The 134,744-nt window shown below is 44.8% G+C and overlaps 34 protein-coding genes across 34 annotated transcripts in view; 17 read left to right on the top strand and 17 right to left on the bottom strand.

Annotated features, from left to right (window-relative positions):
• K441DRAFT_30460 (uncharacterized protein) overlaps positions 1 to 554 on the top strand; it is a 1,033-nt gene extending 479 nt beyond the window's left edge. The window contains exon 1 of the mRNA XM_067641063.1: positions 1 to 554. This exon is cut by the window's left edge and continues 479 nt beyond it. Coding sequence (XP_067506628.1) covers positions 1 to 222 — 222 coding nt within the window. The 3' untranslated portion in view covers positions 223 to 554.
• A 1,013-nt stretch (positions 555 to 1,567) lies between these two features.
• K441DRAFT_656513 (uncharacterized protein) lies at positions 1,568 to 4,203 on the top strand. Its single transcript, XM_067648021.1, has 3 exons — positions 1,568 to 1,697; positions 1,759 to 2,010; positions 2,065 to 4,203. Exons 2-3 carry the CDS (start codon positions 1,792 to 1,794, stop codon positions 3,760 to 3,762), a joined length of 1,917 nt encoding a protein of 638 aa, XP_067506627.1. The 5' UTR covers positions 1,568 to 1,697; positions 1,759 to 1,791; the 3' UTR covers positions 3,763 to 4,203.
• A 1,527-nt stretch (positions 4,204 to 5,730) lies between these two features.
• K441DRAFT_656512 (uncharacterized protein) lies at positions 5,731 to 6,573 on the bottom strand. The gene is made up of 2 exons (XM_067648020.1): positions 6,355 to 6,573; positions 5,731 to 6,290 (listed from the first exon to the last, which is right to left on the bottom strand). The coding sequence occupies exons 1-2, from the start codon at positions 6,433 to 6,435 to the stop codon at positions 5,907 to 5,909; spliced, it is 465 nt and encodes a 154-aa protein (XP_067506626.1). The 5' UTR covers positions 6,436 to 6,573; the 3' UTR covers positions 5,731 to 5,906.
• A 1,693-nt stretch (positions 6,574 to 8,266) lies between these two features.
• K441DRAFT_656511 (uncharacterized protein) lies at positions 8,267 to 11,039 on the bottom strand. The gene has a single exon (XM_067648019.1). The coding sequence runs from the start codon at positions 10,589 to 10,591 to the stop codon at positions 8,588 to 8,590; it is 2,004 nt and encodes a 667-aa protein (XP_067506625.1). The 5' UTR covers positions 10,592 to 11,039; the 3' UTR covers positions 8,267 to 8,587.
• A 1,658-nt stretch (positions 11,040 to 12,697) lies between these two features.
• K441DRAFT_30073 (uncharacterized protein) lies at positions 12,698 to 13,983 on the bottom strand. The gene is made up of 2 exons (XM_067641033.1): positions 13,725 to 13,983; positions 12,698 to 13,670 (listed from the first exon to the last, which is right to left on the bottom strand). Exons 1-2 carry the CDS (start codon positions 13,885 to 13,887, stop codon positions 13,153 to 13,155), a joined length of 681 nt encoding a protein of 226 aa, XP_067506624.1. The 5' UTR covers positions 13,888 to 13,983; the 3' UTR covers positions 12,698 to 13,152.
• A 1,867-nt stretch (positions 13,984 to 15,850) lies between these two features.
• Positions 15,851 to 18,682, bottom strand: K441DRAFT_685735 (mitochondrial carrier; the record flags this gene model as incomplete). The annotated part of the gene is made up of 6 exons (XM_067651919.1): positions 15,851 to 15,908; positions 15,998 to 16,456; positions 16,523 to 16,549; positions 16,656 to 16,796; positions 17,684 to 18,324; positions 18,383 to 18,682. The coding sequence occupies 6 exons, from the start codon at positions 18,680 to 18,682 to the stop codon at positions 15,851 to 15,853; spliced, it is 1,626 nt and encodes a 541-aa protein (XP_067506623.1).
• A 410-nt stretch (positions 18,683 to 19,092) lies between these two features.
• On the top strand, positions 19,093 to 20,112 carry K441DRAFT_704225 (uncharacterized protein). The gene is made up of 3 exons (XM_067653525.1): positions 19,093 to 19,315; positions 19,374 to 19,519; positions 19,573 to 20,112. Exons 1-3 carry the CDS (start codon positions 19,234 to 19,236, stop codon positions 19,711 to 19,713), a joined length of 369 nt encoding a protein of 122 aa, XP_067506622.1. The 5' UTR covers positions 19,093 to 19,233; the 3' UTR covers positions 19,714 to 20,112.
• A 45-nt stretch (positions 20,113 to 20,157) lies between these two features.
• On the top strand, positions 20,158 to 21,832 carry K441DRAFT_656506 (uncharacterized protein). Its single transcript, XM_067648018.1, has 3 exons — positions 20,158 to 20,632; positions 20,688 to 21,067; positions 21,135 to 21,832. The coding sequence occupies exons 1-3, from the start codon at positions 20,235 to 20,237 to the stop codon at positions 21,419 to 21,421; spliced, it is 1,065 nt and encodes a 354-aa protein (XP_067506621.1). The 5' UTR covers positions 20,158 to 20,234; the 3' UTR covers positions 21,422 to 21,832.
• A 79-nt stretch (positions 21,833 to 21,911) lies between these two features.
• Positions 21,912 to 22,976, bottom strand: K441DRAFT_704223 (uncharacterized protein; the record flags this gene model as incomplete). The annotated part of the gene is made up of 5 exons (XM_067653524.1): positions 22,768 to 22,976; positions 22,534 to 22,581; positions 22,182 to 22,245; positions 22,083 to 22,152; positions 21,912 to 21,963 (listed from the first exon to the last, which is right to left on the bottom strand). Exons 1-5 carry the CDS (start codon positions 22,864 to 22,866, stop codon positions 21,912 to 21,914), a joined length of 333 nt encoding a protein of 110 aa, XP_067506620.1. The 5' UTR covers positions 22,867 to 22,976.
• A 1,161-nt stretch (positions 22,977 to 24,137) lies between these two features.
• On the top strand, positions 24,138 to 26,705 carry K441DRAFT_549024 (uncharacterized protein; the record flags this gene model as incomplete). The annotated part of the gene is made up of 2 exons (XM_067642986.1): positions 24,138 to 26,105; positions 26,160 to 26,705. Coding segments are annotated over 2 exons (2,514 nt in total), but the record flags the coding sequence as incomplete, so codon positions are not given.
• A 581-nt stretch (positions 26,706 to 27,286) lies between these two features.
• Positions 27,287 to 31,266, top strand: K441DRAFT_656505 (uncharacterized protein). Its single transcript, XM_067648017.1, has 9 exons — positions 27,287 to 27,815; positions 27,869 to 28,098; positions 28,164 to 28,472; positions 28,540 to 29,176; positions 29,238 to 29,334; positions 29,392 to 29,875; positions 29,937 to 30,047; positions 30,128 to 30,688; positions 30,805 to 31,266. The coding sequence occupies exons 1-9, from the start codon at positions 27,602 to 27,604 to the stop codon at positions 31,033 to 31,035; spliced, it is 2,874 nt and encodes a 957-aa protein (XP_067506618.1). The 5' UTR covers positions 27,287 to 27,601; the 3' UTR covers positions 31,036 to 31,266.
• A 3,382-nt stretch (positions 31,267 to 34,648) lies between these two features.
• Positions 34,649 to 35,117, top strand: K441DRAFT_685729 (uncharacterized protein; the record flags this gene model as incomplete). The annotated part of the gene is made up of 2 exons (XM_067651918.1): positions 34,649 to 35,005; positions 35,073 to 35,117. The coding sequence occupies 2 exons, from the start codon at positions 34,649 to 34,651 to the stop codon at positions 35,115 to 35,117; spliced, it is 402 nt and encodes a 133-aa protein (XP_067506617.1).
• Positions 35,118 to 37,965: 2,848 nt separating this feature from the next.
• Positions 37,966 to 40,030, bottom strand: K441DRAFT_656501 (uncharacterized protein). Its single transcript, XM_067648016.1, has 5 exons — positions 39,815 to 40,030; positions 39,658 to 39,763; positions 39,531 to 39,608; positions 39,062 to 39,480; positions 37,966 to 39,006 (listed from the first exon to the last, which is right to left on the bottom strand). The coding sequence occupies exons 1-5, from the start codon at positions 39,815 to 39,817 to the stop codon at positions 38,449 to 38,451; spliced, it is 1,164 nt and encodes a 387-aa protein (XP_067506616.1). The 5' UTR covers positions 39,818 to 40,030; the 3' UTR covers positions 37,966 to 38,448.
• A 270-nt stretch (positions 40,031 to 40,300) lies between these two features.
• K441DRAFT_632019 (kinesin family protein) lies at positions 40,301 to 45,805 on the top strand. Its single transcript, XM_067646329.1, has 2 exons — positions 40,301 to 40,539; positions 40,589 to 45,805. The coding sequence occupies exons 1-2, from the start codon at positions 40,476 to 40,478 to the stop codon at positions 45,358 to 45,360; spliced, it is 4,836 nt and encodes a 1,611-aa protein (XP_067506615.1). The 5' UTR covers positions 40,301 to 40,475; the 3' UTR covers positions 45,361 to 45,805.
• Positions 45,806 to 46,475: 670 nt separating this feature from the next.
• K441DRAFT_656497 (alpha/beta-hydrolase) lies at positions 46,476 to 47,169 on the top strand (the record flags this gene model as incomplete). The annotated part of the gene is made up of 1 exon (XM_067648015.1): positions 46,476 to 47,169. A coding segment is annotated over one exon (694 nt), but the record flags the coding sequence as incomplete, so codon positions are not given.
• Positions 47,170 to 48,861: 1,692 nt separating this feature from the next.
• K441DRAFT_455120 (ankyrin) lies at positions 48,862 to 49,092 on the bottom strand (the record flags this gene model as incomplete). The annotated part of the gene is made up of 1 exon (XM_067641731.1): positions 48,862 to 49,092. A coding segment is annotated over one exon (231 nt), but the record flags the coding sequence as incomplete, so codon positions are not given.
• Positions 49,093 to 49,197: 105 nt separating this feature from the next.
• On the bottom strand, positions 49,198 to 49,566 carry K441DRAFT_485155 (ankyrin; the record flags this gene model as incomplete). Its single annotated transcript, XM_067641926.1, has 1 exon — positions 49,198 to 49,566. A coding segment is annotated over one exon (369 nt), but the record flags the coding sequence as incomplete, so codon positions are not given.
• An 84-nt stretch (positions 49,567 to 49,650) lies between these two features.
• K441DRAFT_457291 (ankyrin) lies at positions 49,651 to 49,902 on the bottom strand (the record flags this gene model as incomplete). Its single annotated transcript, XM_067641747.1, has 1 exon — positions 49,651 to 49,902. A coding segment is annotated over one exon (252 nt), but the record flags the coding sequence as incomplete, so codon positions are not given.
• Positions 49,903 to 50,319: 417 nt separating this feature from the next.
• K441DRAFT_427144 (ankyrin) lies at positions 50,320 to 52,893 on the bottom strand (the record flags this gene model as incomplete). Its single annotated transcript, XM_067641590.1, has 5 exons — positions 50,320 to 51,439; positions 51,493 to 52,080; positions 52,134 to 52,158; positions 52,206 to 52,379; positions 52,443 to 52,893. Coding segments are annotated over 5 exons (2,358 nt in total), but the record flags the coding sequence as incomplete, so codon positions are not given.
• Positions 52,894 to 54,708: 1,815 nt separating this feature from the next.
• K441DRAFT_549704 (MFS general substrate transporter) lies at positions 54,709 to 56,573 on the top strand (the record flags this gene model as incomplete). The annotated part of the gene is made up of 3 exons (XM_067643023.1): positions 54,709 to 54,855; positions 54,915 to 54,944; positions 54,999 to 56,573. 3 exons carry the CDS (start codon positions 54,709 to 54,711, stop codon positions 56,571 to 56,573), a joined length of 1,752 nt encoding a protein of 583 aa, XP_067506609.1.
• A 525-nt stretch (positions 56,574 to 57,098) lies between these two features.
• On the bottom strand, positions 57,099 to 58,966 carry K441DRAFT_656493 (EF-hand). The gene is made up of 6 exons (XM_067648014.1): positions 58,558 to 58,966; positions 58,004 to 58,490; positions 57,791 to 57,884; positions 57,679 to 57,726; positions 57,343 to 57,624; positions 57,099 to 57,263 (listed from the first exon to the last, which is right to left on the bottom strand). The coding sequence occupies exons 1-6, from the start codon at positions 58,615 to 58,617 to the stop codon at positions 57,185 to 57,187; spliced, it is 1,050 nt and encodes a 349-aa protein (XP_067506608.1). The 5' UTR covers positions 58,618 to 58,966; the 3' UTR covers positions 57,099 to 57,184.
• Positions 58,967 to 59,578: 612 nt separating this feature from the next.
• K441DRAFT_606776 (uncharacterized protein) lies at positions 59,579 to 62,081 on the bottom strand. The gene is made up of 3 exons (XM_067645417.1): positions 61,765 to 62,081; positions 61,532 to 61,688; positions 59,579 to 61,470 (listed from the first exon to the last, which is right to left on the bottom strand). Exons 1-3 carry the CDS (start codon positions 61,818 to 61,820, stop codon positions 60,013 to 60,015), a joined length of 1,671 nt encoding a protein of 556 aa, XP_067506607.1. The 5' UTR covers positions 61,821 to 62,081; the 3' UTR covers positions 59,579 to 60,012.
• Positions 62,082 to 62,381: 300 nt separating this feature from the next.
• On the top strand, positions 62,382 to 63,014 carry K441DRAFT_694679 (uncharacterized protein; the record flags this gene model as incomplete). Its single annotated transcript, XM_067652739.1, has 1 exon — positions 62,382 to 63,014. The coding sequence occupies one exon, from the start codon at positions 62,382 to 62,384 to the stop codon at positions 63,012 to 63,014; it is 633 nt and encodes a 210-aa protein (XP_067506606.1).
• A 2,061-nt stretch (positions 63,015 to 65,075) lies between these two features.
• Positions 65,076 to 67,216, bottom strand: K441DRAFT_685722 (uncharacterized protein; the record flags this gene model as incomplete). Its single annotated transcript, XM_067651917.1, has 8 exons — positions 65,076 to 65,186; positions 65,366 to 65,577; positions 65,607 to 65,804; positions 65,874 to 66,590; positions 66,637 to 66,776; positions 66,819 to 66,938; positions 66,994 to 67,060; positions 67,129 to 67,216. 8 exons carry the CDS (start codon positions 67,214 to 67,216, stop codon positions 65,076 to 65,078), a joined length of 1,653 nt encoding a protein of 550 aa, XP_067506605.1.
• Positions 67,217 to 70,252: 3,036 nt separating this feature from the next.
• K441DRAFT_549618 (uncharacterized protein) lies at positions 70,253 to 73,790 on the top strand (the record flags this gene model as incomplete). The annotated part of the gene is made up of 5 exons (XM_067643016.1): positions 70,253 to 70,454; positions 70,537 to 70,694; positions 70,748 to 70,841; positions 70,904 to 71,132; positions 71,186 to 73,790. 5 exons carry the CDS (start codon positions 70,253 to 70,255, stop codon positions 73,788 to 73,790), a joined length of 3,288 nt encoding a protein of 1,095 aa, XP_067506604.1.
• A 693-nt stretch (positions 73,791 to 74,483) lies between these two features.
• K441DRAFT_704213 (uncharacterized protein) lies at positions 74,484 to 75,711 on the bottom strand (the record flags this gene model as incomplete). The annotated part of the gene is made up of 5 exons (XM_067653523.1): positions 74,484 to 74,648; positions 74,682 to 74,997; positions 75,044 to 75,260; positions 75,299 to 75,470; positions 75,625 to 75,711. 5 exons carry the CDS (start codon positions 75,709 to 75,711, stop codon positions 74,484 to 74,486), a joined length of 957 nt encoding a protein of 318 aa, XP_067506603.1.
• Positions 75,712 to 77,007: 1,296 nt separating this feature from the next.
• K441DRAFT_656486 (uncharacterized protein) lies at positions 77,008 to 78,668 on the top strand. Its single transcript, XM_067648013.1, has one exon. It carries the CDS (start codon positions 77,217 to 77,219, stop codon positions 78,579 to 78,581), a length of 1,365 nt encoding a protein of 454 aa, XP_067506602.1. The 5' UTR covers positions 77,008 to 77,216; the 3' UTR covers positions 78,582 to 78,668.
• Positions 78,669 to 79,798: 1,130 nt separating this feature from the next.
• K441DRAFT_656484 (NTF2-like protein) lies at positions 79,799 to 82,281 on the top strand. Its single transcript, XM_067648012.1, has one exon. The coding sequence runs from the start codon at positions 80,242 to 80,244 to the stop codon at positions 82,144 to 82,146; it is 1,905 nt and encodes a 634-aa protein (XP_067506601.1). The 5' UTR covers positions 79,799 to 80,241; the 3' UTR covers positions 82,147 to 82,281.
• Positions 82,282 to 82,444: 163 nt separating this feature from the next.
• Positions 82,445 to 83,816, top strand: K441DRAFT_694674 (uncharacterized protein). The gene is made up of 4 exons (XM_067652738.1): positions 82,445 to 82,519; positions 82,570 to 82,726; positions 82,785 to 82,811; positions 82,872 to 83,816. The coding sequence occupies exons 1-4, from the start codon at positions 82,493 to 82,495 to the stop codon at positions 83,642 to 83,644; spliced, it is 984 nt and encodes a 327-aa protein (XP_067506600.1). The 5' UTR covers positions 82,445 to 82,492; the 3' UTR covers positions 83,645 to 83,816.
• An 857-nt stretch (positions 83,817 to 84,673) lies between these two features.
• Positions 84,674 to 88,144, bottom strand: K441DRAFT_675554 (uncharacterized protein; the record flags this gene model as incomplete). Its single annotated transcript, XM_067650867.1, has 1 exon — positions 84,674 to 88,144. One exon carries the CDS (start codon positions 88,142 to 88,144, stop codon positions 84,674 to 84,676), a length of 3,471 nt encoding a protein of 1,156 aa, XP_067506599.1.
• Positions 88,145 to 90,043: 1,899 nt separating this feature from the next.
• K441DRAFT_606759 (uncharacterized protein) lies at positions 90,044 to 90,488 on the top strand (the record flags this gene model as incomplete). The annotated part of the gene is made up of 3 exons (XM_067645416.1): positions 90,044 to 90,159; positions 90,211 to 90,302; positions 90,355 to 90,488. Exons 1-3 carry the CDS (start codon positions 90,059 to 90,061, stop codon positions 90,486 to 90,488), a joined length of 327 nt encoding a protein of 108 aa, XP_067506598.1. The 5' UTR covers positions 90,044 to 90,058.
• Positions 90,489 to 90,538: 50 nt separating this feature from the next.
• On the bottom strand, positions 90,539 to 92,864 carry K441DRAFT_656482 (uncharacterized protein). Its single transcript, XM_067648011.1, has 5 exons — positions 92,396 to 92,864; positions 92,254 to 92,331; positions 92,083 to 92,202; positions 91,962 to 92,018; positions 90,539 to 91,704 (listed from the first exon to the last, which is right to left on the bottom strand). The coding sequence occupies exons 1-5, from the start codon at positions 92,592 to 92,594 to the stop codon at positions 91,025 to 91,027; spliced, it is 1,134 nt and encodes a 377-aa protein (XP_067506597.1). The 5' UTR covers positions 92,595 to 92,864; the 3' UTR covers positions 90,539 to 91,024.
• A 2,082-nt stretch (positions 92,865 to 94,946) lies between these two features.
• Positions 94,947 to 95,198, top strand: K441DRAFT_549663 (uncharacterized protein; the record flags this gene model as incomplete). The annotated part of the gene is made up of 1 exon (XM_067643020.1): positions 94,947 to 95,198. A coding segment is annotated over one exon (252 nt), but the record flags the coding sequence as incomplete, so codon positions are not given.
• A 25,698-nt stretch (positions 95,199 to 120,896) lies between these two features.
• Positions 120,897 to 122,106, bottom strand: K441DRAFT_656477 (uncharacterized protein). Its single transcript, XM_067648010.1, has 3 exons — positions 121,874 to 122,106; positions 121,375 to 121,608; positions 120,897 to 121,326 (listed from the first exon to the last, which is right to left on the bottom strand). Exons 1-3 carry the CDS (start codon positions 121,958 to 121,960, stop codon positions 120,940 to 120,942), a joined length of 708 nt encoding a protein of 235 aa, XP_067506595.1. The 5' UTR covers positions 121,961 to 122,106; the 3' UTR covers positions 120,897 to 120,939.
• Between the last annotated feature and the right edge of the window lie 12,638 nt (positions 122,107 to 134,744).

Raw genomic sequence — 134,744 nt, 5'->3', positions numbered from 1 at the left:
CGTCCAGTGTATCAGCATGGACCTATTTGTCTGGGTAAGCAGTCGGCACTTTCCCACAAGAATTCTAGCGCTACCCTAGGGCCATTTCTAGACGTTGTGGAAAAGGTTGAGGAGGAGCGCCGAACAGCCTCTAATAATGCAACAGTGGATGAAATCGTTAATTTTTTTTTATGTTTAGGCATTTATGACAATTCCAGGAAATGCGGACTGGACAGGTTTTAGGACACAAGCCCAAGGCCCCCGGGCAAAGCTTTGACGCCCATCCCACCACCGCCAGTCTCCCGTATCTCCAGCTTCCTCTTTGCTGCCGCTGCTGCTGCTGCCGCCGCCACCACGCCCAAGACTGAGGAACAGCACTAGCCCATCTCGGGCAGCTCTGCGTCGAGCTCCACAGCCTTAGAGGATGAAACTTCTACGGCTGCTCAGCTCGGCTTCGTCCATCGCTCAAGAGTACACAAGAGTATCAGAGGACAACAGAAGGTAGGCAGGGTTTTCGGATAAGGTTCTTCATGGCAGACAACGCGTTTGATATTTCTCGCAAGTAAAAAGTGATTTCGATAGGCTGTAAGTAATGGTTGAAAGGAAACAAACAGAAAATACTCATGTATCTCTGAGATTCCGCCTGTATGAATTGAGCACAGTCAAATCCCTTTAGTACGATACCGTTTGTTCGGCTAAACTTATCGTAATACCAATGGTATTGTTATATCGGGAGTCACGTGTAGGGTGAATAAGCAGGAAAAACGGAGATTTATTACCTAAATAGGCTTGAGATATTTACCTCACGGGCTAAATAGGGCTCTTTCCCATGCAAATTCTCTACAGGTTATACCGATATTGGTGGTAGGTGCTTAACGATATTGTCAGAAGTCAGAGTATCGTAATATTACGCCGATAAAGGCTTGATTAAGGACAGCCAAGGCAGCTGAAGCATGCAAGTGCGAAATGCATTCAAGCGTGATGGAAGAAACCGTGTGGGCAAGTTGAGAGAGGCCTCATAAACGGGGCACTCGCGCGAATTCTCGTGTATGCGGGATTTAGTGGAGTAATGTCAGAGTCAGACGGCAAGTTGTTTGCCTTTCTGCGAAAGCATCCAATCCAGCGCAGGTGAAGTCACCGGTCAGCACGAGGCAAAAGCAATGCGAGCCGGGGGAGGATGCGTCTCTTTGCATCTTTTGCATAGCTTTGCATAGCCTGCATGCAAGACTTCACTCCACTCCCCACGATCAGGCGAGTGCCAGGTGCGGCCAGTGGGCAGCAGGAGCAAGTCAAGAAGCGGCCTGTTTGCTGACGACAGTCGGCGCAGCAGTCAAGCAGGCAAAACCCGGGAAGCGTGACTGCATGCAGAGAGCCGGCAGCGAGCGGCCAAGCAGCAGAAAAAATGAAGCGGCCAATCGTGCCCCGCCAGGCGGGTCGCCAGCAGCGCAATCACCAACCAAGCCTGCACGCCATGACCCTCCCACCCACTGTCACCTGCGGCCCACCCAGCCTTCAGCCAACGACTCGTCGCGCCATATCAGAGGCTGTCCTGTTCCCTGTATCGCGGCCGGCCGGCTGGCTCTTGCACCTCGCCAGCTCATCGCGGCTGACTTTCGAGGTAAAAGCCCGCACCTCCCCTCCTGCGCAAACCTTCAGTTCTGCTCGCCTTGAATTTCTCCCTATCGTAATTCGCAACTTTCGATACTTCGCAACCTCAGGTAAGACAGCACACACATGTACAGGACAATCTTTCTGTAACCACTACTGATCCACTAACAGCACCGTGCCCTTCACCTTTCACCTGCTAAAGCTATGGAGACCAGTCTCCGGGCCAGTGATATGCTACTTCACACCATAGAGAGAGTGAAGCGAGCGATCCGACATAGTAATCCACATCTATCTGAGCAGGAACTACAACAGTTTTTCACTTCGCTTATCAACAACGACCATGCTTCCCAGCGGCATCCCCAGAATTCTCACGTCCCTCGGTCCATGTCGTACAGTGCATCTTCCAGTTCCCAGCATGCCATCGTATGAATACACTCCTGATTTGGCCTCAATCCTACCCCATCTAACGGCTCTTAGGGCCTCGGCATTCCCAATCCTATGAACCGGAACGAAGGGCTATCAGTCCAGTCGGCCCCGGCTACTGTGGGCATGTCACGTTCTCCATCGTCTTTCTCGACCGCTGAAGATGCCAACCCCTTTACCACCAACGCTCGCCCGCGCTCTATGGTATCCAACTGGCAAGCGACCAACGATGAAACGGGAACTGCCTATACTTTCGGCTCGGGCTCAGCATTTGGTCGCAAACCTGCTGGCCTTTACCCAACTATGCAACAGGTCTCGGAAAGCGAAGTTCCTGGACTTCACGAATATACTCCATCCGAGTACGTTGATAGTTTGAGCGACCCTTCAAGCGCATCCTCAATGCAGTCGGCTCATATCCCAGGCCACCAAGACTCAAATCGACTATCAGCCTCCCAATCATCTTACACATGGAGTCCTTCCTCAGATGGATCGGCTTCTCCTAGCACCCCAACAACTGGTGAGATAACGGCCGAGTCTACTTTAACAAGTGACATGAGTCGTCAGAGCAGTTTTAGCACCCAACTCATGGGTGAACTTTCAATGATGCGACTTCAGTCGCAACCTTCAAGTGTTTCTGATGTTTTGTCGGAAGACTATCTTCCTTGTTCTTCTCCTTATATCTCTATTAGCGCGTCTAATAATAATCGTTCTCATTTTGTTCGTTCCACTGGTAGGACTATCACTGGTCCTATCAGCGAGAATGCCTTTCCCCTTGCAGACTTCTCTTTTTGTGTATCTGAGTATCAGTCGGACCTGGTGGAGGATATGAAGAGGTCAGCTTCCAACGAGAGCAACAAGTCATCTTCGTCGAGTCACTCCCGACACTCACGACGTCGGCAAGAGCAAATTGCTCATGGCTCTCGTCCGATTGCCCCTAAAGCGATCGAAAAACACAATGTTGCGGCTGTAGCCCGCCAAGCGTCATCAACCCACAAAATGATGCGAGTTCAGTCTCAAGACGGGTCGTCCAAAGATGTCGCTGCTATTACTAAAGCGCCATACATTCGACCTAGCCACCCGAAAATAATGTGCCCGCACTGTAGCGAATATCCCGATGGTTTTCGTGGAGAGCACGAACTTCGAAGACATACCGAGCGCGCGCACGCTCCAATCAGAAAAAAGTGGGTCACTGTAGACGCGTCTCTCGATAAGAAGTTCCTCGCAAGCTGCAAACAATGCCGTAGTGGAAAGAAGTATAGCGCATATTACAATGCTGCTGCCCATCTTCGAAGAGCTCATTTCCATCCCCGAAAACGAGGTCGCAAAGGCAAGCATGACGAAAAACGCGGTGGGAAAGGTGGGGGTGACGATCCCCCGATGGATATACTAAAGCAGAAGTGGATGAAAGAGGTTGAAATTGTTGCTCCTACCGACGATGAACTAGCGGCTGAACACTCCGACGACGTTTCAGAGCAGATCGCATCGATCAACCCAAAATCGTCGACTTATCTTGACGTTAGCCCTGATGAATTCGACTGCAACCGCTCGTATCCCGCCAGCCACCAAGCCAATGACTTTATCATGAATGGTTTCAATGACACATCGTCGTTTGACATGCCTTACGGCACCAGCCAGCTCAACTATGTCGCCCAGTTCGCTCCAGAACTTGTAGCCAACCCAGACGACTCACTGAACACCTTCCAATTCGATGCACACCAGTCATATGATTTCGATTTCTATATGCACCAATAGGTGCATATGTAGTGCTTTTGTTTCCTATTTTCCCTTCGTTCTTCTGTATTTCCACTCGTATCCCTTATTTTGGTGATTGGTTGTCTTTCAGTAGTAGTACCACGGCGTTTATAAGAGCAGTGACGTCGGCTTCGGATGGATTCTCGTATCGGCGCTAGACGAGCTTATCGTCGCAGGATAGATGGCAGTATCTAGTATCACTTTAGCCTCCGCCGTATCTTGGAGTCTTGGGCTGTTATCACGATTGGATGATTTAACGATTTTCTTTTCATTCCGTTTTCTTTCGAGGGCTTCTGTACGGCTATTGTATATCCCCTTAAGTGAGCAAACATCATTCGAGTATGGTTTCACTTTTGTGAAGGTTTGGCTCATATCTCCAGATGTACTTACTATTTCTTGTCACATATATGGTCAATTATATACTAAGGCATGAAACAAACGCTCGGGCCGTTATATTTATGTGATGAATGATGAGACTACGAAATAGAATTCGCGTAACATATCAAGCGACTCCTGTAGCTATCACATAAAGGAAGTTACGGCACTAGGACAAAAATTCCGAGGCTACTCCCTGGTGAAGTGGGCCACAGGCAGCGCGGGCAGGTTGAATGACAAGTAGGCATTCTGCAGTACCCCTTGCAATAGTATGCTCTCAGATTTTTCCGCTCGGTATCCGGCTTACTCCCCCTATTTATAACTTGGTAATAGGCAAATAGGTCGTGCGGTCATCTTTTGGGGCCTTTTGCATGAGGGACTGAGGGCCGGGCTGGCGGCTCGTCGCCTTCTCTTCCCCACCACTAGCACTTCATCCCTTGCTTCAGCTTCCTTGCTTCAAGATATCCGTCATCAATTGCGCCCAGCACCAAGGTCTCCCAATCGCTAGACTAGTCTCCGTGATTAAATTGAAATACTCCCATCACATGACGCCCCCGAAATCCGCATACCTCTCTAACAACGTCCTCAGCGTTCTCTTAACACATTATCTCCAATCCAGCCCTGCCCATTTGCTAGGTTCGTCACAAGTCCTACAATAACCTTGTTGAGTGGCTAGCTACGGCCTAGTATGCGCTCGTAGTCTGTCGTTGAGATAAGAGAGCCCCAGCCGCAGTAAAACTGCCTGTTATACTAGCTTATCTTGTGGCCTACGCCCTTTTCAAGAACCTCGTGGTCAAAGCCCGAGAGGTTTTGCTGATTCCGCAGGGCAGTGGCTACCGGTGCTAACGTGATAATAAAGGAAGGGCCGAAGTCGGCGTGAAGCCGGTCAACGAGACAGATTATGCCGCCGAGTGATATTGCCTCCTCAACATCCAAGTCCAGGCCGTTGAGGTTAGTAGACTGAATCATATGACGGAGAGGTGTAAGAAGCGTTGAAGCTGCTCAAGTCGCCGTCCAGGGTAGAGAAAGAGCCTTGGGCTGCCCCCCCAAGCATACCCATAACATAAATGCCAGCTGATTGGAGGGTGCGGACTTCAGACCACAGGGGCCTATACTTGGGCGAATCCCAGGGGTCGTCGTTGATTGTGATATTGCTGGCTGGCTGGTTGGGGTGGATGGCAGCGAGAATGACGTGTGTTACGGCGGTTTTTTGAGTTAGGAGTGGGAGGATGGATACGAAAGTGGAGTTATCGAAATGCGTTTGGTGGTAACAGATGATTCTCAGGCGCTGGATGCCTCAGGTGCTTTTTGGGGAAGTAGAGAGGGTTGCGGAAAAGCAATGTTTGATATCCGCACTGACTAGAATAAAAGAAATTGAAAGCTTTCACGATAATTCATATCAGAACCAGATTTCGAAAATCTTATGGAAACTGCTCTAGCTCGGTACAGCCACTCTATTATTGATTCTGAATCCAGAGCACATTCCTGATAAAACGTTGAATCACTTTTCTTGGTATCACCGGCCTTCTGTTAATCAGAGCGAAAATTGAGGGGTGATCAGCAACTATTGACGTCACATCTCATGTGATAGCCTCTAATTTCATCTAGAGAGGAACAGAATCGTTGGTGTCTTTAGAGAACAAGTAGATTCGTGATTTAATTAGCCAGTCAAAATAGGCCGCAATTACGGCTCTTCGATACCAGCGGCGTTAAAGAAACGTCGCAGTTGGCATTTGAAACAATTTGTGAGCCACCCAACCAGATTTTAGCTAGGCTTCTGCTGAGGGCTTGCTTGGAAATTCATCGAATTTACCCTGTTCACTTTCAAAAGCATCCTTCACCCACTCATTCGCCCGTTTGCAAAATAACTGCATCCGAACCTCCCTAAATTCATCCTGCCGGTCTAGAACTCCAACTCGAACGACTGCCTGCCCTGGGAGTACTGCGCTCTCCGAGAATAGCTGGACGCCACACGTCGAACAGAAATGCCATTTTAACCCTGGCACGCCGTCACCTATTGGTTTGGAAAGTTGGTGATAATAAACTTTAGGTGTTTCGGAAGGGAATGTAATTGATGAACGTGGAACAACTATATTTCGGGTGAAACAAGCGCCTGTGCTGCGTTTGCAGAAGAGGCAGTGGCAAAATGCTTGCTTGAGTTGCTCGGTCAGACCAGGGAATGGAGGCTAATTATGACTTCTAGGGCAAGGAACATACTTTTGGAATATCATCTGCTTTTGGCAACTGAAATTGAATCTTGGTAGCGCCGCAGGCACATTGGCCGTTGAATGTTTCCATGATCTTTAGGGTTAACTCTTTGAATGAGTTGTTGATTTAGATTCAGAACTTGGAATGCAAAGGCTGTGGGTTGTGTTGAGTTATTAAGTAAATCTAAGACTTGCCCGGAGTTCAGGCTTATTTTTTGTGCTACAGTAGAAGTGTGGTTGGTTCAGCCCCTTCGGCTGAGCTTACGCCGCTGCAGCCTTTTCAATAACATCGGTACTGTTATCTCATAAATCACATCCCCGGTGGATCATTGGTACGTGCGGGCATACTGCTCCTTATCCAACGAATCCCCCACTAAGGGTCTGAGAGCTTATGGGCGTCGTTTTGGTAGTAATAAAGCGTTAAAATATACTTAAAATAAACATTTTTTCCTGCCGTATCTCGACACTTTTATAACGTCTAGTTATTATAAAAATACTATAAGGTGGGAGCTCTTTAGCTTCTCTATCTATTATATCGAATAATAGTATCGTAGCTATATTATATAAAATATTAGATATAGGCAGTTATATTATAAGTTTAGAATATAGAATTATAGAAACATGGGGACGTAATATACGTAGTATATTTCTTAGGCGTAGTATTATATATTTAAAGGGCCACAGTCCCTACCTAGATAGTTTTCTTCTTAGTAGTAAATCTTAAAATATAATTAGAGTTAATCTATTAGGCAACCTACTCTACTAGTTATATTTACGTTATTGACTTCTTATTTACCTACACACCTAGCCTATTAATAAGTCTACCGTAGTATTTCCTACAAGGTTTTATTATAATTACCCCCTTTTTATTAAAGTTATAGATAAAATTTAAATACTTAATTGTCATGCCTAAGCCCAACCCACTCGGCCATGCAAACTAAAAAGATAGCAGCAGTGTCCCGCGACTGGACAGACCGCCGGTTGGAATGCGTTATAAGCTCTCCAGCCCATGCGTGCCGCATGAGTGGCGCTCAAAGTATGACATTAATTCAATATCGCTTATAAATAGTATTAAAGAACTTAAACTAGTTATATATAATCACTAGATTATTATTCTAACCTCTCTAGCAGTTAAGCTAATAACTTAGTATAGTACTAAGACCGTAGTATTAAATAAATTTCTACCTCTAATACTTACCTATAGTTCGGCCTTCTCCTAAAAGTATAAACCTTTAACGGAAGGCATATTTGTAGATCTATTTACTAATTTACTATTCTTATAAAGGATATAATAAACCAGGGTAAGCTTCATGTCGTGGGAAACGGCCAGTAAGACGGTGTCTAACGGTAGATCTGGGTGCTCCGTAGGCGTTAGAGGCCTTATAAATTGACGGCTTAATTGTCGTAACTTGCCAGTCACTCGCTTACCTTTTGCAGGTGCAGAGCCTGTTACCTCACACTAATACTAAAAGAGAGATCCTATATAATATTTTATATGGTGGTCTCGACTTCACAAGAGGGTAAATGTAACCGACTACCGGTACTGATACCCTACCAAAACACGACCCTGTCTCGACTGCGTATCACCCTGTTTTAGCTACGCATTGGTATCCCCTTTCATCTTATTTCTTACACCTTCCTCATGTATTTATACCACTTGATTTCCATAGATTTACAATAAAGTCGCTCGTTCAATTCCCACACACTGCAAAGCTTACAGTAAAGATTAATTTAGCATCGTATAATGTGCTAAGGCTTTTTAGTTTTAGTGTAATTTACTGTGAAATAAAAAATGGTGGGCATTTCCTTGTGTGGCTTGCTACGTGGGGTGTGGCTCGCTTCCTGGTCAGCCGCGTTAGAGCAATTATTATCATTACCATCTTTAAATCTCCAACTATCCACCTGCGTCATTTATTAAACTTCTTGGAATTCGGATTAACGTATCGACATTCTGGCCCTGTTGCTATACTAGCATCAAACTATGTACTGAAAGTACTTGAAAAAATTCTTATGAACGTACCATGTCGGTACGTCAACGCAATAAAAATGAAACAGTGTTAAAAATGTTCAAAACGATCCTCCCTGTTGTACGTCGGCTATGGCCAGACGCCCTCCGCTTCCAAATGCTCGGGAGCGTTAGAATAAAAATCCTGAGATCGTGCATTTATCAACCAAAACACCAAAAACCGAATGCTCTGAGTGAATAACAAGCCCTTGCTCGATACACGGTCGGCGCTATTGCCCTAAAGCGCCCAACTTCCTCGCCTTGCTGCAACTCCAAAACCCCCTAATGCGTTTACTCCTGTAGCCATCCGCGGCTGTTGCCTCGCCCACTCTTGGATGTACAGTCGGAGAGCCCTCCATCGCATGCATGTTTCCTCGGTAATTTCTGTGTCTTTCAGGTTTCCGCCCTCGCCTAGTCTTATGTACCCTCGACTTTGCACGAGATAATCGTCTTGCCTCAGCTCCGGAAGGGGTATTCGAGATATTTTGCCCAGCTCTTCGTCGAAATTCCTCGCAATAGACGGATATCCCAACGAAAGGTAGTTGTAAACTTGAGTGACGAAATTATCCCCAAATTCCTCCTCAATCGAGATTTCCGTGGTGAGCTTCTCATGTATGCTGGTGATGTCTGCATTCGAAGCGGGCGGCGAAGGAGGCAGACGACCCTGTGAAGGGGTAGAGTGCAGCGTTTCGAAGGGGTTATCCACTTCGATTCTAGGCGTCATTAAGCCCGTAGGACCCCTTGATGGCGTTTGTCCTGATCCCACACAACAACCCCCCCAAAGTCCACCACGGCTCGCTGGTCGACTGCTTGCATTTGACCATAGCGAAGGACGATTGCATGGAACTGCTTTTCCGTGCCAAAGCCCTCCTTCTGGCTCTGAGTCCTGGCTCTGCTCGGTCAGATAGCACATGGCATTCCTTATAGCGTGAGAACCTTGGGTCGGGTCAAACCGGGCTGGATCAGGTGAATGACACCGGGGAAATTTTATGTCACCACCAAGCATCGGAGGCCTTGCGCCGCTTCGCATTCGATCTATCTCCCTATCCCTTTGCCAACCTCCGATAAAGTTTTTGTTAACAGAAGAATTTGCAAAAATGGCAGCAGCGGGACTCCCCCAAGGACTATGTGCTGACTGCCTGGCATAATTCATTTCTGCCTCTCTCTTTTTTCTGTCTCTTTCCTGCTGCTGCTCCAGTTTCTCCCGGTGCTGCTGCATGGCCAGAAGCTCCCAGTTGACCTTAGTAAAGGCAGACTCTCGCCGACCGAACTCGTCCTTTTCATTAGCAGACAGAATACCGCCGCTTAAGTCGGATTCATCAGAATCGCGGTCTATATAGTGATCTACAGNCTCATGGTAGTCATCGTTCGGAAAAGCTGCCATCGCTTGATCACGTAACTGTTTCTCGGCTGCTCTCGCGGCCAGCTCAAGAAGATATCCCGAAAACCTCTCGTCGACACTCTCCCTCATCCGCGTAGCTTCCTTGTACATACAAGAATGATCAGAAGCAGCAGAAGGTGATGTTGACAAAGATGGCGGGTTGGAATCCTCCGATTCGGATGATTCAATAGGTTCAAGATGCGGAATCCTGAACGAGTGATGTGACCGAGAGCCTCGAGAGTTTTGACGAACCGCTAAAGGAGACGCGGAGCGCCTTATTTCCAGAAATTGAGAAGTATGTTCCAGACTTGATGTTGGCGTGTTTTCGGGGGGAGCTGGCGCCGGTCTTATTCGCGCTTTTCTTGAGCTTTGTGAATTCTCACCTGGTGTGGCCTCCGTTTTATCGGATGGAAGAATGGCAGGACTGGTATCTCCTGCTTTTCGAGATCGTTTTGCGGTTCCGATCAACTGAGGGGCAAATTTCCTTCGCGGGCGCTCCTCTGTTGGTGAGGGTGACTCGGTAGTCTCGGCAGGAGATGTGCCAGTATGTCCCTCCTCTTCATTTCCTATCTTCTTCCGATTACTTCTGGTAGTTGTCTCCACCGGCTGAGGACTAAATTTCCCTCGCGTGTTACTCGCTGACTCTGTGGTGGGCTTGTTTCCACTGCTCTTGACTGATGTTGGGATTGGTTCGGGAGTGAATTTGCGGCTCGTCCTCGTATTTGTTTCCACAGGCTCCGGGAGAAATCTTCGAGAAACCTTTGTGGTCTCTGCTGGTTCGGCCGCAGCTTTTCCAGATGACCCTGTGCTGGCCTCGATCGGTTCAGGCTTGAATCGCCTTGGAGGCGTTGATGTAGCCATGGCTTAAAACGGAGCAAAAAATTACTGGATGCGGACGGCCGAATCAAGTTCCTATAAGCTCATAGCATGTGTAATTCTCACATGCCCAGAGCGGGTATGACTACCAGCACTATTAGACGGAACTAAACTAGATTAGTCGATTATCCGCTGTCAATCCGCCAAAATATCGTGGGGACGATGCTAGGGTGCTATACGAGGATGCGGGAGAGTATGAAGCCGGACGTTCTCGGAACGGGCTCCTCTGGTGCGCGCTCGAGCTAACATACACACTAGGGTGCTGTAACGCCGAGCTAACTATCGTACAAAAAGAACTTTGTATATCCTTTCTCGCCGGAATGTCTCCGACCAACAGTTGTCCAATCGCTTGCAAAGCTAGTCAGGTTGACCGTTGTGAGATATCGATAAGGTTGAGGCTGAGAAGAATATATAATAGGAGGGTTCGGGTTGGCAGCGACTTATATGACCTGTCCTCGCATTAATTCGAGCTTGCGAGAAAGATAAAAGCAGAAACAGGTACGCGCGACTCACCCATGCAATAACCAAGACAAATCGCAAGGACACGGCCAGACGGGAGGAGCCTGTAAATTGTAGAAGAAGGCTAATTGTAATTACAATCGCATGTGAAAATGGGTTCCACGTGGGAATTCAGGCGGATGTAGAGTGACGTCGATTGCAGTGACAGGCTTATTGCCTAGGCTGCATAATATTCAGGGCAGCAGCAGGATTGTAGAGAATGTTGTTGAGAGGGTTTTCAATGGGATCGGGGGGGTGGGGATGGCATTGAACGCGAGGTATGCGTAGATGAACAGAGTGAGGTGAGATGTTGAGGCAAGGATCTGGCGTTCTGGACAAGCAGCTCTTCAGGCGAGGACGGGAGCTGGACGCCACCAGACAGGGCTGGTAGGGAGATCAATGCTGGATAACGGGCCTACAGAGTCCAAAGAGCGTGCGGGCAATCCAGGACGTCGACAGCGCCGCCTGAAGATTTTAAGGAGACGGGCGATGCTGTGGTGCGAAATTGTGAAGGGCTCCTTGCACACAGACCGATAAGAGGTTTATGGGGAAAGATGGCCACGACCAGTCAGCCATCGGCCAGCAGCCGGCCAGCTCGTCCACCAGTCAGCCAACCCCAAGCAGTGATTCTCCAAGCAGCGGGGAAGACGCAGAGTCCCGCAGGCGGCCGGCTCCCGCGAAGATCGGGGACCTCAGTTCACTTGAGGCCTTGACGGACGACGAAGCGAACGGCCCAGGAGGCGCATTCAGGTGTTGCTGAATCAAGCATCGAAGTAAGAGCACGGCGTGCACGGGAAGATGGGGGATCTGCACCTGAGCATGTCTCTTTAAAAAGGGCACCGCGGGGTGTGATGTCAAGAAGATAGTCCGCTTCTTTTCTGCGCTGTGGTTTGCCTTCTCCCTTATGATTTGCAGGCCTTCGTGACTTTCAATGGCTTCATGGCCTCACAGCTTTACCCCACGGCGGCATGCCTTGCAGCGCCTGGCCTGGACTGCGTGGGGGGCTTGGGCGGCTTCAGTGGCGTTGTCGTTACGCCTTTGAACCAAAATTTCCTTTCACACCGCCGTCGTGGGAAATAATTTTTGGCTTCCCGTTCCGTCACGCGCACGGCTTCTCAACACTTCTCCACGCTGACTGATGGATAGCCAGCTTCCTGTGCTATGTTAATCCCTCAACCCGCGCTCCAGGAAATGCATCTTCTCTGCAAAATTCCCGCGCACGCGGACGACAAGCATTTCATTCACTGCAAAGACTTCTTCGTCCATAGTGGGAACACCAGCCACGTGCTCAGGTGATGGACGTGCATGATCGGACTTCTCAACACTTTCTCCACTCTAGCCCTATTTTGCGGGGAACTTTAAGGGGCAAAGAGTTATACCAAACAATCGCTCCATACTCCATACTAATACTCCGCATCAAACTAACACACCGTGAACGCTCAGCCATCCCTCAACTCATCACTAACAACTGAAGGTCGCTTAGCTGTTGATGCGTCCTAGTATATCACCGGGGAACTTTCGATCAATCGTCTGGATATCCGACGGCTATTTGCCGTAAAGACCAATGCACACCGTCGGGTAGTGTTTACTTACGCAGCTTCACCGAAGTCTACAAGGATGTTAGCAGTTGGCACCCCAACCCTTCTCCAGGTATCCTCAGTTTGAAAGCATCCAAGCATCTAGCCATACGCCGTCGTCGTGAATGCCAATATACACCAAGAGGACAGCTCCATTACTCTAGGGTGTTGTTTTACAAACCGCTTATGCCAACATGACTGGGCCTAAATCACGTCACCAGTGGCAACGATTTCGAGTGTGCTTTACGAAAGATAAAATAAAATTGGGTATGCATGTTATCTTGCAGCTAGCATACCTATTTATGGGTCCGAACTTCTCGGAAAATACGCATGGATAAAAAGCCAGTGATCCAACTTGTACAAAGAATACTCAATTCCCGAACGTACAACCCCGAACCCGAACTCCGAACCCGAACGCCCGCTCATGTGGAGGAATATGCCTAACCGTCAATAGTTTGCTCTGTCATCGGCTCATACTTTCAAATCCTCCTCCAGAGTGGATTGTGGATAATCTTGATAAGTCGTATCGTCGTTAAGAACTAAGTGCGCCGCTACCAATCCGCGGCAGTACCGCCGTTGTGGTGTCAAACGAAGAGGGCTTTTGGAGAAGTGATACCCGGCTACTGGTATTTCCTCAATCCATCCACCCAAACCCGGACCGGGTGTTTCACAACTCACGCTCGAGAAACTGGAGCTTGCTAAACTGTGATCTTTAGTATTGTAAGGCTCGTTGGCCATAGAGTTCGGTGTTTCTGCACGGCCTAATAGATGTCCATCTCGGCGGATAAGCATGCGTTCGAAGTCCTCTAAACTACCGGCGTACTCTGTGAGACGGAAGCCTTGCTCGCTCATGAGGAATCCGCTATATGGCGTCTCGATCATTTGAACCTCACCACGTCCGTGAAGTGGGACTAGAGATTGTAGTTCAAAATTGTGTGTAACTGAAGGGCGTTCAGGGCCGCTAGAGCTTTGTGGGAAAGTGACATCTGCTGACGTCATGTTAGGAATGGCATTGAACATCTGTGGCATGCGAACTGCTGCACCCTCGTCCTCGCTGCTTGCGCCTTCACTATTTTCATTAAGCTCGCACCCGCATCCACATTGACAGCCACAGACAGTCATGTTCAATTGAGGGACTCGATCCTCGAGGGAGCCTGCACCGGGGCTTTCTTGGTGATATGTTTCATTTATCTCGCGATGAGGCATATTGTGTGAAATGAAGTGAAGGTAGGTATAGCAGCGCTTACTGTCACTTCAGCGTTATTTTTCGACATTCTAAATTGGTCTGTATTTAGGAAGGGGGCAAGGGAAGCTGAATACCTTCACAGTTCTCTAACAATAGAAAATGCTAGGACTATAGCACAGTGTAGGGAGAAACGACAACCGCAGAATAAGTTTGATGGTTAAATGGATATACGCTGAGCTTGATGAATGGGACCACGAACGCCAAGAAGAAATGATAAAAGTACACAGTCGGTGCGGGATTGAGGGAAGCTGGAGATCTGAGGATGTTGGGGGGCTTCAATTCACAAGAAAGGGAGGAGGAATTTTATATCCAACATTGCTTCACCGACCGCATAGGAATGGGTGCGCTGTTCGCCGATTCCGCATCATTCGGCCTTGTGACTGATATCGCCCACGGGGACACGTTCCACAATTGAAACGGCCAAACGAGGGAGCTGGAAGCGGGGATTCCCGTACAATTCAGCCTTGCTCAGGCATCCTTCAGCGATACGTTTTCCTCACTCGTCCGGGCGACTGAGGCGGAACTCCTCCGCAGTCTCCTTGGGGCTTGTGTGTTCGGTCACGCTTGAATTACTCCATCAGTTTTCTGTCTGCACCGGTCAGTATTTTAGGCTCAAGGGCGTCTGCTGTAGGTATCTGTGGGTGTTGGTCGTTCTGCGGAGCTGGGAATGCCGCTCATAGCCGACTGCTGCGCGCCGAACTCGGAGAGTATTATGCTTGCAGTAATTTTTGTGCTCTTTGCAGACTCAAAACAAAGCCTTATTTCTCGAATAGCTGATTCTAATAGGGTTCTAGTAGCCGTCCCTTTTCAACTGTTCTTTGGCTCTCCACCAAGGATTGAATCACCGTTCTTGCTCAATTCCTTACCCCGCATATGGACCGGCAGGCTCCGACTTACAGTGTTCTGTTTCGAAGCTTGACATATCTTGGGAGCAGCCCGATAGATAGCATTCTTCGCTGACCGGACGCCTCGAGTTAGCTTGAATCTACGTCAATAGCTGCGTGATCATCGTGGCCTGTGGGACTGATGGTTTGCCCGGGATGCGGAATCATCATTGCCGTCATCTGCTGCACTATGGCGTGGTGGGTGCAGCTGGACCAATGATCATTTTTCCGGCAAAGACGTTCCGGAGGGATATGTGATTTGAAGTTCCGTGTATCTAGTTCATGCAGGTTGACAGTTTGAATCTGCATCACTAGGGTGGTTAAGGACCATCTTTAAAATGAAGCTTATGTCGACATTCACATGCTCTCTTATCTCCGGGCTCGATCCTCAGGTCATTTACTATTCCACACTATGATTTCGAATGGTCTTGCTGCGAACCGTTTCCTGACGCTCAATCACGAAGTGCGCTCATGTGTTCGGCTGCTTATACGCTTTTCTTACACCGGTCGAAGTTCAATGTACCCCGCAATCACATGCCTAGGTACCTGCAGAACATAAGATCCTTCATTTAATCTGTTTCATTTCTTTCCATTGTCTCCGATATATTCTCATTCAGCACAAGTCACAGGATTTTAGGCTTCAATGACTGCAGTGGGAAGTGGGTACAGATCCTTGCCTCTTCTAGCAGCAATGGGTCTATCTATCATCGAATCTACTTCTATCATCTAGATTATCTTATTTACACTTAGAAATGAAAAAATACATTGAGACAGGCCTTTGTAACGGTAGTGACAATGCTCCTGTGATGCTACGCCCCAAACCCCGTTTGATTGTAACCATGACCTAGACCGTGACATGCCAATGCACAAGTCGTACGCGAATAGAGAATATACATGAAGTCAAAGTATTACGTATACCTAAGAGCGTACAGCCTAAGTCTGAGACTCGGTGCGTAAACCGTCCCGTCGCAGTTGAGCGAAAGGATAGCCATATTGTGACGAATATGAATGCGGAGGGCGAAAAGATGCACCGATCTGTTTATTTATTGTGCATTATGAAATTCTGGAGCGAGTCCCAGTGGTCCGAGCTGACATATCTGTTCATCATTAGCCTGCTGCCCAAGCTCCGTATCCGTATCCTCCCACGTATAATCAAGGTCGGAGGGAAAGAAAGCAGATTACCCACATGTAATGCATACTGTTCCTCAGACTTGGCTGCACAGTCTCAGGGTGCCACCTAAACACATACATAACCGCTGCCCAGCTTACACTTGCAAAAACAGGCCACCCGTTTCGTTGCACCCTCTGCCTGAGTTGCTCGTTCGGAATGATTCCCCAGCCGCCACCACCCTCGCTGATTTTTCCTTTACCCCTGGGTTGCACAAGGAGTTTTGCGATGGCAAGACATACACGCGCGAACACGTAGATGACGATTTGTTGGGATACGCTATTGTGAATGTCGCGCCCGAAGACTGTGTAGCCGCCGACCAGCCCAGCGAGAAAAGAGTCATAGTGCCGCTCCTTCCCTGTTGGAGAAGTGTGCCTCAGAAAGAGCATGGTTGATTTATAGACTAGGGCAAAGAAGCCCAGGTTGCGCGCATGTTGGCGAGTAGCCTTGAACACGAGGTAGAGTTTTGAGCGGAATCTAGGTAGGACAGGGTCAAAGGGGGCAATCTTAGATTATGAGTCGAGGGAGAAGGGGAATATGTACGAGCCGTGTCGGAAAAGGAATATCATCCTGTCAAGACATCATCGTTAGTATATCTCGGATTGTTTGATAATTGGATGGGGTTGGCTTGCAGCGCCGGCCAAATCGTTGTAGTGAAGGATAAGACATTACTCACACCAAGGCGTGCGGAAACCGCACTTTCGTGCCGTACACAATGCCATTGCGGACACCTTTTACCAGCGTTAGGACATCGTGGTACTTGGGATCTAATACGATCTTCTCGAGGGCAGCCTGCGTATCCAATTTCAGCACGGCCCTGGGTTTCGCTGTTCTTCAAGAGCGCCTCAAACCTCAATTCCGTTTAAACTATCCATTTTTTTGTTGCTGCTGCCGATAACAACGTTTGCAAGCGGACCTCAGCTTATAGTTGAGGTATTGAGCAGCGTGGCCCGGCGGGGAAAGGGTGGATGGACGTGGTATATATTAAATGCGTTCGAGATTTATCATGACGAATAGAAAGTAGTGAAAATAGCGATAGTCATGAGAGGAAGGGCGGGCGCAATATGAGTATGAGTATGGGGACAGCCCTGGGGGATGGGTATTGGCATGCGAGCTTGGATGATTAAAGGCATCTCATCGCCCTCGGTTTAGAGGGCATGCCGGGGGGGTATTTGGTTCCCCACAAGCGCTAGTGAGCTAAAAGGCGTTGGCATGTGAAAAGCGGCTGCCAGAACTTCCTAAGGACATCTACACCACCCTGGCGCATCCGGTTGAAAGCGCGTGTTGATCACGCTAATCAAAATGTGTAGATTTATACCTAAAAAAAGGTAAAAATACGTTGAAATGCGTATTACTTCAAAAGGTATAAACTCTGCCGTTTGATCAAGCGATTTCAACCGGATGCGCCAGGTGGTGTACATAAAGCGTGTTGAATATCCTGCGCAAAGCCTTTCGGCCACAATTAAAGTGGGTTCCAATACACTTGGGGCTATATAAACCGGAGACTTAAGATCAACACCACATCAACTTTTCGGCTACAAGCGCTTGATACCCTGGTTAACAAAGTTATTTTCACATGGGAACAGTTCTAGTAAAGTAAATAACAAGTCCTTGACGAATCTCCCGAGGGTTCCAATATCAGATGCTGTCATTAAACGCCGCCCGATGCTATGCTAAAACGAATATGCTTCTGCTCATTCAAACCTTCGTCTGAGCTCCTCGTAGATCGTGAAGATGAACGCTGAACTTGGAGCCGCCCTACCTACAGTGATGCCACACCCACGGTAGAGACCCTTTATACCATGCTGTTTCCACAATGTCTTTCCAGCCGCTCCGAACGTACGCCTTCCTCCTATAATTTGGCTGATATCTTCAGTCTGCATCCGAGACTTGATAGTGTCGGCCGGGTAAAATATGAAATTGTACAACATGCCAGCTACTGCACCAGCTGTCATTCGCTGATATATAGGCAAAGGTTCATCTGCAGAGAATTTGGACGGATCCCGTGTTTTGCGGAATAAGAGACTCATGCCTTCGTAGCCGCCAAACCAAGCAGCAGAACCACCAGCCTCGCGGATGAGAGTTCCTAATTGTCCATGCCAGAATCCCAGAAGTCCTTGGTGGCGATATATTGAGCCGATTAGTGCCAATGGCCCCGGGTTGCGAATGCTAGTCGTTGAAGTCTGTAGGGGAACCTGCATTTTGCATTTAACAAGCTCTATTGGTGTCAGAAGCAAGGACGTGAAAGCGCCAGACACAGCACCACAAAACAGCAGTGCCGACATAGGTAAGTCTTGAGTTTGCGGGAGCATGGTTGCCTTCAGGACATCCTGAGCGAGCCGATACTAAATTCCATATCAGCGGAGGTCCAAATTGTAACGATTTGCTCCGTTGGTCACGTACACTGAAGAATAGCCCGCTTGTCTCCACCGCAGCACCCACGAGAGGTGCGCTAATTCCACGATAGAGACCAATAAAGCCATCACGTCGGAGTCCTTGCTTGAAGCAATCTAAGGGCCCGGTGTATAATGGTGGAAGGCGATCGGGCTGCGACTGGAGACGGACTTTAACAGTATCAAAGGGATACTCAATGAACTTCCCCACAATTCCAGATATTGACCCGAACGAGACATCCTTGAGCGCCTCCTTGCCCTGTCCAGAAAATGGTTCTCTCGCGATGGTATCTACCACCGACTCTGGCATGCTGCTCCCACTCTTCACCGCCGACACAGGCCCCTCGGAGACTTCCATGGTCCTTCAAGGGGCTGAGCTAACCTGCGACGAACTTGGGCACAAGTACAACTGTTATCGGCGAAGCATGGTGCGGCCGGATCTCATAGTTCAGAGCAAGCGGTGTGAGGTATGACGCTGGATAGTTAGCATATGCTTAAATGAGTCAATTTCCGGGTTTTGGCGGACTTGAGCAAGAGAAACCTGCTGCCTATACAGCCATTGGCTAAGTGTACTAGTGAATGCAGGGCGATACAAAGGAGGTGGTGCGGCTTTAGGAAACCAGAAAATTTTCTTTGAACGAGCACCTTATTGTCGCATCCCTCCTACATGGGTCTGGCGGGCTGACGGGCCGGGCGATAAGTAGCCTTATCGCTAGCGTCGCCAAGGGGCTTAGCCCACCACATTTTCCTTCAGCCCAAGCATACCTACAGATATCTGCAGTCCCGCGGTGCTCACCACGTTTACCACGCTCGACAAGCCACTATATCTACATCTAGCGAGGACCATACTTTGAAGCGACTATGTTCTTACAGCCTACTGCTGCCCATCCTGCTGCTGCGTCGGCCGAAGCCGTTCTGGCCGTGCAGGGGATACGTAAAAATGGTGTTTAAGTAATCTCTCTATTGGCAATGCAACCCAGCTGATAATGGGCCCTTCACAGGTAAGCAATGGCACCAGCAGAAATCAGCTTTTCGACCTAGGGCGGGCCAGACTTCATACGAGAAGCGCGCCGAAGAAAGGAAGGCCCTTGCGGCAGTGAAGGCCAAAGAGAAGGAAATGAAGGACGAGAAAGAATCTGAACGACAAGTATTCTGCACACTGCGCAAGCTGGGGATTAGCATCTAACTAGGATTGTATAGAGGCGAATACAAGCCATCAAGGATAAGAGGACCGCAAAAGAGGAGAGGGAACGATTCCAGAAGATGGAAACAAAGATGCACCGAAAGCGGGTGGAACGACTAAGGAGGAGGGAGAAACGGAATAAGATGCTCAAATCTTGAAGTTTCTCTTTCGAGATACTCTCGAAAGCTCTACGCCTGGGACGTTGTCTCAATCATGAAAGACCCAACCATTAGGTCGTAGGAATAACCTATTCCCTGAGAGTACGATGGGTATAACTACTACGACAGTGTTTGCAAATACAGCTGTAATTATCCGAGACGGGTCTTGCATAAAGTAGCCGTTTGGATACAGAAACGCAAAAAGGAGCAGTGCTCGCACGGGGATGTGTGGAAAGTAAGGAATCGGAGAACTATTGGGGTCGTGGATGTCGGAACTTTGCTTGAGAGATTCGATAAGTCTTTACAGATAATGGGCGACTTCATAAAGCCCTCTCATTAGCTTACCCGAATAGCCATCGACACTATTTTATAGCTAGCGTTGTTATGTACCCTAGTTACCATTTCAGGTAATCCGTGATCTGTGATCCGTGATTCGTGATCGTTTTCCCGTACGGCCCACATCAAAGCGTGCGCATACTCGCCAGCCTCGATGCCTCCGAACACTCCATCACCACCATGACATGGAAACTTTCAACCCGCCTGACCGGCAAAAGCCGCCCCCATTCTCTCGATCAAACACACTAAAACCGGCCGCGCCCGGGCGAGTCAGCACAGCTCCACTATCGTTGAAAAAGCCGCATCTCCACTCACTCCACCATCCTCATAGGCACCACCATCATCATCATGCGAAGGATACAACCCAATCAGCAATCCAGCTGCATCCACCTTCAAGTTTTGGTGACTTGCTGAAGCAGGCTAGTCGCAGTTCCAACCACTCACCTGCGCAGAGCTTCTCCGAAAGCAGGCGTGAAAGCATTGTGAAAACAGACGGAAGTGTTGAATCAACTCTTTCTCAGCCGAAGCCAGCGCGGCCAGAGGATGTTGTTAAGGAGCGGGCGAAGGCGAAGGCAAGGGAGGAGTAAGCAGCAAAAGCTTGTAACATTCCGGACAAAGAGGTCTAACACGTTGCCCAGAGAACTCCGCTCTTCCCTCCAAGCGTTGTCTGAACATTCCCTCAAGACAACACGGCGTCTAGATGATACGTATTACTCGATCCTGGAGAAACTCTCAATGCTTCGATCCACCATTGGCGGTCTCCAGGAACTCTCGGCTTTGACAAAAGAACTGCACGAAAGCTTCCAGAACGATGCGGATGAATTCCAAGGAGAGGTAGAAGGGCAGATCAATGTCTTTAATGGGTTTGAGGTACAACAACAACAAATAGAGAAGTTAGAGACACGCATAAAAGCGGGCAGGGAGAAAGCCGACGCTCTCAATGCGAGGTTGGAAGAAGCGAGGAGGCACGTGGAGGCGAGGGAGAGGATCGAGGGCGAGTGGGAAGCCAAAATGAGTCGTATGTTTTGCATGAGGAAATAACTTGATGTTATGGAGTATACAGTTGCTAACTAGTGGCTTTGTAGGACGTCTAAGACTCCTTTGGGGCATTCTTGGGACGCTTACGGTACTTTGCGTGGCTTTTTTTCTCTTACAACACTTCAGACTTCTCGAAACGGACGATATAATATCCGTCAGTGCACTTTCTGGCGCCAAGATAAACCCTATTGAGGCTTCAATGTCTCCTCCGGCGAAAGAAATGCTCCGCAGTGTTCATGCGGCAACGACAAGTAGTTTTACGCCCTCTACTGTCTTTAGCTCTAAGCCCTCTATAGATGATGACCCTAGATTACGTATATTCGATGAGTTATAGTATTTGCGTTTACAGTTCTAGCATCACCACGTGTAAATTATCTACTGAGGACTTTGAATTAATGGCCCTGCCGGTTCTAGTTTCTCTAAAACTTTATCATAATTATCCACCAAGCCACAAGTGTAACTCATCAATAATACTAAGAGTTACCCAGTTGACGCATTCGGTTGGTAACGTATTACTAGTAATATATCCCGCTATACTTTCTACAGATCAATGCGCTCAATTAGATGAAATTGCGGGACTTGGCGTGGAGGAAGGGAAGAGCTTGAAGCAGGCTAGAGCAGATGGAGTGGGTTGAGCCAAGTCCACAAAGGAAGCTGCAGCAGCACGATAGCAAAAGTGTGGAATCAACAAAAACGTTAGGTTCAACGACTAGGGCTTTAATGACCCTATGGTCCAATTCTGAGCATTTTAGAATCCATTTCCCTAAAATCGCACTTTCTACAGTCCATTGAGGTAAAAGGAGGAGCCAGGTTCAACCAACGTTTCAGACGTCCTTGCCGGTTTGCACAATGCTGAAGTCCCAGTTGTTGAGACAGCTATATCCGGCCTGCTCATTAAATGTTAGCACGAGACTTATTGCAGTAATTTCTAGAGTAGACTGACACTGTACATACACTTAAGTGGCGAAGCTTAACCAGCCCAAATAAGGGTCCACCCGGCAATCAGGTCGACCTGGCCCCAGGTGTAAGCAAGATAGCCGGTCACACCAGTTAGGGCGACGATATCTACAGTGGCTTCTATTGGGCGGCCAGACCGAAGAAGAGAGGCATCCAAATCAGGTTCAGGCCAAGCTGGATAGTATAGAGAGTTGCGCCTTGCTGGGTAGGAGAGAACGGTTAGCAAGTTAAAATTCAGAATGACTGTGTCTGGTAACAGCAGAGAAACTACAATGATAGTGGGAGACAAAACGGTGCTGTCCTGGCCCACGAATGCCGGTTGAATATTTGAAATTGAGCATATGAAACGCTTTCTATTTCCTTTCCAGGAACTCTAGGAATGCAGTCCGCATTCCAATTCTCCGGCGGCAATCAGGAGCAAGATAGATCATTAAAGAAGAATATGATTTCTCAAGGAAGAGCTTAATTGGCAAAGCCTAAACGACGAACCTCTGCTAGATTAGTCTTATTTAGGTTAAACGAGCTTATGCCTGTTGACTATGCTCGGTAGGCAGCGTAGCCTATGACGGCGTATAGGAAAGTCTATACTGGGCTAAAGGCCTGCGCTGGAGGGTTTAAGGGAGGTGTTTTAGTGCACGATATGTTTTCTGCGTTTTGTCTGCTGCAGTCATGAGAACAAGTTAGTGGAGACGCCAGACCAATCAGAAGTATGGCTGAACGTACGGCGAGTCGAATACCCGACGCCCGTCCCAGCAGGATCGAGATTGCAAGTTGCTCAAAGACAAAGCTGGGGAGAGCCAGGGAGGGGATGAAGGAGGTCATGATGGATCCGAAGTTATAGCTAAGAATAGGTATAGTAGACGTGCTTGCAGTTGAGACAGCTGGAGTTGGTTCCAGGCGTCGTGGCGCTTTTGGCAGTGTACCTGCGCAAGAAGAGGGCTTGACTGATTCCTCTTAACGTTTCAAAGCGCAGAGAGCAATTGCTGCATAAAACCGGGGCGTTGCTGCTCTGATTATAGCTGCTCGGCCAGCTTCACAAGGCGGACCCTTAACCGGCCACTGGCACCATCCCCATTCATCTAGCGTTCTTCGACGCGGCGCATGCGAACCTCGCCCGACAGCCTCTCCGCCTCACCAAACCCCCATCCTGCAACACCTGGACTTCTCTCCGCCAGGACATCAGCACATCGTGAGTGCAGGCGCTGCTTGTTTAGCCACGTCTCTACCTTATTGTTCGTCGTCTCCACCCGTTCAAAACCTACCTTGGCTTGTCCTTCCCCTTGTTCGCGGCCTCGTTGCCGCCCTACCTGCCCAGCCTCTTCTCTTCTCCTTCATTTCTTGGGGACAATCAAAACGCTGCGACTGCGACTGCATCGTCAGCCGGTGTCCTATTGTCGTTTCTACTTCACTTAACCCTCCTGCTTGTCCTAGTCCATATCCTTTACTCTCCGTCCTTCATTATCTTGACGTGCTTCTCTAACGCGAGGTCATGTTGGCAAACAGCTTCTCCTGGACGATTGTCCTTCACTCATCCTCCGACGCAATCACCTGACGGGCCGGTGCTTTCTCACACTCATAGTCGGCTTGTCCGGCCTCATGGTCTTTCATCCTCACCGCTCCTTCAACCTTTAGCTTCCGCGGTCAAGATACTCAGCTAATTGAGCGACCCCTCGCCTGTGCCGCCCTCGGAATTGCAGCTATTCCAAGCACCCGTTCATTAACAATGGACTCATACACGTATGCTTATCACATTCTACTTTTGGACAATGTTGACGCAGTCTATAGCACTCGTGACGACTCCGCCCGACCAGCCATTGATTCCTACAGGCGACGATCTCCTGGTAAGCTCAGGATACTGCCTTCACAATGTGGCGCGCATTACCTCTTCATATTCATATTTTACTTTTACTGAGTTCACGTGAAAACTTCATTCTTCCTGTTGCCTATTTCTCCTCGTCAGTTGTCATCACTTCCGAAGCGCCGTTCTATGGCTCAATTTCCAGCCCTGTTATCGATTCGCAGCTTTGTTCCGTTCGAATATATATACTCACAATCCTTGAATAGGCCTTGCCGACCGCCGGCCTCGCCTTAACCGTGGGCGTTCGCGATCACCGCAAGCGATTGATAGATATCAGCCCGACAGGCTACCGAGGGATGATTACTATCGTGGACGCGATGACCTTCATCGTCGCCGCTCGTCGCCCCCGCCTGTGCAAGCTGGGATCGATCGCTATGTCCCCGGCCAGGAACCTTCTGCACCACTGTTCGTTACCAATCCGCTTCCCAATCCCATGACATTGGAATATCAAGTTGGTTTCAACTTTTTCGCCGAATGGTGGCGCATGGAGCAATTGATAAAGGAGGAACGCGAACGTGCGAAGAATGGCGGCCGAAAGCCAGATCGGCTTAAAGGCGAGCGGGAGGCGCGAGAGGAGCGGGGCAAAGAGAGGGAGCAAATTCAAGCTGCCTATGACACATATAAAGAGAAACTCCAAGTTCAAATGGCGAGGACATTCGTTCAGCAACACAAGGGCGAAGAGTGGTTCAAGGAGCGATATGATCCAGAAAGCAAGGCGAAATTTCGCCAGAAGCTCTCAGAGTTCAGATATGCCATGTATGGCGAATGGGAGCGGAACCTAGAGGCAGGCGTCTTCGATGAATTTACACTGGAGGGCATTTACAAGAACGAGAGTAATGGCGCTGGAGGAATTGTTGAGAAAGAGGAAGGCGAAACCACTGCCGCTAACGAGGTTCTTGGTGTAGGGGATTTATTACCTTCTAGGGGCGGAGACCTCCGCGATGAGGCTTCCCTTCAACCAACCCTTCTCATCAAAACAATTGCACCTACAGTTAGCAGAGAAAAGATGGAAGCTTTCTGCAAAGAGCACTTAGGAGAGAGTGCCGGAGGGTTCAAATGGCTTAGTTTGAGCGACCCCAATCCTCTTAAGAAATGCCATCGAATTGGCTGGGTGATATTGAACCCAGACACAGACCAACCCATGAAGGATGAGCGGGGCGATGGTCGTGACGAGGACGACGAGGACGCTGAAGAGGGCACTGCTCGCTCCGAAACTGATGTTCCCACCGGCACCGCACAAAAAGCGCTAGCGGAAATTAACGGGAAGACTATTCATGATGAAGAGCGAGGCGACTTTACTTGCCATGTTGGAGTCCACGAACCACCCGCAGCACCAAGGAAGAAGGCGCTCTGGGACTTATTCTCAGCCCCCGAGAGAATTGAAAGAGATTTACAACTGGCAATACGACTGGTGACTAAGCTCGATGAGGAGCTGGGTCCAGATTGTAACGGGATCGCCAAGATCGAGCAAAGGGTGGAGGAGCTTCGTAGTAAAGGCTGGCTTCAACCTCCAGCCAACGCTCCCACCGGCGTTAAGAAAGAAAAAGACGCCGAAGAACTGGAAGAAGGTGAAGATGCAACTATGGAAGATGATGATGAGGGTGCATATGATGATGAAGTTGATGATGAAGAATTACTTGCGAAAAAGAAAAGGCTGGACCTTCTGATCGAGTACCTTCGTCGCGTTTTCAACTTCTGCTTTTTCTGCGTTTTCGAGAGCGACTCAGTTCACGAGCTTACCCGAAAATGTCCTGGTGGCCATCTTCGGCGACCACGGTCTAGTCTAACAACTGCCGCTAAGTCAACTGCCAAGGCTACCGCTACAGGCCAACCGTTTCCTTACAAAAAACAGGAGACCTCTGGGGAAAATGAGGTTGGAGATTCCCCGGCTGAGGAAAGGAAGACCCCCAAGATAAATGGCAAAAGCCAACAGCAGCTTCAGAGAGCCTATAACTGGGTTAAAACATATGAAGATAAGCTATTACAAATTTTAGAACCAGAAAATGTGGACATTAAGAAGCTCGGTGGGAAACCGGTGGAGGAAGCCATTGAGGACGAACTTATCAAATATGTCAAGCAGGAAGATGAGGCGAAGTGGCGCTGCAAAGTCCCGGAATGCACGAAGCTATTCAAGGGACAGCATTTCTGGAGGAAGCATGTTGAAAAGAGGCACACTGAATGGTTTGAAAAACTTCAGCAAGATGTTCGTATAGTACCTTCCGGATTTCCATACAATACGCTAACTCTCAGAGTATAGGTCAACTTAGTTAACACATATGTGCTAGATCCTGCACATATTGCGCCGTCACGTAGCGATGCTAACAGCAATGGTCATTTCCCCATCAATAACCACACTACTACTGGGACCCCTCGCGGTTTTAACCTCTCTTCGATGCCTTTCAACTTTCCGGCTGGCGTCGGCAACGGTATACCTAATCCAGCAGCAATCCAGGCATTTTTCAGCCCAGCGGGAATGAATGCAGGCAACTGGGGTGCTCCGGGTCTTACTGAGGATGATCGGCACCAAGCTGGGCCCATGCGGCGTACCGGAAACAGATTTAGCAATCGGCCTACTGGTCCATATGATAGACAGCAAAAGGACGTGCGACAGACGCGTTGGAATAATGCTGGCCGATTAACCCCCCCTCGTCCCGGCGGAGGTAGGCCAGGCAGCGGTCCAAGATTTGCGGATGGTGGTGCTGCGACGGTTGGCCCTCGTGAAGCTGTGCAGGGACGGAGTCTGAAGAGCTATGAGGATCTTGATGCTGTTGGCGGAAGCGGTAATGGGGAACTGAATTACTAGTCCCTTACTTTTTTTGGGATGCACCGGCGATATGTGCCTCTTGCGCCTTAGCGCGCCACTATCTTGGCTTGATTTTTGGTGGCGGGGTCTTTTCCATTCAGAATGTTTATGCTTCATCATAGGGCTGGTGTTTTCAGGGGTTGCTTTTTCCCCAGTTCTTTCTTGGTTCCTTGGTCAGATACTTTCCGTGTACCTGACGATGACGAGGCAGCTTGCCCGGATTTGGTCTCCGGATTGTAAGATTTAGTCTTAGATAGGAACAAAACATTGTGTTTGCGGTTCTTGGGTGCATCCGATAATCTGCGTGGAGATCAGAGATGCTAAGCTTTTAGCGGGGATGGTCTGAAGGCATTTGCCTTGTCCACCGGCCATGTCCACCGGGGCAAGACGACCAAGGACTGCATCGCCAGGCGGGGTGGCTGTAACATGTAGCGATAGTATCTCTCCTTCCTCTTCGAGGACCGGAAGTCTTGCTTGTGCCAGGGTGCGCTGCGCCATTGGCAGTGACGAGTGGGGCGTGGGGCTTAGTGCTTGGTGCTCGCCACCTACTCCACACAGTTCGGGAGTACCTTGGGGTCAACAATGATGCAGTCACACTCAACACCACTCAAAGCGGCGCATGCAGGCCTTCTCGCTGTTGTTTGCACCCGGTGACGCTTTGCGTTGCTGACTACTGAAGGCCCTGGCCTTGTTCTCGCCAGCTCCCCCAGCTCCTACTTTCTTGTCCAAGCGCAATCACCAAAAAGCTTTACCGCACTCCCCATTGCGTGCACCGTCATAGCCACGCGTCAACATATCCAATACCCACCCACATACTCACATCAAGCACCCTCCCTTATGCTCTCTGAGCCCTGCCTCACCCGTCTTAAATCCTTGACTCCTTCGCTAGTGCCATTATGGCTAAAAGAACTCCCCCAGCCCTCGCTCTCAACGGGTCTATTGAGCCAACAACGATAGACAATAAACCTTCAGCCCCTAACTTTGGTGAACCTGTACAAATGCCAGAGGAGAGACCGCGTCCCAAAAGATCGGGCACCTCTAATTTCTCAAAACTATCGGCTTTTTCCGTCCCGCCAGAGGGATCTATCCTGACGGGCAAACAAGAGCATTGTAAGCAGCGACAACCTAGAACTTCTCAGAACCTAATCCTAATGTCCTTGTAGACTTGAAGCGAGAACTCATTTCTCAGCAGACGAAATACGAAATATTAGAGTTATCATCCCCCACAGCTCTTCAGAGGTTTGGAGCACCATTCCGCTCGGATGCCGGCGAGGTAGCCCCAGAGGACTCGGAGCTTCCTATACTTCGCTACATATTCGTACACCATGTTCGCAACTTCCCTTTTTTGGATCAGGCCAGGGAGAAGGAGTTTTGGCAGGACAAGTTGCAAGTTGTGCGTCGCCTGCGGTGCCCCGCGCTAATGTATAGTTGCTGACTCGGGTCTTTATGGCTTTGCAGTTCCTGGAATCTTTCGCAAATAAACACATATCGTCCTCGGAAGACCGCCTAGAAGAAACTAAGAGGAGGAAGCTAGCTCTCAAGGCTGAAAAGTTGGTCGAGCTAATGATGGTATCCGGTATACCCACTGCGTCTGGGTATGAAGAACGAATTCGTTTCTCAGAGATGGAGATCGTAGAACGTGGTGCGAGTGAAAATGGGCTCGTGATAAACGTTCCGAGTGGGCATGAGATAAATGGCTGGGACGTCAATGTGGCAGGAGTGCGGACAATGTCTGTCAAGAAGCACGTTAGGTATCACACGCACGCAGTAAGTTATCTCGATATGCCAGCTTATCGATTCTCCGGGTGTAAAAGGATTGCTAATGCTCCCAAAGGAGTTTCTCATTCGAGTGAAACAGGCGGGCAAGCCAGAGATATACGTGGGACGCCGTTATTCTGATTTCGTTCATATGCACAAACGGATAAGACTAGAATTACCAGGGAAGGTTCTTGCCCCTTTGCCTAGGAAGAACAAGAGCAATTCTCTGCTTCGGTCCGAGCCAGATGATGATGCCGAGTCCATGTCGTCAGGATCGACCCAAGATACTGCCGCGCCTGAGCCCTACGACAGTGGCAACAATGGCGGTCTCCGAGGATATATCTTCAGCAATCACAGGCAGAATGCGTCAGCGACTTCACTGCGTAACAGCCGCTCTCCGCGAGCGTCAACTGACAATGTTGCATACCGAGAGTCACGGATCCTCTATAGAGAGGAGCAACGAGTTTCATTAAGAGCATTCTTGCGTACATTCCTCCAAAACGAGACAATAGCACAATCGAATGCTATGATTGAATTCTTGACTGGGGATCCAATAAAATTAAATGAGGAGGAGCTCGAAGACATCGAACGACGGAAGGAAATGGATGAGAAACGCATCGAGGAGCAGAGGCAATTTTACGAGATTGCAAGGAAAAGAGCACAAGAGCTCGACGTGCATATGGAAAATTTTAGGAGGGAAATTGTTGAAAGAAGTGAGTACAGTTGGATGATCTATTTATCACCCTGAAATCAACTAAATGGTTTTCTTCGCAGACGGCTTATCCCACCTGTTCCAGGAGATCCGAGTGAAGAACACAATTTCGGAACTTAAGCCAGAGTACCAGAAATTTGCAGAGTGGCTAAGAATAGAGTACGTTCCGAATGGCCTGATAAACGAATGAATACCGTGTAGACTTATTCTTCGCAGAGTCGCAGCAACCATCTATCATCTCTTCCTTGCCGAAGACAATTCTCCCGAGCTTTTTGCCCAAGCAAAACGTATCCACTCACTGGTACCATATACCGTCCTCAAAAACGTTATCCGGATTGCAAACCCAGCCGCGGTCATGAGCGGAGTCCTGGACCTCTTCCTTGCGCAGCCATTTGGTGCACGATCACTCATGCAGCGAATATTTGGCATGGCAATCAGCGATGGCGTCAAGTCAGTGCAGAAATCGATAGACACCCTCTCAACAACGAAAATAAATGACCCTGTTCTCTGCGACAAGATCAAAGCATTCACCGACGCTGACGAGGAAACTAAGAATGCGATTCGAAGCGAGGCCGAAACAGATGGAGTAGATATTGTGGTGGCTATCCTGCGCTCCGAGTACTTCAGCCCTGAACTTCCACCAGAGCAAATTGGCAGGGTCTTCAATGCTTATGTAGCTTGGAACAACGCCGTGGAAAACGTCTGTAGCCCTCAAACGTAGGGACAATAGTCATAAAAACATCACTAATACTTTAGAGCAGATTGATGAAGAAATGCGGCAGGGCGCCGAGCTCTTCGCCCATCTAAAGCAGCTTCTCAAGCTCTACATGCGACAGCGCGACAAGACAATGATGTTGCAGATTATAGAGGAGGTAGGACCTTTCAGCCCTTTGTACACGGCGTTTTTTCATTTATCTTTCTACGATGCTGACAATGGCAATCTTATTTTCAGCCAACCACACTGCACCTCTTCCGCGACCTCTTCACGATATTTTACGAGCCACTTGTTCGTGTGTACAAATCTGCAAACGTTTACAACAGCATCACGGATTTTGCTCTGTTTGTCGATGACACCATTAAAGTCATTGAGTCTGCTCAACGCCAGGATGTCTCTGCTGACCCCAATCAAACAGTGCAAGCGTTCATTGACCTCTGCGCGCGGCACGAACATAACTTCTACAAGTTTGTACACGAAGTGCACATCCATGACAATGGCCTCTTTGACCAGCTCATGGGTTGGCTGGAAGGTATTCTTGAATTCCTCCGTAAGGGCCCTAGAGAGGGTGGTAAACTGGATATGAACGCACTTTTCCAGGGCGCAATGGATTCCAACGCAATTGACAAGCAGTTGGCGATTCGAGAAATCAACTCACTGATTCGGTGGCAAACTGCGCGTAAGAAGTGGCACCAAGATAAGACGAGGCAGAAGATGGCCTCCGGTGGAGGGGATGACGCAATAGACATGATGCCTGGGATGAGTGCATTTAAAACAAGTGATTTTGGAATTAACGAGGTTGGTCCTGCATGTTTCGTCTTTGCTCATGAAATCATTTCGCTTCCCTCAATTCCAGTTCAATCCGGGCTAGTTCTATGCTATCGACGGGTGCTAATTTGGTAACGACTTCCCAGCTCGATCTGCAAGACCTCGAACTCGACGAGGAAGGCAGCTACGACGAAAGCGACAGCGGTCTCGAGGACGAGGAAATTGCAGACCCTATCGTGGTCGAAAGGAAACGGAGAGCGAAGACACAAGAGCGCCTCCGGAGAACGGCAGGCGAGCCAAAGAAACCTCCAATATCCGAGTTGAAGAAGCTCCACCCGAGTTTCTTGGCCATGCTTAGATCGGTTTTGGCAGAGTAGTTGATGACGTGGACCCCTCCAGCAAGGTTGTTGGGCGCGATGAATTGGCTTGCGAGTGTGTGGATTTGAGCGTGTTTTAGATCTCCAACACAATAGAGACGGGCATCATTGTTGGCATTCTTATGAGTGTGATTCGTATATAAATTAACACCGGATGTAAGCGACTCGCAGTCGTTTATGTTCATCCGTAAAATTCAACACAAAAGTTGCTGTCTTAGTACATGCGGAATGCCTTGGAAATTTTTTTTTTGGTGCCATGCATAAGAGAGGCCTCGCCGCAAAACAACATTGCTAAGTCACGTAGAATCGTTGTCTATGCAATATCTTACCCTCTATCTGTTACTGGTGCATTAAGGCGAGCTTTACAACAGGAGCGACAGGTATGTAAAAATTGCCCGGACGGCGAAAAGGGAAAAAAGGTTGCTGAGAAGCTCAGAGGTCTAGAGGGCCCATGGCAGCGACAGACCGTGAAGAATGGCTCACAGATTGGGAGGGATGCTCGGCAGGCGACGAGTGGGATGGCAGTCTTGTATATCTTGAGATCGAGCACGGACTTGTTTATGTGCTTAATCACCAATACCTGCTGCGACTTGTTCTGTTTTTGACGGTTTTACAAGAACCACTCCCTTACAACAATATAAAAATAGACCTTATAACTACCTTGCATATAACCTTGTCTTACGTGGATAATGGATTTAATAATAATAGTTTTGGAAGATTTTCGTGAAGTTATTTCAACGCGCACGGTTCGTAAAGCGGTCCCTACAGAAATACTAGAGGTAAGGGCGACTAAGAAGATGAGGCCATTGTAAGGTGTATTTTATCCCTTACTCGGGTGCATCGCCCGAGGGCTACTTAGGGGTAGCCAAGGCCTAGCCGAAGGCTACCTGGCTTGACACCTCCTTATAAACACCTCGGGCTTGCAGCCCTTCCCTCCCATCGGTTCGTCTCTGTACCAGGTATTGCCATACCTACTCTACCATATCGTCCTCTTCCATCGACTCTCCTGTGACTCATGCTCGGCTTGCCTGCTCCCTACCCTACCTTACCCGACAGCCTGGACTTACCGCGCGGTATTTCGTCTTCCTCTACACCTTTGGCTGGGGGTGTGCATAGGGGACCTAGGTTGGGGCCCTAGGACAAGACACCTAGATCTAGATCTACAAATTCGTCCCGCTGTTCCTTTGGGGTAGAAATTATGCTGCAAGCAGGAGGACCGCAGGCGTATACACACACACATAGGGCTCAAATAGGAGTAAGGGCAGGATTATATTAATCTCACGGTATTTACAAATTCAAAAGGAAGCATGGTACGAGCGGCAGACTGGGCAAGATAGGCAATCAGGACACTCCCGTACGGGAGTCTCAGAGCAGCGACCTAGGGGTATTTTTCCTCCCGTTGACGTAGTACGGATGCTATCTGAAGTATTACCTCTCACGTCTCCCTTGGAGGTTTTTTGTACCTACATCACGGCAGAAGTCCGCATGGACCTTAATTGGGACCGCATCAGACGTTAATCAAGAACCAATAATAATAATCTATTATAGACTTGTAAGAGGACCACATTAGACATTAAACAAGAATTAATAATAGTATAGGTTACTAGCATTACATAAATATTAGGCGTATTGATAAGTCCTTCTTATATTTTCTTATTCTCTAGTAAAGTAATATATAAGTCCCCTACTTTTTTCTTTTTTCTATTACCTCTATACCTTTTTTACTTTCTAAGTACTTAAAGACTAGCTTACTAAAAGACTAACCCTATTTATATAGAAGGTCTTTAATATTAACCTTCTCTTCCTTTAACGTCTTTATCTAACTGGTAGATAGAATATCCGGCTAGCTATAGAGAGGGCGGGCGGTGTAGGCGTAAGCCTTTAACGTTAGTGTTTACTACGCGGCTTAGTAGTATAGAGGTAGAATCATAGCCTTTACCGTAATAACTTTCTTTTAATATTGCGCGGGTATAAGGAGCTAAAGATTTAATAACTTATAGAGTAGGCTTTTCTTTATAATTTAGTATAATTTTAATATTAATAGGTGTTATAGGAGGGTAGATTAATTTTAATCTATTCCTTGACACGGCAATTTTGGTCCTTAGGTTATCGATAAGAATCGGCTAATTGGAACAGCTAGGTTAGATATAAATACCCAATTAAATCTAGTGGCGAATATAAGCGACCTTGGTAAAGGCCCCTGCCGTGTCAAGGGATATTTAGGTCCTCTATAAATTTTACTAAAGTGCTTCAGACTAAGAAAATGATTGCCGTCCTAAATTAGCCTAGCGGACGGCTTGGATATTCCAATATCTGCAATATCTGCAATAATCGATTTCTTGGTCTGAGTTAACTGAGGTAAGCGAGGGGAAGCAAAGGTTGACGTTGAGCCGTGAACGGTACGCTATGCCCAATAAGAACTGGTACGGCCCCACAATGTTCGCCGAGCCGTCCACACCCAAGCCTCGCGACGCTCCTTTGCGCTCCCCCTCTCTCTCTCTTTTTCTAGCACGACCACCGCGGCCCATTAAAGGCTCCTCCAATATACTCCAACCCCCGGGCTCACTCTTGGCAACATTACCACCGCGCTTCTCTCGCTTCTCTCGCCCATGCTGCATTCCCCCACATCTCCTCGCATCCCATCGCATCCCTCATATCCCTCTTGTTCGCATGCTCTCCTGCAGCCTGTGTGGCGTCCCCGTTGCAGACCGCATCTAGATGTGCGCTCTGCCAACTCTCCTTCGAATCCTCACCTGCAATCCCGTAATCACTTATCTCGCCCGGACTGGAAACCCACTCGTCGCTAGCCTACAACTTCATTGGGTGGTCCCCGCCATTGTTATCGCAGTCGGGAGCTGCTCTTCAAAGCCGCCCCATGCCGTTAACCATGAATCTAGTCATGCGGCAACTACGCGGAGCCCAGCTTGAACAAATCGTCAATATTCATACATGCAAAGACAATGAAATGATGAGACGTATTGTGCGTCTGGCTCCGTTCAATAAGAATCTGCCACATTTCGTTGTGTTGCTATTGTGGTGTCAGCTGTAGAGTCAACATCCAGTGGTCCCTTGTTGACACTGAAGTAGTTTCCTTATTGTTCCATGTGGGAATAGCAGTTGACACGCTCCATAAATCTGCCCCTGCCCCCTCTCTTGCCATCTCTTGCCTAGTTCTTGCTTCCGCTTCGGACCATCCCATTTTCCGCCAGAGACGTAACTGACTACCGACTGCAACACCCAGCTATTCTCCCTGTCCCGTGTGCTCTTACTCTCCCTCTCCATTCCTTCTTCCTCTCCGTCGTCTCCCTTTCACCCTCACCCTCACCCTTACACTCACTCACAAACTCTCTTTGCCTTCGTCAATCAGCCAACTCGATTTCTCTCATATCTGTTGCCGCGCTCCGGAGCCCAACATTACTTCACTCCGCCGTGTTTACATCTTTGCCCTCTATTCACCCAGAGTTACCGATACCCTCTAGGAACACCACCCAACACGACTCAACAGCTCTCTGCTTTGTCGATATCACCAAGATTATTAGATCCCTTCTCGGTCCTCTGCATCCCCTCCCATTTCTCATTACAAACAGTCAGTAATTCTACATGACTCAAAAACATGCCAACGCTCAAGGACCTCAATTGTTCCATTGAATTGGGGGGGTCGAATGAAAAGCTTCGAGAATATGGCGCTTCCTACGCCGATGGTGTTGTGGAGGCCTTCGTTGCCATCCCACCCACACCGAAAAACTTCACCATCCATCTTATTTCTACGGGCTACATTGCCCCCGGTTTAGCTATGTTCGTCTACATAGATGGTGTCTATCAATGTAACCGCAACCGCCAAGGCCTTGTCATTCCAGACGACGTGAATTCTTGCAATAATGCTTGTGTTGACTTTCGCGTACGCCAGAAGGAAGAGAGGCAGGCTGATGGCAAATTCATGGGACGTGAGTGGAACTTTGAAAAGCTCAATGTCGGTTCGTACCCTCCCAACCCCAAGACCTCTACCCACGGTATAGATTTATCTAACATTGTTAAAGTCTCCGCCGATGAAGCGCCCGATGTTAGTCCGGACGTCCTCTTAAATATTGGTACTATCGAGGTCGTTGTTCTGCGATGCAATGGTCGTCTTGTCGATGATAAAGCACCTAAGCGGCGGTCTTCAAAGCCCACCACGTCAAGCGCTACATCAAGCACTACCCCTCCAAGAGGACCGAAACCCAACTCTCCGGCAAAAAAAGCATCACCAAAACTAGCCGTACAAGATGACGATGAAGGCGGTGTTGGCGACATGTTCGGCATATTCGATGGCACTGCGGACTATGAGGATCACCCTCTTGCCCTAGATGGACAACCGGGAGAGCTAGGGAAATCAGGATATCAAGGAAATAGACGTTATGGCAATGACCGACCCTCTCATAGCCATTTCGGAGACTCGGATTGGCAGCATCGGAATCGATCCTTTGAGCACTACAACAGCGACTGGCCACGGAGCAAATCTTTCGGAGCACCACAAGTCGAAACCCTTCTCACCACACCTGGGCGACCAGCGAAGTCGAGGGAGTCGAACTTCCGAGACCGCCCCCACACGGCAGCAGGCCATATACCTCCAGGTAGGTGTGGGCAAGACTCACATCACCACAATTCCGTCTTATCCGAAACCGCGCGCCGGCCTCGAAGACGGAGTAGCAATTCAGGCCAAGAGGAAAGGGAAAGCCATATTGATCCAGGCAAACAACCGATCAACATACCACGGTCATCTTATCACCAAGGCTATGACTGGGCATATCCGCATAGTTATGGGGCAAGGAAGTCTTCCAATCCCTGGGACAGCAATGTCGATGAATCTAGCTGGGACGCCAAGGCTTCAGGTTGGCGTGTTGACCAAGACAGAGATAATGGTTGGACAACCGGCTCCCCCGACGAAGTGTCTTCTTGGACATATGCTAACGCATATGTGAACAACGAAGGAGACTCATGGGAAACAGACTTTCAACCTTGGGGCGGCAAGATCCCTGCACCTACATTCAGCAAGCACTTCCGAGGATACCCTAAGTACCAAGGCGACAAAACCGGCGCGTCAAGACTTAGCCAATCTTGGCAAGACATTCCGGCTTGGGCTCGTACTCCCTCTATTTTATCAATGGAAATTCCGAACAATGTTAGCTCGGGCATTTTGGTTGGTGGGAAGAGTAACAGGCAGGCTAATAACGTAAGCCCAGGCGCTTCAAGTAGAAGTGCTCGAGTCCTTTCCGGTGGTGATAGTGGAGGGGGCGGCCAAGCTTGGAAAGACGAAAATGACAACGAGCCCTTCAGAGAAAGTGGACGGACATCTGTCAACAAAAGTAACACCCCCTGGGGATTTCAACCCGACACCAGTAAAGGAAAAGACACACCATTTGATAGCAACGAGAAAACCTCTGGAGCAGTAAGGCGGAGTGCTAGTATTGACAAACCATGGGAGGACAACGGGAATTATAGACCAGGTCAATGGAACTCCGGAAAAGGGGGGAATAAGGAAAACAGTGATAACGACAAAAACAATTCAAGCAAAAAAGGTTGGAACTCTGGGGACGCAAGTGGAAAGGATACATCTTGGAATAACGAGAAGGGTAATTCTCCGAGTACCAATACGCGCAAGGACTCTGCGAACAGCAACAAAGATAGCAACGAACGTTCTAACAACCAAGGCCGGGCCTCCGCTGATGCCGATAGGTATAATACATCTTGGAACGACAAGAACCAAAACGACTCCTCTGGAGGCCAAGGCTGGAACAGCTCGGGCGATATAGACAACAATGACCCATCGAATAACGACGACGGAGGCGACAACACTAATAACTGGGATGACAACAACAACAATGCCGGTGAAACGTCCAACTGGGACACCAACGACAACAACGAAAATGGTGGGGAACCTTCGGGCTGGGATGACCAGGAAGACCAGGCTAACGATGCAAAACACGAGTCCAATTGGAATAATTACCAAGGAAATGATCAGAATAACGACACATCTAACTGGAACGATAGCTCCAACTACCAAACCAATAACCAAGCAGACGACTGGAATCCACCCACCCAAAAGCAAGACTCTGCCTCCAAGAAGGAAAAGCCCAGACCCGCATCTCATCACAACAAACCTAGCCCATCCAAACACTCACCGGGCCCCAGCGTATCCCCCAAACCCTACTGGGCCACCTGGGCAACCACTCAGCCATCTCAAACACCACTGTTTAAAGATACTCCCGGTTCGCCCAGTGGACGTGCTGCAACACTCTACCTGGAGCCTGAGGAACTGCTCTATAAGATCCCAGAAACTCTCGCAGAGAAAGAGCAGCTCGAGCATCAGGTCCGCGTTGGAAAAGGTGCCGAATACCACCACCGAGTGGGGAGACCAGCCTATATCGATAGCCTAGAGAAGCCGTACGCAGTATTTAGATTCAAATACCGCAGTCGTCCGATGCTGAAGCGCATCTTGGGGGATGAGTTTGATGAAGGGTTAGAAGACGAGAGCGAAGAGATGGTGAAGGAGAAGCTTATGGGTCTGAGCAAAGAGGAGATCATTGAGGAATTTTTGAGGGTTAAGGTATGTCAAAATATTTCTCTCCAAATTGCTCTGCAATAATTTATTCGCGGAATATCAATACTGACTCCTTTTAGGCAGCATCAGGCTCCGGCACTAACCTCACCTCACACAGTGATGATGTGTCCGCTGGCGCATCGAATGATCAGGCCAGCGTCCACTCTGGAGCCAGTCATAGCTCTTCGAAGCAATTCTCAACGAAGTCATCGCTTAAATCCGGTCCGAGGAAGACGCCGTCTAGTCACGGGTCACGACACGGTAACGATGATTGCAATAGTGGAAAAGGCGGCGTGACCTGGAAGAGCGACAGGGCTGGAAGCGGCGGAAGCGGCTGGAACCAAAACGATGCCGGTGGTGGAGCCCAATGGGACTCCAAGAACAGCGTCAAAGGTAACGGCAACTCAGGCAGCGGTAGAGGTTCTTGGAATGGTGGAGGTGGAGGTGGAGGTGGAGGCGGAGGCGGTGATATCCAGTGGTGAGCAAGTACGCAGAGATTGCAATCTACATGGCGGCGATGGTGTAGGGAGTTTGACTTGGATAGTCCGGAAAAGTGCCCTTGTGCTCAATGGTTTTGGTTTCTTTCACTGTGGGAATTTCTCAGATCAGACACTTGAAGGGGGGCTCCAAATGCATTTTCATGGCTCGGCAGTTTATGAAAACGGTGGCCTGCTTAGTAGCCTTCTACAGAGGCGGAAAGCTGGCACATGTAATGCGACGGAACGGAACGGGCTAGTTGACTAGATGGATTTTATCTTGGAAGAATGGGTATCAAATGTACGAACAAATCTGATTTTTTCCCCTACATTACTGGCATTGGGATTAAAATGCATTATCTAGAGTCCGCCAGCGCCCTCTGGTATTGTCCGGAAGGCTACTTCGGCAGGTAATCTGAAGCTGGCGCAAAACATTCGCTTTTTCGGTGCCACGTCCCTTACATCCCAGATCTGAGTTTCTGGTGTGCTGGGTGTGATTTCATGACCCAACAGTCTAGATATCTCTGCGCAGATCTCGTGCGCTTGGGCAACGTTGTTATCGCTCTTGGTACTGAAGCAGTAGGCGTGGATCATAGGCAACGAGACGGACGTGTGTGGGGTAAAGAGTTTACGGATGTCATTGGGTGAGGATGGTACGTTGGCATAGAGACCAACGAAGGATGGGAGGAAGGTTAGGGCGCTCGCAGGCAGGTTCATGACATAGTGGGAGAAGATTCGCGGTTGGACGACAGTCTTTAATGGCGTAGGAGGATTGGGAGACGCAATGGAGGTGGAGCTTCGAGACGTTTTCGTCTTGGGGTAAATCGGGACAGAATAGGTTGTTTGAAGCAGGGAGGAAGTGGCCGTGCGGATGAAGTCATGGCCATTTGAATTGAACGAGCGGACAAATTCTGTGACCTGAGAAAACCATGTTAACAGGAAGTGCAAGGGTTACGAGAAAGTGGCTGCATACCTTATTCCGCTTTATAGCATCGGTAAGACTAGCGTAGCTTTCTGGGTTTAGGTCGTTTGCCCACACGAAAACGCGTTTCTTCCCCGCCGGGACAGCGAAAGGCCCCACCCCAGCCATTACATCGCAAATGGCATCTCCCTCGTTGAACATGGATACCAGGCGCTCATGTTCTGTATGCAGTCGGCTGTTCCAGTACACTTTTGCGAAGTCGAAACGGAAAGCACAACCTTGCTCGTGCACTTCGACATTGAGATTACCAGGCCCGACTAGCACTTCGTATTGGAAAGTGCGGTATTCGTTCTCTTCTCCAACACGATCGAGCTTGTTGATGACGGTTTGGACCGTAGGGTTCTTATCCCGTATAATATCAGCTATGATGTGTTTATATGGAAGATACCGATCTCGGAGGTTGAGGTGTGCTGCACAAGAAGTCAGAACTGGTGGAGGATGCTCGAAATAGTTGTCTCACCAACGTGACCAACAAGACTAAACCCTGTGGGTACTTCATCGCCCTCTTCGGCAGGCAGAATGGCTTGGATAATATCGGCTGGAAGCTATCAGCTGGTCTGCTGGAATAATTGAACATGAGTACACACAATATGTCCAATGGCTGTAATCTAGGTGGAGTTCATAAGGTATTACACCAACGGTACCGTTGCCGTGTAGCTCTCGTAGTTTAGAACTCCACGTCTGCAAGTCTGTCTACTTCGGTCAACCGCAGTTATATCTAATATTAATATTTTGAGAGACTACCATCATGCTTGATCTCCGGCCTCAGGATGATGCACCTCCCGCCCCTCAGAGCCTTTTCCTCCACCGGGTCGGGCCTTACAGGCGCGATACGGTTTTGTATCAGCGCCTCCTTACTATTCTCCAAGACCTTTCTGCAGAGTGAAATATCCTTGTTGTCGAGTATCCTGGCAGCTGAGGTAGGGATTGTCTTCTTAAAGAACGCACGGTCGAGCGTCCTCATGGACCGATTCATAGGAGGGCGGAACATGGCTTCGTCAGGCATCGAAATTTAGTGTTTGAAGAATGCTCCAGCACAAAGCACTGAATTGGGGTTTTTGAGTATTGGTGTGTTGGTGTGTTGTAGGGCGCAAGAAAAGAGGGTATTTTCTTGGAAGCTGTGACCACAAGCCACCGCGGATGAACGTTTGGTGTGTCATGCAGGCTGCACATGCACAGATCCGCCGCAGACGCCAGGATGCCCGAGTTGCAGCAATTTCAGGGCCGACAATCATCAATTTCGCGCCCCTCGCCTCAACAAACGCGACACTCTCCTTTTTCCTCCCACCGCGACGCCTCAGCGATGAGGCCGCCCGATCGGCTTGGCTAAGGAACCTTTGCTTTACCATCTCTAGAGGAGAAGCCGCTTCGTCGAGCTCCGCCTAGGACAACGACCGCAACAGCCATGGCCGCGGCTGGGGGAGGAAACATCAAGGTGGTGGTGAGGGTGAGGCCTTTCAACGGCAGAGGTGTGTGATGCCACTCCGTACAGTTTGACGCGTGTCTGACTATGTATAGAGCTTGATAGAAAGGCAAAATGTATTGTTCAGATGAAAAACGAACAAACCATTCTCACTCCTCCAACGCACATCGACACGAAATCGAAAGCTGCGAAAGCTGCGCTAGAAGGTACCAAGACATTCGCGTTCGACAAGAGTTATTGGTCTTTCAATCGCAATGATCCACATTTTGCTGGGCAAGAAAACCTGTTCACCGATCTTGGTAAACCGCTTCTGGACAATGCTTTTCAGGGATATAACAACTGCATCTTCGCATATGGGCAAACCGGATCTGGCAAATCGTACTCGATGATGGGCTATGGGGAAGAGGCTGGTGTTATACCCAAGATCTGTAGGAACATGTTCGAAAGGATCGAGGAGATGCAGCATGACAAGACCCTTAGCTGTACCGTGGAAGTCTCGTACTTGGAAATATACAATGAGCGCGTGCGTGACCTTCTCAACCCGTCTACTAAGGGGAATCTGAGGGTTCGCGAGCATCCCTCGACCGGGCCTTATGTGGAGGATCTTGCGAAGCTCGTGGTACGCTCCTTTTCGGAAATCGAAAACTTGATGGATGAGGGTAACAAGGCTCGGACGGTTGCTGCGACAAACATGAACGAGACTTCTAGTAGATCTCATGCAGTATTCACCTTGACCCTATCCCAGAAGCGTCATGATGTGGAGACGAGCATGGACACTGAAAAGGTGGCGAAAATTAGTCTTGTAGATTTGGCTGGCTCGGAACGAGCTACTTCGACCGGTGCAACAGGAGCTCGATTGAAGGAGGGAGCTGAAATCAATCGATCTTTGTCAACCCTAGGTCGCGTTATTGCTGCACTAGCAGACCTATCATCTGGCAAAAAGAAGAATGCGTCTATGGTTCCCTATCGAGATTCTGTATTGACATGGCTGTTGAAGGACTCTCTGGGAGGCAACAGCTTGACGGCTATGATAGCTGCTATCTCGCCAGCAGATATCAATTTTGAAGAAACCCTCTCGACGTTGCGCTACGCGGATTCTGCTAAACGCATCAAGAATCACGCTGTAGTCAACGAAGACCCAAATGCCCGAATGATCAGAGAACTGAAGGAGGAGCTTGCGCAGCTTCGCTCCAAGCTCAGTGGTGGGGCTTCTCCAGGCCTAATGGAAGAACAATATGCCCCAGATACACCCCTGGAAAAACAGATTGTCTCAATCACCCAGCCGGATGGAACTATCAAGAAAGTCTCAAAAGCCGAGATTGCGGAACAACTGAACCAGTCCGAAAAGCTGTATAAGGATCTTAATCAAACCTGGGAAGAGAAGCTACAGAAGACGGAGCAGATTCACAAGGAGCGAGAAGCAGCGCTGGAAGAACTCGGGATCAGTATTGAGAAAGGGTTCGTTGGGCTGTCTACCCCTAAGAAGATGCCCCATCTCGTGAACCTGAGCGATGACCCTTTGCTCGCGGAATGTCTGGTTTACAATCTGAAACCTGGAACCACTACAGTAGGGAATGTCGACACAGCAACAACCGCAGAGATTAGATTGAACGGCTCGCAAATTTTACATGACCATTGCACATTTGAAAATGTGGATGGGGCAGTCACAGTCGTTCCGAAAGACAATGCAGGAGTAATGGTAAATGGCATTCGAATAGAAAAGCCAAAACGCCTACGAAGCGGCTATCGAATTATCCTAGGCGACTTTCATATATTTCGTTTCAACAATCCGCAGGAAGCTCGAGCAGAGCGTGCTGAGCAAGGAAGCCTACTTCGACACTCTGTAACAGTCTGTCAGCTTGGTTCCCCGTCTCCTCGGCCAGGGCATGAAAGATCTTGGAGCAACATTAGTAGACCTGAGTCAGAGTTCGATTCTGAAAGCCCACGAGCGGCATCTCCAGCTCCGTTTCAACGAAATGGGCGCGATTCAGATTGGTCATTTGCTCGACGGGAGGCAGTCACCGCGTTATTGGGCCCCGATCAGAAAATAACATCTCTTACGGATGAAGAGCTCGATGCAATCTTCGATGACTTACAGAAAATCCGGGCCACCCGCAAAGGCAGGCCGGAAAGTCGACTGTTTGACACAGAAGATGACCTTGACTCTGTAACATCGTACCCGGTCCGAGAGAAATATGCTTCTACTGGCACAATTGACAATTTCTCGTTGGATACTGTGTTGACCATACCTTCTACACCCCAGCCAGGTGAAGAGGATGAACGTTTACGGTTAGTAAGAGAAGACATGCAAGAAAAGCTTGAGAAGCAAAAAGAAGAATACCAAGCAAAACTAAAATCCGCAGAAGAAGCTAATGTCGAGATTGAGGAGATCAAGGCAGAGAAAGCCAAGATGGAAGAGAGCCTACGCGCTGTCAAGGAGGAGATGCAGAAGCAGCTACGAGATCAAAAGGAAGAATTCCAGCGCCAAATCCAAGAACTCCAGCAGCCGGTCACACCACAAACCAACAGCTCAACCGAGCCAACCGAGCCAACCGAAAAGCAGCTGGAACTTGCAAAAGCCGCATTCGAGCGCTGGCGACAGCGGAAGTATGTTGCAATGGCGGAGACAATTCTTCAAAACGCTGCAACGCTCAAGGAGGCTCAGGTCATGAGCCAGCAGATGGACAAGCATGTCGTTTTTCAATTTTGCATCGTAGACGTCGGCCACTCCTTCGCTTCATCCTATGATCTCGTGTTGAATGGCATACCGGGTGAGGATGACGAAGACCTTGATATAACTCCCAAGCCTTGTGTCGGCGTTAGAGTAGTTGACTTCAAGAACCAAGTGGTCCACCTTTGGTCGCTACAGAAACTCCGGTTCCGCGTTCAGCTCATGCATCAGATGCACCAGTACCTCAATCGACCAGAATATCTGCAGCATTTCAGCCTCGAGAATCCTTTCTCTGAGCCATGTATGCCTGAATACTCACGCATTGGGGATGTCGACGTTCCACTTGCTGCAGTGTTTCAATCTCGTGTCCAGGACTTCAGTCTTGATGTAATATCCCCATACACAGCAAATGTCATTGCCATTGTCAGACTATCCCTGGAGCCTTCATCAGCCGAAGCGCCATCCACAACTTTGAAGTTTAATGTTGTCATGCACGACCTAGTTGGATTCCCAGAACGCGAGGGGACAGATGTTCATGCTCAACTTTTCGTTCGTGGTATATCTGATGAAGGCGGAGCCACAACTACGCAGATGATCAAGGACTTTGATGAAGGTGCTGTGCGATTTGAGAGTGTTCACAGCATGAGCCTTCCTTATGCGAGTCCGCAAACATCATCCTTAAGGGTCTCGATCTTCGCAAAAGTCACAGCCATGCACCTTGACAAACTACTAAGCTGGGATGACATGCGTGATTCAGCTCCTCGGAAAAAGCAAAAGCGCTACAACTCTCGTCTCCCAGAGTCTGAGTTCTACACAGAAGAGCTTCATGATATTTTCTCGCGAATTCAGATCCATGAAATATCCGAAGATGGGACTTACCAGCCTGTAGAGGTCATTCAAAACAGTAGTCTCGACACGGGAGCATACCAATTGCACCAAGGGCTCCAACGAAGGATTGTAATCAACTTAACCCATACATCTAGCGAAACTCTACGATGGCAAGACATCTCAACATTAAGGATGCGTCGAGTACGCCTCCTCGACTCTTCTGGGAATGCACCAGCCTTAGACAGCCCCATACAAGAAGTACCCTTGAAGCTTGTCTCTCCACCTATGGTAAAAGAGAATGCAGACGGAACGACCAATGTTACTTTTATTGGCCAGTGGGACTCTAGTATGCACGGTTCTCTGCTTCTTGATCGAGCTACTCCTGAGAAGTATCGTGTCCAGGCATCTCTGCTGTGGAATGTAAGTAGTACGAAACTCAGCGAACCAATGGTATTCTCTCTCGATCTTTCTCTCCAAATCCGGTCACGATCATACATCCGCCCAACCTCCGTGCTCATGCAATTTTGGAATGCTACCCGTGTCGTCCATTCCATAGTTGGTATATTCTCTGTGGCAATCCGACCAACTTCAGTCAAACGCGCCACTGACCTTTGGCGAATGAATACCCGTGACGACTTCGTCAAAGGTGAGGAATTACTGAGCGGTTGGACACCTCGGGGCGTTTCTTTAGTCCGCGACTTCATCAACACAGAGAAACGGCGGCGGCGGGTTGCTGAGATTGAAACGGCGCGAAGCGTGCTCAGCTCTCGGGCTCTGACAACCAATGGTACCGCATCCCCGACCTCGTCCCTGGACGAGCGACAAACCCAACTACTCACACGCGTCCTCTCTCTCTGGCAAACAAAAAAGGCTCCTGCCGAAATCATCCTGACAACAACGAACCTCGAACCCCCTGCATCAGGTGCGGCTTTTGCTCCTCATCCAGTCGACTCTCCCAGCCCTGCACCTACCCTAGTCGCCACCGTTCGGCACATCCCCAAGAATCCGTCTCTAGTGAAAGGCGGCTACCTGCTCATGCCAGACTCGAGCAATACACGCTGGGTGCGGCGGTACGTCGAATTACGACGCCCATACCTACATATATACAGCGTGCCTGAAGGTGACGAGCTAAACGCCATTAATCTAACCAATTCACGCGTCGACCATCAGCCTCAGATAGCAAGGTTACTTATAAGCAACGGAGCTGGAGCGGCTGCGGCAAGAAGCCGGGAGAGTGTCTGGGCTGTTTTTGCGAGGAGTAACACGTATCTCTTCAGGGCGAAAGGCGAAAGAGAGAAGATCGAATGGATACTTAGGATAGATCAGAGCTACTTTAGTAACTCAGGCAGCGAGACCCTCGAAGATTGATCTCTGCGTTGGAGCTTAAACACATCTTATAGAAACTGTATTGAATAGCTGGAATATGCCGGCGTCCTGACTTTTTTTTTTCCTTTGTCACTGGAGAAATTGGAGAAGGGACTCAATGTGCTGCTTCGCTTTGGGCATACTGTTACAGGTCGCACGGGCACGGCGGTGTTTTGGGCTGATGATTGCATTTAGAGGCGCCGACAGCTTTCTGCTTTAGTCCCGATTCTGTCACTATGCTCTAGTTTCTTGTTTGTATCGGCGGGGGCCGTCGTTTTGGATACCCACGGGCTGTTCCTCTGGATTCAAATTTGTTTAATCGGAGAAGACAATTCTCGCAACATGTGTTGGACACATGCATACAAATAGTTACGGTGGACAATTTACCGTCCTTCCGGAGCCAAGGCATTTTCTGCAGTGTAGCAACATGGTGTCCAGGATCTGCGGCATGTTATAAATTAAATACCCCTCATTGCCGCCAATCATTCGGCGGCATGGTGGCCAATTCTTCCGATCCGTCCTGTTGGGCTTTCTGCCCCATCATGTCTTCTATGGAAGCATCTGCGAGACCCTAAAAATCTATAATATGGCCCCGTTCTAGCAACATTATCACTAAGCTGTTCCAGGGTGACCTCTCCTGTGGGCAAACCGCAACGGAGAACTGATATATGTGCCTTATTTCTATCTTCACATCTACTGAATAAACCCTGCGGGATTTGCAATGCACTAAAGACGACTTTTGAATGTTAATTGCAAGATTTACAATAAAAATACGTATCACTTCAAAAATCACGCTAAATGTTTACTTTGCAGGCACTCCCACACCTCAGACCACACTATGAAGCTCCACTGCCTCCCCGTCACCATCGCCCTAGCGACCTTTGCCACGATGATAGCTTCCCACCCTGACCACGTGCTCGACCCTGATCCCGCTGAAGCTCCGGGTACTCCAGCATTCGGCTCAGATTTCACTTATCCCTTCCCCGTTCACCATTACCACTTTGTCTCCCAAGGTCAACACCTTGCCATGGCCTACATGGACGTCCAGCTATCCTGTGCTCCAAATCGCCGGACTGTAATGCTTATGCACGGAAAGAACTTCTGCGGCGCAACATGGAATGGTCCTAGCCGCTGCCGGTTATCGCGGCATTGTCCCTGATCAGATTGGATGGTGTAAAAGCTCAAAACCGCACGACTACCAATTCTCACTACATCAGTTGTCTTTAGATACATACAACCTGCTCGGACATTTGGGCATCCCAGCCAAGCAAAACATTACAGTGATAGGTCACAGCATGGGTGGGGTGACAGCCATCCGCTTCGCCTTGATGTATCCAACCTTTACCGAAAGACTAGTCTTAGCAAACCCCATCGGCCTCGAGGACTGGAAAGCTCTCGGAGTGCCATACCAACCCACCAACACAACCTACTCCCAGGAGCTAGCATCAAATTACTCCTCCATTCGGGCTTACGAGCAGTCCACCTACTACGCTAACACTTGGAATTCTTCCTACGATGTCTGGGTCAACGTGCTCATAAATATCTATCGCAGCCCTTTCTATGGTGCCGCCTTTGCGCGGGATATGGCTCTTGCAGCAGACATGGTTTTTACGCAGCCAGTCGTGTACGAATTCCCACTGATAACCAGCAAAACACTGCTCTTGATTGGAGACAAGGCCAATACGGCGATTGGCAGGGCGTGGGCACCAGATAGCACTAAACCGTTACTCGGGCACTATGGTGTGCTGGATAAGAAGGTTGCCGCCCTTATCAACGGGAGTAAATTAATGGAGTTTACGGATCCGGGCCATGAGGCGTTGGTGGGTTGGCTGAAAGCTACCTAGACACGGAAGGTGGTGTAATTTTATTTTCTAGATGCCAGGGGCATTGGAGGGGCTATGGTTAATGTATACTATTGACTAGGAGTACTCGGTACCGGTGTTCTCGATGATGAACGAATGAATAAATAGGCCCAATATCGCATTCAATTCATAAGCCAATTAGAATATCACGATACGAATGAATAATCGCGATATCGTAGATATAGGCAATATTAACAGTCTTGGCATGGTGTTGTACTAAATTGGTGTGGGTAACGTCTCCACAGAGTTCTCTACTCCCCTTTACATTCACCAGCAACTGTCTCCTCCAGCCCTATACAATTCCTCCTCTTACCCACGACTTTAAGTACTCCGATCGCTCAATATTTGTTAACCCAAGCCTCATTTATTGCTAGGTAGTTGTCCTTTATATATATAGAAGAAGGGGTTTTTCCTAAATAGATGTATATATAAACCTATAAGGGAACTAGATAGGGAGTTAATAGAATTAATAATAATAATTATATATAAGACTATTATAACCTTACTAGTTATCTACCTACTTTTCTTAATTATACAGTCTTTAATCCTTTCTTAAATTTAGGAAATAATACCCCCCCTAATAAGTGTTATAATATAACTATTTTATTCTAAATAGCTATATAAGTCGCCCGATAATTAGAAGGAAGCTAAAAACTATACTTTCCTTCCTCTATTACCTAATTATTTAGTATAAATAGAGTACGTACCTATTTTAAAGAGTCTATTAATAACCTAATAGAGCTTATATATAATACTCCCCTACCTATTTTAAAGTATTAACTAAAAGTAAAAAAATAAAAGAATTCTAGCTATTATACTAAGCTTAAGCGTCTATAGCGCCGCTCCTATTACTATATCCTAAAGCCTAATAGTATTATTATAAGATTAATTATTAACTATTATTATTAGTATAAGTATAAATATATAAAATTAGAACTCTTAAAGCCTGTTTTAGGTTTTAAACTTATAGACTTTTAATTTATATTAAGCTTTAAAGTAATATTGATAATATATTTTTCTATAAGGTTTAGCAAGTATATTACCTATATTACTTTATAGTATTAATATTAATGCCCTTACTTAGTAATAGCCTAATAATCTTACTATAACCTCCCTATAATACTGCCTAAAGCGCGTTAATATTAGCACCATTACTTAGTAGTAGTTTAGAGATCTTATTATAGCCTTCCTGCGATGCCGCCTGAAGCGCGTTACCGTAGTAGCCACCTTGTGCGTTAACGTCGGCGCCATTTCTTAGCAGTAGTTCAACGATCTTATCGTAGCCCTGTGATGCCGCCTGGAGCGCGTTGCCGTAGAAGCCACCTTGCGCGTTAACGTCGACGCCCTTACTTAGTAGTAGCTCGACGATCTTGTAGTGGCCTCCCCGCGATGCCGCCTGGAGCGCGTTGCCGTAGAAGCCACCTTGCGCGTTAACGTCGGCGCNATTGCTTAGCAGCAGCTCAAAGATCTTGTCGTGGCCTCCCTGCAATGCCGCCTGAAGCGCGTTGCCGTAGAAGCCACCTTGCGCGTCAACATCGGCGCTCTTGCTCAGTAGCAGTTTAACGATCTTGTCGTGGCCTCCCCGCGATGCCGCCTGGAGCGCGTTGCCGTATTCTCCACCTTGCGCGTTAACATCGGCGCTATTGCTTAGCAGCAGCTCAAAGATCTTGCCGTGGCCTCCCTGCGATGCCGCCTGGAGCGCGTTGCCGTATTTTCCACCTTGCGCATTAACGTTGGCGCTCTTGCTCAGCAGCAGCTTGACGATCTTGTCGTGGCCTCCTTGCGATGCCGCCTGGAGCGCGTTGCCGTAGTAGCCGCCTTGCGCGTTAACGTCGGCGCCATTTCTCAGCAGCAGCTCGACGATCTTGTCGTGGCCCTGCGATGCTGCCTGGAGCGCGTTGCCGTATTTTCCGCCTTGCGCGTTAACATCGGCGCCATTGCTCAGCAGCAGCTCGACAATCTTGTCGCGGCCTCCCTGCGATGCCGCCTGGAGCGCGTTGCCGTATTTTCCGCCTTGCGCGTTAACGTTGGCGCCATTACTCAGCAGTAGCTCGACAGTCTTGTCGTGGCCTCGCAGCGATGCCGCCTGGAGCGCGTTGCCGTATTCTCCACCTTGCGCGTTAACGTTGGCGCCACTGCCTAGCAGCAGCTCAAAGGTCTTGTCGTGGCCTCCCTGCGATGCCGCCTGGAGCGCGTTGCCGTATTTTCCACCTTGCGCGTTAACGTTGGCGCTATTGCTTAGCAGTAGCTCGACAATCTTATCATAACCTTCCTGCGATGCCGCCTGGAGCGCGTTACCGTATTCTCCACCTTGCGCGTTAACGTCGGCGCCATTGCTCAGCAGCAGCTCAAAGATCCTGTCGTGGCCTCCCTGCGATGCCGCCTGGAGCGCGTTGCCGTAGAAGCCACCTTGCGTGTTAACGTTGGCGCCATTGCTCAGCAGCAGCTCAAAGATCTTGTCGTGGCCTCGCAGCGATGCCGCCTGGAGCGCGTTGCCGTAGTGGCCACCTTGCGCGTTAACGTCGGCGCCATTTCTTAGCAGTAGCTCGACGATCTTATCGTGGCCTCGCACCGATGCCGCCTGGAGCGCGTTGCCGTAGTAGCCACTTTGCGCGTTAACGTCGGCGCCATTTCTTAGCAGTAGCTCGACGACCTTGTCGTGGCCTCCCTGCGATGCCGCCTGGAGCACGTTGCCGTATGTTCTACCTCGCGCGTTAACGTCGGCGCCATTGCTCAGCAGTAGCTTAACGATCTTATCGTGGCCATGCAGCGATGCCGCCTGGAGCGCGATGCTGTAGCCACCTTGCGCGTTAACGTTGGCGCCATTTCTCAGCAGTAGCTCGACGGTCTTGTCGTGGCCTCCCTGCGATGCCGCCTGGAGCGCGTTGCCGTAGCGGCCGCCTTGCGCGTTAACGTCGGCGCCATTTCTCAGCAGCAGCTCGACGATCTTATCGTGGCCATGCAGCGATGCCTCCTGGAGCGCGATGCTGTAGCTACATTGCGCGTTAACGTCGGCACCCTTGCTTAGCAGCAGCTCGACGACCTTATCGTGGCCTCCCTGCGATGCCGCCTGGAGCGCGTTGCCGTAGAAGCCATCTTGCGCGTTAACGTCGGCGCCACTGCTCAGCAGCAGCTCAACGATCTTGTCATGGCCTCCCAGCGATGCCGCCTGGAGCGCGTTGCCGTAGTAGCCACCTTGCGCGTTGACGTCGGCGCCATTGCTTAGTAGCAGCTCGGTAGTTGCTAAATGCCCTCTCGCAGACGCATAGTATATCGGGCTGGTACCCTTCCCATCTCTTGCGTTAACACTGCACCCTTGTTCTATTAATCGCTTGACGGCATTGACCAACCCGGTAGACGATGCTTGGTGTAGCGCATACTCAGGTGGTGTAAGACTGACCCAACGTGAGCGGAAATGATCTATCTCGAAGAGATACGTTCCATATACAATTGTGCTTGCCGAAACGACAAAGGAGACCGGATCGAAGTCCATCGATATATGATCGTCCCATATCTCGTCCTGGAGATATCTTATTTGAAGAATTGCAGCAAAACGAGTACCACCTTCGTCAAGAAGACCTTCTACCAGTTCTAGGATATCCCTGGGAAGACTTTTGCACTGCCAAACGTGATAGTCAAAGTGTTGAGCAGCATACCGAGCGAATTTGGCGTTGTAAATGCGTTGATCAAGGTCGTAACTTGACCTGCACGGTTGACTTAGCGTTCCAAGTTGAATATACCTTAGGCAAATGCTAGCGAGTGTTGTGTGCACAAACTCTGGATCTGCCAAGCTCTCCTGGATATGTCGCCGGGGTATTTTGCTGGGGGGCCTCGTAAAGAACTCTTGTACTGAATAGTGGACCGGGCGGATTGCATTGTTCTCCTCTATAAGAAGGTTACCACAGGCTTCAAGGATAACCTCGACCTTGTCCACGTCCATGTCCGTTTGGTTTTGGCGGGTACGGCCTATCGCAAGCGCATGTTGTAACTCTTGGGTTTTCAAAGGTCTTTTAGCGTAAAGCACCCACGTAAGACAATTGAAGGCTAGTTCTTTCATGTATTTCATATACTCCGGTTGGTCGTCGATTCGCTCCACTATCCGAGTGTAGGTTTCATCGAGGCCCTGCGGAAGAGTGTCTAGTGCAGCTTCAACCTGACTGTCTTTCCCAGCCTCGCTGATTTGACAAAGGCTCTCCAATTGTAGATTTACCCAAAGGAACCTACTTCACGGTTAGCAGGCCGAACTAGTTTGTTTGTGGAGGTCATAACTAACATCCCCTCTGCCTTCTCTGTTAAGGTTTGAACAATTCTTGCTTCGAGAACATCGCTGGTTAATTGAAGCTTCTTGCCGTAATAGCCTTTCCGGAGCTTCTCCACTTCGTTGTGAACGAAGCTCTCGATGTCTGCTGCAACGTTCTCCGCTTTGATCTGGATCGTGGGTGTGCTGCTCTCCTTAAACGCGCGCACAATATCAGAGACTCTCCTACTTGTAACGAAGATTTTCGCGCAGCGAAGAGCTTTCATAACCCCGGTGATAAAACGGATGATGTGGTGCCTTTCGTGCAGAGGACACTCATCTAGCGCATCAATGACCACGAACACCTCCTTGAATTCCAAGTCTTCGGCAAGCTTGATGAACGACTCTTGCTTGCTCGCGGTCGAAGTACTAAGTGAGTCGTACTTGAACTTAAGCAGCCAAGGAGGTATGGTGTCTCTTTTTCGACAAAGTTGCTTAATCAAAGCCGCCACTATCTGGGAGGGGTCCTGTAGTTCCGGAGTCCGGTAGTTATAATAAGCAAAACAGATCGCGATATTTTCATCTAAAGCACATTTGGCGGTAATGTGTTCTAAGACGTTTGATCTGTAGCTTTATTAGGCAATCTAGCCGGAGTATAATGAGGCCTACTAACTTACGCGAGAACTGACTTGCCAGCACCAGCTGCTTCCTGTAAACTTATTTTATTATACGTCTTGGGTTGTACTCACGCATTCCGTAACACCATAGTAAGGACGACTTTGAGCTGCTAAACCAAGTCCGAAACTCCTCCGTCTGAATTAACCAGTCACCTGTACCTTCGTGCTTCTTTGCATATATGCTATCGTGAACCTTCTCAAAGTCGAACGTGGAAATCCAGTCGAGGAAGCTTTCCCTCTCTTTTTCTGTGATGGTATTAACAACGCTCCCCCCAAAGGAAATGTCCCGCTTGGTTTAAGTCGACTTACTATTCTCTTGGAGCTTAGCTTCTCTATTTTCGCTAAGCTGTAATGCTTGCACAGAGTGAAGCAATACATCGGGATGACGCTGCATATCTGTTCTGATGGAACCGAACTCGGTCTCAAACGGCTCCCACTGTTGCCGCAAGAATAACCTCCATGACGTCCATTTTCGTGGATTGCCGCTCGTGTCGACAAAGACACTGCGCGCCTTCTGGCAGAAATCCAGCAGATCTCCGTAGACTTTAGCGAGCGTTTCCTGCACGTGCACAGAGTCTTGGGAGCCTTTCGCGTATTCTGTTAGAGGTCCCAAGTAATCCTCAAATTGGCAAAGCATATCGGTCAGTTTGTTGAAGAAGGTTGTAAAATCTATTGCCAGGTCGATTACAATCCGCACCGCGCCGACCACGAGAGACGATATCTCTTGATAAGCCTGGATACCAATAGCGATGCCTCCCATAAACCGATTCAGCAAGTTGAGGAGCTTCTCGAGACGTGTAGCTTGGGTTCGGAATGTTGAGCTCTGTTTATGGGCGTCATTACATGCTCGAACCCTTGAGAGTAGGTTGTTTTCATCGATGCTTCTTGATGCTTCTCGGAAGGCTTCTTTCTCGGCATCTGTGAGCTTGCATAGGTGTCTCTTTATTGCTAGCTCAAGGGCTCGGCTCCCGGACGCTGTTGTAGTCGTAGAGGTTCCCTGCGTAGAGGATGCGTGTGCTGGTTGCACTGCGCATGACGAGGGCTGCGTTACGTTGGAAATTACGGGTTTTGGCCGAAATTTTTTGGGCAGTAGCCTGTCACGCTTGCGCATCTTGAATGGAAAGCCGGCTGTAGGCAATGCTGAACTTGACGTGGCAAGTGTTGAAGTATTGCAAAATGAATGAAGCGGAGCAAATTCAGCTGGCTCACACGAGACTAGACATTAGCGGGCACAGTGGTAGTGATGCGAACGGGGTGGGTAAATCTTTAAAGCTGGATGAGTGGAGATGGCCGGCCTGTGGCACTACCTGGCAAGGGTCACCGCAGGCCGTTTGGGGCTGGAGCTAGGCATCTTTAAGTCCCAGCTCCAGCTACAAAGTACTCAATTCCCTTATTACGATGGAGATTTCTTCCTAGTGGTATAATCTTTACAGACGACTTGACACTGCAAAGCCTCTAACACACTTCTATACCTGTAGCTGGTTCGTGTGTCCTGGCCCAAGGGTCTAATTCGCCGCCTGCGGTTAGTAGGGAGGGCGCCGACACGCTCAGGCCATCCTCTTGTGATGACGACAGAAGGTTGACTGAGCTGTGGCTTGACAGGTGTAATTATTAAGCAAAGTCTTATAGAAAGGCAGCGGCTTGGATTACAAGTATTGCAGCAGGTAGTTGAGACCAGCAGGTACCTAGCTCTCAGACCCCTGTATGCGCTTGACTGGGTTTGGTAAGGCTACTGGTCAAGAAGCGGGGCCGACTTTTTAAAATAGTGTTTTTAGGCGGAAGCCGATTTCGCTAGCCACTGAGGGGGGGCTCGGCGACGTGCACGGGCCAGTACACGGGCCACCTTGTAGATATCTTCTCGAGCGATCGAGCTCTATAATTCCTCCTCATAGAGCCTCTCAAATTTATTCCGCGCCACGCCTAGCCAGTGATATGATAATTACCAAAACGACGCCCACAAACTCTCAGACGCTCGAAGGAGAATTTGAAGGGTATAGGGAGCTGCCTGCACGTCGTGTGCATGGGCTTTCCCTACCCCGTAACCAAATTCTACTACGGATACCTTGTACTTGCAGCTCGCCAGCATCAACTCCAAAAGTCGTCATCCACATACTCTGTACTCATCCTGTACCTGTATACAACCCCCCCTTTTCCTCTATGCTCGACATTCTCGCACGGCTCGATACAGCATAGCTATGGTACTTAATATGTTTTTGTTAGTCAAACGATGGCGGGCTCGGCCGTCTTTATCACCCCGCGCCTCGGCTTTTATCAGATACCGAAGCACATCATGCTCGCTCGAGATCGAGAATTCTCCAATGGCTGAAGGCCATTCCCAAAATGCTTCACCACGCGTCTCGTATATGACTCCTATATAGCCTGCAGAATATGCTCTTTCAGTCTGCATCTACCGTCACTTACCTTCATAACTACTGTTTGATACATCATGGTGCCCTTAAACGACGAGAGAGCGCCCCAGGAGCGATCCACCACGGCTGGAACAGAAGGAGAAGCTTTCGCTGGGCCAAAATCCTCCGCCGAGCAGTATGCGATGCCATCGACTCTAGACACAGCTATGAATAAGGATATATCCTCTCCTGAGAAACTATCGATAAGTACCGAACCAAATGGCACCAACAATGAACCCTTGGCACCGGTACAGCCTGAAGAGAAGCCAAAACGTAGTGCGCTAAAGATTGCTTTGATCATGTTCGCGTTGGGTGTAAGTAGCATCATGACTCCAACCCATTAAGACGAGAAAATATTCTAACAAATTTGTAGATGGCGGTGTTTCTTGCGGCAGTGGATATCGTACGTACCTATCCATCCCTCTCCTCTCGTAACTCTATACCTAACGTATCGTAGACAATCATCACTACCGCTCTACCCACAATATCGGAGCATTTTCACTCCTCGGCGGGATATACATGGATTGGGTCTTCCTATCTTCTCGCCAATTCCGCTTCGACTCCAATATGGGGAAAAATTTCGGACATCTGGGGGCGCAAACCCATTCTCCTCCTAGCCAACGTAATCTTCTTCATTGGCTCGCTGATTGCTGGCCTCTCTATAAACATTGGTATGCTGATCGCAGCTCGTGCGATCCAGGGAATAGGCGGTGGTGGCCTGATTGTGCTAGTTAACATATGCATAAGCGACCTATTCAGTATGCGCGAGCGCGGCGCATACTTTGGAATCATAGGTGGCGTCTGGGCGATTGCATCGAGCTTGGGTCCTGTCGTGGGAGGAGCCTTTACGCAAAGAGTCTCATGGAGGTGGTGTTTCTATATCAACCTTCCACTTGACGGCGTCGCTTTCCTCATCATTTTTTTCATCCTCGATCTTCACACACCCAAAACACCGCTGTTGGATGGACTGAGGGCCATAGACTGGCTCGGGTCACTCTCAATGGTCGGCGGCACCTTAATGCTACTCTTCGGACTCGAAGTCGGTGGCGTCTCCTATCCCTGGTCTTCCGCCAAAGTAATCTGTTTAATCGTCTTCGGCGTTCTCACCATCTGCCTTTTCTTCGTCATCGAGTGGAAGATAGCACCGTACCCTTTGATGCCGCTTCCTCTTTTCTCACACCGCTCTAACCTTGCAGCTCTTGGGGTCTGCTTCTTTCACGCCTTTACTTTTATCGCGGGCTCCTTCTATTTGCCTCTTTATTTCCAAGCCGTCCTCGGGGCTACGCCTCTTCTCAGCGGTGTATACCTCCTGCCAACCGCCCTCTCCCTCTCCTCCATCGCTATTTTCGCGGGCATCTTCATAAAAAAAACAGGCAACTACCTCCCACCTATCTGGTTCGGCCTTTTCCTCATGACTGCCGGCTTTGGTTTATTCATCGACCTGTCCCCAACATCCTCGTGGGCCAAGATCATCCTCTACCAGATCGTCGCCGGCATCGGCGTAGGCCCGAACTTCCAGTCGCCCCTGATAGCGCTGCAAAGCATGGTTGCGCCGCGCGACATCGCCACGGCGACGGCGACCTTCGGCTTCGTGCGCAGCCTAGCCACCGCCATCTCCGTGGTCATAGGGAACGTTGTCTTCCAGAACGAAATGGCCAAGAAGTATTCGTCCCTCCGGGCGGCCCTCGGGCCCGAGCTCGCCGACGCGCTTGGCGGCGGGTCCGCTAGTGCGAACGTCCGCATTGTTGATGCACTTCCTCCGGCTCAGAAGACTGTGGCGAGGAAAGCGTTTGCTGACAGCTTGAGCACAATGTGGATTGTATATGTCGTGTTCTCGGGCGTTGGGCTACTAGTGGGATTTCTGATTGGTAAGAATGTGTTGAGTCGGCAGCATCAAGAGACCAAGACAGGGCTGGAGGGAGAGAAGGAAAAGCGAAGGGAGAGAGAAGAGGAGAAAAGAGAACGGAGGCGGAGTAAAGTGTTAGGCAAAGAGGTAGGGGGCGACGAGGTTGGCAAAGAGGGAGAGGCTTGATCAGCTTGTGTGGGTCAGAAGGGAAAGTGGATAGACGGTCAAGGGGAGGTGTAAAACATCATGTTCAAGGAGGCTGCTCATCTGTATTGGCGTTTTAGACGGGTGTTGTCTAGTGAGGGTCGTCGGTAGGTTTCGGTGCTATGGGGCCGCACGTCGGAGCGGTCGTTCGCATAGACACAAGTTTTCTCTACTCTTAGAAATTATTGTAGATACTCTCCCAATTTCACGATTGTAAGGTGCATACTATGTTCGGAGGCATCAAATGTAAAAAATGTCTGGGGTATCACAATGCTACATCTCCCCCTCTTTCCACATATCAGTCCTCGCTCCTAAATCATTCCTGAGCAGTTAATACCTCCTTTTTTTGAGCTTTCAAAAGAATCGCAAGCTTTGCCCAAGGTTGAAGTCAGCGTCTTTCACACCATTTCCAGGCCTTCTTGTCCTACTTAAAATCTAGACCCCGGCCGTTAAAATGGGAGAGAGCGAGGAAAGGATGCCGGATGCCGGACCTAACTTTTACCCTTGGGAACCCGGGATATGGAAAGGGCTACTGGAACCTCGAAGATACACAGGTTTGCATATAGAGGGTTCTCAGCGTTGTCGGATGATTTCTAGTATAACCCCGTATCAGTGACGGGGGAGATGCTGTTGAATAAAAAGAGTGATTGCGCACCTGTGAGGAATTCTTCGCTGTTGATGTCTCAAGGTGGTTAGCCCAGATTTATTCATCAAGTGAGATACGTCGGGAATAAGGGAGGTTAAAACTGACAAGCTCAAGGTGATATAACCATCTCTGTCCTCGTCATACTTCTTGAACACATCCGTCATGCGCTTCAAGCTAATGCATGCCTGCACGAACAAATCAAAGCTGATGGCATTTTCACCACGCCTGTCGTATGTGCGGTACAGCAACGCCACGAACTGCGGGGAGAGGCGGTACCCAAACGCTACGAGGGCTTCGCTAAATTCGTTATATGAGATGCTTCCAGAGCGATCAACGTCGAAACGGTCAAAGAGGCCATGCCAGGCGGCGAGGAAGCCCCAAAGACCACTACGGAATAGTTAGCGCGGTAGGAAACTTGGCAGATGGTGAAGCGGAATTTACCAGAATTCATCGAAGTTTACAGCGCCGGAGCGGTCCGTATCGAACATTCTACTATTCGTTAACTCTGATCCCCACTGCCATGGGCAAGCCTTGGGGACGATGACTTCAGTACCTTATCATCATACGCACTGTGTGCGGGTCGAAAGATGACCAATCACCATTGACCAACGCAGTACGAAGCTCTTTCTCCGACAGTTGTCCGCTCCCTGTACAACTATTAGTTCCAAACTTTCATAGTATTACCAACTTCCCATCCCAACCACACCAAGCATCACACCAAGCATCACACCAAGCATCACGCTTGAATAGACTCAGGTAAACATACCGTCCTTGTCCACCGCCCCGAATAGCCTCCAAAGTGCCTCCCTGTCATTTCCGTCTCTAGGAGGGGCTGGCGTAGGCGGCGGTCTATTCACAATCGGTGGCCTTCCATGATACCCTTGTGGCGGAGGGCCCTGACCGTAACCCTGAGGCGGTGGGGAGCCATACCCATCCAAGCGCGTATTATGCTGCTCGTAGCGGGGGCTGTGTTGCCTGCCGTCGTTGTAAGCGCCCGGTCTATCGTAGCTGGCAGGTCGATCGTTGTAGGCACCGGGCCGGTCGTTGTAGCCAGACGGTCTGTCATTATAGCCGCTTGGCCTGTCACCATAGCCTCCTGCTCCATAGCTATTACTGCGCCCGTAGCGGTCATCGCCAGGTCGAAGCGCTTGGGGGCTGGGGACCGGCGGGGGTGGTTTATTGTAATCAGGCCGAGATGTTGTTCGTGGAGGAGGGCGCGAGGAAGACTGGGCTTGAGACATCATTGCTGCGGCCTATTATACAGTAAGACATCATGCTTCAAACAAAGCCCGATAGCGGCTAGTGGACGGATGAAGTTACCTGCTCCGGTTCTGCGTGGGCGGGGAGCGCATCTGGGTTGTAACCTTTGTTGTGAGCCATATTGCGTCTGGATACGGGCGATATATGGTACAAGTACGGAGAGGAAGAGGTTGTAAAGGAGCCCACAGGGATATATGCAGTGCTTGTTGAGGCTCCACTGCCTCGTGCGGCTGAAGCTCACCGGGTGTAAGACGCGCGGGTCACACGGCGGGGAGATTGCTGGATGTGCAGGCCACGAGGTAGCAATTAGTGAAGCGTGCAACAGTACTGTAAGCCCTTGAGTGCGGTGGATAGATAGGTGGGTGGGCAGACAGGTAGTAGCAGCTAGATAGACAGTCCTACGGCGAGCTTAGGCATGGGCATAGGCGTGGCCTTTGGCTTGAAGGATTAGGTATTGCGTGCAGCGAGAAGGCAAGTCTACGTTCAAGAATCGCGCACACCAACCGTCTCTTGGTGGGGCTCATGGACTCTCGCTAATTTTGCTTTTGCCTGCAAATATGCTGCAAATAAGCCCCATTCGGGAAAAAAATTTGCTGCGGCCAGCATTCAGCCTGTAGCATATCTTATATTATGATAATTGATTAATTGGAGACGCCCTGCATGAACAATTGCCCGCGCGGTGACACTACGTCTTCATATTCATTAGTATTTCTGCTACAGTAAAAACTGGTTAGTACGATACGGTTTGTACGGCCGAGCGTATCATTATACCAATGGTATTGTTATATAAAGAGTCACGTGTTGGGTTAATAAGCAATAAAAGGGGGGGATTTAACTTAAAAAGGCTTAAGGCGTCCACCTTGCCGGCTAAATTAGGCTCCCTCCCATACAAAATCTCTACTGGTTATACCGATTTTGGTGGAGACTTACCGATATCATCAAAAGTCAGAATATCGTAATATTACACCAAAAACACTTTGATCAAGGGGTGTAGATCGTAATATAGAGTATATCGTTGTAGTTGGATATCGTACTAACCAGTTTTTACTGTATATTGGCAAGTATATATACAGGTGAACTTCCCCTTCCATACTTCACTCTCCCATACCTTCACCACAAACCGCCAGCTCCGCGCCCGCACAAATAAGCCTCCAAGAAAATACTCGCAGAATTTAGGCTCGGCCTTTCAGAAATAATAAAGAAGACAATCACAACGCGCCTGACTCCCGGAGACGAGTAAAGTCAACAGGCAGACAAAGAACGACTGTAATGCCCTCAGGGTATCCGAACGGCTCCACAGCTCCATGATAAAAAAATAGAAACGAGAATCATAGACACAAAAAAGACGTTGCTAGTACAGAAATGAGAAGAGAAACTATAACAAACAAGTGCGTGCTTTTGTAGACTAATGATTTAACACGTGCTACCACCATGAAACCACAAAACATTCCGATGGTCATTGCGAACATTCAGTCTACGCTGCGTATCAAAAATGCGAGAAAAATGGAAGGCTGCTCATCCTTTCATCCGCTTCATCGTTCCTCCATTATCAGATCCTTCTGATGTCTTCCGCTTCCGGTCTGCCGGGTCTTCCCTAAAGCTAGGTCCATTGGTCACTACAGGTGTTTGGAAGGTCAGGGGACTCGGCAACATGTTTGTTTCTCGACCAAAACCCCATTCGGGGTAGAAGCTGGAAGGTGAGGGCAAGAGTCCATTCTCGACAAACCGGCTGGGCAGAGCGGAAATTGGAGTTTCCATTTCGCTTCTGCTGCCGTATGAGTTGTTGTTAACTGGGGGAGGGGGTCGGGCAAAGGGATTTGGTGGGCCGGATGCTCCAGCGCTCAAAAGAGCACTTGCGCTGGGCGATGGCGGAGGTAGCAGCACCCCAGAAGAATGCGAAGCATCAGTGCTTGTCCTAGCTGGAGTAACTCCAGTGGTTCCAGATTCCTTAGGTGATGAATCTGCTGTTGCACTCCCGGTATCCGAGTGCTCGCTCGGAATCTGCACTTTTAATCGGGGACGTTTTGCTTCTGTTTGCATGCTGTTTGTTCGTGACGGAGGAGGTATGCTTGGGACTGAAGACGTTGACGCAGTTCTCTGGGGCAGGTTTGGCAGCTGTTGTAGGGGTACCGGTTGAGGTGGTGAGTTCCCATTGATTTGCGACCTTGATATGGATGCGACATCAATGGATTGTGAGCGAAGGCCCATTTCGGACTTCGCATTGGCTTCAGTGCGGGGTATTTCAACGACATTGCTGCTGCCCCAGTGTTGAGCCAGCATTGATCGACTATCGTCAATCGGAGTAAATATACTGTGCGATTTTGCAGCCGAGGGTAACGGTTTCGGTTGCGGTAATGGTGGGCTTTGGAAGTTGTTCTGCTCGGGGTGTGGAGGTGATGGGACAGGCATGGAAGTTTGAGGACGCTCTTGCGGGAACGCTGGTGGTACTGACTGCCTTCTTGGCTCCTGCATGAATTGTTGGACTTGGGGGTGTGTTGGAGGCGGATGGGTGTATTGGTATTGGGGAGGGTGAGGAGGCCCAGTTGGTGGTTTGGCGGGCATGCCTTGGGCGGCTTGAGGGTTGTAGAAGGGCGGATTCGGCATGTAGGCATAGTTATTCTGAGGTGGAGGAGGCTGTGAAAGTTGCTGGTGTTGAGGGGGGGCAAGATTTGAGCTAGTCCGGCGGATGTGTGCTCGAGAATTTGGCCGAGAGATGCCTGGCGGTTGTGGCGAAGGATGCCGGTGATGGAAAGGAATGCCGTTCGGCATTGGCGGAGAAGCAGACGGCGTTTGATTTCGGATATGCTGAAATGCGGCCTGATTTTGGAGATGGTGCGGCATCATAGCATGCTCGGGAGGTGTATGTGAGTCTCGGGGTGGCGAACCCATTGGGTCGTCCTCCTCATCGTCCTCGTCCATATCTTTCTTACCCATGAAGTCCTCGGGACCTTTGTGTTCGTGCGCACCGCCATACTAGATAATCTGCATCAGCACTGGATGAAATTTTTATGTTTGCGAGGCAAAGAAGACGAACATATTGATATCGGCCTATGGTTTCGTTGATGTCGCCGGATGAAAATTCATACAGTTTCTTGTTGTGTCCGAAGATGATGACGGCAACATCTACGGAGCAGAGGACGGACAGCTCATGAGCCTTCTTGAAAAGGCCTCCCTTACGTTTGAGGAATGTCCTGCGGCGATGAGGCGTTAGTTCTGCTGCTAGCGGGCGCGGAACGGCGCAGGGAAGGCTGCGAAGGCATGACTTACACTGATCGGTTCCGGTCGTCCTTGATGGCTTTGATCTCGATCTTCCTACGGCCCATGGTTGGATAATTCAACTAACAAAGCGCATCGGTTTAAGGTACGCCAGAGACAGAGTCGGGGCAGAAAAGTGCTGAAGGGAACGGCGAGCGAGTCTGAGATGGTTTGACGCCGCAGAGGAGATGCGCAGCGTGTTTCAGGCGTCTGGCGACTCAGTCAAGGCACTGAGGTCTCTGGGGGATATATGTAAAATATCTCGAAAGGTCGCGACGACGCGATACGATGATATGCGGCTCTGATGGATGGAGCAAATAAACCTGGAGTGGAAGCTTTGGACTTTCTCGAAGGTGGGCGGGCGTTGGGTCCTAATAATAGCAGCTTGAAGCCGGACCCTTGCTGCAATTCGCTTCTCCAGCCGTCCGGGCAATTTTCTAAAGCTGCAAGTGATTGGCCACACCCGAGGGCAGAAGAGGGATATTTTGCTGCCATTCTCTGTTGGGCGTAGGCCCAGAAGAGCTATTTTAAGGGACATTTCGATGCTGCACCGGTTCGCTTCAGGGCGAAATTACCTTCCCAGTACCAGCAGCCTCTTGCAGTATGGCGAGAGGCCCTGAGCTGGGAACATGCCAGGCCCGGTGCTCCAGCGGTCTCGCAGCCCAGCAGGCCGGGTAGGCCGCAGACTTTCTCTCGCCGCCCTCCAGCACCCTCTCCAACACTTTCCAATCCCTTGCAAGTCCGGGAGTAACCCAGCAACCCAGCGGGCCCATTTCAGCCAGCACACCGCACGCAGCACGCAGGCACAAGCACCAACCTTTTCCAAGGCCATGGTCCTCCCCGCCGGCCCATGTGGCATACCCTCAAATTTAGCATGGGATTTCCCGTCTAGTGCAGGATACAGAGCATTTGGCAGCATGGCCGAAGAGCTAAATTTGTGTGCAGGGTGGTCAGAGAGTGCATTTCCGGGGCAGCCTGCAGCTGCTTTCGTGTGCCCAGTTGCCCGTTGTGCACCTCGAATCTACAGCTCCGCGATCGTTGACACTGCTTTGGGAATGCTAGCCGTCGATGACTGTCAGGCTTTGTCCCGGGCCGCGCGGAGAAGGATGCGAGCCTCGTTAGACTACTTCTACGTGCGACAGCTCACGAGTCTCAATCCCCCTCGATACCCGAAGCCAATCGCTTGTTGCGCCGTTCGGGAGCGCATTTACCCTGGCACACCTGACAGTCACCTCGCTGGCTGGAGTGCAAGGCTGTGCTAGAGATTTGCGCGTTGGTGATACAAACAATAATAAGGACAATATGCTCCCTGGGTTTTGCCTATGTATTCTCCGTGTGTTGTGTGTGTTGCCCGTGCACCTCATCGCCTCGTCCATCCAGGCTGACACAAGAGCTATCCTATTGGCGTTCTTTGCCATTTCCCTTTCCAGGCCTTCCAGGCCTTCCAGGGCCATGGCGAGCAGGCTCGGGAGCGATCCTTCGAGCGCATTGCTTCGTCAGAGGAGATGGGCGGCGGGTGGGAAAAGGAGGACACGCATCCAATGCCGAACGTGCAGTATCTAAGAAACGATTCAGGCACGTCGACTCGCAGCAAGATAAGACGGAGTGAAACGCATCTGCTATGGGACGACGTCGGTGAGAGGCTCGGACGATCGATGGTGGACGGTTGTGGCTGGGGCGTTTAAGCGCTTGGGGACGTTGGAGAGCCGGGAGGGTGCTTCTAAAGATAGAAGCGCATGGAGAAGCGACCTCACGCTCCGTGCGTCATCCATCTCGTACTCTATCGACGCTCTGGGACGTCGAGACTCTAGGCCATTTGTCATGAACACAAACATGAGGGGCATGCTCTCGCAAGCAATTGAGTGCCCCTCCCCCCAATGCTGCCCTCCGTATTTCTCTTCGTGCTTGCCGACCAGCATGTCGGATATTAACGACGGCTTACCTGCCTAACCGCCCGTTTCCATGGCCTTGTCCAAATTGATCCATTGGCATCAGACATTATCAAACAGAATCAGACAGCGATGGCTGAATGGGATTGCCGTGTGGGAAATGCGGCCGCTAGATTTAAAGATTCTATTCTCGACTACAAAATACCGCCATCGCAGATGTTCCCCTGCAACAATCCCAACCCTATTCTAATTGAAGCACCAAAGAACAACTGACCTTCCTTCCCCGCATCAACCCTTCTGTGCATCGTGACCACAGTTCTTAAACGATTTGGCAGATTTGCTATCTGCGTGTTCCTGACACTTGTTTGTAGGCCACCACTCTTCGCATATGGTCAATATTCTCCCAATCATACTTCTCCGGGTCCCCGCTAGGGTTCTTCTCGAGAAAATTAATAATTTTCCGGCCACTGCAGAAAGGGAGTAAGAACAATGGTTTGAACTTAGAGAAGTAGACTCTTTCCGTACCTCTCATAACCAACCGTTTCCCCAGATCCATCATCTTTGCTCCACCCGGCTCCCGGCCGACTCATCTGCGCCAAGCCGCTCCTTCAACTCAGGGGAGTTCATATCGACCAGCTCATTGAACTCTCTGTGCGCCGAGGATAATCAGCAACATAATTTCTAAATTGAAGCGTAGGGACACACGCATACCTGATGACTGTGCCGTCGTCTTTGACCGTTTTGTATGAAACTGACAGCTAATTTGAAACGAAGATCGGTTTATATTTATTTCGTTGCCGGACATCTTTGAAGATCTCGTCCAGGCCCAGAGCACATCGAGCTCATGCGCCGCGTTGGGCCGACTATAAAGAAGGCTCAAATCTATGACATCACCTAGAGAGCGGAGGACCTCAGTAAACGCTGAAACCTTTCCAAAGCGCCCAATTGTCATCGATGCGATTCTTATTGATTTAGAGAGCAGCCAATCATGTCCTGGAAATTATTCTCCGGAGCTACATGTTTCCTAATATGAATGAGTTACCGTTTTGTTTACGATCTTGTTCAGTGCACTGCGGATATCCATGAAGTATTTTAGGCCTGCATGTATCTACTGATTCAGGAGTATTACCGATGGTTACGAAGCAATCTCACAGTATCTAGATGTCAGATAATTGTCGCAAGTATCACTGTTTTATCAATTCCCATAGGCAACGGATTACGAAGATAATTCCTGTTTGTATTGATGTGCCCATCAGGGAAATATTAGTACTAGCTACACGCTACGGATATTCAATTAATTAGGGCAATGCTCTGATTGAAGTGGAGCCAAGGCCAATGTCATATATATGTAAAACCGAGCTGCAAATCATCAGGGTTTTGTATTCATAAATCGTCAAATACTCTCAATGCTCAATGATAGAGCAACCTGTATGATCACTCGAGCAGGTCCGCCCCTTGCCTTGCCAACATTGCAAAATGCCCACCAATAACTGGCCTTGCTCGCCAGGTATATTGTAGCCCAGCATCCGCGCCCGTGACATGGAACTGTCACAAAATGGATGGTCATTCCGTCTATTCGTCATGTAAGCGTGTATATTGTCGATATAAATTTGTCTTGACTTGCTCGAAGTATCAGCAGCAGCCGCAGCCCAGAAATCCTAGAAAATGCTTTCCCAATCGCCTCGTGTGTCTGCTTGTACTCCTTGTTGTTTCCGAGCACTTACATAGAATGCATCTTGCATTGCTACAGCGCTCGTAGGGAAAGTGCCTAAGCCTAGAAGAACATCGGGATAGAGATTCCATGTCGTCGAGAAGGCGAAGTCGTTGCAATTATGCATGTCTGTGGTTTGCGATGTAAAATGAGTAAGCCCCGAATCGCATCTGGGCCCTAGACCACCCTTTCCACCATTATACAACTCGCTGGAGTAATTCAAGCCTGTATCGGAATATGATGGTTGTTGTGACATGACGCCAAAGCATTCAGAGCAACAGCAGCCTTAATAGCCAGATTGGTCTGGCATGCCAAGGGTCCGGGGTAATCAATAGTGCTCAGCTGGGTAGGTATGTATAGTCCGTTGCTTTCAACACTAAGGTAGTCCACATATTTTTGGAGAAGAGGCGTGTAGGTGCCAGCTAGCCCCGCCCACAAAGTGTTCCTAGTAGCTTTTTGTTACATGTAAGCAAGTATAAAAAGATCGCCATTAGCCTCTGGTAGCGTGGCTTCCGTATCACCATCGTCGTGGCCAGTAGCGCTTGGATATGTTCCCAGATCATGAAGAGGAAACACCTGCTTGACGACCCCTGTGTTTAGATATTGAACCAGTGGCTCTAGCAGAAGACGAAGGTATTCGGGAGCAAGCACGCAAAAAAGCGGAGTTACAGGGAAGATAATATCAATAGTGTTTATGTTTCCATTTGAAGAGAGCTCTTTGATAAAAACCATGACATCCTTCATATTTGCAGGATTCGTACCGCTGGGGATTGTGGTTTCGATGGCACCGAAAACCTGGCGGACAGTCAAAGCTAAGATGTTACGGTATTTTCCACAACCGGTACTGATGGCCAGATTGTGGAGCTTGCTTTTGAATGTCCCGCAATCCGAGTATGCAGAGGCATAATTGTCGATAAAATGATCGACGGCCGAGACAGGGTTTCCATATTCAGATCGGAAGTAGGGAGTTCGGTCATTACTTTTGTAGTTGATAGCATCCCCATGGTAATGTCCAATCACGAATGTAATAGCCGTGGCCGTCTTCACAGATCCCAAGCCATGGGCAAAGGCGGTGATAGCATCAGATTGGGAAGCGTCCTGCGGATTGCTCGACTCCCCGCCATTGACAAAGTGCGCTTGTACTATATCTCGGGGACCGGTGGTGAAGGTAAAATTTGTCGATGTATCAGGTTTTCGGGAAGCAAATACGACTCTACCCCATTGAGCCATGTCGTTAACTTTGAATACAGGGGTTGATTGGAATCTACTCATAGACCGAAGTACTTTCAGATGTAGTCTGTGTCACATTGATTGGGGCGTTCTGTTCAAAATGGCCTGTCCATGAGCTGTCAATGGCAGAGTATACCTGGATAGGCAAGCCATCTTGGGATGAGGCTGTGACTGTTAAATAGCTAAACGGGAGGCTTTAGCGAACGTAATTTTTTGGAAGCACTAGCGAGAAAAACTCCAGAGTGAATGTAGCCTTGCCTGTAGTTACAACGAAAATAGTACGAGTTGACGTATATTCTCCGCTGACCACTTGAGCGGGCGTAATACTCGCATCGTTTCCACTAAACCCAAATAAACTATGTTGTCCATTCATTGCTTTCTTTGACACGGGCAAGGACAGATCAGCCTGACTTCTGCCCGATCCAGAACTCGGGGATAGCCGGGGGAAGGTTAGCAGCCTCACTACCAGGTAGCCACGCTGAAAAGGAATAATGAGTGTCAGCAATGAGTGGCAAGGACCGAAGCACATTGCGAAAGGTGAAGTACCTGAGAGATACGGATTGCGAACCGCTAGAGGGTATGAAGGCGGCAGGAGTGGAATAAAATATGGACTACCGTTGCTGGTTTTGACCATAATACTGGTCATAGTAACTTGGTAAGGGCGAAGTTCGCGAAGGAGGCCAGCGATTTTGTAAAAGACATGAAGGTTGAATATAATAAATCGCTGACTGTCTTATATGGTAGAATGACTATTGTGCTGTGGAATATGCATGTGATGGTTCCGGGCTGGAGGATTCTTGCAGTGCTTTTATTAATCAGGGTTGCAAATCAATCAATTCAATTCAATTGCCCACACGGTGCATATTTATACGGTGCATAAGGACACGGCCCAAATTATGCTCTGTGCGGGCAATTGAATTGAATTGATTGATTTTGCAACCCTGTTATCAATATTCAATGCTTGTCGGTAAGGATTCACCATAATAACATATTATTGAATAATAATATAGATATTTAAATGCTTTTTGATTTATATTATTATTCAATAATATGTTATTATGGTGAATCCTTACCGACAAGCATTGAATATTGATAAGAGCACCGGATTCTCGGGCTGGTCTAAGCCGCAAGACCAGCAACGGCAGCGCAGAGGATCTGGCTGAAAATAGACCACGAGCTTTGCAAAGACGCTGTGAGATAATGGGGTTGTAGGAATAGAGGCACTGGCCCTGTGTGAGCGTACCCGATGTATTTCTGTGATGCTTGCATGGATTGTCATGCACTCGCTTGCTGTGATTAGGCTTGACACGAAGGTAGTACTGGGATATACTGGGATATTAAGCCGACATGTCCACATTTTTGAAGAGCTCTCCCGCGTCGCATGACCATTTTCTTCAGTCTAAACCATGCTCGCCTGATCTGACAGCGAATAAACCATTTTCTTGCCGGGGTTCTGGCGGTATTGACTTCGCAGTATCAAGCCGAAAGACCGAGACACCCCTATTTTCTAAGGGGAGCCCGGGAAAAATAATAAATTTAGAGTAGGGTTCAATTACCTCTAGAATGGAAAAATACGCAGGAAAAAAAAAGAACTGAGAGCTAGCCATTGGAAAAAAAAAAAAAGAAAAAAAGAAAGCAAGCCTGGAGGATTGAGTACCAAAAGTATATAAGTATATCCAAGGCGCACTATCCTTTATATCTTCATGCATTGAAGGGCGATAAAAATTAAATTAAGCATAAATATAAGATAAGTTAGGCGAGTTCAAACCCTGACTTCGTCTTATGAATCGTCAAGGCCATACTTAGAAAAAAATCCGCTTACCTGGAAGCTTTATTTTGTAAGGCTGAGATGCCTAAACTCGCTCCAGGAATGAACCTCAAGGGAGATCACTGTTTAAGATTCCCGGGACGGCTGATAAAAGCGATCAGGGTCTACCTCCTCATTGGAAGACCCTGCGGTAGCGGCAAGTCCGAGTGTTTCCACCCCTGACGGATCATAGACTCGTAATAAGTAAATATGATCGGTTTCTAGGCAATGCTGGTAATGCTCTCAAACATTTGGATCTTGCAAAGCACGCGCCTCTCATGCATGGGCGGGTGGATACGCAATTTGACGGAACGAAGATCATCCAGGAGACACAGGTTCGAGGCGCTGCAGAAACGACATCTTGGACATTTCTAGGGGTGACGTGCTCATGGAAATTGAACGGATGTAAAGAAGCTTCCGTCGACTTTGTTGGTTATGACGAATGGGCAAAGGGTGGTTCGGGGGCTGCGTGTCACAGGGCGCTGTCGATGAAACCCTGAAACGCTCACTAGTGTGTGATTACAAAAGAGGACGTGCGTGCCAATGACCGGCTGGTAAAGAAAAGAGGAGCGTATGCAGTCCCAGGTTGGGAGAGTTGGGATGTGGTGTTTGGCAGCTCTGGCAGGCTTCGGCCGGGCTGATTCGAGAGAAAAGAGAAAGTGAAGGCTGGCAAAGTGGCACTCGCTTAATGCTCCGGCGCTGTCTTATTGAAAGGGACAAGACGGGACAAGAAAAAGAACAACTCACCCGGTCCCCTGGCACTTGTTTCTAGCCGGGAGGAGAAAGGGCAAGCCATTCGCTGCAGAGTGTTCGTTAGGGTGGGGCGGCGGTGAGCAGTACACGTTGTTGCAGAGCCCTTCCAGTGCAGCAAAGTAAAACAGTATTGGGAGGCGTTGGGCAGGGCAAATGAGCGGGTCCCGTCGCGGGTCTCTGGCGGGCCTTTGGCGAGAGCAGACCATGCCGGAAGAAGCGTGGCATCTGCAATGGCTTCAGCCTTTGCTCCCCGTTTAGTACCTTTAGTTTGGTACCTTGGGGCTAGCGACCGCCTTTAGTCGCCCAGGCTGCCTGCACCTGCCTGCACCTGCCTGCATCTGCCTCGCGCCCGGTTCGCGTTCTGGAGATGGGAGAGCGGCGATAGCACTGGTCGCAGAACTTCACCCGCACTGAGAGCACCGAGAGCAATTGCTGCAAATCACGCCCCGATGCGGGCCCGTAGCAATCTCCTGTGACGCCGGGGGCACGACAATTATAGAACAGCCTGGGGATTCCTCCCAGCGGCGACTCTCGTAATCCGTGATCGCCAGTTGTGGCGACGGCGGCAGTGATGGAGCTATGTGTTGTCACTGGCCTTGTCATGTCACGTCTGCGAAGATTTCGCTTGGCGCTCCCAATCCAAAACTTTCTAGGGGCCTGTGGATATCACAGTGCCCAAGTGGACTCTTGCTCCTTAACTCCCTTTTCATTCCATGCAGAATTCACCAGATTGGACTTTTCTTCCCTCTGTTCGCCTTCTGGTTGCACAAAGCCTGCCGTGATTTTATCCTCATTATCCTTACTTTCACCGCCCACCCTTTTCGGCACTTTTTTTTCGACAACTGACGCGCTCTGCTGTCAGCTTCCCCGATCCCTGTCCAGAGCTCCCAGGTGCGCGTTCAAGCTGCCGAAGAACCATTGCCCTCGTCTCAAGTCGCACGTCATCTGCTGCTTGCATATCGACCTGGGCCTTTTATTCCATGTTCCTGGCAATCGCTGCCTCGCCGACAATTTTCTGATACCCCTGCCGACGAACTTCCCCAGAATTCCCCCAAAGCGGATGCAGTTCAGCAGGCCCTGAAGGCGGCCCGCATCACCTCTTTTTTCACAATGCCCTTCTTTAGGAATGTTTTCAAGTCTAGGGAAGGCTCTAGGTCCGCGTCAAAGGCTGGAAAGTACGCGGACCAGCAAAACGGCGGCCCCGTGGTGCCGCCGAAGCCCAGGTGGGAAGAGGCATGGTTACGCAAAGACGTTGCACCAGAAGAGATCCAGGAATTGATACATGTCTGTACACAAGAAATGAAGTCTAGAGGTACGATGGTCTCAGTATTCGAGCATACCCCCTTCTCTCACGATATTCCATCTAATAGTTTAACTGATTGATTTCCGTATAGCGCTGGACATGCCTTTCCTTCTTCTTCCTTTTCGCCCCGCTTCCGATCCTAGCGCAGCACGAAACTTCATTCGAAATTTCTTTAAGTCACAATACGAGGGTTCCTCTCACTACAGGGGCGAGGGCCTTCATCAGGAATTGCGTCTGACGGAACCTATGGTGAGAAAACAGACATAAGATTTCGTGACCGAGAGAGGCGCTGACGATTATAGGTCCTCTGCAGTATTATGAAATGGTGCTGGAGCAGGTTACCTGGCGGTGTAGTCACTTGGGATGCTTATGAGCTCTTCAAAATCGGGGAGTCGGGTAAGCAAGCAACAGCATGGATATTGATATTGCCTGTTGAACTTGCTAATCATCATTACTAGATTCTAACCTAGCTCGGCATGCATTTGACACTTTCATACCTCTCAGTGTGGACTCGGATGCCCGAAAGCAGATCATCTTTGACTTTTTTGACCTGCTTTCCGCAGTAGCTGCACGAGGAAAGACCAATGGACTTGGCGGAAGAAAATTGTCTAGGATGGCGGGCTGGTGGGCTTTTGCACACTCTGATGACGGTAAAGGTTTTGATGGTGGTTACCGATCCTGGGAAAGGTAAGCTTCCAGGCATCTGTGTCTTTTAGAACTAATCAAACTCATTTATTTAGGGGCGCTGACGCGGCGAGCCATCTATTCTTCGCGTATCTGCGATCACTATCGCCAGATTCTGTCACTGGGATCAGTGGTATCTCCACGCTGCCACGGTCACTCCAGGCTCTCGTGTCACAGACTGAATATCCGCCTCAGACGCCCTCTCTCATGCAGACATCTACCACAAGAGTTGTCATGATCGTGGATTCAGTTTCTCCCACACCATTTGCGCTCCTCCGTCGAGCGAAACATTTCGAATACCGAGACGATGACGAAGCGTTGCAACAGTTCTCGTCTTATGAAGATCCGATCAAGGCCCTCACGGACGAGTGTCGGCGAGTACTTAAATGCATTTCGTCGACAAATCAATCAGTCGTCCCATCTGATGAGATTGTTCAAGATGCATCTTGGTCTCGTTTTGAGGATCTAGGGTTTTCTGGTTTACATGGTGGTGCAGACTCTCCGAACACGAATGGATCAACGTTTTCTGGGGGCTCCGCTGGCCCTCAGGGGATGCGGGCCGGGCCGGGGTCCAGGAATACAGATTTTGGCCGTCCCACAACTCCTTCATGGGCAGACTTCCTCTCTTCTGGTTTCGCAGACGAGAATGGCCAGACCTCTCCAACGCCCTTACTTCTTCCGCCGGACAAAGTTCTCCCTCCCATAGGAGAAGCGGCCCGTGTTCACAGCTCACAGTCTCACATGAGAATTGGTGTCCAGGAGGACCATCTCGAGCCTGGAGAGCTCGCCAGCATTACTCAATTTGATCTTGACGACACATTCTGGTGGGTCTGGATGACGAGTTTGGCTGGAGAGGAACCGACTGAGCGGAAGGCCGTTTTTGGGCGATGCGCTCTTATAGAAACCCACATTCCAGGAGCCAAGTGGTTGGTTATTGAGGAACAAGTTAAAGGTGCCTCGCCCGGTCCGGAAGAGGGGGCTTACATTGCGGAAAAGAAAGGTCGCTTTAGTTTTACTAGACGAGGACGACTCGGACGAAGGAAGTCAACTGGCAAGAAGCCTCCTATACTTCAGACGGATCCTTACAGAAATAACGCAAATACACCAATGAGCAAAACTAGCATCGGCCCGGACCAGCACGCACGAATTCAAGCTGCAGCTGCTAAACTGGCGCAGAAACAGAAAGAACAAGCTGCTGAGCAAAGCGGTCAACGACGAGCCCGAGTTGACGACACGATGTCGATGAAGACAAATAGTGTCATGACACTGCAGCCTGTTATCATGAGCGAGGCTGCTCCTGCGATGAAATGGGCAAAGGAGTTCGACAAAGATATCATCCGCGCTAAATATCTTGGGAATATCAATACTGGAAAAGGGTCAAGGGACAATCTTGTACTCATTAATAGCCCTAGGACAAATGGTACTGCATCACCGGGACTACCTAAGGAAGTTTCGAATCGTGAGCTACCTGCGCTTCCCAAGCAAGAGACCAGCGCAATAGCCGCCAGGAAAGAAATGCAATCTCCTCGGCCTACTCCTCTGCCCTCAATTCCGACCGCGGCAGCCGTGCTATCCAAGAAAGCTGAAGCTTCGGCTGCAGCCCAAGCAATTCTACCGGCGGCTACACCTACGCAACTCACCCCATTAGATGATAAACCAACTCATCATGCGTACCAACTTGGCGAGCATCCAGCTCTTCGGAAATCTGGTCCTAAGCGAAAGCAGGTAGCATCACCTGAGCCAAACCTTGCCGAAGAGGCCTCAATGAGGGCCTGGGATAACCAGAGACCTAGCTTAGAGGCTGTTCCTGGCAAGAAACCTTCTCCGAACAAGTTGAAGAAGAATACCGGTGCAGGTGGACTCAGGAAGCTCTTTACCAAGAAGCCACGTGATAGTTTGGACCAGTCAGAGGCACCCCAGTCAATAGAACCCGAGAACGGTCTGCATGTGCCGACGTCGACTGTTGGACGACGTTTGTCTATTCTCCAAAAGAAGCCTTCGCCGGTTTCGCAACCAGAAGAGAAGTCTCCCGTCGCTAGCGTCCAAATGGAGAAGCCTGAACCTATTGTTGCTCACTCACCCGCGGTTGAGCTAAGCCCGGCCATCTCTGCGGTATCTCATGATTATCATGACGAAGTCGCTCGGCCCACTGGTCCTCGCATGAACACCAGTGAGCAGCGTGGGGTGGATCATGCCTTTGTCCGGTTTGATCAAGGTCCGATAGACGATATGCCGGCTTTTGTTCCAGAGGATTCGGACGAAGAGCCTACACCAGCCCCACCGCAATCGTTTACCGCACGCGCTGGAGCGGCCCTTCACTCTCAAACGCAACAGGAGAGCCACCAGCCGCAAGCATATTCGTACCCCCAGCCAGCACCGGCGGCTGACGATGTCTCTGAGCGGTCCGTCGATCTGCCGCCTCAGGTTCAGCCTTCTCAAGACAGGTGGGCTCAAATTAGGAGGAATGCCGCTGAGCGTGCCGCTAGACTGAGTGAAGAGCAATCCCGAATAAACCAAAGCCAGAGTGCACGCACCGATGAAGGGGAGACTAGCGGTGAGGAGACAATTGAGAGCCGCGTTGCTCGTATTAAAGCTCGCGTTGCTGAGCTCACTGGTAACATGGACGGCCAACCAGGCCCTTCTACTGGACTCAGGCGATGAGAAGATACGATTATAGGATATAGTCAGTCTCAAGACCCGGGATTGCATTCTATTACTAACGCTCACGTAGTCCCAACTGTGCAAACATTTCCACCTTAGTCTACGTCTTCTCCGCTCGTCTCGCTCTTGTTAGCAAAGAGCACTTTCGATACCCTTACCATTTTACCGACTGTTACGCAGGAATACTCTTTTTCATGCAGCGTTCTTGCAAGCCTTTGTCAGGCGTTTCCCATCTCCAGCGGCTAAGATCCCCCGAAATCCTGTCATCTCATTTTTTGAATTCGTGGAATACAATATTTCCATGGTAATAATCCGGTCTTTTACCCGTACGTGCAGACATCGGGCTTCTCACATGTTTCCAAAAGATACCAAATTGCCAACTCTCCCAGTTTACTCTTTTCAAAACAGTGTTTTCTCAATGAGTATAGAGCAAAGTATATTGAGTGGACTGGCGTATGATTGCAGGCGATTTTGGCGGCCTTTAAATGCGTCTACTTTGGTACATCGCTGTACGTAGGGGTTTGCTTTTGCAACGCCTAGCTTGGGCGGTAACATAACAATAGGACGTTTTTGTAGAATGAACGGCATCAGATAATCTTTGCTCTTGTATTTTCGTTGAATATATTCGATGCGTAGAGGAATCCTTTTTGGAAAGCTGGAGATAATTTAGCTGGGTGGCTTCAAACACGTTCACTAGATAATGGAGACTAGCACATACAATAATTGATTGATATAATACAGCCATACGCTACATATAAGAAGACCATTGAAATCACCTCCGGGAATCAAACCTGCTGCGTACATCGTTTCTGTGATAGGCAGCAAATCGTCCTCTGCATTCATCTCCACCGCATTCCCCTTCTCAGGTATTGGTACCAACCCAGCCTTTACCCATGTCGTTGTCAATTGTTCCGCCCTACCCTGCCAATCATCTCCACCACCCCCGCATCTCATTCCCAATGCGATCCCAAACTCACGAAACGCCAATGGCTTCTTAGTGTTCCTGTCGAAGTAACCTTCCTCCCACAGCTGGGTTAAATCTCTCCTCGCCATTTCCTGGAGTCCCCATGCCCACTCGTCGCTCTCGGCGGACCAACGAGCCGCCCACAGCGGCATTCCCAGATCCAGCGGACCAGAGCTGTTATAACCCTCCCACTTCGTGCTCACGATCTTCTCATAATCGCCAATCTCCTCTGCCAGCACCGCGCTGTCCGGGCCATGCGAGTCCTGCAGAAGCCTGAATACGACCGAACTATCCGGGATCCAGGTTCCCTTCGCTCCGCACCAACGGCTCCCGCAGATCCATCGACATCTTCCAGTGCATACGCGGCCGGGCGCTCGAACGATTGTATGCGAAGCGCGGGTGGATTGCTTTTGCGAGCGCAATGGTTTGGGTGTTGTACGATTTCTCTCCGCTGGCGAGCGAGAGCCGGTTTGGTGCGAACATCCATAGGGTCAGGTATAGTGGTACTGGCCGTCGGCGTCCGGGCCCGTGGCGGAGTCTTTACCTATGCGCAGGCCGCCGCCGAGAGGATTGGTGGGCGTTGCGCCGGGGAGCGAGGAGGAGAGATCCCGCGTGCGTCCTAAGGTAGAGTGGACGGCTGAGACAGGGGAAGTGGCGTGTGTGAGGAAGAGGGGGGAGGGTGTGAGGCGGTAAAGGGTTACGAGGTTGAGAACGTCCTGATTTGATGGTTAGAAGGGAATTAAAAGTATCTAATTTGGGGCATTGGAACTGTACAAAGGCGTCGGTCTAGAGGTAGCGGCCTCGATGGCCTGCTGTCGCTGGTGGCGGAGTCCAGGGTTTGGAGGAGGGGTTAGTGGGGAAAGCGTAGACGTGCTGCATAGCTGAAATGAAGTTAGAGAGATGAGGACTTGAAGCCGTTTCGGAGTATTTTAGAATCGGCCGAAATTTCGAGAGCATGAATGAGTTGATGAGGAAGATGAAGGTGTCGCCATTGTCATTGATTGAGGCTATATGTAACGTCGCTTAAGGGCTACCGGTATCCATACTTCAACTCTGTAACGCCATTCTCATGACCAATTATCAAGGTAAAGGCCCTTAGAGAGCTGAGAGTCCGATCGCCTCTCGGACAGCTGTTCGGAGCTGTCTTGCTCCAGCTTGAGGACCCTGAGGAATAGGTACGTCGAGGGATATGAGGACATTGCGACATTGGGACACTACGTAGAATTATTAATTTAGCGAGTATAGAAAAAAATGAAGCACTAGAAGAGGGAAAGTACCGTTCATCAGCGATATCTGATCAGGGGCGCCGGGAAAGTTTGGGATGCCTGGTTGACTGGAACTTGAGGGTTAGGGCCTTGTCCGAGGCTGCGCATAACGGCTAATGCTCCGGTGGCATGCCGTGCCCCTGAGTTCTGCATTTTGGCATTCAAATTCCAAAATCTTCCAACGGAGGTCTGGACGTAGCCGCTAGCTACGTGCGGAAATGGTTAAGCCGGGGGTTTTCATCCTACTAAGGTGGCTCATAGGGTTTTTCCCCCAAATATGCTAGGGGTTTTTTTCCTGTATAATACACTATTTTCCCCTAGGTACGGAGTAGTCTGCGTGGGCGTAGATAGGATTCGTATCAGACGTTAATCAAAGATCAATATATATATATATATATTCCAAAATCTTATATAAGAGTAAATTTTAGTGAAGATCTCTTAATAGGGCGGGATCTCGTAAAGACTTACTGGACATTCGTCGTGGCCTGCATATTATGAATCAACTGGGTGAGAGCATTCTGTTGCTATATCTGGGCAACATCGTAGTTGGCACAGCGTGACAGCTCAGTATTAAGCTGCTGCTGATGAGCGTTGTACGCCTGGGTGCTCTGTACGATGGTGTTTTCTTCAGCCGTCATTCCGTTAACGGCAGCTTGTAAGTTGACGATATTTGGCACCGGTAGTTGTTATGGTACGCAGGCGGGGCCTAAAGGTGGAGAGACAGAATACGGGGTTTTCTCATTTCTCCCCACGTGTATATAAGGCGTAGTCCGCATGGGCCCGACAGGGATCCGAATCGGACGTTAAGCAGTGAATAAATAATAATAATAATAATAATAATAATAGTAGTTGTGGTTGATTATGACGGTTTCCAACATCAAAACTCCAAGCGAGAGGACACAGACCTTAAAAACCGGCATAACCCCCAGAAGCAACGTTAACCTTAGAAGCTTGAGGCAGTGTTACATCATTCTGCCATTTTGCTAAGTGCGCTCCCACGTGAGGGCGTGCTACCGTGCGCAACGCGAAATACGTCGTCTTATGCTCTTGCTTCTGCTTCTCTGCCCATTGCTGCTCCCATCATCAATTCTAAGGGAAATAGTTGAATTATCTTTATACTCTGCCCCAAATCGGGACAAGAGCCTGGCTAGTGTTTTCTCCCTCGAAAGCCCAAGTGTTCGACAACTCATCAACAAAATGACTACTTTACCATGCCCGTTTCCAGAAGTCGAAGCTGCTTTATCGCCATACATACATAGCCGACAAGAGACCCTGAGCATTCGAAAAAAGATAGCTAGCTACCTCGAATCTCAATTAACCTCGACCGATGAATACAATAGCGAACATTCCCACCTCATCGTCGAGTGCGTTCCCCCATCATTACGCGTGAAGCGTATCCCTCCAGAAATTAACGGCATCCGGCGGAGCTACCTCGAAGCACTCCAAGCCAATGCGGCCGCTCGAGACCGTTACAACGAATTGAAGTCAGAGCTTGACGAGTTCCGTAACCAGCATGCCATGGATTCAGCATCCAGGCTAGATGTAGCGTATGACCGGGAAGCCACATATGCGTACATTAACCTCCTTCGTCAGCGGCGCCGTTTCAACAAACTCCAGGTTATCCAGAAGACGCTGGATAAGTTGGTGGACGCGCAACCCAATCCTGGCCAAAAGGATATGGGGACGGTACTAAAGGAGAGGCTTGGCGAACAGCCAGATTTGCCAGCCTCGAAGCTAGAGCCCCAAGCGCCGAATCAGGAGGTTGAGGGCTTGATTTTCAAGCTTAAAAAGGGGGTTCTGGAAGCCAAGCAGGGTATGGACAAGGCCAACGCGATTCGAGCCGAAGCACAGAGGCAGCAGGAGGCAGAGCAAAAACCAAGGCTCGAGGCGCAGGTATATGCTTTACGGTGTGCACGAGATGAGTTAGTTTCATGGATTGAAGGAGAGCTGGCAAAGCTCTCTGAAGATGAGTCGGAGATGTTGGAAGACCAATCCCCGCAAAAGAAACTGGAGCGCTTTGAGGATAGCGAGTCCACTGGGCATTCTTATCAAGAGCAGATCAAAGAACTTTACGACAAATATGTGTCATCGCGAGCCTCTCTCATTGCGACCGTTGACTCCACATCGGCATCGATGCAATATGGTTCGGCAGGTTCAGAATTAGCGGAATCAAAGCCATCATCCGATCCTGACCGGGATACAAGCAGTACGACAATGAAGGTAACGGATGTTCTCCCCTATGTTCCAGCACTTCTCCAAGCATCACGAGATGAGAGAGCGCTGCTTCAGCAGACAACATATCTACGACACCAACTTGCATCGGCCTCTGAAGAAACAGTCCGCGCGATCAGGCGGCTAGCTGACGAAAGTCACCTTGTTGCCCCCGGCGCAAACAGCGCTCTTGTTTGGGCTGCTGCAACAAAGGATGCGGCAGCCAGCACGAAGAAGTATGTGGAGGAGAGCTTGGAGGAAGGTGAGAAACATGGTGCTGGGGCGAAAGAAGTGCTAGCTGAGGTGCAGGCAAGGAGAGAAGCATTTGACCAGTTGAAAGGTGACTCATAGATTGGGTTGGATTGGTGATGCTTTAGACTTTCTTTGGATAATGAATCACTGATAATATTCAAGTTGGTAGCTGCAAATGAACCCGTGCACCTTTGTTAACCGCGTGTGCTCTGAGAGAAGAACCTATATGCACTCTGCTGCTATGTACAATTCGGATCCGCTGTCGAGAATACACATAGCTGAGTTGCTATTTCATGATTGAACACCGGTCAATTATGTCGCGGAATTGCACCCTAGGGCAGCTTCTTGCCATCTGAGCTTGTGAAAATTGAATGTTCACCTACACCATTTCCAAACCAGCCAACCTATTTCTTTTCCTGTATTGTTTCCACGCCATTGCGCTCCCTCTACTAGAAACAAGGGCCGCTCGCGATCCTCGGAACCTATCGAGTTCCTCTTGTACCCGACGCTTCTCTGCCACCTCCTCCATCCTATTCTGGGCCCTGAGCTCGCTTTCGCGACCTCACTCTTCAGCTTCTTGACTACGAGCGGCACGGACTTGCAGCGTGGCGCGAGCAACGGAACGGGGTTGATGTCGGAGCGTGTCAATAGATTGTCTGAACTGGTAAGTGCAAGCAAACCATTGAGCAACGGCAGATCTGTTTGGTTGCTGGGAGAGAGAACGAGGCAGGTGTATGTTGTGCTCTTCAGAGGGAGTGGCACAGAAGCAGATACCGGTCATGCGTGAAAAATATTGCCTGCCTTATGACCTTTGCTTTCATGCTGACTTTTGGGCTTGAAGAAAAGGTGAATTAATTAGACATGCACGCAGCAGATTGATGGAAAAGGGAATGGAAGAACAGCTGTTTGTATAGTAAAGGGAGTTGCGATATTTCGATTAGGGAAGAAAGTCTGGTTAGGTATTTCTCTAAAACTTTCTTCATAGCCTTGGCGGGCTCGATGGATATATTAGTTAGTAGTACTACTACTGCTACTTCGGCTTAATGTTGAAGTGAGTGAAGTGAGGGTCAGCATTTGAACTGGAAGAAGTCTAATAAGGCACTCAATGTGGTACCAAGCGTTGGTTGATCTATCCGGAGGCTCGGCTTTAAAAGTTTGTTGTGCCAAGAATACACTATATGCAATTAGGAAATCACGTGAAAAGAACCACATCAAGGCTGCAGCAAAGTCACGGGAACATGCTTGCCTGGCGCGGAGCGTCATCGCCTAGGGCAAGCAAACGCCGCAGATGTGACAATAGCCCACAATACACACACCAACCACCCTTCCTCTCCCATTAATTTTCAATAGAGTTAGACTTTGCATCGCCTTCTCTAACGCAAAATATACTTCAAAGAAGCTCTTCTTCCCTTCTTTCTCTCTAATCTTTCTGCCTCCCTCCTACACTCTTGCTTCTTGCCACTTACCTGCACCTCAACCTTCGACATTGAGGCCACCACGACGAGCAGCGGAATCAACACTGCATCTCACTATATCCCCTCTCCATGTTCTGTAGCCTTTAGTAGCGAAAGGTACACCATCAAGAACCACACACTCCTTAGCTGTTCCTCCCTCTAATTTTCACGGACGCGCGAACAAAACCTTCCACCCTACGCCTTCACCGCAAACTGGTCCGTCGCATAACCGTCAAAGGCACCACGGCCTCACATTTCTTACCAACAAAGCCTTGACATTATACTCGCTTGACACCCGTGCCATCATGACGGCAAGCGCCGTGAAGCACTCGTCCGACAACTTTTCTCATCATCGCAGAGGTGCCAAACGCCGGAACCTGAGGACGGACCGCGATGGAGATTTGGTCATGGACGGACCGAAGAGGGATCGCGTTGGGAAGACTACCGGGCCTGGGAGAGGACGGGGCTTTGGCATAAATACTGCAGCACTCCAGAGAGAGGTACTAAAACATGTGGCTTCCGACAGCAACCAAGGAGGACACATACGGACAGCAATGCCGAGGCCGGCATCCCAAGGTCATCTAGCAGAGTTGAAGGTCACTGGATGGACGAACAGCAAGGCGTCGACACAAGAAGATCGTGGCGTATCAAGCCTCATAGGCTTTCTCGAGAGGCACGCCAGCAAGAGAGGATCGCTGTTCAGTCAAAAAGGCCGGAATCCTGCCCACACCACTCGCATCAAGAAATCCAGAGTGGAAGGCGACGTTCTATCCATCTATGTTCCCACGGAAGAAGTCTCTGCCTATGCAAAGGTTGATGGCTTCGTCTTTGCTGGAAAGAACATCAAAATCGAGGGTGCTAGTATTCGCGCGAAGTCACCGCAGAACCGGCAGACCTCCCCCGAACCTACCAGCGACGTGAAAGAATTATTTCAGGACTTCCTTTCGAGTCGCTACAATCCGGATACCAAGGTTCTTGATCTAAGTTCCCTTGGCACCGACGCCAAACTGAATTCTGTTGGCATGTTTAACACCACATCTACACAATCCAAATTCTTTCCAGCATTGATGAAGATATGTGACACACAGTTCAAGACAGCACAAGAGAAAAAGGAGACAATCCAGAGTATATCACTGGCCGGGAACGAAATCGCTAACATTGCAGCGGTCACAACGTTAGCCCAGACATTTCCCGACCTTCAGAATCTTGACTTATCTGGCAACAAGTTCGACAATCTCAACTGCTTGATTGGGTGGAAAAACAAGTTTCGGTTCCTCGACCACCTCGTTCTCACCAACAACCCCCTTGAACAATTGCAGCCGGGTTGGGAGACGGAGATTCTTCAATGGTATCCGAGACTTCGCTTGCTGAATGGTATTCAAGTGCGTACGGAGGAGGACGTTGCGCAGAAGAATAAGCCGAAGAAAGCTCCTCTGCCAATCCTTGGACCGAATTTCCAAGATGAGGCTCAAATCGCAGAGACCTTCATAACAACGTTCTTTGCGGGATTCGACACCGACCGTAGTGCACTTGTCAACATGTACTACGACACCGACTCAAACTTTTCTCTCAACGTCAACACTCACGCCATGCGTGACCCCACTCAGCAGGGGGGATACAAAACGCAAGGATGGGATGCATACATCAGACTCAGCAGAAATTTGAAACATCTAAACAACCCAGGACCCCGCGCTGCTCGCAAGTTTCAAGGACCGGACGATATCCGCAAGATCTGGACGCAATTACCCGCCACGCGCCACCCGAATCTGATCACCGACCAGCAGAAGTGGTCCATCGATTGTCAGCACCAGCCCGGCGTGCCAGATCCAAGTGGCCAGTGTTCTACGGGTGTTGGAGGATTCCTTATTACAGTTCACGGCGAGTACGAGGAGTTGGATGCAGCAAATAGTGGACCCGCGAAGTATCGAAGCTTTGACCGCACCTTCATCCTGGGGCCTGGGGGCCCGTCGGGAGTGAAGGTAGTTAGTGATTTATGGACCATCAGGGCATATGGAGGGTTTGCGGCATGGAAACCCGAGGGGGGGGAACAAGATAGCCTAGAGAATCTCGCTGCAGAAATATCACGAATAACAGGCATGAATATGGTGTATTCTAGAATGTGCTTAGAGGAGAGTGGAGGGGATTTGCAGAAGGCACTGGCTGCATTCGAGACCGCTAAAGCAAGCTTGCCTCAGGAGGCATTTACATGAGGATGGTAGAATACCTAGAGGAGGAATTATGACTTGGGTTAAACTCTTTTTGTAACTAGCATTTGAAAGCCCTCTGAAGGAGGCCCTCGAAATGAGGCGATTACCATCGGCGATAGAAGGCCGTTCTCATCTTCCAACATGCTACGATTATTATGTGGTGATTCTATAATGAGTCTATATAAACATTTTCTGGTCGTTCTGTGATCATTCTCACACGCTTCCTCTGAAGGCCAGCCCTGTTCCAAGCGCCTCGGTGAGAAGTGATCGACCCTCCAAAACCGGACTACTACAACCATCAACGTCCCTCTCGCCAACACGGTCATGATGGCTTACACAATGAACCACTATGGCCGCTCTGACGCCAGCATCTGTGGTAATTGCTTCTGTTCTCCCTTTCAAATGCAAACACTCATCATTTCACAGAAAGCAATCGCGCGTCTACGCGCCTACCGACCCCCGCCTACTCAATACTATAACCTGCCGCTGACTCGAAGGGCTGCTGTCCTGATTCTCCTCTTCGCTGATCGAGCTGGCGACCTCAGAGTTGTCCTCACAATGCGTGCAAGTACGCTGAAGACTTGTGGGTTCCATCATCCGCGTCAATCGTTCGTCAGAGCTGAACCCTTCCCCACCCGCAGATGCCGGACAAGCAGCATTGCCGGGCGGTACGTCGACCGCTTCTTAATATTCAATTCAATCAACTAACGGCATCTTACCTTCCCCAGGCAAAGCGGATTCCCTCTCCGAGACACCCTTCGACACCGCCCGGCGCGAAGCGTACGAGGAGATTGGCCTCCCGCTCTCAGACGCCAAACTCCCGCCCCCCTTCCGCATCGAGCACCTGTGCCAGCTGCCCGCAAACCTCGCCAGGACCGAGCTCGGCGTGCGGCCCTGCGTGGCCTTCCTCTCCGCGAACCCGACCCCGGCCTCCTCCAGCACCGCAACGGGCTACCCGTCCGCGACAGTCCCCAGCATCGAGGGCACGCTGATCCCGCGCCTCGACCCCAAGGAAGTCGCCGCCGTCTTCACGGCCCCGTTCCGCAACTTCCTGCGCAAGGCCGACGAGCTGCCGCGCCGGTCCTCCTCCGCGTCGGCGGAGCAAGGCCCCGGCGTCGAGCCGGCCGGGCTCCCCGCCGAGTGGTACCGCGGCGGCTGGACCGACTGGCACGAGAGCCGCTGGCGCATGCACAACTTCTACGTCCCCGTCGCCGGCCAGACCGTCACGAAGCCCCGGCCGAAAATCTCGCGCCCGTCCCCGCCTGAGGAGGCCGATCCGCTGGACGGCTTGACCCGTTTCCGCGTCTTCGGCATGACGGCTAGGATTTTGGTTGATGCGGCGAGGGTCGCGTATGACGAGGAGCCTGAGTTCGAGCATAATTCCCATTTCGGGGACGAGGATATGATCGGGTGGCTGCTGAAGATCGGGAGGTTGACTGAGAGGAAAGGAGAGAAGGACGAGCTTACGAGAGACCATTTGAGAAAGGCGGCGAAGATTTAATAAGGCCGGGAATTCCGGCGATAGATGTCAGTTTTGGGCTCTTGCGTTCAGGAAGAGGGGGTACTTTAGAGCGGGTCATGGTTTGAATGTAATGGGTTCATCTAGATTAGAACACATGGCAATAGACGATCATCTAAAGACCATGCCAGCCAAGGCCTGGATTAATTAGTCGTGACGACGTTTAAGCTATACTTGAGTGATCTGAATAAAGCCCCAAGCTTGCCCGTTTGTATCCTTTTAGGAAACCGCAACGTTGCTAGGCCAAAGTCCGACCAAGGGGCCCATTGATGTTCTCACGTTATTTTATGGAGAGCTACCCCTGATATTATAAAAAATAAAGAATTGGCCATAACGAAAATTCAAAAGAACTTCTAATCATCTTTACTACCTGTTGTGATATGTATGTTGACTCATGTGCGTGCTATTGACTTAATCAAGCATAGATTTCGTATCAACTCACTTAATTCGGGAAACCTAGAAAGCTGTCTAAAGTAGCCTAGCCCTAGATGCATGCAAGACAGCAACAGCCTCCAACGCCAGTGAACGACCGGGACATCTTCCGTCGTCCTTGCAACAGCCATCAGGACAATAGTTGAGTGTAGCGCAGAACAAGTGAAATGCTTCAAAAGCTACCAACAGATAAAGGGGAGCTAACAGATAATACCCATCAACTCCAGCGCTATGCGAGGCTTGTAAGAGAATGTAAAACGGACATTACCACGGTGGAGCTCGGAGACGTACGTTGAATCAAATGTCTTAACAGCCACGATGCCCAAGCTCCTGCCATAAAATGCGGCTATATCACGCCTGTTAGAAGGATTTGCCATTTCTCCAAAGAAAACTTGCCCAACAAGAAAACTAGACATGTTACCTGTCGACCTGGTATCGATCACTACTATATTAGGGTTAGATCAGGGGTGCCTGACTCATCCACCATGTATATAGTCTCTTTTCTTCTTAGATCAATCTACACGAGTTCGTTCGACATTACCAATATCTGTTACCATATCAATAGTCAATCAAAAGCATCTAAGCAACTGATAAGTCCAAACCAGCAGCTTTCAGACCATTGAGGTACTGATCCTTCAGATCGCCATCTTCCTCAGCACTCCCAACCCCCGAGTCTTCCTTTCTGAACTCTGCCATTATCATCTCCTCCACCGCCTCAATTCCTTTCTCGTCTGCGTCTGAAATCTTCCCCTCTGATGGTGTAACATCGCCTGCCACCATGTCGTCCAAAGCGAGTTTCGAGACCCCCAAGGCATGGATCTGCTCCTCAATTGTGCCGCGGGTTACGAGCCTAATAACTTCGACTTCTCTGGTTTGCCCGACGCGGTGGGCACGGTTCTCGGCTTGGATGTCATCTTGCGGGTTGAATGATGAATCGAAGATGATGACCTTGTTTGCACAAGCTAGATTGATACCAGCACCGCCGGACTTGGTGCTGAGCATGAAGACAGGAATCGATGTGTCGCTGTAGAACTCGTCAAGCATATCTTGACGCTTCGGAATTGGAGTTTGGCCATCAAGACGGAAGAAACTCATACCAAGAGTCTCAAGCACCCACTCCAGAATATCCATAACAGATGTAAATTGCGAGAAAATCAAGGTGCGGTCGCCGTTCTCTTTGAATCTAGTGAGTAGCTCACATAGCTTCCGGACCTTCCCCGAGTCCATCCATTCCTCGTTTTTCAGAGCATATTTTGATAGCGATTTGTACATTGAACACAACGCTTGACATTGGTAGTCTTGATACAGCTTCAACTCTTCATAGATGACGTCAGGATCGCGATCATTCAAAGTCTCCTCCTTAAGACATGCATTCGCAATCTTTCGGATTTTTTCATCTCCATATATGCTTCGGAACAGTAGAGGATGGATGGCGGCCTGGCGTAATTTCATCATAACGTTCGCGTGATCGCTGTTGAGGATTCCGGCTGCCCGATCTTCCAAAACTTTCTGCTGTCTTACCAGCTGCTCCCTGTAGATCTTCTGCTGCGACCGGGTAAGCTCGCAGTACTCGACTCTGCGAGTTTTTGTTGGTAGGTACTTCAAAACTTGAGCTTTCTTCCGGCGAAGGACGAATGGTGTCATCATGGAACGAGCTCGAGCAATTCGCTGCACGGAAAGGAGGGCTGCATGATCTGCGTCTGTAGTCTTTGCTTTGTGCTTGAAAACATAAGCAAGGTCTTCTTCTCGTTCTCGAAATAGGTCGGGCATGATGAATGCCAGAATTGAGGCCAACTCCTGAAGGTTGTTCTGCAGAGGAGTTCCAGTAAGGAGAAGTCGAAAATGTGCTGGAATGCGCATGAGCTGTTTGTAACGTTTCGTGGAGCTGTTTCTCAACACATGCCCTTCATCGTATACACAAACAACAGGTTTAATGACTTTGCGGATGAATGTGAGGTCATCTTGTTTGTATGCGGTATCATATGTCGTGACGATAACATTGATGGAACTGCGGTTTTCTTCAATGTTATATCGTTGATCCTCCCTCTCACGCTGCAAGCCATAATAAGGCTCAACGACAAGTTTTCTAGAAAAATTCCGGAATTCTCTTAGCCAGTTTTCCAAGGTGGATCCAGGTACAACAATCAAATGCGGCCCTTTGACACCGGTCTCGTAGAGATGAGACAGAAATGCAATGACTTGGCAGGTCTTGCCCAGCCCCATGTCATCAGCGAGGATGCAACTCATCCTCTTCGACCAGAGGAGATCGAGCCAGTTCAGACCAACAAGCTGATAGTCTTTGAGTTCAAGATCAGCGGCCATGATCGAGGGTTTCTTCAAGAAAATTGTCTTGGACCGATGTGTCTTCGCTACCACAATGTCGCCTTCACCATCGTCCGCGGCTGTTCCCGTGCTTGTAGGAGTCCCAATGCCAGAGTCGCGGTTGGAACTTGCCTCGCTCTTCACATCATCAAGACTCGTAAGACCTAGTTCGCCATCTTTTGCGGCTCCAAATACATCGACACCCCATTTCTTCATTTCCGCAGCTACAGGCTTTCCCAGGGCCTCGCATTTCGAAACCAGCTCGTCAACAGCCTCGTATCCAGTCCACATCTCTTCAGCGACGTCTACTACCTTCTCACCGATTGGCTTTCTCGTCGTCTTTCGAATTTTGCCTTTCGCAGTTTTGGATGGCTGCGACTCCATTTGCACCTTCCTAACGTCATCAAGACTATCGAAAGGCCTGCTAGCGAGGACACGGTGGGCGACGTCCTCGGGCTGATTCGAAAGGTCTGCCAAATCCTCTACTGAGCAGGTGTTGAAGAAGTTGAGTAACCTGCCTTCCTGCGTGTGGTCACGCACATCTTCGACTTCGGAATCGGATGCAGTTAAAACGCCAGAGTCTACCTCTTCTTCATCGTCTGACTCAATTTTCCTCATCAGCTTAGTTTGACCTGGAGGTGCCTTGGCTGACGAAGGAGGAGATGGTGAGCGGTTTCTGCGGCCTTGTACAAGCCTCCTCCGTTTAGGTTGGGCGACGCTGTCGGCGGTTGTTAGAGAGATAGTTTGAGTGGATGACCATTTCTGCTGAATTGTTTTGTTCGGTGCCTGGACCTCACGTTTTGCCAATGGCCTAACTGGTGCAACGGGTTTTGGTGGAGTTGTCAGAAGCTCATCATCAGAGATAATAACAGGATCTTCGCTATCTCCAATAAAGGTCAGGGCATCGTTATAATTGCCTTTCTTTGCGGCTAGAGCATCTTGTAACTCCAGAACCGACTTGTTTGGATACACAGCCTGCATTCTCTCGATTTTGCGCCGGATCTCAAAGTCTAGCAGGTCATCTAATGAGATATCTTGCTGCACAGGCTGCGCTCGCGATGGCCCCGTTTGTCTGGGTTGAGCTTGATGTCTCTTCCGAGGATTTGCATATACACTGGCTATGTCATCCATAGGTCGCTTTTGTGGGACTGAACCATTGTAGGCAAAGCGAGAAACGTCGAAACCAATCTTCTGTGGTGTTTCTTCCACACGAATAGCACCAGACCTCCCGCCACTCTCGAATTTAGACGGTTTTATATTCGATCGAGCCATGCTTCGTTCATCCTCTGAAGAATCATCGGTAACCACTGGGGGGTCATCGCTGAGAATCGGTAGAGCTACACGTTGGACCGGTGGAGGTCGGCTGAAATAGGTCCCGGGAGGAGGCATGATCCGAGGTCGTAAATTAGGCGCAGGCGAGAGCGCAGACAGCTCTGAAGTTGGCGATGAAGCCGCAACTTGGACCACTGATTCGCTAACTACCCTTCTAGCTCTGGGAGTATCAAGGATTTGGGTAGGTTGCGTGATGAAAGGCGGAGGAGAGGATAGTTTTGGTTTGGCATTAAAGTAGGAGCTTTGTACACCGGGGAGAGGAATTGTTGCCTCGGTGAAGTGGTCTTCGGGGAGATCATCGCCACTGTCATCCGCGGAGTCATACGTTGCGAGAGGACGCTGGTTGGACGCGACTGGCCGCATTGGGGAACTATCTGTGATCGGGTCCCTATCCATACTGACGTAATTTTTTGTTTATTCTTGGAGGCAGGTTTGGAGCGGAAAAGCGAAGGTTACAGGTAGGAATGAAATAAGAATGAACGTCACAAAGCGCTGAATGCCGAAGAAAAGACGCGGCACCTCACATTAGACACTAAATCACAGCCGAAAAGATTGTGGCGGAAGTGACAAGAGGGTCATTGTGGAGGAACGGAGAAGAAGTGGGAGGAAAGAAGTTGAGCCATCAATGAGGGTGAAAATTAAAGGTCAAAGCGGTCGATTTGACGCGCCCACGCGCTGTCACCCTCTGAAATATTTATCGTTTGCAAAATCAATTAGAATCCTTGGCATGCAGATCCCCAAATTTTGCACCCAACGTGCAAAACCGTGAGATAGCCCATTTCCACGTTAAACACGCCTTATAACGTCCCTGTCATCAGTTAGTAAGTTAAAGCCGACGTCACCCTGCTATTTGCCCTATCTTAACGCGTTTCCTAGTATTATCCCATGCGCCGTTACGAAAGGTGCTCCTTTTCCTGAGCCAACCAGAGGCTCTAGATTAAATCAAGTCTTGGCAAAACTAAGCCTTAGATTTAATCAATTAATTATAACCCAATATTATAGTAATAAAGCTTAAATTTAATGTATAATTCGACTCTAGGTTNAACAAGGTCTNCATCATTGGAAGAACGTTTGCAGCCTATCGTGGTGGTTTAATCACGATAAGAAGCTATAGAGAGACGCGTGTTGATGTTTTGGTGTTCGCGCACGGGCCACAATAAAAGGAGCATCTTAACGGCGCATGGGATAGTGCCTCCCGCGAACCCTACGGTCTCCACGCTCTAATATATGCATCTAAAATTAATGCATTTTGGATTAAGTTTATATGCATATTGGGCGGATTTTGGTGTATATAGAGCTAAATATAAAATGGGCAGTCTTATCCGTAGATTTTATATACAAAATGCAGTGGTTTTTAATATATAGTGCACGTAGATTTCACGCATATTAGGCACGAATCTTGTATATACGATTAAGGCTATAGAGAGGCTTAATATTTAGCTTAATTTAACTGATCTATATATATTAAATATTCTTCGCGTGATTTCTAAATCGACCGCGTAGCCTACCTGCATGCGACTCTGTCACTAGAGCTTTATCAAGCTTCCTATGCGCGCCATAGCTGGACGATCGTATCTATGCAATAAGAACGCGAAGCCGGTTGCTAGGTCGTAAGAGGTGGAATATTAAGGCCCTACGGGGGGCAAGATGTATAGGGCACGTAGACGGTCTATCCCATGCGCCGTCAAGGTGCTCCTTTTATTGTGGCCCGTGCGCGAACACCAAAACATCAACACGCGTCTCTCTATAGCTTCTTATCGTAATTAAACTACCACAATGGGCTGCAAACGTTCTTCCAATAATACAGACCTTGTTTAACCTAGAGTCGAATTATATATTAAATTTAAGCTTTATTACTATAATATTGGGTTATAATTAATTGATTAAATCTACAACTTTATTTTGCCAAGACTTAATTAAATCTAGAGCCTCTGGTTGGCTCAGGAAAAGGAGCACCTTTCGTGACGGCGCATGGGATATCCACGCAACAAGTAGGGTTAATACGAGGCACACTAGGAAACACGTCAAGATAGGGCAAATAGTAGGGCGACGTCGGCTCCAACTTACTAACTAACAATAGGGACGTTATATCAATAATAAGGCGTATTTAACGTGGAAATGGGCTAGTTATCTCACGGTTTTACACGTAAGTTTGGGTGCAAAATTTGGGGATCTGCATGCCAAGGATTCTTGTTGATTTTGCAAACGACTAATTTTGGTCTGTGCACAACTGTGTGCTTAGCGATCTAACTTGCGGTCGATGCAAGGAAAAATTACATCAAACTTCCCGAACACCCTTAAACTCTGGCCATGACTTCAAGAAGGATTGTGTCAGATGAGAAGACATTCCTCGATAGAGGTGACGAAAAAAGGACCTCCGACTCGTCCAATATCGCACCTGCTGTGCCCTCGTTAGTTCACGTTCATAAACTATATCAACCGCTCCTAACCCCCCGCTGCAGATCCGTTATATTCAAACTGTTAGGTTTCACGTTCGCTATGGTTACTATGCCAATTGGGACATATTTCTTAACTCTCAATTCATTATATAGAGGTGAACATATTAATAGGACCTTCTCACGCCAAAAGCTGATATCGAACCCAAGGCAATTCAACATTTGCAGGAGCTACAGCAGCTATCATGGCCAATGTAGTATTGATTGCCTATGTTATCGTTGCCATGAAGGAAGACCAATCAGAGAGATTGGTTGCGGAGCAGAAGGAGAAAAAAGCAATGTAAATGCAGCTTCGCCCGAGTGAAGGGAGAATTGATACTTCATCTGAGGCGTTTGGGGGCTGGGAAACTCTATACTCTTTGATTTGTGCCATGAACATCGGGCAGCTATGTGGCGTTGATAGTGTATAATTCTTGGGCTACCTTGTTGAGTTAGCGGTGCAAAGTCATTTCTTTATACTATGTATCAGGTCCATAACTACAACAGTAAGCCGTATAGATGAACAAATATATTATTGAGAGGACAATCCTCCAACTTCAAATGCCAAAACTCCTCATAATGACCGCGTCGCTATCCTGATCCAGACTACATAACAATTCATAAAAAAGTATAGGATGGCATCTCCCTCATGGCCAAAACTGACTCTGACCGATGCCAAACTCAGAATGAGTCCGATTGCTGCTCCCGAGCCAAAGAACGCCGAAAGTGCATAACCTCGTGGTACTCATTCACCCCGTCAGCCAGTTTGCAACAGCCTTGGCATCCAGCCCATCGGAGCTCCATGAGAACATTGCCTATTTACTGATAATAAATTGCTTCTTTAATCTTTACTAAATCTCCTTTTGAACCAACTCTTCTTCTTTTCACCCGTATTACTACGCATTATCGGTCGAGTTGGCGCGTTCCCACTAGATTGACCAAGAGGCTGCGGGTAGTCACCGCTGAGCTTGATAACATTGGAATTTTTCGATGAATGTAACTTTACCGGAACCGGGGGCGGCACATCGGCGCCGTTTTGGCGTTGCGGGAAATAACCCCCGTTCGAGCTAGGGCCTGCTCCATTTTGCTGGCGATCAGATGCTTCGTTGTTATCTTCATACTCCTTCAGAACAGGGCCTTGAAATTGAGGTGCACCTCCGAAACCTGTAAACCCGTACTGTTCGCCGGGATCGGGTTTGGTGACTGGAGTACTCCTCTCGGTCGAGCTGTTCTCGCTACTTGGATCGGTAGAGTATGTCCAAGGCTCACTCTGGCTTCCATTTGACCCCCCAGTATTCACAGTATCGCGTGACTGCTGGTAGCCATGTGTTGGATACACGCCCTGCCCGTTGCCATGTCTGTTTATCATAGGTTCAGAGTGAATGCGTTGGCTATATCGAGATCTCGGAGGGCCCATTGGTTGCCCATAACTGTTGTCCGCATAGTTGTCTCGGGCAGCAGCAGCCGCTCGGCTACCATAGTAGCCACCAACTTGAGAGTGCCGCTGGTTTTGGTCATGACCTGAAATAAAAATAAAAATAGAAGATCAGCAATTTTTATGGGGCAGAGATCGTCGCCAAGAACCGGAGCGGGAACTGCGGGGGCCGCGCGGTCGCAAGTCGCCACAGCCGCGCAATCGAGTATCGCTCAAGCCCAACAGCCGCATTCGTCATGAAATCGACGAGGAAAAAGGATTACAAAAGTACACACTGGTGATTGAGAACTCAATTAAAGATAGGCGAAATTAGCACGAAAATACTTCGAACAAAATGACGTACCTCCATAATAACTGCTCCTGCGGCTTGTGTAACCGTTCATAGCATCTGGTGAGGACTCTGTAACAACCGTGATATCAGTATCCCGTCGTGCAGTAGATGCATAACCTGATCTTCGACACACCTGTTCTAGTCACCGAAGTCCTCCGCCGGTATTCGTTGTCAATTGCTGCTTCGAAGGACCTGATCGTATCCAGCGGTCGTTCCCACCTCGGGCGGGTAGGGTTCGACAGATCGGGCTCAGCTATCCAAGCAAATTAGCAACATGTCCTATGTAGAAATGTTTCGGACGTACCGATGGGGTTGCCATTAACGTCTGTATGCTGGAACGATCTAAGGGATTGTAAGGTAGGTTTTTCGAGCGCAGCGGCAACTGGAAATTATTAGCGCCTTGTGTTTGACGATAAAAAGCTGTCACTATCGTAGGAGGGGCACACTTGGTTGATCTTCGTTCATGGCAGCATTAGGGTTAGCCTTGGTAGTCGCAGTGAGATGGCCTCTTCGTTTCTCTTCTGCAGACTCTCTGAGGTGGTCCTTGTGGTGCTTTTCATGTCTCGAGGAAGCGCTCTTATCGCTCTTGAAGCTAAAGGCCGACTTGGACCGTGGGCGTGGCTGGGGGCGCTCCATGACGGACATGCTCAGAGCATAAACTTATGAAACAGCGGAGACGAGATGATGGATGGGAAGCCGCGTGGGACCGCCCCGATTTCAGCGCACAAATATGCAGCTACCCACAGTTTGAGCAAAGGCCCCGGCTTCTTTTTGACGAAAGTCAACAGAGTGCGGATATGAATTTTTGCTGCGACGTCACGGCACACTCTGGTGGTAGCGAACGATAGTGTACGAGAGCACTGGCACGAGCTCCAAGCTGAGACACAGGCGTGCTGGTGGTGGGCTGGCTGGGAGAAGAGCTGCGGTGATAGATAGGGCTCACTAGAGCACTATCTGTCTATTTCGCCGAGCTTCGGGTGGCGCAGATCCTCAAGATCCTGCTCCCATCCTCGTCGTGCATGCATGGGGTGACGCGCCTCAACTTCTGAAACTCAACACTCCGCCCAGCCAGCCCCCCTCCGGTGGGTAATGCGAACGCACGGATGGCCGACTGAGAATTAGGAATGGCAAGCTTAAAGATGTGCTAAAGCGAATGCTCGCGACGTCGTTCTTTCTTGACGGTGTGCGTCGCAGGCAGGCTGAGAATTTGTTTGAACACAGACAGGGCCTTAATTCTTCTGCTTCTCATAACGTAGGTAACGGGGTTTTGACCGCACCCTAGTTATGACCGTTTTGAACATCAAAACTTTACCTAGGTTATATCTATCACGCCTATGTAAGCCTTAGCACGACACACCGCCTTTTAAATGTATGTGTTGCTTTATTTTTGGCAGAACAACAAAACTTTACTTAAAATAGTAGGCGGTACGCTAGCGCGGTCAAAACTAGGGTGCGGTCAAAACCCCGTTACCTACGTTACACCAAGTAACACCGTCCATTCGATGCGGGCCAATGTTATCTAGTGCAACCCGAATGTGGAAGCTGAGGAGGCATACTTTTAAGCTACTTAAGCCTTAGTACAGCGTGTTCTCCTGCACTCTACAGTATGGGAAGAACCCGGAGTTTTGCGGCCTCCAACATCTTGCCATTAACTATAGACACCCACCCGTGCCGCAATAGACTAGTTTTAACGTTAGCTGACCAGGAAGCGAGCCACCCTGCTTAACGAGCCACTTTTTAACACGTTTTTTCAATTTTACAGTCTTGTGTTACCTCAGCAAGCCCAGACCATAGAATCTATTAGCGGACATACGTATATCCGCAAGCGGATATCGCTAACCTTTTTAGTCAAAAAGTTGATTCTATGGTCTGAGAGACTTTTCCAGACTTTATTAAGCGATCCGACTTTATTTATAACGTATGTGATAGGGTTATAAAGGTGACCCTAGTTATGAAGGTTTTACACTACCGCCTTCCTTTTTAGGCTAGCATATTGCCTAAAATATACTACCGCTTTAAACATCAACACATTGACTTTTCTCCTTACCTCCCTATACAAAACTCTATATTACCATACCTCGCTAGCCGCGTGCTCTTGATGCAGAAGATCGTTTACAAGCAGCTTTAACAGCCTGGCGAACAATAAGTCTCTATAAAAGCGCCAAAGCTTATACAAAGGCCCATGAGGTTAACCCAGTTACTTTCCGCCACAGGCTCCGAGGCAAATTACAGTCTTCTTAAGTTGCCCACATTAATCAGTATCGTATTACTCCAGCTAGAGAGGCAGTAGTTATTTAACATTATATTTATCTTACTAAAGCTGGGTTTCCATATTAATACTACACAGTTTAAATAATCGCGATACTTATTCTCTAACGCGAAAACCCCAACCTCCCTTATACCTAAGTTACACCACTCAGTATAAAATGGATATACGGCTTTCTAAAACAGTAGGAGGAGCTCCGTACTTACTATATATAATTAATTAGCTTAGAGCGCGCTATTACTAGTAATAATCCTGCTTTAATTAAGAGGTTTTTTACCGACTACTTAAATGCAAAGACTTAGTATAATATTAATAACGCCAATATATAGAATATAGATAAGACTGGCTATGCTATAGGCTTCGCATATAGCGCTAAAGTAGTCGTATTAAGAGGTAATGTTATTAACTTTAAAACAATTAACGGCTTTTAGGAGTAGGTTTTATAAATTAATTCAATTAGTATATAAGGGGGGATAATTCCACCATTTATTATTTTTAAAGGACGCTAATATATAGAATCGCTATAGTAAGAAGCAGAAGAAGCTATAGGCGAGTATATAATTATAATAAGCGAAAATAGATGGTCGAATTAAGAGCTTAGGGTATGGTGGCTAGAGTACTTTAAGCGCTATACCTAATAAACTAAGGTATAGAAGAGGACAATAGAAGACGGAAAATACAACGGCTATAGTAGCCACATTAATATTAAGTTTATTAAGTTCTACTAGTTAAAGAAGATTATACCAATTTGCCTACCGCCGTATTTAACACACCTTCTTCAACCCTTAGATCTGGTTATCTTTTTAGTTCTTAAGGAACTCTATTTATTAAAAGTTAATAAATATATAGCGCGCGGTATTACTAGTATTAATAGAGACTATTTTCTACGGATACTAGGTAAGATTCGGCCGCAGGTATATACTAGAGAGTTAATTAGGAGCGCCTTTAAGGCCATAGGCCTCCTTCCCTTTAACCTAAATTAAGCCCTCGCGCGCTACTCTAAATAGCCTACATCTATTAAGCTATCTACGCCTCCACCTTATTACGTAGAGGTAACGATCTTATCCTCCCCTATATATCCTCCCCTACTAGATAGCGAGTACGCTTGAGCTTAGTATACGTATATAATCCTTTATCTAGAAACTACACTAAAGACAACAGAGGTAGTTATCTTAAAGTTAATGCAACACTTATAATCCTTAGGAGGGGGCCTTAGGCTTATATAAGTTAAAAATAATAATCTTCGGCAATATACTAAGGAAAGGAAGGCTAAGAAGAAGTGTAAACAGAATATACTCTCTACTAAATTAGTTCTTACTTTAGAAGCAATAAGGAAGCTTACTACCACTAAAGAGGCCACTTAAAAGGCTAAAGAGTAAGCTACACTTACTAGGAAATAGCTTAAGAAGGATCGTTAAGTAGTAGTAGAGCTTACTAAGGAGCAAGTTAAGGTTAGAAAGGCAGCCTAGAAAAGGGTTGCTAATATAAAGGAGCTGGCTAAGGTTCACTATAGAGAAGCAGTAGAGGCAGGAAAGGTAGCTAAGAAGGCGCAAAAGGACTCCCTTACTGCCGCTAATATAGCTCGCAGAAAGTATACTAAAGAAGCTTAATTAGCGGCTAGTATAGCAGCCTATTATACAACGTTAAAACAATTAACTATAGATAAGCTCTAGAAGCGGGTAGAAGAGTTCTTTACTACTGCCGCTACGGCTATAGTTCTTATTAAGCAACTTTAAAAGACCGCTAAGAAGGCTATAGAAGAAGCTGCTTTACCAAAGGACTTGTAGGAAGGGCAGGAGGATAATAATATAAGTAATTTAAGCGACAAAGAGTCCTTAGATAAGGAGCCTAAGTTAATTAGCAATATCTAGAGCTAAACTCAGTCGTTAGTTAAACTTTAAAATACCAAAAATTAACTTTATATAGACTCTATTATATATATTTATGGCTTCAATACTCCTTAATAATGATGCAGTAATTTTAAATGGGGTTTACTGGTTATTTGCGACTAAATTTATATTTTCGAGTATTTTGATATTCAAAACCTTTATAACTAGGGTCACCTTTATAACCCCATCACATACGTTATATAGAGCAGTTACCTTTTTTACCGAAATTAATCTACACCCCTATAACAGCTATTATTTTAGAAATACCGTTAAATTAATCCGTAGAAGCAGCTTTATAATTAATAAACTTTTAAGCCTTATATATGCGCCTGTTGCAACGTTATAGCTAAGCTCAAGTCTTGCATTAAGTCTTGCATTTATATAGGGATATATATAATCTTTAACAAAATTAATAAAGCCACCCATATAAGGTCTAGGGCTGCATATAGGCTTAAAATAATCGCAAGAGCTAGATCTATTAGTAATGGATTTTTAGCTTTTATAAATATACTTATTACTATATTATAGGTACAGCCTATTGCACGACCAGCTTCACCCCCCGTTTAGCGAGTGCTCCAAAATTTTAAATTCGGTATGCGCATCCAATCTCACGAGTAATTGTAGCGAACGGCTGTGGCTACACGCAAGGACCTTTTTGGTTGCCATGGAGAATCGCCTTGGTTGGCCAGGAGAATCGAATTGAAGACGCACGCTTCCTCTTCTCCCCCTTAACTATGCCTCCCGTTGTGGCCGCCAAAACGCGAATACAACGCTGTCTCTGCAGAGAGGTCGATGAAATTTGGCAGTATCGTACGGGTAGAAACCTTACGACATTTGACAAAGATCACGGCACTGTGGAGGAAGGCCTCCAGAAACAAAGTTCTTGCAGCCAAGCATATAGCTTCGCTACAATTACTACGTACAGCTGGTGGCAACCAGGCGAACTTGGATGCGCGTAGCGAATTTGAAATATCGCAGCGCTCGCCAAATGGGGGGGGTGAAGCTGGTCGTGCAACAGGCTGTAGCAGCAACATTATAATATTTTTAATTATTTAAAGCTATAAGACAAGATATTCAATTACGCTGTTGCGGTTCCCCTTAGGGTCCATGCAATGGGTCTATATAGATGTATATATATACATAAAAGGGAAACCGTGCTGCTATCTAGAGCCGGGTAAAACATTTTCTTCTACTGTTATATAGCCTATATAACCTCTCTTCTAATTAGTAACTATTAAGCACAAGTAGTCGTCTCCTTAAGACGCTATCCCTTAGCACGATGAAATTCGCCCTACGGTTATCGATAAGAGGCAGCCAATCAAATCGATAGAATTAACAACTCGTACTCAGGAATTCAGGGCTGGTAATATTGCTCAAATCTTATGCAAATTGATATATAGGCTTAATCTTTAGAGCTGAGTCGCTCAATATATGGTAGCCAGCAGTCGTCGTTTCTACAGAACGGTATTTCGCAAACGCTACAGCCGAATAGAGTCCTTAGAGCATACTTACGCCTAGACTTGCTAATAAACAAACCCCGTTTGCTAGTTTGCTTACTTGTTTACTTTGTAATGAAACAACCAACCAAGCCTAGAGGCCTGATTTTAGCAGTTAATTAAGCCCTATATTATCTCGTTTAATTGAGTTGGTTTGCTTATTTAATATATAAGATATAGGTATTATTTCTGGTCAAGGGGGGGTTCTTAGTGGTTAAGTTTTGGGTAGTTCTATAATATACCACGATCGTAATATAATATACGCGCCGAAAATAAACATCCAAACGCGTCTTTCCGACTTAACACTCTAAAGACTTCTCTTTTACCCACTAATTCCTATCGCTATACTGCCTATATTATATCTTCCCATCTTACCAAAGCTGGCCTTATTAATTTAGCAGAGAACACGCCTATAATTGCGCCTAGCGAAGCCTACAAAGGTTCTAATACCTTATTAGAATTAACCTCCCCCTAGGACAAATATAAAGGCCTTAATTAGGACTATATAGAGAGATATTAACGGCCTTATTAAAACCTCTTTAAAACTCTAAGCTTTATATAGGACTATAGCTGGCGGCTCTAGTAAAGATTTAGTAAGAAAACAACCGTTTTCTTATACAAATACTGCCGTCTATATAAGATTAAGGTGACATTATATAAGACTAGTAGAGCTACTACTTCTACGGTAGGATACCTTGCTAAGGATATAGATGGCCACTAGGTTAATTCTTATAGTCCTATTAATTATACAATGTCTTAAAAGCGGAAGGCCTTAACTATTTTAGAGTAGATTTAAACCCACTATATATTATAAGTAGTTGCTAATAAGCTTATTAAGTCCTATAACTCTAATATCTTTAAATAAGCAGTTATACTATAGATCACCACCGGAAACCACCCTTTATAAGAAGTTAAGCGACCTAAATTTTGTGCCCTAATTACGGCCGTAAATAAGGACGCCGAGCTTAATCTATACTAAAACTATAAGGCAATTTATAATTAAGTTCTTACTAAATATAATAGTAATAAAAGTATAGTAATAGAAGAACTGGCGTAATTAATAATAAGATTTTATATATTATTTAATAGCTAGACAACGCGCGATAAGAAAAAGGCTCTTACTAACGTCTATGTTTACTATTTAGATAATTAAAGCTAGATTTAAGACTTTATGCTTACTCTACTAGAGCAGCTTAGCCTATATAGCGGCTATAACTACTATAACATTATTGGCAATATTATTACTAAGTATAATCTAGGTAGTCGAATTGGCTAATTTGTTATAAATAATGTGTAACGGAATCCCTTAAGAGGTATATATCTAATAAGACGGTAGGAGGTTTTATCTATGTCCCATCTATGTTCCAGAAGACACAGTCAGACAGGTTAGGGGCGAAAGGTTTTACTAGCGTCTTGGAAGAAACATATAGGAAGCTAGTTCCCCTCTAGAGAAGAATTAGCGATTAGTCTCTAAATAGAAGTGGTTAGAAGCATTTGTCCTTTAATACGTGAAACTTATTCTACCTTTAACTTACCTTCTATTTACCTTTAACTTACCTTCTACTTACCGGAGACACTATTAATTAGATAATCATACGTTCTAGTTAGGCTGGCCTCTTACATAATGCCTATAATAATAATATCTGCATTAACTTCCTTATAGCAGAGCTTAGATTTAATAAAGAGTAACGTTAAGTATGGTATACTACCTATATATTTAATTTAGTGGCTTAATTAAGTCTATTTAGAACTAATAAAGATACGTTTAAGAATAGTAATAAGAACTTAATAGTAGGTAGGCATTCTCCTACTATTAATTTAATTAAAACTAAGACTTTTATAGAAAGAGCAGCAGTTCCTAAAGGAGTAGCAAAAGGAAGGCCCGCTTAGAACTCTTATTAATTTTATCTACTTAATTTATTTACTATAAAAGTATAAGCAGTTCTATACCTTTTAGTAAAAGAAAAACGCTATACTACTGCGTGCCGATTTTAAAGTCCTTAAGCTTATTAAGCCTGTTAAGACTAGGTAGAATGGTTATTTAATAATATTTAAACGGGCTATTAAGCTTTAAGGCCCTATTTCCTTAATAATATAGTATAATATTAATAAGTGGAATAGGAAGCTTATAACGATTAAGTCTAGTTAATAACATAGAAAGAATTTAAATCCGTATTAGAAGCCTCTTAATCGTCCTCTTTACGTATAAAGTAATTGCCTTACTTCCTATAATTAGGACATTATTAAGTAATATATTTAGCTTCTTAAGCCGCTTTAGCAAGCTATACTTAAGCTTAAAGAAAGAGGTAAAGCTAGGTGCAGTAGCGCGATATAAGAAGTTATCCCTTATATAGAGTTTCTAATAAGACACTATAAAGAAGTTAAAGCTTAATTAACTAAGGTAATAATAGAGGATTATCCTAATTAGGATGCGATTGAGGATTACTATAAAATTAACGTTAATTGCAGGTAGGCGAAGCTTTAAAAATACTATATAGCGCTTAATTAGACGCCTATTTACTATGCAGCTTATCTATTATACCCTAACCTTAAGCGATTCTGCTAAAATAACTAAAAAGAGAGGCCTAATTAGATAACTAGCAGTAATGCTTCCTTTTAGGAGCTCTAGCTTAAGTATAAAGGAAAAAAGCTATAGTTAGTAGGATAAGCCTCTAAGAAGAATTAGCCCCTATAATTTAATATTAATAACTATATTAGAAGCTTTATAGACACTGCCTTTATTATAGCACCTTCCTTAGATAATTAAGAAGATAAGTATAAGTAGTAGAAGAAACTTAATCTACTAGTAGAAGATTACCTACTAGCTCGCGATCTATTCTTATATTAGAGGATAATGGTAATAGAATTTCCTAACCTTAGTTAAATAGCGCTTAATATACTAAGTATACTACTATTAAGCTGCGACTGCGAACAATCGTTTAGTAAGCTTAGTAATATACTTAAGCCTTATTGCTTATAAATGCGACCTAATATTATTATAGCCTTGCAGTATACACAAAGCTAGAACCGTAACAGCTTTATTAAACGCAGAAAATAATCTTTCCTAATAAGGAAATTATATACTAGTTTGGACTTAACCAGAGATCGCGCTATTTAATTTGGTTTACTAACTTTAAAATAGAGCAACAAGTCCTACCTAAATTTTTAATTTCAGCTTCCAACTTTAGTGCTATTAAGAAGCGCTATTTCCTACTTTAGAAGCTATTTTATATACATATAATAATATATAGGGAGGATTAGCTATATAGCCGGATTAATATTACTACCGTTATAGTGGGCAATTGATTTTTTAGGCATCTTTTATATAGGAAAACTCTGTGTTAAAATTAGAGTTATATAACCTTTTCTAGGAACCTGTTAAACGTTAAGGTTACTATTAGGTACCACCTTATAACTTATACCCTGTTTCTATTACCTATTATTAACTAGGTGGCAATATCAACCTAATAGCCATTAAGTAATAGCTCTAGAATCGTCGTCAGCGTTATCATCAGTCCTTTACCCCGACCTTATGTATATAGAGAGCTTCTAGAGCCAGCTTTAATTGACAGAGTTCTTATAAGTGACTTGTTCGTCTAACAGAACCGCTAGAGCGACGATAAGGTTTAGTCTATACTATAGTAAGCTACCCTTATACGATGTTTGGACGCTAGTATAGTAACTAATATTAATAGATTTACCGCTTTAGATTAATAGAATTAGACTTTACTATTGTTAATACCAGGGGTAACTAATCGTGTTCCCTGACTTTTAAGCCTAGTATAACACCAAACGCCTATCACCAAATTGTAGCGTAGAGCTCCTAGATCCTCCTACTATTGCGTAAAAATGTATATAAATCTACCTAAACAGCTAAACCTAACTAAACTGTTTGCTAGTTTGATTAACCAAACGAAATAAACAAGCTTAAAGCTTTAAAATATCCAATTAACCAAACCCAAGACCTATGGTTTGAGTTATTTGTTTATTAGCAAGTCTACTTACGCCTCTACCAATTCTTACTATCGCGAGGTTTCTTTGTAGTATTTAGTGATATCTTTAAAAGTGCCTTCCGACGTCCCTTATTGTCGAACGGTCGCCTACTGCCTACCTGGTGGCAATTTGTCGTCGTCAGCTTTGTCGTCAGCCTGTGACTCATGTCTACCTTTTTGCGACCTACCTCATGTGTATATAGTCACTTTTCTTCGTAGATCAATAATCACACGAGTCCTTCTTTTATGACCTCATTTTCAGGTCGACAGTTATAAGCCCGGGGTTGTTTTCTATACACCAATTATTTTTTTAATCAGCTGTTCCTACAGGCTCGTGTCCGGGTACTGCTCTTGTACTCATAATTACTTCCAAATCGATAGCAAACGACTTCTTTCAACTAGTGTTACAACAGACGATTCCCACAGTACCACAAGCTTATAGAGGTTAGACACGAGCTAGGGACGAGCCAGACACGAGGCAAGGAGCCAGATATAAGCCAGGGCCTAGGTGCCAGATATAAGGTAGGTACTAGATGGACGATTACTAAACAGTATAGGAGGATCGAAACAGATAAACGATTGCTGAATAGTATAGTAGGATCTAGACACTACTACGGCTTAGCTGGATACTAGATGGACAGTTACTAAATAACATTTAATTGAGGAAACGAACACCAGATCGATTCGTTTAATCGATCGATTGAATTAAACCAGAGACTTGATATCGGCCTATTGCCAAGTCAAATCAAATCAAATCAAGGCCTCCTAGGGAGGTACACCAGACGTTAATCATTTGAGCGCACAGCTAGCGAACAAGGAACGATTCGGTTAGTCAATCGATCGAATTAAGTCAAAAAAAGAATCATTCCGGACCACTTAAGGAACCTACGTGTCTTAACCTCTGAGCAAGCTTCTGCCATTAGTTCGTTTAGGTGCACGTAATCAAGTTAAATCTAACTTTTAGACAACTGTCTACCCCGTAAGACTCTATTATCATTCTCATCAAAATACACGAATATTTATTACGCAGTCGTTAGGTATACGCAACAGAAAAAGTAGCAAGTATTACTAATACAATGGCTCTATTAGCTGTCCCATTTAAGCCGTCCTATACCGCACTAAAGAACCTACGTTAGAAGATATATAAATATACTACAACCTTAGTTAACCTTACCCTACCTATTTAACCGTTAGACCTCTCTATAGATTTAAATCCTTACCTAGATGGCGCCATAGGCATGCTAAGCAACTCGACGGCTTTCCTATACGATAATAATGCTCCTTAGGCCATAAAAGTAGCGGAAGTTAAAAGGGGTGTTGATTAAGTCAATGCTAAAGTAGATAAGGTTAAGATATAAGTTAATAAGGTTAAGATATAAGTTAATAAGGTTAAGATATAAGTTAATAAGGTTAAGATATAAGTTGATAAGGTTAAGATATAAGTTAATAAGGCTAAGATATAAGTTAATAAGGTTAAGATATAAGTTGTAAAGGTTAAGACGTAAATAAAGTTGTTAGAAGAACGTCTTATAAGGCAGGTTAATAATGTTAAAACGTAGGTAAATAACCTCTAGGCCGGCATTAATAATAATATAGCACTTTAATAAAACTCTTTATGGAAATGGCTTAGTAACCTAATTAAACCTATCTTAGCGCTTGCTTAAGTTAAAGACTATTTAAAGTATACTGTAGCCGAAGGCTTTCCTAGCAGAGTTAAAGACTTTTAGAAGTTTATTTTAGACCCTACTACCCTAATAAAGCTTGTAAAATATTACTTAGTATAAGGCTAGGACTAATAGAAGAGAGCTACCTTAAGGGATACTAATGTTACCTGCTATATAGAACTAGAAGATATAGTTACTACGTATCCCTATAAGTATTTAATAGCTCTAGCTCTAAAATAGGGCCTATAATATAGCGTCCTTAAATACCTAAAAACACCTCTATAACGCTAACGCCTAGGAAAATATAAGGTAGAGATAGATAATAGGTTAAGACGAGTTAGGGCACGAGAGGACTAGGGTAGCGATTCTATAATAGGATTAGAATTAACCTCTTTATAAAATGTTAACGACTAACTATAACAGAACCTTGTAGCAGGAACTACAGTAGGCTCATTAATAGGCTAGGTATGTAAATAACGAAGTAAAGTTAACAATATAATAATAACTGGTGGAGTGGTTGCCTAACAGATTAACTCTAATTATATTCTGAGAATTACTATAAGGAAGGAACTGTCTAGGTAGGGACTAAGGGTCCTTAAATATATAACCGTACTCCTATAAAATCCTTCTTGTACGTAATATACGTATACTTTATCTACTCTATTATAGATCTCGCAGATTATACAGATTATATAGATCACCCTACGTAACCTTAGTTACTATTTCTTATCACATAGCTCTACCGGCTCTATCCTAGACCGTGCCTAAATTAACCAACTAGCTTCTTCCAACTCCTCTCCTAGTAGTTGTAATATTGTACTTAAAGCGTCCGTAACACTATCTCCCTCCTCTTTATCTTCGTCCTTAAAGATTTAAAATATCTCTAAGTTGTTTACTAGAGGTATAATATCCGTCTAATTAATTTGGTTAATATTATTACTCATTATACCTAAAGCAATTTCTTCTTCCTCAACTGCTCGCCGTGCTCGCACTGTTGCTATAATACTATCTCTTAGTGAGATTATGCCGTCTCTATATTCTCGTTGTTTAAAAGAGGGGTTAGGTTATATTGCGTTGGCGAACCTATCTTCGCGACAACCGTCCTTTTACTTAGAGTGCACTAAAGCAAATATTTATTTGTCCTGTAACGTTCGCTCCATTTCTAATACTAAATATACATAACCTATTACTCTTAATAGTCGTCTAGTTCCCTAATTAATTTATCTTAGGGTCTTATATTTAATCTGCTGCTATATAGCTAGATAATAAACTATCTATTACTTTGGCGGAACTGCGCCATTCCTAGGACGCTAAACAGGAGGCTGCTAATGCTTAGCAACGGGCCCTTAAGTCTCATCTAGCGGCGTCCGCTCGGTTAATCCGTCTTAAAAAGGTTTATAAAAAGGTGCGTTCTAAGGAGTAAAAACTTATAAAATAAGGTTTATAGGAACTTAGCAATAAAAGAACGGATTCTCCTCTAACAGAAAAGGAAATAGATCTAAGTAGTTCGGCAACTGCTCTTCTTAGGTCCCCCTTAGGTAACTTATTCTTTAGCGATCCTTCTTTATTAATACTGCCTAACCTAATCTCTTCTAATACTCCTATACCTTTCCTATAGTATTCTTTAAATTCTCTAGTAGCTCCTAGGTAGTCTTATTATAGCCTATCTACTTAACCTTATACTATATTTTATTGTTAATATCCTTATAACTAACGATCTTTAAAACTTACCATTTATCCTCTTTTTGTCCTCTATATATATCTACTTTATAAACCGGTAGCTCAATATTTCCGTATACTAGCTCTAGCATTACGATATACTATATAGGGTAGATCTTTATCCTAGCTAATAGGTTTAACTTAAACGTAACTAGTAAAATCCTCTATATAATTTTAAAAGGTCCTAGTCTAACGTAGTCTAACTTCTTACTTAGTTGTCGACTCTTGAAATTTTTGTATAGTAGCTATACTTTATCTCCCTCCTTAAGATCTGGTCCCTTAGATCTCTTAGCGTTATAGTACCTTTTTATTCTCTCTTATACTTTCTTTACTAATTCCATAAGGTCTATATAAAGATTCATTAGCGTCTTTATTTTTTTTTTTAGCTATACTACTTGTTTTCTTTACTTGCCTTAGTAATAATAATATCCTTAGCTTATATCCATAATTTGCCTTAAATAGTAATATGCCTATTCCTTCTTAAGGTGTTATATTATATACAAACTATATAACTAGTAATAATAATACCCAATTATTCTATATATAATTAACATAATGCCTTAGATACTGTTCTAGCGTCTAATTTAATCTTTCCGTTTAACCGTCTATCTATAGATAATATATAGTAAAAGTTACTACTCTAACTCCTTACTCCGCTAAGAATACCTCTTAGAATACTACTATAAATCTTAGATCTCTATCTAATATAATCTTACTTAGTACTCTATATCTTACGAATACTTCTTTAACGTAGATTCTAGCAACATCTTCCGCTAAGATTTCTTCTGTATATGCTATAAAGTATCCCCACTTCGTAAGCTTATTTACTATTACTAAGATCGCGTTATAATCTTGTCCGGTAATAGGATCTTTTAACTTTAGCAACTTAATAATAAAGTCCTATAATATAACCTCCCATGGTCTCTCTAGTGTTTTAATAGGTTATAGCCCTCCATATGGCTTATACCTTATTAGTTTATTCCTTTAGCAATCTAGATACTTCTTTATAACTTTTCTAGCTATCCTTTAGATTCCGTTAATAATATACTCCTCTTAGAGTCTTAACACTAAGCCTATAGCTCTATTATGTCCTTAAGTTAGTCCCTTATAGAAGTCCTCCACAAACTACTCTACTATACTTCTTAGGATATACTTCGCTTCTTAATTTCCGTATATATCCATCTATAGATCTTCTAGCTATGCTTCTAGAATTCTCTATACCTAAAAGCTTTCTGGTATCTTGTAAACTCTTTCTAGTTCTTCCTAAGTTATTATAATTTTTAGATAATTATACCTAATCAACCTGTCTGTGTCTTTCCGTAGTAAAGCCCCTAATAGCTTTTTATCGTTCTATAGTTTAGCTTTGCGGCTTAGAGCGTCTACCTATGTGTTATCTGTACCCTTAGTATACTAAATCTTAAAATAGTATTCTATAAGTATCTCTGCCCATCTAACCTGTTTTTGGTTAAGTTCCTTTATTATTAGGAATCCTATTAGGTTCTTATAATCCGTTTTAACTATAAATAGTTTCTCTATACCTTATAAAAATGCTCTCTATTCCTTTAACGCTGTAACTATACCTAATAACTCCTTGTTGTAGATGTTATAGTTTAACTCTAGTAGTGTTATCTTCCTACTATAGTATGCTACTGGATGCTATCTATCTAGATGCTTTTATATAAAGCATACTCCTAATATATAGTCTAATATATTTGTTTTTATAACCGTCTCTAGTTCTAGTTAATAGATCTTAAGAACTGGCTCCTAGGTAAACAACTCTTTAACTTTCTTAAAGAGTTCTCTTTATTCCTTTCCCTATGCCCATAGTTCTTCTTTCTTTATTAATCGTATAAACGGCTTAATATCCTTTAACCATTGTGCTATAAACCTTCTGCAGTAATTGCAAAACCCTAAAAATAATCTTAATTACGTGACGTTCTCTAGTTTTTACTAATTCACTATAGCCTTAATCTTCTTCGGATCTATACTAAGTTGGCCTAGTTTAATAATAAATCTAACAAAATCTATTTTCCTAGTAAAGAACTCGTATTTCTTAATTACTACTAGTATCTGTTCCTCTTATAGTCTCTTTAAAACCCATTTAACGTATTCTCCGTATTCCTCCTTACTTATTAAGTAGATAATAATATCGTTAAGGTATACTATAACAAATTTATCTAAGTGTTCTCCTAACACATTGTTAATACGCTTTTAGAACGTTGCTAGTGCGTTTATAAGTCCAAATTGTATAACTAATAGTTTATATAGTCCTTCCTTTAACCTAAAGGCTGCCTTTTATTTGTTGCCTTCCTTAATTCTAATCTAATGGTACGCCTATCTTAGATCTATCTTTATAAAGATTTGCGCGTTACCTATCCTATCTTAGATTTTACTAATTAAGGGTAAAGGATACCTATCCTTTCTAGTAATGCTGTTTAACTACCTATAGTTAATATACAGCCTTAGTTTGCCATTCTTCTTTAGTATAAATAGTACTGGATATCCTACTAATAACTATAATGGTCTAATGTATCCCTTTTATAGGTTTTTCTAGATAAACTCTTTTAATACTCTACCTTCCTCTTCGGTAAGCTTATAGATTAGAAAGAACTTTAGACTTATTTCTAGTTCTAACTCTATCTTATAGTCCCATACTATATACTCTAATAGCTTTTTACTTTCTGCTGACCATAGTTTCTTACCGTACTTATAGTATTTCTTTAGTATATAACTTAAGCCTCGCTCAGTTTCTTTATATATCGCTCCGACTTAGTACCATACCATCTTAGCTTATTATCGTATTTTGCGGCGTTAAGTATCTCTAATATTGACTTAACCTGTAATCTAATCGATCTTTAGATTATATTCCTATAACTAAGGCATGCCTAATACTGCCTTGTCCCGTCCCAATGGTAGGATATTAAAAGACATCTTAATTCGTCTTCCTTTAATAGTTAGCTGAATAGGTCCTATTTTAAGATCAATAATACCTCCTCTATAGGCTATTAGATCTCCTAAAATCGTAACTAATAGGTAAGGTTCCTCCTTTTATCTATAAGGTGGTCCCATTTTCTTAACTACTGCTAGTAAAATATAGTTCCTTATTACTCCACTATCTATTAGCGCTTTAAACTGCTAATTTTACCATTTAACTTATATATTTAGGTGTTATCCTTAAATTCCTTTAAGGGTCTAAGGTTCTACTACTAGCTCCCTCTAGTCCTATAGGCCTCTACTTTTTCTAACTATTGGCTGCTTAATCCTTATACACTTAGCTTACTCTTCAGCCAATACCTAGTTCGCTTTTTGTCTTTAATATACTATAGACACGTATTCTTTAGGCATTCCTACCACTATCGTCTATCTAAATATTCTTCTATAAGGAATTTTCCTAGTTAAAGTACTAAACTTCCTTCCTCTTAAACCTCTGCTGGATGCCATCTATACATATATTTGGCATTCCTATACTATTACTTATCTATTATCTAGTATATTCTTATAAGGTATTTCCGATTCTTTTCTTTCGGATTCTTATATATCTCATATATATTATCTACGCACGCGATCCATAATATCGTATAGTATACTAGGTACTTTAGGTTAACTCTTAACTTATCTTTATCTTTAAGTTTAAACCTTTATTGTGTTGATCTGAACGTTATAACTTTATTCATAGGTACTAAAATGCGTCTCTTACTTCTCTAGTCCTCTAACCGTTCCTCTAAATCCTTTAATATTATAATTAAGGCTCCTTTAATATGCGTTATGGCCTTTTCTATAATTAGGTAGTCCTAGATAACTTTTTCATCTAACCACATATAGAAATCTTCCCACTTATTATTGTGCCTTTGCCTATACTACCTTTAGTACAGCTACTGGAGTATATACGGCTTATCTATAAAGAAGTATCTTTTTATTACTGTATCGTGACAGCCCTTTATATGTCGTTCTTTAAACCTAGTTAGAATCCCTAGGTCCTCTTTATCTTCTAGTTTAGTAAGCTACTTAGCTCTTAGTATGCCTGCCCTAGGCCTATTAGTAATTCTTTATACTAGTGCTCTATCCTTTATACGTCCCAATGTGCTAGATCTCTTATCTAGTTTCTATTCTTGCTATGCAATAATTCTTTACCTAAACTCTTCTATAGTTTCTTTTAGTTTACACCTTACGCTCTAATCCTTAAAGTCTTCATACTTCTTAATCTTAGTATTAACTTTTCAATCTTTAGTCTGAACAATATATTCTACTAGTAAATCTTCTAGGTCTATATATTTGTCTCCCAGTCTAATTACTGTTTATACTATAGATGCTCTAATCTATAAAGAAGCTCCTTACCTCTTGTTTACAGGTGTCCTAATTTATACTCTAAATTCTTAACCCCTTTAGATCCTTAATCCTAAGCTTACTTCTATCCTAAGCTTTACTCCAGCCTTAGTACAACTAGGCTTACTTAGTATTCTCATCTCGTCTTAAGAGTCTTAAATCTCACTTATCTCGTCTTAAGAATCTTATACCCTTAGGAAACTTTGTCCTAAGCTTATTTATATATTACTAAACTAAGCTATTACTCTGCTCTATCGGTTATCGTCTATTATAGGTCCTTAAGCTTACCTTATCTCATCTTAAGAATCTTGGTCGTCTTATATCTCGTTATAAGAATCTTAAGCCTTTAGCCTTTTGCCTTTATCAAGTGCTAAAGTGGTTTACTATCCTACTTCTCTTGCGTCTTGTAAAGTAATAGACATCGTATCTAGTGGGGTCTTAATCCCTACTAATATTCCCTATTTTATAGTGGAATTATCCTCTACCTCTTTTATAACATCTCTAAGGTCTACTTACTCCCAGTAAGCTACTTTTGTTGCCTTATTATTACGGAATGTTTCACCTATATCAAAATTATTATTCTTAATGTCCGATCTGCGAACTGGTTTATTAGTTCCTCTATATCCTATAGGTGCTAGCTCCTATAACCAATAGCTTACACCATACTTAGCGTCCTTATAAATTTGGTATACGTTATTATAGCAAAACGCAAAACTTTTAATTAAATATTCTTTTGTTCCTTATAGTATATTATTGTCCCTCTATACGTATATGTCATCTGCTAGTCTTATACCCTTTACTGCGTAGTAACTCTGCCTACTTCTATAGTCTCTAATGTAATAACCCTATTTTCTATAATTTATACAAGCTTCTTCTTTAAACCATTTTTCTTACTATAGAGTCCGCCTAAATGTCTTCTGCTATTAAGATCCCTAGTTTAGCCTCTACTTTTTAGACCTTTAATCACTTAATCCTTATCCTCTAGGTTTCCATAGTTGCTTATTCCATTTCTTAGTTTCTTTAGTACCGCTTAGGTCCATTAGCTCTACGCCATACTATAGTTTCTAACTTAGCTTTTGTTATTGCGTACTCTGCGCCTTATATAACTATAGAACTCTATCCTAGCCTCTCTTAGCCTATTCCCTTTAGTAGATTTAATTATTAATCTTAATCACCTAATCTATTAGTTCCCTTAGGGTGTCCGCATCTTCCATTAGGATAATCGCGTCCTAAACTTTAGCCTTAAGTCCTTATTTATACTATACTATAAGCGCCCTATTATTTCACTCTACTTATATTACTAGTGTCTAGAACTATATCGTGTACTTAATTACTAAAGTTCGTTATATAAGGTTCTAGAGTTTTCTTTCCGCTATAGTTATTTCTTCCAGGTCTCTAAATATCTGCGTAAGTTACTCTGCGAATCCTTCCTAACTTAAGAATATAAATCGCACGTCTTAGTTAGTGGTTGTCATTCCATTCGCCTATATCTCCATAAGATATAGTTTAAACTACTTAAGTGCTTTTCCTAATAAGAATAGTCCTATATAGGCTATTCGATCTATAAGTATTAGTAACTTTACTCCTTCTTATAAAACCTTAAAGTGCATCTGTGTAAGGAATCCTTTAAGCTTTAATCTTTCTCCTAAGAATCGCTCGATTGATAGTAGCTTAATCTTTACCGCTCCTATCCCATTAAGTCTTTCTTCCAACACTGCATTATTAGCTATTAACTAGTTAACTATCTCTTATAGCTGTCCAACCGTTATAGGTTGCTATAAGTTAGTATCTGCTATACTGGTGTCGTTACCTAACCTTAAAGTAGTTGCCGCCGTTAATAGCGTTATAGCTAGTGCTTTTGGTGGCATGTTGTTCAACTTTCTATACTTATTACCGTAACCTTAGTAGTAATTATATAACGGAACCTTATAGCAGGAACTACGGTGGGCTCATTAATGGGCTAGGTATATAGATAACGAAGTAAAGTTAATAATATAATAATAACTGGTGGAGTGGTTGCCCAACAGATTAACTCTAATTATATTCTAAGAATTACTATAAGGAAGGAACTGTCTAGGTAGGGACTAAGGGTCCTTAAATACACAACCGTACTCCTATAAAATCCTTCTTGTACGTAATATACGTGTACTCTATCTACTCTGTCACAGATCTTGCAGATCGTATAGATTATACAGATCACCCTACGTGACCTTAGTTACCATTCCTCGTCACATAGCTCTACCGGCTCTATCCTAGACCGTGCCTAAATCAACTAACTAGCTTCTTCCGACTCCTCTCCTAGTAGTCGTAACATTGTACTTAAAGCGTCCGTAATACTAACGGTCTTAGCTAAGCAGAGTAGTATTAGTATAGGTATAAGTACCTACTTATATAAAGGGACGATATAGAGATCTTTTAGAACGGATACTAGCGGCTATTAATAGACAGGAAAGATAAAGAGATAAGGTTAAAGACCCTTATTATAGTAACCGGATTAGATAGAGAATTAAATTACCTATAACTATTAAATAACGGAGAAATTATATGCATTATTAAGACGGGTAATCGGTCTATACCTTTAAACTTAATAGACAATATTAGGACTATAGCTTTAGGAGAGAGCCTAGTTAATTAGCCTTTAGTAAGAACCCTTATAGATTATATACTACTAAGGAGCTTTAGCTTTGTTAACCAGTTTCTAGTAAAGAGCTTTTAGAGAAGAGGCGATAACTTAATACTACGCTAAGACTAGTAATATAGCTTTAACCTATAAGCAAGCTTAAAGCTAGGGGGGTATATTAAATAGTCGCCTACTACCTACCTAGTGGCAATTTGTCGTTATTAGCTTTGTTATTAGCCTATAACTTATATCTACCTTTTTACTACCTACTTTATATATATATAGTCACTTTTCTTTATATATTAATAATTATATAAGTCCTTCTTTTATAACCTTATTTTTAGGTCAACACTTATATTCTACTTAAGTCTTCTTACTAGCCACTATATACGCTAAATAGTATTAAGGCTTTAGCCCAAGCTTTACTAGCGTGCGCTTCTCCATAGGATACTATATAATCTTATTTATAGAGTATTAAGGAGCGTCTTCCTTAATATAGGCCTTTTGCTTCTAAATTAAGCGCTCAAATAAGGCGTTACGGAGGTCGATTTGAAATTGCTTATAGTCGTCTTAACGACTTACTCGGCGATTAGTAGGGGTATAAAAAGATAGTAAGAAGTAAAATAGAGGCTTCTAGGTCCGTATATAGGTCCTCTACATTATAAAATATAAGCGTCGTTAATCCGCAATATCCACCCTATATATATTATAATTGTACCAGAATGTAAAGGTAGGAATTATATCGATTAGGTGTCCGTGTACCGATTATAGGGGGGGAATAATAACTCTATCTATTGAATGTGGCTCTAAGAGCCTCTATATATATATATATATATATAAGAAACGTATAGGAAATAAGAACGAGAAGGGAGTAGGGGGGTAGCAATAGAAAGAAGGAGTAGGTCACTAAGTTAAGACAGGGTAGATAACCGAGTTAATGACTAAGTCAATGACTAAGTCGATAGAGGTAGCTAAGTCGGTGACAAGATAACCTAATTCAGGTTAATAGATTAGCAATTCCTTCTCATCTTCGTTGCTAAAAACCTTTCGAATCTGTTTGGCACCGCTAGCAATAAGGGGAGGACGTTTTCGTATAGTAACTTTTATGTGGCGACCTAGCGATATATAACATCATTAGATTTTAAGCCTTATAATTAAGGTGTTTAACTTACCGTTATTAGGTCCCCGCTATATTCCTAATAGCCTCTATATATACCTCTACCCTATATAGCCACCTTATTTTTTACCCTTTCTTCCTTCCTTATATCCTCCCTACCTAAGGAGGCACCTAAACGGTAGCTAGTAGAGGACCGTTGCTAGAACTAGACGACTATTACCAGAACTAGACAACTATCGCCAGAACTAGACGACCGTCACTAGAACTAAACGACCGTCGCTAAAGCTAGACGATAACTGTTTAAATAACCAGCTAGCAAACACCATAAACAATTTAATTGATCGATTGAATCGAACTAAAGCCTTAATATTAACCTATTACCAAATTGAATCAAATTAAGGCCTCCTAGGGAAGCACCCTAGATAATACTATTTAAATATATAGCTAGCAAACGCCTATAAAGAACGTTAATTAAATTAATTAGAGCCTTTAATTGGACCGACCTCTCCCCTAAATTAAATTAGACACTATATATAGATATAAATAAGTAGGTAGATATAGATAGGTAGGTAGATATAAATAGATAGGTAAGTAGATATAGATAGGTCTATATCCGCTACTCTTAGTAGCTACTTTTTGGCTATATATATGCTATACTAGTAAAGCTAAATACTTATAGTATAATAATATAATAGATTATATAAAGAAGTGTATATAATTTACCTTATTAGCCTTATAAATGGCGTTAAAGTACCCTTTATTTATTATTTAAAATATACTATTAGTATAAAAAAGGTAAATAGCTTTTAATATAATTATAGTTACCAAACGCGTAGGTTGCGCGTAGGCCGCGTGTTAAAAAAACACAATATAGGCTAGTCGGTCGAGTTGGCAAATGCTCTTAACCGCGCGCCAATTGCGTTAACTACTGACTATTAAGGCCGTTAATAGGGGACAATATTTTGCCAATATATATAATAGCGCTAGGGCGTATTACCTCTAACTTCTACTAAATTCTACTAAATTCTACTAAATTCTACTAAATTCTACTAAAATTTACTATACCCTATAAATATTATAGGCCTAATAAAGCTACTTCTTTTTCTTTTTTACTCTTTTACTTCCTAGAATTAAGCTCCTCTATTCCTTTATACGTTGGTTTACGTCCTATAGTATTAGTAAGGGCCTAGCCAATAAGAGGCACGTATTAGGCGCCCGTGTGTACAGCTAGGCACAATATTCCTAGGCTTGGCGCTAAGTATAAGACTCTAACGTGCGAAGGGATAACCCCTCCCCTCTTAAGGTACTTTTTAGCCTCCTTTTCTTACCCTAGCTAATTATAAAGGCTTAGTTAAAAGAATAGAATCTATTAGTAGCTAGTAAACGAGAATTCTAAGACAAGGTCTAGAAGAAGGTTAAGGAAAGGATATATCTATATATATAGCGCTAAGGCTTAGCCAAGCCCCTAACTAAGGTTTATAATAGTGCTATAACACTAGCTTCTTAACTAGTAAAAGGTTTAATAAAAGGTTTATTTATATAAACTAGTCTACTACTACTTTAGTAGCCTTTAACTTAGCTAAGAGCTCTCTATATAAGGATATTCTAGTATAATAATATATTTCTATCTAGTTAGCGGCATACCTAGGGCAGAACACCACTACGTATATTATTAGTTATTAGTTATAGCCGTATAGGTAGGCCAGAATTAGATACCCTAGTACTTTTTAGTAGTAAAGGTATCTATTAAGCCTTATATATTTAATTATAAGTAATATATTAATTATACTCTTTACCTTAATAAGCTTTATATAACGTTTAAAAACTATCTTCCTCTATAGTTTGGCCTAGGCAGTTATATAGTAGGTAGGTATACTTTAGCACTTTTTCTACTTCTCTTTCTACCATTTTTTTTTAAAAATATTTCTTTTACTTTAGCCCTTCTACTCCTCCTATACTATACTTTAAATAGATTCGCTAACTATATATTTATCCTTAAGATAGTAGCTACTACCCTCTTAAGTTTATCCTATTTAGTAGGCTATATTAATAGCTTTATTATAGGGCGAAGCTAGTAGGCTATTATAGCTTATATAGTATTATACTCCCTTTTAATATACTCTTTTATTAGCCTCTTCTATATCCTTTTTATATAGGCTATAGCTATATAAGAGAAAAATCTATTATAGACCTAGCTTTCTACTTAGGAAACTTTTTTAAAAAAAATACCTAGGATAATTGGACTATAATAGAAGAAACAAGATCTGACTATAAGACTATAGCCTTCTCTCTATTTACTAGGGAGACGTAAAAATACCTAAACCCTCTTTAAGAAATTTTATTCTCTATAAAAAAGGCAAACTAGAAGCTCTTCTCTACTTCTTTAGCAAAGATAGCTTAAGAGCTAGAACTAGAAGTAAAAGTTTTAATACTAGAAGAACTAGTAAAAGAAACCCCCTATATAGAGATAGGAGAAAAAGGTCCCTTAGCCTCTCTAAAGAACTTATATAGATCTAGGAATAGAAGTATAAGTACGCTAGTAGATGGTCTAGTTATAGATCTTACTAGCTATATTAAGCTAGTAGTAGAGAAAGCTATACCTAGAACTAGAATCTATAAATTCTCTAAACTATAGTGGAATAAAGAGCTTCTATAGAAAAGGGGGGGGAAATGGTACAACTAGGAAGACTTTAAGAAGAATAACCTACTAGAAGTTTAAGACTAGAAGCCTATAAGGAAGCTAAAAATCAATACTTCTATATAATAAGAGAAGCTAGAACTAATTGCTAGAATAGCTTCCTAGAAAAGGTATAGGGAAAAGAGATCTTTACGGCCCTAAAATATATAAAGGAGAAAACACTATAAATAATTCCTAGTCTATAGTATAGTAAGGATAGGACTATAAGACTAGTAGAAAGCTTTTACTACTACTCTATTTTATAAAACCCCCCCTATCTTCTACTAGCTCTATAAAGTGGAAGAACTATACTATAGATAGTAATTAGGAGTGGCTAGAACTAGAGAAAACGGAAGTTAAATAAGCAATCTTTTTTTTAGCTCTAATAAAAAAGCTTTAGAGCTAGATAAGCTATCCTTCGCAATTATATAAAAGGCCTACCCTATTATAGAAGATCTTCTATATAGAATCTATAGGATTCTATTTACCCTAGGTTATTAACTAAAAGTCTAAAAAAAGGCTTATGGAGTTATTCTCCCTAAAGTAAATAAGGAGGACTACTCTTTACCAAAGTTCTATAGACCTATCTCCTTACTAAACTACCTAGGGAAGACTCTAGAGAAGATCTTTACTACTAGATTAGGATATCTAGCTAGTACTACTAGCTTGCTTTAAGACTTATAACTAGGAGAAAGAAGATAGCGGTCCGTAATAGACGTAGTCCTACTACTTCTAAATAATATCCAGTCTAAAAATAGTAGGAAAAAAGCCAGATAAAGGATAGCTACTACGCTATTCCTAGACGTAAAAGGGGCCTTTAACTATGTTTCTGTAAACTAGCTTTTATCTATTTGTAAGGAACTAGGACTACTTATAGCGTTTACGTAATAGGTAGCTACCTTCCTTAGTAATAAAAAGCTACTGCTTTGCTTTAATAGGTAAATATTAAAAAAAGTAGAAATAGAAATAGGGATACCATAGGGTTTACCTATATCTCCTATTTTATTTCTACTATATATACACAATATCTGCAACCTAGAGATAGAAGGAGCCTATTCCCTTAGCTATATAGACGATTTTGCAATTATAGTTACTTTAAATTTAGCTAAGTCTAATTACAAAAAGCTAGAGGGAATAGCGCTGGAGCTAATATCTAGAGCTAAAGAAGGCGCTATTAGTTTTAATATTAGTAAAATTAAGCTTATACACTTCTATAGCAAGCGTACTATTATAGAAGAAGGGCTAAAGCTAGAAGCTATAGAAATATCCCCTAAACCCCTAGTTAGGTAGCTAGGTATATTTCCAGACTCTAAGCTTATTTTTAAATAATATATAGAAATAAAAATCTCCGAAGTAAAAACAGCCTTTTATTTAATTAGAAGACTAAGTAATATATAAAGAGGCCTATCTATATAAGCTCTACGGCAGCTCTATATAGCTTATGTTACTACTATAGTAGACTATAAAATACAATGCTAGTAGAAAAGTAAATCTAGAGACTACCTACTAGCTAGGTACTAATCTCTATAAAATAAAGCCCTAAAACTAGTTTTAGGAGCGTTTAGAGGATCTCTTACTTAAGCTATGGAAATTAAGGCTTCTATTCCTCCTACTAGAATTAGATTTAAAAGGCTTTGCAATAGCTATATATTAAAAATCCTAAAATTTAAAGAAAACCGCGTAATTAAGAAGGCCTATATAAAAGAGATTAACAAAGATAGGGATAAATTAGCAACTAGTTCTAGTTCTAACTCTAGCCTTAAAAACTCTACTATAAGGCACCTTCTATAACTAAAAACTTAGCTATTATCTCTAGCTTCTAGAGTCTAGTAACTAACTCAAAATTGGAAAATAGAGAGAATCTCTCTAGATTAGCAAAAACCGTAGTCTCCCCCTATCTCTACATTCTTTTCTATCTCTAGGGGTAGTAAAGAAGAAGCTATATAAGATCATTTAAGACTAGTAGAAAGTCTATAAGAATTCCTAGAATGGGATTTAGTAGATATATACTATATAGATAACTCTAAAGATAGTAAATTAAGTGTAGCAGCCGTATATAAAATAGGGGAGAGAAATAGGATTAAATACGCAACAAATTAGACTCTAGGACCCTATATAGAAATTATAGACATAGAACTTTACGTAGTCTATAGGGCCCTAGAATATCTAAAATAATAAAGACTAGAAGAGAAATAAGTTTATATCTTTATAGATAGCTAAGCAGCTATTAAAAGATTATAGCTTAATTCTCTTATAGGGGGGCAATAACTAGTCTTTAAAATTACGTAAAGCTGCTCCTATTTAGCTAGTAAAAATATCTCTATTAACTTTTACTAGGTTCCTAGCTACCTAGGAATCTATAAAAATAAAATAGTAAATAAGCTAGCTAAAAAGGGCCTTTCTAGAAGAAAAATAGAATCTTTTTATACATCCCTAGCCTATATAGGGAGAACAGTAAGAGAAAAGATACTAGGATAATAGAAAAATAATTGGCAACAGAGTAAAAATAAAGGAAAACACTATACTAGGATCTCTAAAGGAAACTACTCCTTTTCTCTTAAAGCCCCTAAGGATAAATATCCTAAAAGGCTGTGATTAGCTTTCTTTTAATTAAAGCTAAGAAAAGGCTTCTTTAAATCCTTCTCTAAGACAATAGGGAAGAATAAAAAAGGTAGATGCTTTAGGGACTATAGAGCTATACAAACTCCTAAGCACCTATTACTAAAATACAGACTATACTAGGAAGAAAGAAAAGAAATAGTAGTAGTTCTTTGATTAACGTCTAATACGGATCCTATCTAGGCCCACGCAGACTACTCCGTCACAGGGGGAAAACTTGTAATTTACAGGAAGAAAACCCTGCAGTTGGGTTGGGGGAGGAAAAACCCTATGAGCTACCTCAGTAGGATGAAAAACCCCGGTTTGCCATGTCCGTCCATAGCGGCGGCCCTGCGGACCTGCGGCTACGTCCTGTCCTCCTTAGATGTTCGAACTCCTTGGGAACCACTGCTTCCTTTACCAGGACATACAGTCCTTACTGGTTAATTGATTGCTATACTATTGTTTCCCATATCTTGGCCATCCCCTGTGTGCTATCTCTTGTTTGACCATTGCCATATACGCTATGCCTCCTCCCCCCTAAGGCCTATTAAAGGCGTAAGGGGGATTTATCCGTAAACTACCACTATACCACAAGGCGAGCGGGACGTGTGTGTATGCCTGGGTATCTTTTATGCCTAGGCCCCAGTCACTAGGCCCTCGCTAAGGGTCACCACTCCTTAAGAGGAGACAGGAAAACCGTACGGTGTTGTCTAGGCTGCCAGGTAGTATTTAATAGTTGACGGCGAGTGACCGCATGCTCCGCGGGCGATCGCCTTGGGGGTTAGGAGGGGCCGTATATTTGCTCGTTGCTCGTTCGCATTTGCTTGTTCGTTAATGTGAGAGGTCGTCAATGCTTTCTATTGGGGGTCGGGGGATGCTATCGAGTGCCATGCATCCATGTTGGATCGTACAGGTGCCTTAATAGGAGAATAGTGTTGCTGTTATCGTAAGGGGCACTCAGTGGTGGTTTTCGAGATCTCACCATCCCATGTGAAAATTTTTCACTACCGCCCATAATACTCATAACCACCACCACTAGGTCGTATCGCACGCTATGCGACGTCTCTGCGTTGGCTCTAAGTCTAAAAGACTTAGGTTCGTAGCCGTCACCACGTACAGGTGCAGAGTCCGTTTTCGACGGCTAAAGAAAAGAAATATAAAGACAACTAAGCTCTTCTCTCTCCTTAAAGAAGCTTTTTTATATAAAGAAAGGAAGAGAGGCGCTTTTTCTATTTCTAAGTAGGATAAAAATAGCTATTAGAAAGTGGCTAATAGAAGTAAGAGCTTTAGAAGGAGGTAACTCCTACTAAACTCCTAGTAAATAAATAGTAGTAAGTAAAAGGATAAAAATAAACTATAAATAGTATAAGTGCAGGCGTTAGGATTCTTTAACCGTTTTTTTTACTGTTTTTTTACTGTTTTTCTACTACCTAATAGTTATCGTAACCTAGTATTTTACTAGCGAGTGGTAAACCTCTAGCTTAGAGGTTTATAAACTACTAGGACATAGCTACTAGTATATATTAAGCTGCCTAGAAAGGATTTATATATATAGAACTATAGCGCTATAGCCTAGAGGCTGCATACGCAGTATTATACGTAGTATAATACAATGGACATAAAAAAACATTTAAAAAAAATCCTTATCCTAATAAATAGGGTTATATTTAAGAAATTAGAAATTAGCTATTTTTTTTAACTTACTATTTAGTATAAAGATTTTTTAATAAGATAGATCTTTTCTAAACATTTTTTTAAAACTAGCTTAATAAAGGTAGCTTGGTAGGCAGGGTAGTATTATAATAACTTAGTTAATAAAGACTCTAGCATTATAATGCAACGAGCGCAAGCCTATATAATTGGAATGTCTATAGACTTAGATATTAAGCTAAGAGTAGAGGAAAGTGTTAGAAAGGACACGTTTATATATATACATACTGTAACAGATAGCTTACTTCCTAGTTAGCTGCGTTACCTTCTACCGCTCGCAAGTGGCCTAATCTGACTATATTAGCCATTTAGGGTTGAAATACTAGGTGCTTAGGGCTCTAAAATCTAAGGAAGCGCTGCTTAATTAGTTGGCCTTCCTAGTATAAGGAAACTTTACATATAATAATGCTTATTTTAGGCTGGCTATATATATAGCGTTAGCGAGTAAGCTATAGATATAGGACTTAATATAATTAGTAATTAGTGATTATTATAAGGTATATTATAGTATTATATTTTACTATAGTTAATATCTTAAACTAATTTAAAGTTTTAGACTAATTAGATATTTTAAAAATAGTATAGTTATATATAGCCTAATATAGAACTAGGTAACTTTTAATATTTTTATAGTCTAGAGTATTTTATAGTGCTAGGTTTTTTATTAACCGCGTAGATATTTTTAGGTAAGATATAGAACAGAGAACTTATAAGAATTATAAGGGTATTTCTTACTAGGTGTTTCTAAAGTTCTTTATAATTTTTGGTGGTATAGGCAGAAAGTGGAATTATAAGGGTGTAACCTATAATATAAGAGTGGATTTAAGATTAATTAAACGTTATATCTAACTTTTTAATATTATTACTCGTTTGCTGCTGCCGAGTTTTGGTAATAAAGTCTATATTTAAGCTAATCCTACGCCCATATATTCCCCGTGCCGTAGAAACGCACCGCCCATGGAATAACATAATACAAAACAATAGAAAGAAGAAGAATCAGAATAGTAAAGGGAAGAGATTTGTTTACCGCAATAATTAATGCGTTAACGATCTCAATATACTGTATAATAATATACACCAAACAAAAGACCGAAGAAACGCAGATGGTGACAATAATGACATATAAAATGTATCTTTGTGTTGAAGTCTCATCCGCGATGCTCTTCCAGCGAGCTGCTTCCTCTTGAAGTAATTGCCTCTCGGTCTCTAGGGCTGCAATTTTTGAATCTTTAGTGGCAATAGTGTCCTTAAGGTCCTGGATCTTCTGGAGAAGCGTCTCTGATGCTTCTTTTTCGTAATTTCGCTATGTTAATTAGAATTGTTATATATATTAAAATTGAGCCAAACTTACAAGAAACGGACAATTGTCTGCAGTATGCTCTATCATGCCGCAAAGCTGGCATATTCTAACACCCTGGGGCAAATATCTCTGCGCTTGATATATATTTGACGACAATGGTCGTCCAGGGACGATTATCAGTGGCGGGGTTCCCATGCTTGCTGGCGCCGGTGGAGGCGCGCGGGGCGCAACCATGGGGGGTTCTTCTTCGAAACCACCCGGGCCTCCGCTTGGTCCTTGTTTTGCCTAAATATAACAATTAGCCTATCCTATTCTTATAAAACAGTACTATTAATAAGGACAAGCTAAGAAAATAGTAGGTTAACTATAAAAGTCTCTAAAGGTCAGGTCTAAGAAACAAACATCTAAAACGCTACATGTTATTTCTAATACTCGAGTGCTGAGTGCTTTAGATAGCCCATAGTACTATACCCTCGCTATATAGATATCGAAGTTATAGAAACTAATATGTAATAAATGTATTAACTATCAAGCTGATGTTTTAACTTACTTCTCGTGCTTTGGCACGCTCCTCTTCCGCCAACCTCTCAGCTTCCCTCCTTAGCTTCTCCTGTTCCTCTCTTATCTTTCTCTCCATCTCCTCTCTCTCTCTCTCAACAGAGGGGGCCCGCCCAACGCCGGTACGAGGTCGGAGAGGGGGGGTGCGGGAGCGGCGGAGCGGGGAGCGAGAGCGGCGGGGCAGGGAGCGCGAGCGGCGGGGCGGGGAGCGTGAGCGGCGGGGAGGGGAGCGTGAGCGGCGGCGGGGGGGTGGAGACCGGCGGGCGGAGCGACGGCTAGGAGGGGAGCGAGAGGGAGAGCGGCCGCGCCGGGATTCACCCCGAGGTCGATACTATATCAATATATACAGGTTAATTAAGCGCATTAAACCCCGGAGCATAATACATTGATATAGCATTAAGGACAGGAAAGAATGATTAGATAAACATGATATATATACGCTGCAGAATCACAGGATAATAAAGCAGTTAATAGAATCATAGTAAGGTATAAATACGCGTAAAAGAGTAACTTACAGTATCATGACGACCGCGATCACGATCAGCCATCTAATCTGCTATTAGTATCTATAAAACTACTACTACTTGGTATAGAACACATACGAGAGACGAAACTGAGATCAGACGATTAAAAGCGAAGATCTGACTTGAAGTCTTGAGCAGTTTCACGGATCAAGCGCCGGAAGGGGAGTTTGCGGATCAAGGGTTCAGTAGACTTTTGGTATCGATGAGTTTGTTTGCTTTATTCCAATTCTACGGTAGCGAGTAACGAATTGGGACAAGTACACGGCGATAACGCCAATAAGAAAAAGACGAAATCCCAAACAATTAGCTTATATTACAATTAATTCATCTAAGCAAAGAGGACGTGTCAATAAACCAGCGCTTCTTATGAGGCATTCGTAAGATATTGATAAACTAGGCTAAAAAAAAAGAGTGGAACTATAGGTTACTAGTACTTAGTTATAGAATGGAGTTAAAAAAAGATGGCAGCACCTAGGATTGCATTAGGGATCTTCTAAACACTAGTGTCGCCAGGAGACATGCCACTAGTTAGTGTTAGACGTATATATAGGTGAACTTTCTCATCAATACTCTCCCATACTCTCCTATACCTTTACTATAAACTACTAGCTCTATGCCCGCACAAATAAACCTCTAAGAAAACACTCGCAAAATAACACTCGGAAAATTTAGGGCTTGGCCTTTTAGAAAGAATAATAAAGATAATTATAACGCGCCTGACTCCTAGAGATGAGAAAAGTCGACGGGCAGATAAAGAACGACTATAATGCCCTTAGGGTATCTAAATGGCTCCAAGCTCCATAATAAAAAATAAAAACAATAATTACAGACCCAAAAAAAGACGACTAGGCCGATTATTGTAGTTAGACGGTCTGTTATTATAGCCGCTTAGCCTATTATAATGGCCTCCTGCTCTATAACTATTACTACGTTTATAGCGGTCATTGCTAAGCTGAAGCGATTAGGAGCTAGGGACCGGTAGTAGTGGTTTATTATAATTAGGCTAGGATATTATTTATAAAAGAGGGCGTAAAGAAGATTGGGCTTAAGATATTATGCTTTAAATAAAGCCTAATAGCGGCTAGTAGATGGACAAAGTTACCTACTCCGGTTTTGCGTAGACAGGGAGCGTATTTAGGTTATAACCTTTATTGTAAGCTATATTGTATCTAGTATAGGCGATATTTGGTCTAAGTATAGAGAGGAAGAGGTTATAAAGGAGCCTATAGGGAGAGATATAATACTTATTAAGGCTCTATAGCAGCCTTATACGGCTAATAGATAACAAAGGCTTACTAGGTGATAACGCGCGGGTTATACGGCATGAGTAGTAATTAGTAAAGCGTGCAATAGTATTGTAAGCCTATAAGTACAGAGGTGGATAGATAGGTGGGTGGGTAAACAGGCAGTGTGTGGATTGGAAGTCCGTGCGCAGACGTTAAGAAAGGAAAACTCGTGTGAAGATTAATCTACGAAGAAAATGAGGCTATATATACATGATGGACGAGTCATAGACACCCCTGCCCTAACCCTAATGCGGTAGTGATCGGCATTACATCGACACAGTGGCACCTAGATAGGCAGTTCCATGGCGATCGGCATCGGCGTGGCTCTTAGCTCTTGGCTTGCGAAGGATTAAGTACAGTCGCTTTAGAAATAGATGGTAAAATATTAGAAACCATGATTAGCTATAGAAATTTACCAAATCTTTACCTACTTAAACCACTTTTTTATACCCGCGTATAACACCACCTATTGCCTTGTTATTATTTTATATTTAAAGCTATAAGTAATCCCGCTTAGTTAGCTAAATAGAAGTTAATTATATAAGCTCTAATTAACCTTAATTATAATAATTTTTATATAAAAGTTAAGACCCATATTCCTTAATTTACTCTTTAATATTAAAAAGTAAATTTAAAGAAGTATAGCTAGATTAATTTATTAGTTAAGGGAATAATAAGCTATTATTACTTATAGGTAAAGCTTTAGATATATAATATTAGGTATTAATATTAATATTAATAATACATACTAATTAGGGCCTTTTTAATACCTTTTATATAGCCTAAATACTAATTAAAAAAACTCTGGTTCTTATATAATAAATAAAATAAAATAGTAATAGAAAATATACTATTAGCTAAATTAAAGTAAAATAAAATAGAATGGAAAGATTAATATTATAATATAATAACATAACCTAGGCCCAAAAGATATTTAAATTATTTAAATTAATAGTTATAGGCATAATTGGTTAATTTTTATTAATAAATTAGCTTATAATAAGAAGATTGCATAATTACAGCACCTGTTGTACCAACCGCGTGCTTACGCGTTCGGTACACCAGGTACGCGTTTACGCGTTTAGTGCACCAACCACTCGCTTACGTGTCTGGTGCACTTATAAAGCACTAACTAATTAGGGGGGAGGTGCATCAGTATATAGACTACGTAGTCTGCTTTATACAATCGACAGTCACCACCATCCCAAAGAGCATACGATACTATACGTATTTCGTGCCCCAGGATATAACTTAATTGTATTATTAAGTTAATACAAACAAGATAATAAATAAAAGGTATAAATAGGCATTTATTAATAAGCCTATTAAAGAAATTTAAAAGATAGAGCTTACTATTGATATATATTTAGTAAAACTATATATTTAATTAGTCCTCAACCTAGGAACCCTTATTTAGACATATACGACTACTATATATAGTAGTAGTAAGGCTAACAATACTATATAGCGCCCAGATCTAGACTAAACAGTAAACTAATAGTAAAATTCTCTCTAGTGCCATTAGAGAAGTTATAAAACTAATATTTACGTAAAATTATAAGGGCCTATAAAAGGACACTATATATTATACTAGAATATAAAGTAGTAGTATTACTACTAAACGTATATATAGACGTAACTACTATATAGAGAGCAACTATAGTATAAGGCTATTTAGTAGAGAAAGAGATATGCTAAATATTAAAATATATATAAGGAGCCCTAAAGGGGTAACGCGCCTAAGCTTATAAGCTAGGAAGCCTTTTACCTTTAAGTAGTAGAGAGAGAATAGGAGATATATAAGCTATTATAATACTAAGCGGAGACCTAGCACTACGCTAGCAAAGTACTACTACGATAATAGAGAATAGGAGGCCACTAATATAAGTAGAGATCTGCCATATATATTATAAGATGGGTAGATATTAAGTAGAAGCAACGCTAAAAGAAGGCGATAAAAGTATAAAGAGTAACTACGTGGAGCACCCTATAAATAATACTAATTCTCCCCCTATATAAAGGATAAACGAAAGTAGAATCTACGGCCGCCTTCTTACTATAGATAGAGGTCTGTAACATGTCCTGCTCTACGTCGCCATATAGCTAAAAAGATAGAGAGTAATCGCGAATCTATTGCGACTTTTGCGGCACCTAATATATATACTCTTATAAGATCTTAGGACTAAATATATAGCTAGGAAGCATTTATATCCCAAATACGTCAGGAAAAAATTTACCAGCATTTTCGCAGCATTTGGCGGCATTTGGCGGCCAAATGCGCAATCCACGCACTGTAACGTGTAGCGTATGGTATCGACTTAGGTGCGGCATACTACCGTATCCAACAACGCGGTGCAGCATACTGCCGCATCCAATAACGCGATGCAGCATACTGCCGCATCCAACAACGCAGTGCAGCATACTGCCGCATCCAGCAACGCGGTGTAAGCATACTGCCACATCCAACAACGCGGTACAGTATTCTGCCGCATCCAACAACGCGGTACAGCATTCTGCCGCATCCAATAACGCGGTGTAGTATTCTGCCGCATCCAATAACGCGGTATAGCATTCTGCCGCATCTAATAACGTAGTACAGCATTCTGCCGCATCTAATAACGCAGTGCAGCATACTGCCGTATCCAGCAACGCGGTATAAGTATACTGCCGCATTTAATAACGTAGTATAGCATACTGCCGCATTTAATAACGCGGTATAGCTAATTGCATATTTACAGCTACCTGGGTAAGTAGTACCTTTATTCTATTAAGCTCTCTCTATACTTAATACGTAATTAATATATAATACCCCCCTTACGCATTTTATATATCTTGCTTACTTTAAGTAATAGATAAGCGTTGCTCTTTCTACGCACTTAATAGTATTTACTTAGTCTACGCGGTTAATAGTATTTACCTATTCCGCGTAATTAGTATACTTTACTTAGTCTGTATAATTAGTACCCTTTACTTATTCTATATAGTTAGTACCCTTTACTTATTCTACGCAGTTAGTATTCTTTACTTATTCTATACGCCTAGCATATACTATATAAAGAATATATTTTAACCTAATAGTAGTATAGTATAGCCTTAATACGCCTAATAACGCCCTTTAGTTAACCTACTATTTTAAGTTTAATATTTATATAAGTCCCGCCATAACAGTAGCACTATACTATTAAACCCCTAACTATCTTTATTCTCGCCGTTATTTTTACTATTATTTTCCCTATCTATTCCACTACCTTCTCTACTTTTATCCTCTTTATTAATAAATTCTAGTATTATTAGTCTATCTCCACTCCGTAGGCAGGCCTTTATATCCTCTAGTATAGTACTATCTATAATATCTATAACCTTAGACTCGCCGGCGAAAGTATACCGTAAGATACGGTAATTAATTTCTATTTCCTATTTATTATTACCTTAAATTTATTTAAGGCATACTTAGATAGCGTTAATATTATAGTTATATAGCATTAAAATCGTCTTATTAGTATACTATAAGAAGGAGACCTTATATAGAGTTTTAGGGTTTATTCTTTATAATAAATATACTAAGCTACTATTATTCTATTCTATTATCTTTATTAGCCTATATATAATAATTAAAATGGCGTAATATTATAATATAGGAAACGGNGGTAAAGTGCTATAGTATNNAGCNAGTATCGCGATATAACGTTGTAATATAATTAATGTAATATTATATATTTACACTTATAGTATATAGTTATTAAGTAAACCTATTATTATACTCGGGATCTAGTTCCTTTAGATCTTCTATAGTATCCTTAAACGGATTACTAATTACCTACTAAGTCTATAGCATCTTATCTCTAGTTATATTCTATATTTTATTAACTTATTATAGAAGTAGCCTATATAGCCTTTTATTACGCTTAGGTTAGTAGCTCTTTTAGGTATTCTATAGTTGCTCCTAACTATCTATAATACGCTTTAGTAAGTATAGTAAGAGGCTTCCTATAGATTTACCTATAATTATAGCGTTAGCTTTAAACTTATAAATAACTTATATTCCGCTTCTATAGTCCTTAAGAGTATATTAAATCGCTACGTATATAAGCTATATCGTATTAGCTATAATAGGCGAGAAGAGGTTAGTACTATTCTTATTAAGGGTAAGTAACCTTAGCCTAGTATTAAAGAATACGCGCTTAATATAACGTGCGATAATTAGCGCCCTAAATCTTATCTCTCCATCCTAGCCTTGGTTAGTTAGGTATAGTAAAAGGTAGAGTACTAACTAGGCTACTAAGCGTAAAGCGGTTATCCTTAAGTAGTTCCGCTACTTCCTTTATTATAGCCTTGGTATTTAGTTTAAGGCAGTTATAGCTCTTAGTAATAGTATTGCGTACTATATTTATTATATAATACTAAAACACGCTAAGCTAGTTGTATAGCTAGAAAATTGGTTAGTATAGTACTACTAAATCTAAGGACCGCGAACCTTACATGCCGCCAGCCCCAGTAGCATACTTAATACTCTATTTATTAGGTTTTTGTAATAGTCTATAATAGTAATCGCCTCTTTCTACGTCTGCTTTATTAGTGTGTTTAAACCGCTTATATTTATTTCCGGCTAGGGAAAGAGATAAAGCTCTTTGGGTATAGAGCCTGTTATTACTTATACAATAAGACGTGTCTAAGCAATACCGTATATTATTATATTAACTAGGCTAAGTGGCTGCTTTATATATCGTCTAAAGTCATCCCATAGCGGTTATTTATTTAAGTAATATATACATTTCTTTTAAGTATAGGTTTTAGATATCTTACGGTCACTTAGGGTTTATAGGCTTTTATCCAATAAGAACGGGACTATTTATTAGGATAATATTATCAAAATTAACGATAATAGGTTATACTATGGCACATTAATAATAGCCTTGCCTTTTAATAGAGATAGTTACAGTATAGAGCCTAATATTATCCCCTTTAAGATCTAGATTATTTTAGGAGCTACTGCTTAACTTATAGCGTCTTTATTTACTTTTTTACGGGATAGGTAAAGGATAAGTATATTAGTTTAGTAGAACTATTTAGCTTTTATATACACCTTACTTCCCTAAGAGACGCTAGATAGTCTAGAGTCTTATACCTAATATGCTTTAAATAACAACCTAGTTAACTTTTATAATATAAATTAGGCATTTTTTACTAAGTGTATAAAAAGGAGCTTTAATAAACTTATAATAATAAGTTAGGAGGGCGGCCTAACTATTTATTAGGCTTTATAACGGGGCAATTAGATTGCCTTGCTATGGTATAAAGTCCTACTTTATATAATATTTTTTCTATACTATACAAAAGCCTAGTTCCTCGCGATATTTACCTACTCTTAAGGTAGATAGTACGGTATATAGGATATAAAGGGTAGCTAGCGCGTAGAGGGCGATATATAATAGTGTTATATTCTAGTTTATTATAGTCGCGGCAATCTACCCCTTTATTATAATCCGGCGCCGCTAGTTATAACTTACCGCTATTTTAGCTAAGTTGTATTTATTTACCGCCTAGTATAAGCCTATTTCCTTATATATACATTAACCTATACCCTATTTATTTGCTCAAAATCTTTATTATATATAGTATTATATATATCCCAATCGCTATAGTTATTTATAAAGAAACAGTCTATAATATTAATATCCGTTAACATAAGTAAGATAGGCCTCGTAATATAGTTAATATTATATATCTAGAGGGCATCTAGCGTGCGTTTCATCCTACTATTAGATAGCTTTATACTCTACACTCTAAGCATTCCGGTTCTTATATTAATCTTACTACCGTTATAAACTTAGAGGGTCTCTACTAACGCACTAGCATATTTTAGGTATTTGCCCTCGCTATCTAATTACCTAGTATCCTAGATTATAAGTAGTAGATAAAGCCTCCCTACTTTATTGCTATAGAGGCTATCGTTTACCCGCTTATATTCTCGCATTATTATAGTATTATAGCGGGGGGCTCTAGTATTAGCCTATAATAGGGTACATCGAGTAAACACCTTGTTAAGCTTATTAGTGTTAGTAGCATCCTTCCTAAAGCGAATATAGCATATAACGCTGTAATAGATGCTTAAGGGCATCTTTAATACCCAATTATTATTGGCCTTTAGTTAGTTAACGTCCTAGTCTATTCGCCGGATTCCATTAATCTACTTACAGCATTCCCTTATAAAGGGGGCTAGTTTAGATATAAGGTTAGTAATCTCTATCCGGCGCTATACCTCCTTAACTATACACTAGATAGATATATTAATTCTTTAATCTTAAAGTGTCTAAGTTATATAGTCGTTAAAGTTCTATATATACGAGTAATATACATATATATTAACTACAGGGCCTAGTTATATTATCTATATTACGCTTATTAGGTCTACTATATTAATTATATTAGTTAACGCCTATAGCTTAAGTTCGTTTCAAAGTATAGTGTTAAGATATATAGTGTTATATTATAGCATCTGCTCTTTATAGTTATTCCATTTATTAGTCCTGTGGTAAAATGCCTTCTATAGCTTATATACTTACTCTAAATACTTTATATCTGTGCCTCCAATTACTCCTAGTCACTAAATACTCTCCAGATAGTAGGTAATGGTATATAGCTTAGGAATATTAAAGTATAATAGTCCTACCTTGCTTAGTTAAAACGGAAGGAATATATCCTTTGTCTTATCCATTCTATAAATAGCTGCTACTAGGTACTAGATAGTTAATTCGTTATATAATATATATTAAGATAGTATAGTAAAGTCCACAAACGCCCGGATAAATAGCATAGCGCCTTTATTCTATTTTAGTAAGAGTGCTATAGCAGGGACTAATTGTTATAATAGAGATTTATATATCTTTCCTGTCTATTAGCCGACATTCACCCAGCTATCCTATACTATTATGTCGGTAAATCGTTCCACCTATATAAAGCGGGTAGTAATAAGTATATTAACATTTAATATCTCCTGGCCGTAACCATCTGTACGCGGGATATTAAGGCCCCAATATTTTCTAGCCTGTATTTCGCTTTATATAAGCCCCTTAATCTAGTATATAAGATATTTACTAGTAAGGCCTTTAAGCACCTAGTATAGGAAATTAGGCGCTATCATCTTATAGATATTAGATAGATTATAGCCCTATATAAAGTTGCGGAACGGCTAAATATAATCTAAGTTATCCTTCTTATTAGTATCGCAACCTTCCTGCTATATTTGTATTTGGTCTTTTATTAATTAGTATATATAGAACGGCCACGGTCACTAGATAGCAGTTATTAGATTATGCTATTTATTTATATATATATAATAAGTCAAATATTTACGGCTACTCTTAATACCTATAAGCGTGACCTGTTCTTTATAATTAGCCATAAATATAGCTAAAAGTGGAAAGTAGTATCAATTCTAGCTATCCGCGTATAGGAGATGTACTCCTTCTTTACTAGCTTTCTCTAACGCTATAGGCATTATTAGTATAACTATACTAGCAGTAGGGTTGTCGCTAAAGCATACGTTTAAGGATAGCCGCGAGGGTCTTATATTACACCGCTAGTTGCATTATTTAGTTGCTAGGTATATAAACCAGGAGGTATATAAGCAGTAATAGGGCTAGTCGATTTACAGATTATTAAACGCGCAGTTTAATATTTCTAATTAAAATATAAAGCGGCTATGCTTTCTTACCGCCGGCGTATTATATTAGTTGGGTCTTATCGCTAGCTAATATAATCGGCACTATAGTTACGCTAAGCGGTAGCTGCTTTTACGTCTTCCACTACTAGTCTACCGTGTTAAGCTTATCGTATATTCTTATTCCTGCTAATAAGTACTGCCTTACTAGCGAGAAAGTTATATCTCCTTAGAAAGGGCCGTGACTAATAAGGAAGGATATAATCTCTAGAGCATTTCGGTAACGTACTAGCAGCTACTAGTCCCCTACGGTTACAATTATTTTAATCTACTGCGGTTAATTACTCTTAGATTATATCTATTTCGAAAATAGTTTTGCTTTAATATTATTAGCACTCTAGTAAGAAAAATAGTCGGCAAATATTCCCTAAAGCCTAATATCGTTAAACCACTCATTAATAGCGCGGTTAGAAGTCCTATAGCTTACCTACTACAAGACCTATATATATTCTGCCTTACTACCGAATAGATAAAATAGGGGAGGTGTCTTATCTAGTGTACTGCCAGTACGCTTAATACGCGGTATAATATTGTATACTGCCGCAGTATTATCCGCAATTTGCGGATTTCCTTAATTCTATCCTAAAGGCTTTCCCGCGGCGCAGCCAGTGGCCTCTTTAAATATTTCAGTCTAAAAGACGTCTATAGATATTCTAGTTAAAGTTTACCAATCGGTCTTAACTATCACTAGGTTATATACCCTATTAAATATTACGGAATTATTATTATAGTACATATCCGCAGCCCCGTTATTTAGCTTATTAACAATATTATCGCCTAGAGCTTATACGGGTGGCCACTTATTACCTTACTCCGATTTAGCCTTATAATTAGTTATATAATGCCCTTCCGAGGTTTAATAGCATAATAGTACATCGTCGTCTATATATTGTGTGAGTGGCTACTTATTATATTGCTCTAGCTCGGCCCTATAATGGGCTATCTAATACTCCTTTAAGCTTTAATAGCGTAAGGGTGCATTATTGTTTATCTCTTTAATATTAACGCCCTCGTATCTACCCTTCTTCCGTTTCTATTATCTTAGATAATATCGTTTATAACGGGTTAAACCGCCTATGCTTTTTACTTTAGTCCTATACTTTCTATATTGCCGCTAGATAGAGCTTATTTATAAATTGCCGCATTAAGCTGCAATTTACTATAGTTTAGTTAGAAGGGAGCCGAAAATAATATCTGTATAAAACCGTATATTCGAAGTAGTATTTATAGCTCGTGCTACGTTACAAGCCAGTTAAGATAGGAGGAGTATAGTAAGAGCACGGCGATATCTATAGATACTAACGCGCTAGATAGCGTAACCCGTTGCGTTTTGCGCTAATTTACGCTAGATTACGTTACGTTAGGCTAGAAAACTCTACTTATTGCTAACGTCGCGCCGCCTCTCTGTTATACTAAGCATAGGATTTTAAACACTACTATTCCCTACTTAGGATACTAGACTATTTTTTATAATAGGACGCGATATATAATAGCGGTATGCTGTAAATACGGCGTAGTATAACTCTGCGAGCGCTACGGACCCGTGAAAAGATATACAGCTTATTACCGGCTTAGGCATTACTGTGGAGAGACTTAATACTATTAAGCGGACTTTTAAGTAGGTTATTATTAAGGATGGCATCCTATATATTTTATTTCGCGGATAACTAAACGATTTACTACGCGAGTAGGCGATTTAGAAAGTTATCTGTCAGGTAGTAGAATATAAAAAGGCATTAGCGCCATAGGTACACAAGGCTATATAGAATATACTAGCCCGCGTATAGTTAAATATGCGTAAGAAGATAAAGGTGCCAGGGCGGCCTGGCATTAACTATATAGTAGATGCGGAAAGGGGGTATATAGCTACCGCAAACTCGCAGAGTTTGTCCTAGCTTAACTATACGTAAAACTGCGGCTATAATCTTAAACGACTCGTTATACTACTTTGTAAGCAGAAACTAGATAGTACGAACTTAGTCCTAAGTATAGACGTGGCCTTAAGTCTAGTGTCGCTGTTTAATGCGCTTTAAGACCTACGCATAGTCAAATATCAGCTACTAGTTAAGATATTTTTAGAGGCCGGAGTGGATTGTAATAAGGAGTAGATATAGGCCGCCTATATAGAGACTATGCCTATCCGAAACGATAGGGCCTTAAGGGCTGCTCTATTAAGGGCAGTTCATTATAAGGTAGGCTAGGTTATATTTACGGCTATCTATAGAGATAGTAAGTAGGTATCCGTCGTAATTATAATATATTACTAACGTTTATCTAGCCCCATCTCTAGCGTAATACGTTTCGCCAGGCGGGCTAGAAGGTATTAATTAATTACAGCTAATCTAATCTACGTGGAGATAGTAACTTTAGTCAAGTTTGCCTTGCAGCGAGACCTCCTATTGCACTAGGAAGCCCTGAGATTATTGCCTATATATACAATTTTAGGTTATCTAGACATAGTATAGCGAATTGCCTTTACTACAGGCTCTTCTATTGGGGGCAACTATATAGACATTATATTTATCCTATATTTTGCTAGCTAGTAGCTAGTATAGTAGGACAGGTATCATTCTAAGGGCCTATAGCATTAGCGATAAGTTTCTTAAGATATAGTAACGGTATATTAATGCTAGGAATAGCATACCTAATATAAGTAGGAGAGGGCGTTAGGTTACGTTACCTTAGCGGCAGCTATAGTGAGAAAAGGATTAGATCCTATTTAAGGTTATTATAGTTTAGCGAAAATAGAGGCGGCCTATACTATACGGAGAGTAATTAATAATAGTTATGGTTACTAGCAAGATATCTAGACTATAATCTAACTAGTTAAGTACTTAGGGAATATTTAGTTATAAGTTTAAATTAGAATAAGGGCTTTAAAATAGAGTTAATCTAGAGCTCTAATCTAATTCTAAGGCGATCATTCGGTTAAATTCTAGTTTAACTTAACTTTAGCTATAAATTTTTGATGTTCTAAAAAACACGCTAAAAGTTACTAAAAAGTTGGCAACTTTACTATATATAGAATCTGAACTAAGGTCTTAGCGTTAGTTTAAATTAGGAGCTTAAAGCTCCTTATTTAAACTCTAGATTAAATCTAAAGGCTTTAGATTGTATATATCCGTATAACCTATAGAGCCATAGACGTGTATTAAATTAAAAAGGAACGCGTTCTTTCTGCTAAACTTTTAGTTTAGATTTAAAAGTAATAGATTATAACCGAACGACCCCTTAAAATCTAGATTATAGATTAGCATTAATTAACTACTAGCCTAAAAGGGATAGAAACTAGAATTACTAGGCTTTATAAATTGGGCTATCTTTACCGTAATA

Source organism: Cenococcum geophilum (assembly GCF_001692895.1).
Source record: "Cenococcum geophilum 1.58 unplaced genomic scaffold K441scaffold_11, whole genome shotgun sequence".
Lineage (NCBI taxonomy): Eukaryota > Fungi > Ascomycota > Dothideomycetes > Gloniales > Gloniaceae > Cenococcum > Cenococcum geophilum.
This window is presented reverse-complemented; position numbering and strand designations above follow the sequence as displayed.

Bases quoted from the DNA above. Each gene is read 5' to 3' on its own strand.
- K441DRAFT_656513 (XM_067648021.1), top strand. From the start codon at position 1,792: ATGGAGACCAGTCTCCGGGCCAGTGATATGCTACTTCACACCATAGAG. The intron at 2,011-2,064 runs GTATGAATACAC...AACGGCTCTTAG, and splicing joins CCAGTTCCCAGCATGCCATC to GGCCTCGGCATTCCCAATCC.
- K441DRAFT_656512 (XM_067648020.1), bottom strand. From the start codon at position 6,435: ATGGAAACATTCAACGGCCAATGTGCCTGCGGCGCTACCAAGATTCAA. The intron at 6,291-6,354 runs GTATGTTCCTTG...GAGCAACTCAAG, and splicing joins AAGCAGATGATATTCCAAAA to CAAGCATTTTGCCACTGCCT.
- K441DRAFT_30073 (XM_067641033.1), bottom strand. From the start codon at position 13,887: ATGCCTCATCGCGAGATAAATGAAACATATCACCAAGAAAGCCCCGGT. The intron at 13,671-13,724 runs GTGCAGCAGTTC...ACATGACGTCAG, and splicing joins CGCAAGCAGCGAGGACGAGG to CAGATGTCACTTTCCCACAA.
- K441DRAFT_704225 (XM_067653525.1), top strand. From the start codon at position 19,234: ATGTTCTTACAGCCTACTGCTGCCCATCCTGCTGCTGCGTCGGCCGAA. The intron at 19,316-19,373 runs GTGTTTAAGTAA...GGCCCTTCACAG, and splicing joins GCAGGGGATACGTAAAAATG to GTAAGCAATGGCACCAGCAG. The intron at 19,520-19,572 runs GTATTCTGCACA...AGGATTGTATAG, and splicing joins AGAAAGAATCTGAACGACAA to AGGCGAATACAAGCCATCAA.
- K441DRAFT_656506 (XM_067648018.1), top strand. From the start codon at position 20,235: ATGGAAACTTTCAACCCGCCTGACCGGCAAAAGCCGCCCCCATTCTCT. The intron at 20,633-20,687 runs GTAAGCAGCAAA...CACGTTGCCCAG, and splicing joins AAGGCGAAGGCAAGGGAGGA to AGAACTCCGCTCTTCCCTCC. The intron at 21,068-21,134 runs GTATGTTTTGCA...GTGGCTTTGTAG, and splicing joins GTGGGAAGCCAAAATGAGTC to GACGTCTAAGACTCCTTTGG.
- K441DRAFT_656505 (XM_067648017.1), top strand. From the start codon at position 27,602: ATGGCTAAAAGAACTCCCCCAGCCCTCGCTCTCAACGGGTCTATTGAG. The intron at 28,099-28,163 runs GTGCGTCGCCTG...ATGGCTTTGCAG, and splicing joins GGCAGGACAAGTTGCAAGTT to TTCCTGGAATCTTTCGCAAA. The intron at 29,876-29,936 runs GTCTGTAGCCCT...ACTTTAGAGCAG, and splicing joins GGAACAACGCCGTGGAAAAC to ATTGATGAAGAAATGCGGCA.
- K441DRAFT_656501 (XM_067648016.1), bottom strand. The intron at 39,609-39,657 runs GTGTGTACTCAT...GATAGCTTCCAG, and splicing joins TTACAGCCATTGGACATATT to CCGATATTATCCAAGCCATT. The intron at 39,007-39,061 runs GTATGCAGCCAC...TGGTTTTCTCAG, and splicing joins ATGCTATAAAGCGGAATAAG to GTCACAGAATTTGTCCGCTC.
- K441DRAFT_632019 (XM_067646329.1), top strand. From the start codon at position 40,476: ATGGCCGCGGCTGGGGGAGGAAACATCAAGGTGGTGGTGAGGGTGAGG. The intron at 40,540-40,588 runs GTGTGTGATGCC...GACTATGTATAG, and splicing joins GAGGCCTTTCAACGGCAGAG to AGCTTGATAGAAAGGCAAAA.
- K441DRAFT_656493 (XM_067648014.1), bottom strand. From the start codon at position 58,617: ATGGCTCACAACAAAGGTTACAACCCAGATGCGCTCCCCGCCCACGCA. The intron at 58,491-58,557 runs GTAACTTCATCC...ACTGTATAATAG, and splicing joins CCCACGCAGAACCGGAGCAG to GCCGCAGCAATGATGTCTCA. The intron at 57,885-58,003 runs GTATGTTTACCT...ATAGTTGTACAG, and splicing joins CGGGGCGGTGGACAAGGACG to GGAGCGGACAACTGTCGGAG.
- K441DRAFT_606776 (XM_067645417.1), bottom strand. From the start codon at position 61,820: ATGGGCCGTAGGAAGATCGAGATCAAAGCCATCAAGGACGACCGGAAC. The intron at 61,689-61,764 runs GTAAGTCATGCC...TCATCGCCGCAG, and splicing joins GACGACCGGAACCGATCAGT to GACATTCCTCAAACGTAAGG. The intron at 61,471-61,531 runs GTTCGTCTTCTT...CAGATTATCTAG, and splicing joins CCATAGGCCGATATCAATAT to TATGGCGGTGCGCACGAACA.
- K441DRAFT_656486 (XM_067648013.1), top strand. From the start codon at position 77,217: ATGACTACTTTACCATGCCCGTTTCCAGAAGTCGAAGCTGCTTTATCG.
- K441DRAFT_656484 (XM_067648012.1), top strand. From the start codon at position 80,242: ATGACGGCAAGCGCCGTGAAGCACTCGTCCGACAACTTTTCTCATCAT.
- K441DRAFT_694674 (XM_067652738.1), top strand. From the start codon at position 82,493: ATGGCCGCTCTGACGCCAGCATCTGTG. The intron at 82,520-82,569 runs GTAATTGCTTCT...ATCATTTCACAG, and splicing joins CTCTGACGCCAGCATCTGTG to AAAGCAATCGCGCGTCTACG. The intron at 82,727-82,784 runs GTGGGTTCCATC...CCCCACCCGCAG, and splicing joins TGCAAGTACGCTGAAGACTT to ATGCCGGACAAGCAGCATTG.
- K441DRAFT_656482 (XM_067648011.1), bottom strand. From the start codon at position 92,594: ATGTCCGTCATGGAGCGCCCCCAGCCACGCCCACGGTCCAAGTCGGCC. The intron at 92,332-92,395 runs GTGTGCCCCTCC...AATAATTTCCAG, and splicing joins CATGAACGAAGATCAACCAA to TTGCCGCTGCGCTCGAAAAA. The intron at 92,019-92,082 runs GTGTGTCGAAGA...CGGTTGTTACAG, and splicing joins GACTTCGGTGACTAGAACAG to AGTCCTCACCAGATGCTATG.
- K441DRAFT_656477 (XM_067648010.1), bottom strand. From the start codon at position 121,960: ATGGAGAGAAAGATAAGAGAGGAACAGGAGAAGCTAAGGAGGGAAGCT. The intron at 121,609-121,873 runs GTAAGTTAAAAC...TGTTATATTTAG, and splicing joins AGCGTGCCAAAGCACGAGAA to GCAAAACAAGGACCAAGCGG. The intron at 121,327-121,374 runs GTAAGTTTGGCT...TAATTAACATAG, and splicing joins CAGACAATTGTCCGTTTCTT to CGAAATTACGAAAAAGAAGC.